Below are 102,035 nucleotides of genomic sequence, written 5' to 3' on the forward strand. Positions count from 1 at the left end.
TCTAAAGAGGAAGGTCTTGAGCTGCCGTTTGAAAGTGCTCAGTGACTGAGCTGTTCTGACCTCAAGGGGAAGTTCATTCCACCACTCGCATTGATTGCCACAACTCACATTGATGTGCCATCCTGGATGAGCTGCACTACCTGAGCTACTTGTGTGGTTCTAGACTCCATCTCATGCTACCACTAGAGAGAAAGCCCTGCGGGCATTCAAAAGTGACCAAAACATCAGCCAGAAAGCATAGGAACTAAGAAGTGGTCTGTTGTCACCACCTGCAGGACCACGCCTTTATTGGGGGTGTCATGCTAATTACCTATAATTTCCACCTGTAGTCTATTCCATTTGGACCTCGGCATGTGAAGTTGATCATCAATCAGTGTTGCTTCCTAAGTGGACAGTTCGATTTCACAGAAGTGTGAAGTTACAGCGTGTTTAAGTGTTCACTTTATGATTATTTTTTAAAGCAGCGTATTTATCTCGTTAAAATAAACTAGCACAGCGTGTCTGCCATGGTGGTAAAGTGAAGTGATTGTCACATGCGATACACAGCACAGGTCGGGATTCGAACCAGCAACCTTCTGATTACAGGGCCGCTTCCTTAACCGCATGGTTCCTTAACCACTGCCCCTTCTATTAGCCTAGAAGGTATATACCAGAAGTCCACAAAGTCCCAGGTTCAAACCCCCACACAGAGTGTCCCCAGGGAGACACTTACACTTCCTGATCTACTCTTCATGACGGGAAGATTGAAAAATCTTTATTAGTTTCACGACTGCAGTCCTGCGTTTATGCATTAAATTTTACATGACAACAGTAGACAATACAAGAGATACTTTACTACTGTTAGATTTAAAACTAATAACTAGATCATTTTAAAAATCCTTCAGCAGCCTGGTCTTCCGATTATAACGGGGAGACAGAGTGGACAAGGTCAGAAAACAAGAACCTCCTATTTCAGAAATCAGGCGGCTTCTAGTCATGCGCTTTTAAAACATGAAAAACAGTCAACAAGTTAAACTTTAAAAAAAATTTCAGCTGAGGGGACGTAACAGGAAACAGAGAAGCGCTGCACTACATTGTGTTAAATGGGAACATAGCTTGTAAGGCACAAGAGGAATATGCAGAACTGTTCCTTGGAACTTCTGAACAGACTCTGGAGCGTGAGGATTCGTCTGACACTGGACAGGAGGACAATGGGTGGCTTCAGAACAGGCTCTGAACGTCTCCCATCTCCACCACCACCGTCTTCAGCTGAGAGTAGTACTCGATGGTCACGTGTCCGTTCTCCCGGCCAAAGCCTGCGCCAAACACCACAGGATTATTACTCCACACTGTACATCAGCACCAAGTCCTTCTCCTCCGGGACACGTACCGGACATCTTGTAGCCTCCAAAGGGAACCTCCACTGGACTGACGTTGTAGTTGTTGATGAAGCAGGTTCCTGCTTCGAGGCTCGCTGCCACGCGGTGGGCGCGGGCCACGTCCCTGAGGGGACAAACGGCAGACATCGGTGAAGACCAGCGGCCCTCCCAGGAAAGAGGACAGAAAAGAGAACGGGTACCTGGTGAAGACCCCCGAGGCCAGGCCGAAGGTGGTGTTGTTGGCTCTCTGCAGCACCTCCTCTTCAGTGTCAAACGGCATGACGGACATGACCGGGCCGAAGATCTCCTCCTTCACACAGGTCATGTCATCCCTGCAGTTGTCTGGAGGAGCAATTAAGAGAAAAAAAATGAAATACTTCAGCAGAAAAATTTCAAAAATAAAATTTTAAGGAACTCACCCAGTACACAGGGTGACATGAAATAGCCCCCTTTCAGTTTTGGGTCACTGGGGACAAAAGGCTCTCCTCCACACAGCACCCTGGCCCCCTGAAATCACAGGTCATGTTTGTTTTAAAACACAGACTGTGTGACATTTCGGTTAAATGAGAAGTCAAAAACCGCGATTCAAATTCCTAGCGCCTTGGAACTAAAACACAAGTCTCTTTCCCCAGAGTTGTACCAGGGGCTCGCAAGGGATAGAAACATTTATACTGCTAAAATACACGAACGCAGCAGCGTTTGTGTCCCTGAGCAAGACACTGAACCCTGAGTGTCTCCAGGGGGGGACTGTCCCTGTAACTACTGATTGTAAGGCGCTCTGAATAAGGGCAGAGGCAGTAACCAATTGTTTCTTGCTCTCGACAGCACAGCCGTTGAACCCGTAATAAATATGGATTCGATTGGCTGGCGCTTGTTCACGTTTCAAAAGGTTCAACATTTAAATTTCAGCCTCAAGCAAAGCGACAGACCCACAATTTATAATGCAAAATACACAAATGAACTGAGCCTCTTTACTATACTTGTTATAGTTTTAAATATGATAGCAAGCTATAAAAAAAAATGTAAAATCACAATTAATATTGACAAATCACAGATAATCAATTTACGGTCCTACTAATTCTATTAAGTCACCACAGTCTATATATTGATCGATCAGGTTGCTGTAAGAGCATACTGATAAGCTGAGGTTCACTTTCGTATTACTGAATTAACAACTTTCATTATTTTACTAGTTGTGGATCTCTTTGTAATATTTTCAGGTATAAGCTCTGCTTGTGGCTGCAATTTGGACGGCAGCACCGGCACTTAACCAGCCACGAGTACCGGGCCCAACTTATAATACATCGAATTCGTGACCAAAGCTTTTGGCTGCGTTTGGAGATAATGGCTTGTTAAATTAATACCGCTGTTCCTACATTTACGGCATTCATCAGACGCCCTTATGCTGAGCGGCTTTAAACTAGTGACTGAGTGACTGAGACGGTCCCCCTGGAGACACTCAAGGTTAAGTGTCTTGCTCAGGGACACAATGGTGGTCAGCGGGGGTTTGAACCTGGATCTTCTGGTTCGTAGGAGAGCGTTACCCACTAGGCTACTACTACAAAAAAAAAAAAAAAAAAAAAGCACACTTTGCACGAGGTGTTGCAACACTTTGTTGTGAAATTTTTAACTAATCTTGCCATATATCGGTCCCCAAAGGAACTGCAACACCGACAGGATGAAAGCGTTAAAACGTGGAGGAACCAGGGTATGAAATATTGAACCAGTACCTGCTTCTGCGCCTCCTTGACGAAGCCCAGCACCTTGTCCAGTTGAGGCCGGCTGATCAGGGCTCCCATGCGGGTGTCCTCCAGCAAAGGGTCTCCGATGGGGATGGCCTTGGTCCTCTTCACCACCTCTTCCAGGAACTGTGGCAGGATGTCCCTCTGAACGTAGACCCGGGTTCCGTTACAGCAGACCTGTGCAGAGGTTTAGCGAAATGAATATTTCTGGGATCGAAACAACGTTCTGCAGAGCGTCCAAGTCCAGCAACCTTCTCAGCCGCACTCACCTGACCCTGGGTGAGAAAGTTCGCCATCAGCGCCCCCTTCACTGCGTTCTCCAGCTCACAGTCCTTGAAGATGATGAGAGGAGACTTGCCCCCCAGCTCCAGGGTCACCTGCTTCACACCTTTAGCTGACATCTCCATCACCTAGGGTTACGGAGCAGAACTTTAGAAATAAAAGCTTTTAACGCAAAAACCTTTCATTTTGTTCCTGAACTGCACCTTCTTCCCCGTGGGGACGCTGCCGGTGAAGGACACCTTGGCCACCATCGGGTGGTGGCACAGCAGAGATCCGGTCTCCGCCCCGCCCTGCACCACGTTGAAGAGCCCGTCCGGCACCCCGGCCTCCTTGTAGATCTCTGCCAGGATGACTATGGTTACCGGGGCCATGGGGGAGGGCTTGTAGACCATGGCGTTACCTGAGGTGAGAAGGTAAAAAAAAACTCGTGAGGAGCTGCTGGAGAACATACCCTGTACGGTGCAGAGCTCGTACCGCAGGCCAGAGCCGGGGCGGACTTCCAGGCAGCGATCTGGAAAGGGTAGTTCCAGGCGCCGATGCCCACACACACGCCCAGAGGCTCCCGCCGGGTGTAGGCGAAAGATCCTCCCGGCAGCTGGATGTGCTGACCTGGAGAAACGAGCGCGACGCTTTCGTGAAGACACGGCAAGAGGAGGTCACTTGGTGAGAAGAACACACGCCCACCTGACAGAGTCGGGGCGATGCCGGCGTAGTATTCGATGGTTTGCCAGGCGATGTCGATGTCCACCTCAGCCTCGGTGATGGACTTCCCATTGTTGACCACCTCGATTCGAGCAATCTGGTCCCTGCGCTCCTGTAACAGCGGCGAGACGAATGAGAGCGGGGACCGCACAAAACCGGGACCGAAGGAGCTGCCGGGCCCTTACCCTGATGATGCGCGCCGCCTCCAGCAGGACGCGTCCTCGCTCCATCCCGGACAGCCCGCGCCACTTCAGGTAGGCGGCGTGGGCGCTCCTGACGGCCTGGTCCACCTCCTCCGCCCCGCACGCCGGCAGGTCACAGAGGACCCGTCCTGAGGAGGGCACCGCGGTCACAACAAAGCGGCTACAGGGGCCCCCGACACGAGGAGTCCAGGAACTTTGGACTTACAACCAAATCAGGTTGGTTTTATGGGGTTTTATGACGCCCCAATGGTTTTAAAGGGCAGTAAATGATGTTTTGTTGAGCAAGGGTCGCCAGACAAAGGCTCGTTTAAGACGTTGAGGCGAAGCCTAACACACCATCTCCACAACGTTCCACATTATCATCTGCACCATATTTACGGTACATGTGCCCAACGGAACGATCACTATATAAAGGGCGGCGCGTTGATTAGTGCCAAGTTCGCCAGTTCACCAATCAGAGCGCTGGAACGAATCTGCATGTTGGCGTTGGCAGTGGGCGTGGTCTCTGACTGAGGAAGCTGTGCTGATTGGATATGCTGGTGGGACCAATGTGCACGGCGGCCCAGAAGGGCCAACACAGACGCAAAGAAAACGTTTAATAATGCACTGTGACATGTTCATGTAAGGTGGTGACCTAGCGCTTAAGGGAAGCGGCCCCGTAAATCAAAAGGTTGCCGGTTCGAATACCGAGCCGCCAAGGTGCCACTGAGCAAAGACCCGTCCCCACACACTGCTCCCCGGGCGCCTGTCATGGTGCCCACTGCTCACCAAGGGTGATGGTTAAATACAGAGGACACAGTTCGTTGAGTCACCGTGTGCTGTGCTGCAGTGTTTCACAATGACAATCACTCCACTTAGCAAATATTTTGTACAATATACAACATTTGATACATGAACTTCAACAGTGTGCAACTTCGTACGGACCCTTCTGGGCCACCGTAGACGCGTGTACATTTATTATTAATACTATAATCTTTATAATTAAATACCGAAACGCCTAAATATGATTATGAATCATAAGATAATCTAATAAACAGAAACAACGCATCGGGAGTTGTAAAGGCTGCAGCTGTACTGCATTACTGTCTGGAAACGACGAGGAGGAGGAGGATGATGATGAGGAAGAGGACGTTACCCGTCGCGGGTTCGTAGACGGGCTCCGAGTTCTTCGCGTCGCGGGACGGAACTCGGGCTCCGGCCCAGAAGTTCAGCGGCTGCGCCACCGCCAGCGACCCGGTGGTGGCGTGCTGGAACTCGGGCAGCTGCAGGAGGGGCTGCTGGGCCATCTTTCCGACTCTGGAACCGAAGCGCACGGCTTTTCCTTTACCGACCCGGTGCGAGCAGGAGGTCGGCGGGTTCGCGGCGCGGCTCCTTTTAACGGCGAGCGGTTGCGCAAGCGCGGCAGGCCGGACCTCGGGGGTCCGGAGACGCCTCGTCCCGCCTCCCGGCCTCGCTCGGCCCCTCCCACGTCCGCGATCGGCGCGACGGGAATGCGGGGTGCGGAGGTCAGGGGTCACACCCAGGGCCCGGCGCCTGTTGGAAAGCGAACATGCGTTCCGGTAAAACAAGAAAAACAGTGTACGTTCTGTGTACAAGACGATCCTTTATTAGTGTTACAATCACCAGGAAAGATCAGAAATAATGCTGTAAAGATCAACTTTTTGATCAAAAAGATAAAAAAAATGCTGTTAATATCGCAAAGTTTCATTATTTATTGATGACCTATCCAGTGGGGGACGATGGCTATAAATTAAATTGCATGGAGGACAAGATGAACGGAAATCTAAAGGTATGGCAGCGTTTTATATATATATATATATATATATATATATATATATATATATATATATATATATATATATATATAACGCTGTACACACACATATATATATAAAATACACACACACACACACACATTCCAGATCTGATTTGGAAGGAGCACTGCAGCTTTGCAGAATGCATGCTTGTTACATGCATTATTTTCTGCAAAACTTACAGATTTTACATCAGTCTGCAACTTGAATAAAATAAAAAGACTAGAAGAATTCAATGCAATGCCTGTAATCTGTGCAACTGTTGCTTTGTCTAACCTGCATTCTCCTCGTTCTCCCATGAGCTCGCATAGTTGGCCCAGAAAACTGCAATAAAACAGAAAACTCCCCTCGCGCTCAAATCCAGATTGGAGGATTTTTATTTTTTTTCCTTATTTCACACAGCTGCGCCCAAGTCACCCGTTGCTCCACAATTTCAAACACAACTACACAACACTAAAAACAGGAGCTACATATATTATTATATAAGATATGCATTTATAGATTAAATTAAACAAAATGGGGGACAATAGAGTAATAGCTGCCTCGTTTCCATCTTCTGGGGTGTTTTCAAAGCAGAAAGTCTTCTTGGTTTTAGAGAATTTTGCTAAAAGGAATTCAGATTTAATAACTACGGTTCTTGTCTACAGTTGATTAAATGAGGAAATTCTGCTTTGAAGAACCCCCCCACCCCGTTTTTCTTTATCCCGGTTCTCTGGACATCCAACGCTGGGCTGGAAGCATTCCGACCTGGTGGAGACGTGCTCAGACGTGCTCAGCACACCTAAGAAAACTTGGCAGCTTGAGGAGGGGGACCCAAAAATCCTCCGGCCTGTTTGGTGGCGGCCCGGGACGGAGCGAGTCCGAGCATCTTCTGAATGTTCTGGGAAGGAAGGACACGGTAAAAGCGCCGATTACGGTCTGCAGGAGGGACCTGGCCAGCACAGTGACTATCATACCATCGCTTCAGCGACATCTACCTGTCGAATGGACATGGTGCACAGAATGTAGAGGAAGATGAAGGAGCAGTCGGTGTAATCCTCGCCCAGCAAGTTACGGTGGGAGAGTCCTTGGATGTAGGACAAAGGGACGAACGGAAGCTTGGCCACTACTCTCCCGTCAAAACTGGAAAAGACGGCAGCAGGGGAATAACTTGTCAACATCAGAACGTGATGTTGAAGGACGAAAAAATAAAAAATAAAGGAGTGAACTTACATGGAATTAAACATTCCCATCAGAGCAGTGAAGCAGAAGCCAATAGCAAACATGGACTTCATGCGCACCTGCAACAAGGAACTCGGCTGGTCAGGAGACATGGATATTCTCACAAATGCATCTTACATTCAGAGACAGAAGAAACGCGTCCCACCATAGAAAGATCTCGGTTGTTGTTCTTTAACTTCTCTTCTTGCCGCTCTGTTGGAAGAATTGAAAATAATGGAACGTACAGGAAACTATTTTTCATATTTATTGCTTTAACACACAGCTAACTTCTGAAACTCGTTACATTTTACACAGATATCGTAAATTAACAGTAATTACCTATTTTTTTCTTCTGTTGACGTCCCGCTGACTCTGTGATGGTTTCCTTTTTCTTCTCCACTGAAAGGATCGGAATTAAAGTGAATTTACACAAAGTGACCACTAGGGCTGTAAACCTTCACTGTTCTCATGATTCGATTAGATTAGCGATGCCCCGACTATCAATGCATCCCATAAAACACTCGTTCACCCGGTTTGGAAGCTTCGATTCGCGCCAATGAGCAGAAAAATCCGTCGCCGTTCAATCCACGCTCATCCGGTCGACAGGTGAGCACAAACGGAACGCTGACAGTCATCCACTCATTGGAGCAAATGTGAAGCCGCTTTCAGACCGAACGAGACACGATCATGTACGTTTCTTCCTGAAAAGCGATTGTTGTTTTCGGGTTTTTTCTGCCGTGTTGTAGATCTCTGGACAGTCTGTGACTAAAAAGATTAGCTTTTCCTCCATCCCTTCTTCTTGTGTTTCAAAGGTGCAGATTCTACTGGTAGCGCAAAAATACGTAATGGCGCAAAGCGGTCAGAGTCAAACCAATTTTGACTTTGACCTCTAACCTGGAGCGGCGCGGAACTCAGATCAAATGTTTTAACGAGGTTTAACCAATGGCATTATGATATAATCGATTATGTCCTTCACTGCATCAACGCGGAGTAGTCCACGTCGCGATGCATCGACTATGAGATTAATTTCAACTCCCCTCTGGTGACCACCCCGCACCAAGCGTGTCGCTACTAAACGTACAGAGAAACTGTACTGGGATAATCGCAGCTGCGTTGCTGGTGCTCTGACTTGAGGATCTTCTGTATCGCAGTTGGGGAAACTTCTCCAACGTCGGCCTCTGCTTCACTCACAGAACTGCACTGGACATGTCATCTACGGGGTGGTAGTAGCCTAGCGGGTAACACACTTGCCTATGAACCAGAAGACCCAGGTCCCAAATCCCACTTACTAAGTAAATTGTAAACCCTAAGTGTCCCTGTAACTACTGATTGAAAGTCGCTCTGGATAAGGGCGTCTGATAAATTCTCTAAATGTAAATGTCTATTTTCATTTAACGAGTGGGGCCAAAGAAGCATGAATTCTTAACTGGAGGCCTGCTCCACCCCCCCAAGCCATAAAGCTCCCAGTGCAAACACGTATTCTGTTCCACTTCACAACATTAAGACAGAGCACAAAATACGGGCTGTCCAGTGTGTGGAGTTGCAACAACAACAACAAAAAGCCAGGGCAGAGCTGCGGATTTACATTGAACACGTCAAAAGCAGCGCGGCTGCATGCTCATGAGCGGATTAAACGCACATTTCTTGCTCTGTTTCTCCACCTCGGCCTTTAACCTCTTGTATTTGTCTGTTCGATACACCAACACCCAGGTAATACCTGCAGGGAGAAAAAAAACACACACACACAGAAGCATATTTCAGTGGGAAACGAAGGGAAGTACATAGGACAAACCAGATCGGCGTCAAAGAGAAGAGATTTCAGCGCGTTTTCAACACCCACCCTCGGCCAGCAACGCGGTGCACACCGATATAAACACGATGAGGATCGTGTCCGCGAACATAGTGCTCATCGCGCGGCGCGTTGGGGGCGAAAAGCAAAGCGAAGCCTCAAATTTAAATATAACACCGCGAAACAGAAGAAGCGTGGAGAGCGGAGTCAGCACATAACCCGGAAAAAACGCCTCCGCCTCTTCCTCTTCTCCTTCCTCGGCGCGGAGGACGGCCGGACGCCTGGCGACACCTGGCGGGCGCCGGGCGAACTGCGCCAAAAGTTCGCGTAAATGGTCCATTCGTTCGACATTACAACTCCCAATACGATTGAATGAAACGAGTCGTAAATGCGGACGAAGTCGAATTAATTCGTACATTCACGAAACCTGGCTGATAATTTATTGCCCACAAAGACCCTCATCTGTGCTTCTGAACCCATAATTCCAAATTAAAAAGTTAATAATAACATGGACGCGGTATGCCAAAGTAACAATAATGACTGCAATTAAATTGAAAGGGATGCGTTTCTCTGTCACAATTAAGTAGATAATAAACGTGGAACACTGCGCAGGAGGGGGGGTGGCTGTACGTGTGAGGTGATGACGGGAGGAAGAGGAGGAAGAGGAGGAGGAGGAGTTCGGTCCGGGTAAAAATCGGCTCCGGGCGGGCGGCCGGAGACGCTGACAGGCAGCATGGCAGGAGACAGCGAGACCAGGCTGGAGCACCGGGCCGACGGCGAGCAGGTCGCCCGGCAGCCCTTCCTCATCGGGGTGGCCGGCGGCACCGCCAGCGGAAAGGTCTTTATTTTTAACTCCCCGTCTCGCTGCGTGGGAAGGCGACCGCGTGGCGCCCGGCGTGGCGGAGCGACGCGTGGATTTTATTCCGACGACGGTCCGCCAAGAGATCCGCTCCGTCGGTATAAATGACGCCGTTAAACCGTGTGGTGGTGATGATGATGATGATGATGGTGGTATCTTTTGTTCTCGTCTTAGTTGCATTGTCGCTCGCCAGATTCCGTCAGACGTTCTAAAATTGTTCTCGCTGTTTACAACACAGAACCCGGGCCCGGAACCCGTTAAACGTTTTGCTGTTAGTAGTAATAATAATAATAATGATAATGATGGTGATAATAATAATAACAAAAGGAACGGGCCGACGGTCGCGCGCGCGGTGACGTACCGGCGTCGCGCGCCGCGGCCGCGAGTTCGGTGTCGCCTTTTGTTTGATTGTTTGTTTGTTTTGTCATTTTCCGTGTCTTTTTTTTTTATTGCCCACGTTCATCTCTGGCTCGTGTTCCGTTAACGTGTGCGGTTTGTCACGTGACTTCGCCAGAACAGGTGCTGTACCCTTCCTCCTCCTCCTCCTCCTCCTCCTGCTCGGAGGAGGAAGGTCTCTTGCTGTCCTGCTTGTTTTGAGGCCGTGAGACGTTCCTCCTGATAACCACGTTCGGTGTGACGTCAGCACGCCGAAGGACGCCGCTCCTGTTTATCCTACTTTTATATAGAAAACAGCGCGGGTCCCCGGCCGGGAGACTGTCGAGTCAGCAGGGCGCTCCGCTCCGGCTGCTTTGTGCAGCGTGGTGGACGGGCAGCTGATGTGTTTGACCCCAGCAACCCGGCCAGGGGGTCGGGGGTCCGGTAGTCCTGGTTCGGCCTGATCGCTTCCTGCTCCCTGACCTGACCTGTCCACGTCTATAGACGATAAAGCTCCGGGATGTAATAAAACTGGGCGGAAAGGACGTGCTGGTGGAATTTATTTCCTTCTCGCATTTCATCTCCCCGCTGAAGTCAATAAACGCCTAAAATCAAACAGGACTTTTTGTTGGGACGTAGATAATTTTTTATCTTCTTTCGACCTGTTGATGTCAGTGAAATGTCGGGTCAGCGTTTTTGCACGCGTGTTTCGAGTTATTTCGTAGACGCCTGCTGACCTCCCGCCCGGGGTCGTGACCTCTGCGCTGATCTCTCCTTAGTCGTCGGTTTGCGGGAAGATCATGGAGCTGCTGGGCCAGAACAAGATCGACCACCACCAGCGGCAGGTGGCCATCCTCAGCCAGGACAGCTTCTACCGCGTCCTCACGCCGGAGCAGAAGGCCAAGGCCCTGAAGGGCCAGTTCAACTTCGACCATCCAGGTAGTCCGGCCGCCCGCCTGTCACCCGCCTGTCACCCCGTCGCCTTCACCCCCTTCCCTCTGCACCCCAGATGCCTTCGACAACGAGCTGATCGTGAAAACCCTGACGGACATCGTGGACGGGAAGACCGTGCAGATCCCCGTGTACGACTTCGTCACCCACTCCAGGTGTGACGCGGGGGAGTCGGTGGCTTCCGTCCGGCGTCCAGGCCGACGTCCTGATGTCCTGCCGTGTGTGTGTTTCTCAGGAAGGAGGAGACGGTGGCGGTGTACCCTGCGGACGTGGTGCTGTTCGAAGGCATTCTGATGTTCTACTCGCAGGAGATCCGCGACCTGTTTCAGATGAAGCTGTTCGTGGACACCGACGCCGACACCCGTCTCTCCCGCCGAGGTGAAGGGTCAGCGGGCGCGGTCCTTTTCTCCCACGCGCCGGTGTTTGCTTTAATGACCTCACTGTGACTCGTGTGATTGGTTGCTAGTGCTGCGCGACATCAGCGAGCGAGGGAGGGACCTGGAGCAGGTCCTCAGCCAGTACATCAACTTTGTCAAGCCGGCCTTCGAGGAGTTCTGTCTGCCGGTAAGTTGCTGATCTAGAACACCCCCACCCTGTCCCTACGTCCCCACGGAACGTTCCTTTATCTCGCCCTCAGACCAAGAAGTATGCAGATGTGATCATTCCCCGGGGGGCGGATAATCTCGGTGAGTTCGCAGCATCTCCAGTCCCAGAGACACGATGTGGACCCTCCCGGGCCGGCAATGTTTGGTCTGGACCTTGCTGAAGGCCACAGCTGGGTTCTCAGGACCCGCCTGCTTGTTGCGTCTCCGAGTCGTCCTTGGTGAGTCTCCGTGTCCCTGTGCGGAATCTAAACACGTCTCTCCTCCGTCCTCCCCCCCCCCCAGTGGCCATAAACCTGATCGTGCAGCACATCCAGGACATTCTGAACGGCGGCCTGACCAAGCGGCAGGCCGGCTGCATCAACGGCTACGGCACGTCGCCCCGGCAGCGGCAGCCCTCGGAATCCAGCAGCCGGCCGCACTGACCCCGCCCTGCCCCGCCCTCTCCCGCGCCGGGACCCGACACTGAATACCACAGTCAGCAGAGGAAGTTCTGAAAGTGGCGACGGGCTCGGACGCGGCCTTTTGTCTTTGGACTGAGTTCCTGTTTTAGATTCTGATTATTTATATCTTCGTTCTTTTGGCCCTTTTATGCTTACAGGCGTGAATAAAGAAGCAGGCGGGCGTTTCTGGACCCCGGCGTCCCACGCGGGCGGTGCTAGCGGGGCTTTTTTTTTTTTTTTGTTGTTTTTTTTTTACGGCTTGACTGGGGATCGGGGTCAGAATTATTCTTTTTCTCTCTTTTTAGTTACTCAGGGAACAGTATTTGGTCCAAATTGCCCTTTTTTTTTTATTTTGCCAACCACCTCACTGCTGCTCTCCTGCGGAGGTCGTACGGAAGGTCATTTTCTTTTTTCGGTCAACTCGTGCCCCTGTTGTCTGTCCGAGTCTCTAATCTGAGGACCGCGAAAAGAGGCTGTTTATTTTATTCAATTTTACTATCAGCACCATTTTGTGAACAGACATGTGGGTTTTGCTCTCCGTTCCCGCTGGAGTGATGAAATTAAAAGGTACGATGGGCCTCACAGTATTATGTTGCCAGATTAATGAAAGTATAAATGTATGTTTAATTTTGACACATTTCACCAGGGCAAACTTCACCTTGACCGCAGTGAAATAAAACTTTTTTTTTTCTTTTTGTTGAAAAGCCTCGCGTCACCAAAGAATCTCAGTATTCTGAGTCCTGTGTGTCTCCATAAGGCCGACCTTTGGTGACCCCTCCCGCTCAGGACCAGGACCGCCTCAGATAAACACGTTCATGAGGCTGAAGTGAACCATGTGTTACTGCTGTACGTAAAACTGCTCCGATTTTATGCAATACCTTCCACACTTGAACACCGATGCACACAGGATTCTGCTGGGAGAGAAGTGTTTACACCGCAATTTGCTCAAATCGTGAGCTTCTCCCCGGCTCCGTTTCTGGAAGGAAGTCCTCATGATGCCGGCGATCATGGGGATGCTGCACAAGACTCAGTCTGCCTTACTCAGCCCGACTGAACACACACTTTCTCACGCTGAACTGTGCACCGGTAACTAAGCTTCTGGGGTCTTCTTTTTACTGACTAGTATTTCCTTAAAGTCTGCGGGTTTTGCGGTGACGCTCCGTCACGCTGCAGCCTTGTGGGAACGCTGTACTGTACACAAGTGTGTGTGTGTAAATGTGTGGACAATTTTGATTTAAGGCCGGTGCAGAATGTTGCTTCGCTCACTGTATGGCTGTAGCAAGCGACATGTTCATTTCTGACTACAGTGCGGTGATTTTTGCATTTTTATTCCCCCCCTGGATGTATTAAAACTGCAATATGTTCGTGTACTGTATGTCGGTGGGGCCTTTCACCTGAATTTCAGCCAGAGGGTATACTTGACTATGAATTAACAATGCTGACACCTCAACTTTTTATCCATTAGTAGCACCTGAACACTAGACCAGTGGTATTACGAATAAACAATGATTCCAGCTTCATTTCAGTCACTAGAATTGATTAAATTACATACCTGTATTATAAATGTACATGTATACACAAATGCAACACGAAAGACGCCACATTCTAATAAAGTTTTTTTTATACTATGCATCCCCACCCTGTCGGGCCTGGATTTGTTTTTGTGCTCGGCGCGCCTGTGATCCCTCCGCCGCGGCAGGTGGCGCTGTCCGCGTTCCCCGCCGCCGGCCGAGGGACGCGTGACGTCACGAAGAAAGGCCGCCGGACGCGGAGTGGGGAGCCGCGCGGCAGCAGCAGCAGAGCAGCACGTCGCCTCCGGTCCGCAGCCATGTCCGCCTCCACCAGCGACTTCTACTTGCGCTACTACGTCGGGCACAAGGGAAAGTTCGGCCACGAGTTCCTGGAGTTCGAGTTCCGGCCGGACGGTGAGTGAAGTATCGGCGCCGAGATCGCGTCCGCGGCCCCGCGCTTAGCGCAGATGCTAACGGCTCCCGCTGAAGTGTTGAAACTTGTAGTTTTTTTATCTTTCCAGGGAAGCTGAGGTACGCGAACAACAGCAACTACAAGAACGACGTCATGATCCGGAAGGAGGTAAAAAAAAAAGTCAAATAATAAAACGGAGCTCGGAAACGAGCCCCAGGTTCCCGTCGCGCCGAGTTGATCCGGACCCCCCCCTTCCGTCCCGCAGGCCTACGTCCACAAGAGCGTGATGGAGGAACTGAAGAGGATCATCGACGACAGCGAGATCACGAAGGAGGACGACGCGCTGTGGCCGCCGCCGGACAGGGTGGGCCGGCAGGTGAGCGCGACGGCCACACGTGGCCCAAAATGTCGATGTATCGCGATACGATGTTTTTGTATGTCGTCCAAAGTTCCGAGTTACGATGTTTCGGCTGAATTATTAATGTAGCGTGATCCGCCCAGATCGCACACAGGGTACCCTAGTGGGGTAACACACTCGCCTATGAACAAGAAGACCCAGGTTCATATCCCACTTACTACCATCATGTCCCTGAGCAAGACACTTAACCCTGAATGTCTCCAGGGGGGGGCTGTCCCTGTAACTACTGGTTTTAGCTGCTCTGGAAAAGGGCGTCTGATAAATGCTGTAAATGTACAATGTCAGAATATCACGATACTTGGCAGACGCTTTTATCCAAAGTGACTTACAAGAGCAAGACACCAGCAATTATGGTTCGGTTTCTTTAGATTTTGAGTTTACAAAGCTAAGAGCCCTGATAATGCCTAACTTGTGAGAAAAAATATGCTTGGAAATTAAGTGCTAGACAAAAATATATAATATTTTTGTGCGTTTGCTAGTAGATAAGTACAGCGTCACAATAGATCGTGGTACAATGAGATCCTTGCCAGTAGACACCGCTAGTCGCCATTAGTCTGTTTTGTTTATTTATTTTTAACTTTATTAATCCCAAAGGAATTGGTGAGCAGTGGGCAGCCATGACAGGCGCCCGGGGAGCAGTGTGTGGGGACGATGCTTTGCTCAGTGGCACCTTGGTGGACCGGGATTCGAACCGGCAACCTTCTGATTACTTAACCGCTAGGTCTCCACTGCCCCCCAACCTTTGGACAGAACTTTTCGGGATTCTCCAATACGAGTAGCAGTGTTACTGGTGTTTTTAAACCATTTTGGATTTGTGAGCACGCTTGTGTTCTGTTTGTGTGCAGGAGCTGGAGATTGTGATTGGGGACGAGCACATCTCCTTCACCACCTCGAAAATCGGCTCGTTGATCGACGTTAACCAGTCCAAGTGAGTGGCGCTGGACTCTCCGGTCGAAAGTAAAGAGTTCCCTTTCCAGCCGACCGCGGATTAAACGAGTTTCCCTTCTTTCCTCCTGCAGGGACCCTGAAGGTCTGCGAGTTTTCTACTACCTTGTCCAGGACCTGAAGTGCCTGGTTTTCAGCTTGATTGGCCTCCACTTCAAAATCAAGCCAATTTAAAGTCACCTGGTTCGCCGCCGGAATTGCAGTTTTTAGTTTTTTCTTGACGTTATTTGTACATTTGCTTCTTACTGTGCTTTTTTTTTTTTTTTTTTTTTTTAATAAATAAGTTTCTCCTTTTCCTGTTTCCATAATCCTTGAGTGTAACGTCATTTACGCGGACTACGCTTTCTTCAAGTCACCATGATTTATTTCAAGCAAACAAATTATACAGGAATTACTTAATTTATACATTCACCATCAGCAACACAAATTACGTAACTATTTAAAAAAAAAAAAAAGTAAACCATATTTTTGAGGAACAAAAAAGTATTCTCCATAAGGTAGTTTCCTTCGTTCAGCGTGAAGCTGACGGTCAGACTGAGGTTCAAATCGCAATACGACGCCAGAAACGTACACCGCAGCTCTTCTATCGTAGTTATTGCTGAAATTTTTATTCATATTAGGTGACCATGTGGCACCCATCGTTCTACTACCCTGCACAGTACGAGAAGACGGTCAAGCCGTCCAGAGCTTCATCCTTACGGGATGTTCTCCAGTCCTGGACCTTCTAACGCCCAGCTTATCCGAGGGGGGGGGGGGATTATAACAACATGTCCAGAACATGTGGAACTAAGGCAGAGTTCTTCAGAACTTAGCTTCTTGCAACCTTCACGGTTATGAAAAGATGACGAACTTCAAAAATAAAGATGATCGATCTTTATAAATCAGTGAGGTGACCAGCGTGAAGGGACCTGAAACCTGCTGACCGTGGATCTTAACTGATGGGTTTGCCTTCCAGCACGGTGAAGATGTCTTCCAGGGACTTGTGGACACACTGCAGGAACTCGTGGACGTTTCGGGCCGGGTAGCTGGAGACGTTGCAGCCGATCCACTCGTCGTGGACGCCGTAGCCCACGCCGAAGCCGTCCGGCACCACGGGGGCGAAGCCGCCGAGGCTGACTGCAGGACTGGTGAGGGTGCTGGTAGACAGGACGTTGTGGTTGATGGCGGCGTACGCCGGGTCGCGGTACAGCTCGGGCAGCGGCGTGGCGCCCGTGGCGTTCGCCAGGTAGCGCATGGCAAACAGGTGGCGGTCGAACCCCTGACCTGCGGACAGGACGCATCTCGTTTGTTTTAGGAAAACCGCCACACGCCGCTGGAAAAAAAAACCTCTTCATTTCCGGTACTCATTTACATTTACAGCATTTACCAGACGCCCTTATCCAGAGCGACTTACAATCAGTAGTGACAGGGACAGTCCCCCCCTGGAGACACTCAGGGTTAAGTGTCTTGCTCAGGGACACCATGGTAGTAAGTGGGATTCGAACCCGGGTCTTCTGGTTCATAGGCGAGTGTGTTACCCGCTAGGCTACTACCACCCCATAGTTACCGGGACAGTCCCCCCCTGGAGACACTCAGGGTTAAGTGTCCTGCTCAGGGACACCATGGTAGTAAGTGGGATTCGAACCCGGGTCTTCTGGTTCATAGACGAGTGTGTTACCCACTAGGCTACTACCACCCCTATATACGTAGGGTAGTACGTAGTTAGAGGGACAGTCCCCCCCTGGAGACACTCAGGGTTAAGTGTCCTGCTCAGGGACACCATGGTAGTAAGTGGGATTCGAACCTGGGTCTTCTGGTTCATAGACGAGTGTGTTACCCACTAGGCTACTACCACCCCTATATACGTAGGGTAGTACGTAGTTACAGGGACAGTCCCCCCCTGGAGACACTCAGGGTTAAGTGTCCTGCTCAGGGACACAATGGTAGTAAGTGGGATTCGAACCTGGGTCTTCTGGTTCATAGGCGAGTGTGTTACCCGCTAGGCTACTACCACCCCATAGTTACCGGGACAGTCCCCCCCTGGAGACACTCAGGGTTAAGTGTCCTGCTCAGGGACACAATGGTAGTAAGTGGGATTCGAACCCGGGTCTTCTGGTTCATAGGCGAGTGTGTTACCCGCTAGGCCACTACTCACCCATGGCGGCCTCCCTGGTCAGCTGGCCGTGGTACTTGGAGCACTCGGCCAGGAGGCCCTGCAGCTGCTCCACGCCGTGGCGGCCGGGCTGCCGGACGAAGGCGTGGGCGCAGCGCTGGGTGTGGACGCTGGCGGGCCGGATGGTCTCGGTGCGGCCGTGGCGGAACGCCGCGGTGCTGCAGGACTCGTAGGTGGCCGCGGTGTGGCCGTACTGCCGCAGGAAGCCCATCTGGAAGGCCAGCTGGGCGACGGCGTCGGGGCTCAGCTTCTTCTTCTTCAGCCGCTCCTTGCCGCCCATCTTGAACTCCATGGCGTCGATGGTGAGCCGGGACACGGCCGCGGCGAACTTCTCCTTGGCCCTGGCGATGCCGTCCTCCAGCTCGCCGTCCAGGTTGAAGGCCAGGCGGCGCACGGCGGACGCCGCGGCCGGCCGGCAGTCCGGTCCCACCATGGGCTTCTCCACGCTGTCCTTGAAGACCTCGTTTTGGAAGCGGAGCACGGCGACGCCGTCGCCCCAGGAGTGCTCGAAGTTAATGGCCGCCTGGCCGTCCTTGGCCATGATGATGCTGAAGGACTTGTCGTACCAGCGGTTGCAGCCGTCGCCGTGCAGCATGTTGTGGGACACGTGGATGTGGTCCCGCATCACGTCTTCGTCCAGGCACAGGCAGAAGAGCGCGCCGTCCACCAGGGCCAGGGCCTCGCCGTTGCCCGCCGAGAGGAGCTTCTCCCGCAGCCCCGCCCACACGTCCCGGTTCTCGCTGGTCAGCACGCCCAGCGGGAACGGCGGCGCCGGCGCCGCGTCCGACAGGACGTAGCGCAGGTGGGCCAGGATCTCCGCCGGCTGCACCAGGTTGCCGTCGCGGTCCACCACGTCGAACACGTACATGTTCCCCCTCCTCATCACCAGCAGGTGGCGCCCCTTCTGGTCCGTGAAGAGCTCGTCGCGCGCGGCTCTGGGGACGCGCGTGGAGTTGAAGAGGCGGAAGTACTGCGACATGTCCAGCGGGTACGCGTTCACCATGTACGCGCCGTACCACGACAGGGACGGCGGGACCCAGCGGATCAGCCTCTTGAAGCGGTCCGTGTCGCTCTTCTCCGGGTTCAGGTGGAAGACCTCGGGCTCCAGGAGCCCCGCCCGCAGGGTCTTCATGAACCTCACGGCGGAGCACACCATGTTGGTGGCGCGCAGCAGCTGGTCGTTGTACTCGGGCTTGGGGTCGGGGTTGAAGGACATGAACGGGTTGAAGTTGAGCACCACAGACTCCCGGGCCGAGAGGTACATGTCGAACCACGGAGCGGAGATGTAGCTGGTGTGTTTGTTCTTCTTGTCTTGAGCCACCAGCTCAGCGTGCAAGTTCTTCCCCACGCCGTCCAGGAAGCTGCGAGCCACTTTCTCCGTGTGACTGTAAATAAATTAATAAATAGAAATTAAAACCAATGGCGATTTAGGTCATTTACAGTATTTACCTTATCCAGAGCGACTTACAATCAGTAGTTACAGGGACAGTCTGAACCTGGGTCTTCTGTGTCAAAGGCGAGTGTGTTACCCACTAGGCTACTACCACCCTATCCAGATCAGTAGTAGTACCACTATCAGTAGTGACAGGGACAGTCCCCCTGGAGACACTCAGGGTTCAGTGTCCTGCTCAGGGACACCATGGTAGTAAGCGGGGTTTGAACCTGGGACTTTGTGGTGTTCTGGTTCTAGGCTACAACCACCTTTGGCTCATTTGTGAACCCGAACATATAGAACCTGCTTGAAAGTTGGATTTTCGGCGACAAAATAAAAGTGTTTTTGGCTGCGTAGGCTGGATGTGGAGCTTCTCCACACCTTCCAGGTCCTGCTGAGTCCGGCCCCAGGGGCGGAAACCAGAAAACCGCTGCCGCTCGCGCGACGCCATGCCAGCAGGGGCGAGAGGCGCCTCTCCGACTCCCTCGTTATTCATGTACACGGGGGACGTGGAACAAAATGGCGGTGAAGACGGGCACGTCGCTGGTGTTGTCCAGTCTGCAGTCGCCGCTGGCGTTCGCGAGCACGCGGATCTTCAGCCGCCAGCTGGGCTCCACCGAGTGGTCGGCCATACCGGGGCGGCTTCCTCGGCTCTGTGCTCCGTGTTTGGTCCCTCGGCGCCTTTGGGGCAGCGGTGGCCTAGCGGTTAAGGAAGCGAATCCTGAGCAAAGTACCGTCCCCACACACTGGTCCCCGGGCGCCTGTCATGGCCGCCCACTGCTCACCAAGGGTGATGGTTAAATACAGAGGACACATTTCGTTGTGTCACCGTGTGCTGTGCTGCAGTGTTTCACAATGTCAATCACTTCACCTGTTTTTTTGGGAAGGCCTTCGCCGGTCTCTCGCCACGTTGGCCTCGGGTTTGGTGCATCGTGCGCTATTCCCCCTGTTAGATCTTTAATACGGCAATAACACCTCAGCAGCTCCCTGTGCCAACCCTCCACACCTGTAGGGTGGTAGTAGCCTAGTGGTTAACACACTCGCCTATGAACCAGAAGACCCAGGTTCAAACCCCACTTACTACCATTGTGTCCCTGAGCAAGACACTTAACCCTGAGTGTCTCCAGGGTCCCTGTAACTACTGATTGTAAGTCGCTCTGGATAAAGTGAAGTGAAGTAAAGTGATTGTCACTTGTGATACACGGCAGCACAGCACACGGTGCACACAGTGAAATTTGTCCTCTGCATTTAAGCCATCACCCTGAGTGAGCAGTGGGCAGCCATGACAGGCGCCCGGGGAGCAGTGTGTGGGGACGGTGCTTTGCTCAGTGGCACTTCAGTGGCACCTTGACGGATCGGGATTCGAACCGGCAACCTTCTGATTACGGGGCCGCTTCCTTAACCGCTAGGATAAGGCCGTCTGATAAATGCTGTAAATGTAAGCCCACCAACAAGGGGAGGAGGAAGAACTGTAGAAATCTTCTGCCATGGTTGTCTCCTCCCCAAAGCAGAATTTTCTCTTTACTTTCAGATGTTCTGTCTTTTTGGGTTTTTTTACGTACCACTGGCCATATAAAATGTGTATTAAGACCTTTTTTGTGTGTGAAATGGCATTATAAAAAGAAAAGTGGTGACCTGTACTGGTCATCGTTGAGAAGAGGCCTCTGGGCAGCCAGGTAGCGCCGGATCGTGTCCTCCAGTTTCGGAACCGGCAACCTGCGCAGAGTTCGGTGAGGTGGAAGACGTATTTATATATGAAGTTAAATGACATTGTTGACACAAGTCGGCCCCGTTAACCCGGCGCACCTCGGCAGGCTCTTCTGGTAGTGCATGGACGGAACCACGCTCTTGTGCAGGAACTCGGAACACTTCCTGCCGCTGCTGCGGTACCTCCTCACCACCGACACCAGCCCGCCGGGCTTCGCGGCCGCCGAACCCAGAAAAGCGGCCATGGTCGCTTCGCGGTGGCCGACGACGACGACGTGACGGAAGGACCCGGTCACCTTGTTGACAGGGTGGCTGCTGCAGCGGCTCTTGCGACCTTTCACCTCCTCTCGGGGAGCCCAGCGAGGACGGTAGACGCGCTTCCGGGTCGCCCCGGTCCGGTAGGGGGCGCTGACGCACTCGCGGGCTGCGCCCCAAACCTCCACTCGTAGGCTGCGTCCCAAATATCCACCTTGCTCATTAACATTTACATTTAAGGCATTTGGCAGACGCCCTAATTCAGAGAGACTTACAACCTGCTTCCATGTTACCATCGATGAAGTGATCAATTATGGTTCATTAGGACCCCCAACTATGAATACAATCTTTTTATTCACTCTGTTGCAGTTTCTATACAGAAGGTTACAAGTTCATCTAAATATTCTCTAAAGAGGAAGGTCTTGAGCTGCCGTGTGAAGGTACTCAGTGACTCAGCTGTTCTGACCTCGAAGGGAAGTTCATTCCACCACCGAGGGGCCACACACACACACACACACACACACGCACGCACTCACACTCTCGCACGCACGCACGCACGCACACACACTCACACACACGCACATGCACGCACACACACACAGTGAAAGTGATTGTCACATGTGATACACAGCAACACAGCACAGGGTGCACACAGTGAAATTTGTCCTCTGCATTTAACCCACCACCGAGGGGCCAAGATGGAGAAGAGTCTAGATGAATGTCTTCCTTTTACCTTCAGAGATGGAGGGACCAGGCGAGCAGTACTGGAGGCTCGGAGTATACGAGGTGCAGTGCGAGGTGTAATAAGGGCTGTGAGGTAGGATGGTGCTACTCCATGTTTGGCTTTGTAGGCCAGCATCAGTATTTTGAATCTGATGCGTGCAGCTACTGGGAGCCAGTGGAGGGAACGTAGCAGTGGGACGGTGTGGGAGAACTTGGGAAGGTTGAAGATCAGTCGTGCTGCTGCATTTTGTATGAGTTGTAGAGGTCGGATGGTACATAGTGGTAGACCAGCTAGAAGGGAGTTACAGTACACCGTGGAGAGGCAGCCCAAACAAGGATTATGATCCACATTTTTTATTCACAGACACTCTTCTGGACAGTTCTTATAAATGCTTCTTCACTGCGGGGAAAAGGTTTATTTAGACATAATACCAATAACATATGAGTGTGTCTGGCTGACCTGCACGTCATGTCATGTCTAGCGTTGTAAAACTTCAACCACATGTGTGTTTATTTATGTCTGGGCCGACAATAAAGCCCTACTTAAACCTTTCCTGGCTCAAAACCCTTATTGTTCATCTACAACATTTACAGCACACGCGCAACACAAGACTATTGAAGGCTGCCGTAGTTACGTACTGTACAATTCTAGTAAAACGGAGGGGGGTGTGGCGACGAGTGCTGGTGACGTCACGCCCCCGTTCGGGCATGCGCACACGGCGCATGTGTTTGCGCGGCACACGTGGGTCAACCGTATCCGCAGCGGAGTTCCACCGTCTGAGTCCGGGAGGTCCGTGAGGTCCAGGAGGCAAGACGCGTAAGACGGGAGCAGGAGATCCGAGTAAGGGTTCTTCAGGACGCTCCTGTGCTCCGCGTTACTGGTCGTTAGAAGTTCAACACGCCGATGGCGTGCTTGTAGCACCGACTTACATTTACAGCATTTATCAGATGCTCTTATCCAGAGCGACTTACAGTCAGTAGTGACCGGGACAGTCCCCCCCTGGAGACACTCAGGGTTAAGTGTCTTGTTCAGGGACACGATGGTAGTAAGTGGCGTTTTTAACCTGGGTCTTCTGGTGTTACCCACTAGGCTACTACCGCCATAGATGGAGACTTAATGAAGTGCTGCGGATCATGTGCTGTGCGCGTGAGGTGCGGATGGTGAATAATTATCATCAGCAGCAGACACGATATTCCGATCAGTTATCAATATCAGTTCCGTCCCAGTCGGGGTCACGTTTATTAATATATATTTTTTAAGGCGATTTGGGTTTTCATCTCCTCTCATCACGTTTGTTCTTTTCCTGACCCCCCTGCTCCCTGGATATTGATTTCTGATGAGGTCACGTGGTCAGGGTTGATTGAATTAAAGACTAGATTTTTATTTGTCACATCCATACTTATCGTAGTACAACCGCAACGAAATGCATCCTGAACCACCCTGTTGTGATTAGTTATGTAAAAGTTATGTAATTAAATAAAAAAGGAACCGAATAAAATAAAAGTGTAAGGCTAGTAAAAAAAATATATATAACGCAAACAAGATATTTATGTTCAATGAGAACAAGAGACACAGACATCGTGGGTTGTGGTTATGTATTCTGCTAAAGTGCGTTGTGCGTGGATTGACCGGCGTAACAGATAGCAGGAGACACCAGTGGACATTCTGATGGTCGGGGTTTTTACAAAGTGTAGTGATTGTTACGTGTAATGCACAGCACACGGTGCACACAGTGAAATTTGTCCTCTGCATTTAACCCATCACCCTGAGTGAGCAGTGGGCAGCCATGACAGGCGCCCGGGGAGCAGTGTGTGGGGACGGTGCTTTGCTCAGTGGCACCATGACGGATCGGGATTCAAACCGGCAACCTTCTGATTACGGGGCCGCTTCCTTAACCGCTAGGCTTGAGGTGGGAGGTGTGGTGGTGCGTCCCTGTTCTGCGTCCTTATGCTCTGAGGATGGAAACAGCTCCTCAGTCCGGGTCTTTTTGATTTGGGTTTATAGTTTTTTTTTCTTGACCAGAGCGACTTCTTGTTGGACGTTGACAGGCCCGCAGCGGTGAATCCAGGGCGCGGTTCTTGGTAGTTTTGGTTTCAGGATTCTCTCCATCTGTCTGCCTGTGTCGCTGTCCAGGGTCGTCATGCCTGTACAGCGGTTCTACAGAAGAGAGGCGGGGCCGGGGCGGAGCCTGCAGAGGGCGGCGCTGCTGTGTCCCGGGGTCTCCATCGACGCAGAGCTGTGTTACAACGTGGAGCTCGGTGGTGAGTTGCGGAGGACGACGCGGCCCGCCGGCGTCTGCTGCGGTGACGACATCTCGTCCGTCTCAGGTCCCGGGCCTCTGAGTGGAGAGCAGAAGAAGGTTCTCCAGTGGCTGCTCTGCCCGCCCCACTCTGCGGGTCTGACCGAGGAACCCACTCTTCAGGCCGGAGACGGAGAGCGGCTGGTGGAGATCGGACCCAGGTAACGTAAAAAAAAAAAACCTCCCGTCTGATCAAAACAAGGAGGAAGATGAGTTTCCGTCTCTTCTCACTCCACCACAGGCTGAACTTCTCCACTGCCTGGTCCACCAATGCGGTGTCCATCTGTCAGAGTGCCGGCCTGAGCCGGGTGTCTCGGGTGGAACTGTCTCGCCGGCTCCTCGTCAAGGTTCCTGCAGGTTCCAGAACATTTTTATCCCAGAGGAGGTGGAGTGGAAATAACGGTTCATGTTCCCCACTCTCCCCCCGTAGCCCGGGGACGGAGAAGACAGAACCCGGTCCCAAGTGGAGGACCTGGTCGGGAGTTTGTATGACAGCATGACGGAGTGCATCTACGCGCAGCCAATCACGTCGTTCGCGGTCCAGACTCAGCCGCAGGACGTGTTTGAAGTGGACATCCTGGGAAAAGGCCGTGCTGCGTTGGAACAGGCCAATGATGATCTGGGTACACGCACGCACACACACACATACGCGCACTCACACGCGCACGCACTCACACATGCGCGCACACTCACACACACACATACACACACACACACTCTTGCACGCACACGCACTCACACGCACGCACTCACACGCGCACGCACATGCACACACACATACACACACACACACACACACACATACGCGCACTCACACTCTCGCACGCACACGCACTCACACACACGCACGCACTCACACGCGCACGCACATGCACATGCACACACACACGCGCACGCACTCACACGCGCACTCACACATGCGCGCACACTCACACACACACATACACACACACACGCGCACTCACACTCTCGCACGCACACGCACTCACACACACGCACGCACTCACACGCGCACGCACATGCACACACACATACACACACACACACACATACGCGCACTCACACTCTCGCACGCACACGCACTCACACACACGCACGCACTCACACGCGCACGCACATGCACACACACATACGCGCACTCACACGCGCACGCACTCACACATGCGCGCACACTCACACACACACATACACACACACACACTCTTGCACGCACACGCACTCACACGCACGCACTCACACGCGCACGCACATGCACACACACATACACACACACACACACACACACATACGCGCACTCACACTCTCGCACGCACACGCACTCACACACACGCACGCACTCACACGCGCACGCACATGCACATGCACACACACACGCGCACGCACTCACACGCGCACTCACACATGCGCGCACACTCACACACACACATACACACACACACGCGCACTCACACTCTCGCACGCACACGCACTCACACACACGCACGCACTCACACGCGCACGCACATGCACACACACATACACACACACACACACATACGCGCACTCACACTCTCGCACGCACACGCACTCACACACACGCACGCACTCACACGCGCACGCACATGCACACACACACACGCGCACGCACTCGCACGCACTCACACATGCGCGCACACTCACGCACATGCACGCACTCGCACACACACACAGTGAAAGTGATTGTCACATGTGATACACAGCAACACAGCACACGGTGCACACAGTGAAATTTGTCCTCTGCATTTAACCCATCACCCTGAGTGAGCAGTGGGCGGCCATGACAGGCGCCCGGGGAGCAGTGTGTGGGGACGGCGCTTTGCTCAGTGGCACCTCAGCGGCACCTTGGCGGGTCGGGATTCGAACCGGCAACCTCCTGATTACGGGGCCGCTTCCTTAACCGCTAGGCCACCACTGCCCCACATACACACACCACTCAGCACCACTGATTTATTTCCTAAATTTTCATTACATTTACAGCGTTTACCAGGCGCCTTTATCCAGAGCGACTGGGGACACTCAGGGTTTAGTGTCAGGGACACGATGGCAGTAAGTGGGGTTTGAACCCGGGTCTTCTGGTTCATAGGTCACCGCGTTGCCCACTACGCTGATTAAAACGAGGTCGTGCGATCGTTCCTGCGCTCCGTGCTGGGAGAAATCGTGCAGGCTGCCGTCCTGTCTGGTTTCGCAGCGACTTCAATTACGTTTGTGTGTCTGCAGGTCTTGCGTTTGACGCCTGGGATCTTGACTACTACACCAGCCTGTTTAAGAGGGTGAAGAGGAACCCCACCAGCGTCGAGTGCTTCGACCTGGCACAGTCCAACAGGTATTTTATTTCATTTGGTCAGAACAGGAACATTTCCTCCTTTAAAGTTTCCTACATTTGAATGGATTTTAAAGTTTATTCCCGAACGCAGTGAGCACAGCCGTCACTGGTTCTTCCGCGGCCGTATGATCGTCGAAGGCCTCGAGCAGAAGGAGACCCTGTTCAGCCTGATTATGGGGACCCAGCACCACAGCAACCAGAACAACGTCATCAAGTTCTGTGACAACAGCAGGTGGACCTCTGGCTCCTCGTGCTCCGTATGTTTATAAAAAAACATGTTTCCATGGTAACACGCTGTCTGCGTGCAGCGGCATCACGGGGACGGAGGTCGAGTGTCTGTACCCCGGCGACCCCTCGCAGGCCAGTCCCTACGAGAGCCGGCGCTCCACCCGCCACGTAATCTTCACCGCCGAGACGCACAACTTCCCCACAGGTGGGTCGCCGTCCTGGAGACAAGCCGCGGCCTTGCCGTTCCCAACTCGGGTTTGAACCTCTCCACAGGCGTGGCACCCTTCAGCGGTGCCACCACGGGCACTGGCGGGCGGATCCGAGATGTGCAGAGCGCGGGGCGGGGAGGCCATCTGATCGCCGGCACTGCCGGGTACTGCTTTGGAAACCTGCACATACCAGGTAACTAGAGGATCATGGGGGCTTGTACCGACCCGCGGCTGCTCTGGGTTAAAAGCGCTGCTGCCGTTTCTCCACACGCAGGTTTCCCTCTCCCCTGGGAGGAGTCGGCGGCGACGTACCCGTCCAGCTTCGCCACGCCCCTGCAGGTTGCTATCCAGGCCAGCGACGGCGCATCGGACTACGGCAATAAATTTGGGGAGCCGGTCCTGGCGGGTACGATGTCGCATATAAAGATCCTCATCTTCCTCCTTCAGCTCCTCCCATCAGGGGGTCCACACAGCACACAGTCCACACATTGCACAAACAATACAAAAATGTATAAATACATTATAATTTTTCTTCGTCTAGCACCTAACAATCTCCGAGCATGCTCTTCACTGACAAGTCTGAGCCTTATCAGGGCTCTTAGTTTGTAAACTCGATATTCTATAGAAATCGAACGATTTGCAGTGGGTGCCTGGGGAGCAGGGTGTGGGGACGGTACTTTGTTAAAGGGGACTTCAGTGGCACCTCGGTGGGTCAGGATTCGATTACCCGCTAGGCCACCGCTGCCCCCTTAACCTATAAGTTCCATTAAAGTTGTGGCCTATCGGGTACAGAAGCAAGGGTTGCTGGGATTCGAACCGCCACTGAGGTCCCTCTGATCAAACACAGTCCCCCACACACTGCTCCCTGCACGCCTGTCACGGTGCCCACTGTCACCAAGGGTGATGGTTAAATACAGAGGACACATTTCACCGTGTCACCGTTTGCTGCGCTGTAGTGCTTCACAATGACAATCACTCCACTTTCCCCTATAATTATACCTCAAATGAATGTCTAATAAAATGAGCCCTTCTGGTTGGCAGGATTTTCCCGCTCCTTTGGAATGCGATTGCCCAGTGGGGAAAGGCGGGAGTGGATTAAACCAATCATGTTCAGCGGTGGGCTGGGCTCCATTGAGGACACGCATGTGAAGAAAGAGGAGGCGGAGCCGGGTGAGACGGTGGCGGTTATTGCAGCGTTTTTCGGTAGACCCCCATCGGTCGGCATTTGACAGCGGCTCTTCCTTCTCTTCCCAGGGATGGAAGTGGTGAAGATTGGGGGCCCGGTGTACCGGATCGGGGTTGGAGGAGGGGCTGCCTCCTCCGTCCAGGTACGCTGCCGCCGCCGCCGCCTCCGCCTCCTCCTGGTTCGTGGGGTGTGTCACTGTGAGGACGTCTCTTACTACAGGTCCAGGGTGACAACTCCAGCGAGCGGGACCTGGGCGCGGTGCAGCGGGGCGACGCTGAGATGGAGCAGAAGATGAACCGGGCGCTGAGAGCTTGCCTGGAGCGGCGCGACGGAAACCCCATCTGCAGCATCCACGACCAGGGTGCCGGGGGCAACGGTACAGCAGCAGCAGCAGCCGCCCGACCGGACCCCCCCGACCTTTTATCCGTCCTATTAACGCCCCTGTGCGTGTGCTTATTGTTCCCCCGCCAGGGAATGTGCTGAAAGAGCTGTGTGAGCCGGCGGGGGCCGTCATCTACGCCAGCAGGTTTAAGGTGTTAAACTCCGCCCCTCCCACGCACGCACGGAAAGTTCTTTCGGTCGCTGTCTACGTACGGCGAAGGGCGCGATTTACAGGCGGCGCGGCGTGTGACTTGGCGTGCCGTTGTGTCTCTGGCCGCGTTAGGAATGACCCGATCTCCCTTTCGCTCTCTCTTAGAGAGGCGACCCCACCCTCAGTGTTTTGGAGCTGTGGGGGGCGGAGTATCAGGAAAGCAACGCCCTCCTGCTGCGGCCTGCGGACCGGGACTTTGTAGAACGAGTGTGCCGGCGCGAGAAGTGTCCTGTCGACTTCGTGGGGAGAATCACTGGTGATGGCAAGGTGTGTGTGTGTGTGTGTGTGTGTGTGTGTAGAGGAAAAAACTTTTGTTTGTGTAACTGCGGCTCTGAAATGTCCTCAGATCGTCCTGGTGAATGACCTGCACAGCGGCGGCGAGGCGGCAGATACGGGACGTTGCCCCGTGGATCTGGAGCTGGACTGGGTGCTGGGCAAGATGCCTCAGAAGGTGGGCGGAGCCTCGCCCGGATTGGGACGAATTTCAGATCAAGCGAGTCGGACCGTAAAATCCCCTCTGACCTACAGGAGTTCGTTTTGGAGCGAGTGGCCCCGTCCCTCCGGCCGCTGTCCCTCCCTCCCGGCCTGTCGGTGCTCGCGGCGCTGGAGCGGGTTTTAAAGCTGCCGTCGGTGGCCAGCAAGCGCTTCCTCACCAACAAGGTTCGTATGTCGTACGGTGGTTCAGCGGTGGCTTCATGTCCTTCTGGATATGACTCCTTCATGTTCTCCTGCAGGTGGACCGCTCTGTCACAGGACTGGTGGCCCAGCAGCAGTGTGTGGGACCGCTGCACACGCCGCTGGCTGACGTGGCTGTCATCGCGCTGTCCCCCTTCGGCCTGCGGGGTGCCGCCACGGCGATCGGGGAGCAGCCAATCAAAGGCCTGGTGTCCCCGGCGGCCGGGGCGCGGATGGCTGTGGGCGAAGCTCTGACCAACCTGGTCTTTGCCCAGGTCACAGCGCTGAAGGTAAAGTCGAGGTTGTGAAGGAGGCCTGTGGAAAGAGTTCACTCGTTAAACCCGTTGTGACGCGGCCAGGACGTGAAGTGCAGTGGGAACTGGATGTGGGCGGCGAAGTTGCCCGGGGAAGGTGCCAACCTGTGGGATGCGTGCCAGGCCATGTGTGAGGTCATGGGTCGACTGGGCGTCGCTGTGGATGGGGGCAAGGATTCGCTGAGCATGGCTGCTCGAGTGGGCGGGGAAACTGTAAAAGCCCCAGGTATCTGCTTCTCTTCTCTGATTGGTCGGTTTTAGTTTGGTGGCTTCTAGGCTCTGCCGTTTAGCTCGTTAATATTATAAATTATATTTTGTGTTCAGGTTCCCTGGTCATCTCTGCGTACGCTGTATGTCCTGACATCACTGCTACTGTGACCCCTGACCTCCAGGATCCTGAGGGCAAAGGTGAGTTTTTATGACCGATAAGCAGCGTGTGGCCAGACACGGTGGAGGCAGAAACGTTGATCTCTCTCCTGTCCCGCCAGGCGTCCTGCTGTACGTTCCAGTCAGCGCGGGTCGGCACCGACTCGGCGGTTCAGCTCTGGCCCAGTGTTACGCCCAGCTGGGGGACTGCAGCCCTGACCTCGATGACCCCGACAAGCTCTCCGCCTGTTTCAACACCACACAGTCTCTCATAAAAGGTGTGTGTGTGTGTGTGTGTGTGTGTGTGTGTGTGTGTGCGTGCGTGCTGCAGGTTGGGACGTGACCTTATCGTGTTGGTTTTCCAGATCGAGTGCTCAGCGCAGGACATGATGTCAGCGATGGAGGTCTCGTTTCCTGCTTGCTTGAAATGGCCTTCGCTGGAAACCGGGGCTTCGACGTGGATTTGACGCTTCGCTGCGCTGGCGGTGTGTCCGTAATTAAATTGACCGCATTTTCCGGATGCGTATAAAAACGTGGTTGACCGTGCGCGTTTCTCTCAGTGCTGGACGTTCTGTTCTCTGAGGAGTTGGGTTTGGTTCTGGAGGTCGCAGAGTCCAATTCTGACCAGGTCTGCCAGAGATATGCAGATGCCGGCCTGCTGTGTCACAGAATCGGCACAACCTGCGGCTTTGGGCCCAAATCCAAGGTGAGATGTCACCTTACCAGAGGTCATCAGTCCAACTGCAGGACCTGGAGGGTCTGAAGAGTTCTCTCTCTCCCTCACAGGTCAGAGTGAGCGTGTGTGGACAGGAAGTGTTGGACGAGCCCCTGCCCAGCCTCAGGGCATTGTGGGAAAGCACCAGTTTTCAGCTGGAACGTCTGCAGGCCAATCCACTCTGTGTCCAACAGGAAGAGGAGGGACTATCTTACCGCACACAGCCATATTTCAAACTGACCTTTGACCCAGCTGTGACACCTCTCATCAAAGACCCCGGTGAGATTATTAAACTGTTTTTGTGCTCAGTCCAGACTGGGGACCCTTTTCCGGGGCGGGATAACAGGACATGAACAGTCTTTGTCTTTTTTTGTGATATGTGACCTGTGCGTCAGGTCTGGCGAAGCCCCGAGTTGCCGTGGTCCGCGAGGAGGGGAGCAACGGCGACCGGGAGATGTCGGCGTCTCTCTTCATGGCTGGATTTGAGGTACATTAGATGAACATGCAGGGATGATTTATTATATTCAATATGATTGACTTCCAGCATCTACCAGGTATTTTTTGTATATATTTCGCAATGTAGGGCATTTAGTTAGCATCAGTGAGCCTGGACGTTTTTTTAATTTATTTGTAATATATATTTTTATATATTTAGTTTGTTTTTAGATAAGTGTACCCAGAGGCTGGTGGGAATTGGAAGTTGTATTAAGGAAAGAAAATGAAATTTCTCTTCAAGTAAATATTTTTTTCTGTGATATTAAAAAAAACAGAACCAAGGAGATTGATGCATCCAAAAATTTCACAACAACGTTTCAAAAACACGCATCAATGCGTGTTGTGCTGGCGTACGCCACTGTTGAGTTGGTGGTGACTTGGTATAATCCTGGCGGGACCAGCTTTCGCAAGACTCCTTAAATCAGTTTAGGCTTTCTTTCAGACTGACTTTTGACCTCTGTCTTTAGGTGTGGGATGTTACCATGCAAGATCTGTGCTCGGGCTCCACGACCCTTGACCCTTTTAAAGCTGTGGTGTTTGTGGGGGGCTTCAGCTACGCGGACGTGTTGGGTTCCGCCAGAGGTAAAACGTGCCGGTCCCTCGCCAGGCGCGTCTGGAAATGTGACCCCGCAGACAGCTGACCCCACTCTCACCTTCCCCTGTCAGGCTGGGCAGCCACTGTGACCTTTAACCCGAAAGCGCGGGAGGAGTTTGAGCGTTTCCGGAGGCGCGAGGACACCCTGAGTTTGGGGGTCTGTAATGGCTGTCAGCTCATGGCCCTTTTGGGCTGGGTGGCCGCAGCAGCAGATGGAGGTAAATCATCCCTCCTGGTGATGCAGGTTTGTCACCTTCCCACTTCTAAAAGTTCTTGTTTTTACACACGAAGGCCCTGAAGTGACCCTGACCCATAACAAGTCTGGGCGCTTTGAGTCTCGATTCGTCAGCGTGGGAGTCCTGTCGTCCCCGGCCATCATGCTGAGGGGCATGGAGGGGTCAGCGCTGGGCGTGTGGGTCGCCCACGGAGAGGGTGAGTGGCCCCTACAACCCGAGCGGCTGTGAAATTCAGATGCACTTCAACTCGGTTCCTTCTTCTTGTTCCCTCAGGTCTGATGCAGTTCCGCTCGCCTGAGGCGCAGAAGAGAATAAGCCACGCCTCGCTCGCCCCGCTTCGTTACGTCGACGAGGCGGGCAGCCCGACGGAGGAGTACCCACTAAACCCCAACGGTTCCCCGCAGGGCATAGCGGGGCTGTGCTCTGCAGACGGCCGCCACCTGGCGATGATGCCCCACCCGGAGCGCGCCGTCGTGGGCTGGCAGTGGGCCTGGGTGCCCGGTGAGCTGCGCGCGTCCGTGGACGCGTCCCCCTGGCTCAGCATGTTTAAAAACGCCGCGGCGTGGTGCCAGAGTGCTGGCTGAGCTGCATGTACATCTTCATCCCTGAAAATGTTTCAAGGTGACGTCACTGTTAAATCAAATCTGCTAATAATTGCACTAAACTGGACCAATCACAAAGTTGTGTTTTGAATAAAATCTGAAATTGAAATGGAAAAGCCATTCATCCGTGTTTTGTATTCAAGTGTGGGAGTTACAAAAAAATGACAAACAGCATGTGACTGCAGCTCAATAAATACATAATTTACTATAGTTACAATACATATATAATATGTAGCTTATTTCCATATTACCTTATTGAATGTAAACTGCCCTGATGATCGGGCATATTGATTTATAGGTTATCTGCAATGAATATGCGCTGTATAATGCAAACATGAGGCTGATACAAAACTAAATTTCACACTTTACAATCATTACACATTTTATACAGAAGTTGGGCTCCTTGAGCCTTTAGATGAGCTGGTTTTACAAATTCAGATAATTATGTATTTTTCCAAATTAAACAGTTTTCCCATAAAATTTCAAATGAATTTTCTCCCAGATATAAAACAACCATCATAAAGTCTGTTATCCTTGTGGGAGACCAGGCTTCAAGCTCAATTTAAAAACTGAAAAATTTGACTAAATTCTAGGAAGAAGCAAAGTGAAAAGTCAGTTTTCTGTAAACTACTGTAAACTGTAAAAAAAATGTTGCTGTTTGTATATATCTGAAGAATGTACATATGTATTGATGGGTAGCTCTAGATATTAGCAATAATCAAGAAATCTGATAATGGAAATCCCATAAGCCACTGCGGCAGCTTGGTCTGACCAGCACCTTCACCATCGTACGTTTCTCTTCTGCAGTGTCAGACCCCGCCCAGCTTCATGTAAGCACTTCAAATGTGCGTTCTGTGTTTGTCACCTAACCACGCCCCTCTCAGCCGAGACCCTCCACATGCAGGATCAGTGTCCACTGGTCAGTAGGCCGTGTGTCACCGTGTGACCTCTGACACCTCTGTCTGGCGCCATCTGCTGGTTGATGTTAATCATGCAGATCAGAAGCAGAACCACCACAACCAGGTCGTCCAGGAGCCCCAGCGCCCCCCAGAACGATCCCGGGACGTCTTCCAGTGGGGAGGCGAGGGACGCAGCGGCGCCGAAGCTGCAGACCGCCACGCGGAGGAGGAAGAGCCACACCAGGCCGCCCATGTTGCCCAGACCCCGCAGGAGAATGTGCAGGAACAGAGGCGCGTCGTACAGGTAATCTGTGACCTGAGAAGTTACCAGAATAAAGGTCACATTCCCTCCCTGTCTGTGTTGAAGTGTCTGTGCACGTGATCGAGTGTGACACGTCCTTGAGGCCCATTAGCTTTTATCATCTTGATCAGCCATAATAATATAGTTTCACAAGCAACGTAGCCCTGCCAGGAGTGATATCAAGCTCACATCTGGCAAAGAACCATATAAATATGAATAATATAATAATAATAATTCATGTAATGCAACTGTTTTACCTGCCGTGGTGCCCCAGAGTACCGTTTGTTGTAGTCCTTGATGTCCCCCAACACCTGTCTCTGCGCAGTGTCCGACCTGCTCTCAGAGAAGAGGTGACATAGGACACGAACCTGGAACCGGGAGAGAGAGAGAACCAGTGCGATGAGATGAGTGCCGGTCCTGTACGCTCCTGGACTGGAAGTCAGGTGCTACCTTCTGCCTGCACAGGGGACAGCTGATGGCATCTAACCAGATGTTGACCTTCCAGTAGGATATCAGGCAAGGAGCTGCCGGGGGGGAGTAATGGGAGGAGAGGTCAGCGGTGGGACTTTACCTGCATTCCAGTGATAATGCACCTACTTTGACCCCTAAAATTCATGCAGGACCACCAGGGTGTTATTACACTACATAATACACACACACACAAACATACATACAGAGGGAATAAAACCAGAACGTGTAAATTCAGTTAATTTTTTTTTATTTTATTTGTCACACACACACACACACCCACACACAAACTTTGCTAAGATTTCCAGTCCTTAAAGGTTGCCAGCCTAAAATCTACATGATGACAGTCAGACGCAAGCATGGTTACCAACAGTTAAACATTAAACCCCGCAGACAGGGGTGGCTCATGTGACTCGTTGCCATCGTCACTGTGATGCGGCTTGCTCTTCTCGCTCTCGTTCTGTGTAACCATGGCAACTGTCCACCTGCATCACGTTCCCATTAGAACTGGAATTGGTATATGGTATATGGTATATGGTATATGGTAGAGGGTGGTAGTAGCCTAGTGGGTAACACACTCACCTATGAACCAGAAGACCCGGGTTCGAATCCCACTTGCTACCATTGTGTCCCTGAGCAAGACACTTAACCCTAAGTTGCTCCAGGGAGACTGTCCCTGTAACTACTGATTGTAAGTCGCTCTGGATAAGGGCGTCTGATAAAATGCTGTAAATGTCTATAATTAAAAAAAATGCTGTAAATGGTATAGAAGGTTCCTCACCACAGAAGAGGTGTCCGCAGTTGGTCTCCACCGGGAAGGTGGCTGCCTGTAGGCACACGGGACAGTGCATGTCTCCGCATGGTGACGGAGGGTCCTGCACATCGGCAGAGCCATCACACGAATGTTTGCACCGAAGTTCCAGCTCTGCCATCAGATGTCTGTCCTTACCTCTACGCAACTCATGTGGAGATGTCCATGGTCAGCGGAACCCTGACAGGTTCTGGACTGGCTGAGAACCCCTCCAGTCCTGTACAAGCCAAAATTGTTGGGACGTGAAATAAATTGTATTTTCATGAACCATAAAAATTTTCACAGGTGCAGGGTGCCTGCAAATATTATTACACTAACAGACCATAAAACGCTATGTTCCAGTAGTCCTGCACCATAGGAGCAGGAGAACCTTACCTGGCGCCATGTGACCCACAGCAGGTGTGCTGCATGGTGTCGGGTGCAGCAGGTCCGGTTCTGAATGACGCCCTTTCCGATCTGCCACTGACGGACTCGCGGAGGGAAAAGCTTCATGGCTGCATCACTTTACACAATAAATCCCACAGGCGGGTTAATGATCAACCCGGCCTCTCAGCCCCCTCGAGGCTGCTCCAGCGCGGGTTCCGTGCTGCGCTCTGCCCCATTCTGCAGTGAAGGAAACGAGGACCTAGTCTGCGTGACACCAGATCCATGCACAGAGCATTTAAAAAGCATTTATTACTGGAAAACGGTGCCACTCCCTTGTACTCCACTTAAAAGTTCTGTTTTGGTCATGTGACCACCCATGCGAGGTCAAAGAGTGATAAACTCCACCCACCTCTCTAAATGGGTTGGGCTCAATAAACTCAGTCTTAGCAATCATTTACTCTCGGTTTACTCAGTCATTGCATTGTGTCCCACATAAGGAAGACAGGAGACAGTATCTGTTCCAGTAACACAGACACTAGCCAGTGTAATAAAATATTATACATCATGACGCATTATTTCACCCGACACCAAGAAGCAGTTATCCAGGGTACCCTGTATGAGGCTGGTCTGTATGTAAATAGATCATTAATGCGTTTTATATATTTGGGGTGTGGGGTTTTAGTTAACACACTCGCCTGTGAACCAGAAGTTCCAGGTTCAAATCCCACTTACTGCCATTGTGTCCCTGAGCAAGACACTTAACCCTGAGTGTCACCAGGGAAACTTTTCCTGTAACTACTGCTAGTAAGGTGCTCTGGATATGGACATCTGGTAAATGCTGTAAATGTAAATGTAATTATTTTTTGTTAATAATACAGGTGAACTGTCTGTGGTCTTTAATTAGAATGACGAGGACGTGGTTTGGCGCATGAATGCAATGGCTGCATATTTCAACATTTCACAACTTATATTGGGATCAGGTGGCTGCGGTGGAGCTTTGAGCTGATAAACATGTCCATTTAGACCCACTGAGACAAACTTTATTGGGCATTACAGTAAATAAATAAATGTTGGTGACTTTACTGTCTTATGTCAAAGCTGCATCACTTTATTGAAAAAGTCAAGCTAGTAGCACCTCTAAATGAATAGACCTTTAAATAAACTTTTCCAGATGCGATTGAAACTGTGCAAATATTTATTATGCACATATTGCTTAAAAGAAGAAGGTCGTTATGGTTAAAAATAGCTGACACAGATCGGCATGTCTCAACGTGACAAGGTCAGACACCAGAGCCAGGTGAAGAGGTGGCCTTCACCTACTCACACGGACCGAAGTGGGTCCCCATTGGCCAGCCGCGTGTGTCACGTCAACCACTGCCCAGTCACAGCGCTCTGCCAGAAATTTCACAAAGACTGCGGCCTTTCGGCCAAGTTCAACACACGCATGTATTTTTAGCGCTTTGCCCCATTTACTCTGGTGTACGTCTGTCTGCTGCTATTTATACGTTTAAATAATGGTGAAATATCAGTTTCTTTCCAAATTCCAGCAAAATATTACATCTACAAACAGTGACTGAAATGCATTATTGTACTTTAACTAGCAATTTCATATGAGATCTCTGTGAATTTCTCTGTGAATTATTAGCAATACTTTATGATTCCCACATACAGGCTGTTTGCGTGGTCAAGGCCAAAGAAGCAAATCTCACAAATCCTACCAATAGGGTGGAAGTAGCCCAACAGGGACCACGCTGGCCTATAAACCAGAAAGTCCCAGGTTCAAACACCACTTGCTACCATCATGTCCCTGAGCAAGACTGTCCCCTGGGGACTGTCCCTGTCACTACTGATTGTAAGGTGCTCTGGATAAATGCCCTAAATGTGGTAGTAGCCTAGCTGGAAACACACTCGCCTATGAACCAGAAGACCCAGGTACAAATCACACTTACTACCATTGTGTCCCTGAGCAAGACACTTAACCCTGAGTTGCTCCAGGGGGGGACTGTCCCTGTAACTACTGATTGTAAGTCGCTCTGGATAAGGTCATCTGGTAAATGCTGTAAATGTAAAACCTCTGTTGTCCACCGAGAAAACAATTTTGTTGTGGCTAATTTTGATTTAGCATGAGCAAGGATCATTATCTATTCAGACAGGTTTGAGATTATTTCGATGAAAAGCTGGTGGTGATAAATAAATGCGCTGCCATCGTTCTCGATCCCATTGGTCAGGCGCGTCGGTGGACTCGACTCTGATTGGTCGTTGGTCCGCGCCACGCCCCGCCCGTTACGCAGGAAGCCGCGCGCCGCCGCCGCCGTATTCCTGAAGGAGGCCCGGCGGCTGGGTGGCGCAGTGCCCGTCCGGGTCTGAAACGCGGCCTCAGGTGGAGTCGTCCGGCGGCGGAGGCGGAGGGTGGAACGATGGAGGCGAATAAAGCGGCGCTGTGCGACAGCCTCGTCGTGTGGGTGAGGACGGCGGAACGTGACGCGCCGCGCCGCGCCGCGCCGCCTTCACCTGTCGCAGGTGGCGCAGCCGCCGATCCAGGAAGCGCGGCGCCAGGATCGGATCGGAAAAAAGCCGACACGTCGCTGATGTGTTGATCTCGTTTAATTTCTGACGCGCGTTGATCCTCTTACGTCCGTCGATCGGCCGTGATCCCGTCGATTTGTCGTTGCTCGGGTGACGTTTGTGCTTCGCGGGGGGTTTTAAATGACTGTGTGAATGTGATGTGTCGCCAGCTGCAGACCTTCAGCACGCCAGCCCCCTGTAAGACCCTGGATGATCTGACCACGGGAGTAGCCATGTCCCAGGCGCTGCACCAGATGTGAGTTCTGTCCTGCTGGAGGTCCCTGTTTTTACGGGACGTGTGTGGACTGAAGAAATGGAGAGTTGAAGTTGCTGGACCTTTTTGTTTGCAGAGACCCGTCCTGGTTCAGTGACAGCTGGCTCAGCCGGATCAAGGACATTAAAGGCGACAACTGGAGGCTGAAGGTACTAGAACTGCAATTTCATAACAGTGCTGATATTAAGACCCAGGTTCAAATCCCACTTACTACCATTGTGTCTCTGAGCAAGAGACCCTAAGTTGCTCCAGGGGGGGGACTGTCCCTGTAACTACTGATTGTAAGTTGCTCTGGATAAGAGCGTCTGGTAAATGCTGTAAATGTAAATGTAATTCTTCATTCTGAGGGTTCATTATGAACATTCGTATCTCTGTTATTATACCCATCACACGATGCAGAATTAATAATAAAACTATTTAGTCATAATTTGTGAAAGGTTTCTAGATGGTGTTGTTGCCTGCGTTCTGCCTGAATAAAACATTAATAAACTAATGTGTGCGTTACAACGATTCTGTTCCCTCCAGATGAACAACTTGAAGAAGATCCTTCAGATGATGGTCGATTACTACAGCGAGGTACGCTGGAGGTGGATTCTGGTGGCTGAGTATGAGGCTTGCAGGTGATTTGCATGTTGATTTGTTTAGATGCTGGACCAGCAGATCACTGGGTTCCCTCTGCCGGACCTGGTGGCCGTGGCTGAACGTTCGGACCCGGAGCAGCTCGGCCGTCTTCTGCAGCTCCTGCTGGGATGTGCGGTGAAATGTGAGCGGAAACAAGGTAGATTCCAGCAGCTGGTGGAGGTTCCGGGGTCGGGGGTTAATGAGTGTCTCACGCTGTGTTCGTGCTGTTTTTCCAGAGTACATTCAAGTCATCATGACGCTGGAAGAGTCGGTACAACATGTGGTCATGACGGCCATTCAGGAGGTCTGAGATTTACACTTTAAACTTAATATTAAAATCATAATAAATACATGTTTTAAATGTAAACATTTTAATTCTCAGCTTATGAACAAAGAATCAATGTTGCAGTTTGGAGCTGAGGCAGCTGGAGATACTGAGCAGCAGGTAAGGGATGTATGGAATGTTGGATGGATGGATGGATAAAAGGCTCGGATGGATGGATGGGATGGATGGATAAAAGGCTCGGATGGATGGATGGATAAAAGGCTCGGATGGATGGATGGATAAAAGGCTCGGATGGATGGATGGGATGGATAAAAGGCTCGGATGGATGGATGGGATGGATGGATAAAAGGCTCGGATGGATGGATGAGATGGATGGATAAAAGGCTTGGATGGATGGATGAGATGGATGGATAAAAGGCTCGGATGGATGGATGAGATGGATGGATAAAAGGCTCGGATGGATGGATGAGATGGATGGATAAAAGGCTTGGATGGATGGATGAGATGGATGGATAAAAGGCTCGGATGGATGGATGAGATGGATGAGATGGATGGATAAAAGGCTCGGATGGATGGATGGGTAAAAGGCTCGGTTGGATGGATGGATGGATGGGTAAAAGGCTCGGTTGGATGGGATGGATGGGTAAAAGGCTCGGTTGGATGGGATGGATGGGTAAAAGGCTCGGTTGGATGGGATGGATGGATGGAGGGATAAAAGGCTCGGATGGATGGGATGGATGAGATGGATGGGTAAAAGGCTCTGTTGGATGGGATGGATGGATGGATGGATGGATGGATAAATAAAAGGCTCGGTTGGATGGATGGATGAGATGGATGGATAAATAAAAGGCTCGGTTGGATGGATGGATGGATGGAGGGATGGAGGGATAAAAGGCTCGGTTGGATGGATGGATGGATGGAGGGATGGAGGGATAAAAGGCTCGGTTGGATGGATGGAGGGATGGAGGGATAAAAGGCTCGGTTGGATGGATGGATGGATGGAGGGATGGAGGGATAAAAGGCTCGGTTGGATGGATGGATGGATGGAGGGATGGAGGGATAAAAGGCTCGGTTGGATGGATGGATGGATGGAGGGATGGAGGGATAAAAGGCTCGGTTGGATGGATGGAGGGATAAAAGGCTTGGTTGGATGGATGGATGGATGGAGGGAAAAAGGCTCGGTTGGATGGATGGATGGATGGAGGGATGGAGGGATAAAAGGCTCGGTTGGATGGATGGATGGATGGAGGGATAAAAGGCTCGGATGGATGGGATGGATGAGATGGATGGGTAAAAGGCTCGGTTGGATGGGATGGATGGATGGATGGATAAATAAAAGGCTCGGTTGGATGGATGGATGAGATGGATGGATAAATAAAAGGCTCGGTTGGATGGATGGATAAAAGGCTCGGTTGGATGGATGGATGGATGGAGGGATGGAGGGATAAAAGGCTCGGTTTGGATGGATGGATGGATGGATGGAGGGATAAAAGGCTCGGATGGATGGATGGATGGAGGGATAAAAGGCTCGGATGGATGGATGGATGGAGGGATAAAAGGCTCGGTTGGATGGATGGATGGAGGGATAAAAGGCTCGGTTGGATGGATGGATGGAGGGATAAAAGGCTCGGTTGGATGGATGGATGGATGGATGGATGGAGGGATAAAAGGCTCGGTTGGATGGATGGAGGGATAAAAGGCTCGGTTGGATGGATGGATGGATGGAGGGATAAAAGGCTCGGTTGGATGGATGGATGGATGGATGGAGGGATAAAAGGCTCGGTTGGATGGATGGATGGATGGATGGAGGGATAAAAGGCTCGGTTGGATGGATGGATGGATGGATGGAGGGATAAAAGGCTCGTTTGGATGGATGGATGGATGGATGGATGGATGGATGGAGGGATAAAAGGCTCGTTTGGATGGATGGATGGATGGATGGATGGATGGAGGGATAAAAGGCTCGTTTGGATGGATGGATGGATGGAGGGATAAAAGGCTCGTTTGGATGGATGGATGGATGGAGGGATAAAAGGCTCGTTTGGATGGATGGATGGATGGATGGAGGGATAAAAGGCTCGTTTGGATGGATGGATGGATGGATGGAGGGATAAAAGGCTCGTTTGGATGGATGAATGGATGGATGGATGGAGGGATAAAAGGCTTGTTTGGATGGATGAATGGATGGATGGATGGATGGATGGAGGGATAAAAGGCTCGTTTGGATGGATGGATGGATGGAGGGATAAAAGGCTCGTTTGGATGGATGGATGGATGGATGGATGGATGGAGGGATAAAAGGCTCGGTTGGATGATGGATGGATGGATGGATGGATGGATAAAAGGCTCGGTTGGATGATGGATGGATGGATGGATGGATGGATAGATTAATTTTTCTCTGTCTCCCAGATGAAGAAGACTTTAGAAGACCTGTCTGTACTGATGGCTGAGAAGGAGGAGCTTGCGCAGAGATGTCAGGAGCTGGACGCCCAGGTGAGTCTTATTTTTCTGTGTGTTGTGAAATGTCCTGGTTGGTCTGACACTGACTCCCTGCTGGAACTGACTTTTGACAGAGATGTAAAAGCCACAAAATCTCAGGTTCCCAGGGAGCTGGGGGGTAAGTCCGAATGGACAAACTGTCCGAACAAAATCAAAGGCCGGCAGTTTTGGGCGGGAAAACAATCTCTCTATGCCGTATCTAGCAGGACCTCCTCACAGAAGACCTTGACTGTGGTGAAGGAGACGTCCATCTTCTGCTAGACCTGCGTTTAGAGTCTGTTTCTCTGCCCAAGTCTGCACTAACAAACCTAACCCGCAGGAGTGCAGCGGCGTGCCGGCCGTGTTTTTTAACAACGCATCCGTTTTTCTGTGGTTCGGCTTCCTTCTTAACCTTCCTATGACCAAACGTCCACCTTGACTTCCACCTGTAACCAGCTTCTTCTCCCGCACGTCTGAAGAGATGATTGTGGAAAAGTCTTTATTTCTGCAGGGTTTCTCTGTAAACCAGTTAGCTAGTGGATCTTGGTGGGTTCTGATCCCTGCAGAAGGACCACATTGTGGCTCACTGTCATGCGTCATGTGACCAACGTGAGATTATGCAACATGGAAACATACAGCTTGGTTTTGTATGTACGGTGGTGTGGGAGTTCAGGTCAGCTACTCCTGTTGGATTCTGGGAGCTTGTATGTCTTTCTAATATCTAACATGCTTCTGCACAGCTTGTTCTGTCTGCCTGTGTGTGTGTGTGTGTGTGTGAGCGAGAGAGAGAGAGAACATGTTTCATGGGAATTAATTATTGACCTTTGAACCCCATCCAGGTAACTATTCTCCAGGAGGAGAGGAACAGTCTTCTGGCGGAAAACGACGTCCTGACTGACCGCGCCAGTCAGCTGGACTCGTTCAACGACCCGAGCACTCCGTCCGGGAAGAAGCACAGCCAGCTGCAGCTACAAGTGGAGCAGCTGCAAGAGGAGAACTTCAGGCAGGAACTTCTTCTTCCATGGATGGGGTTTATTATATGGAGTAATCTGGATGAAGAAAGCAGATGCAGGTTCGTGGATGGGATCCACTGATTGTGTGTGTGTGTGTGTGTGTGCTGTAGGTTGGAGGCAGCTAAAGATGACTACCGCATCCACTGTGAGGAGCTGGAGAAACAGCTGATTGAAATCCAGCATCGCAACGATGAGCTCACCAGCCTGGCCGAGGAGTCGAGAGCCCTGAAGGATGAACTTGACATCCTCAGGTACTCAATCAGCTATAACCTGCATTCCAGGAACATCTCAGCAAGAACAATGCAAGAACAAAGAGATGTTCTGGCCCAGCTGATGACAATCTGGTCCTTGTTAAAGTTGCTCAGGCCTTTCTTATGTGTCTCTGATGTGTGTGTAGGAACTGCTCTGACAGGGCTGTGAAACTGGAGGCCTCGGTGGAGACGTACAGGAAGAAGCTGGAGGGTCTGAGTGACCTGAGGCGGCAGGTGAAGGTTCTGGAGGAGAAGAACATGAGCTACATGCAGAACACCGTCAGTCTGGAGGAGGAGCTGCGCAAGGCCAACGCTGCCAGGGCTCAGCTGGAGACATACAAGAGACAGGTGCTGGCCCCGCCTCCACATGCTGCTGCTCCATTAGAACATATAAGGACAAATCACAACATTTATTTATCCTTGAATGAAATAAGTGTTCCATGACAACCATGTCCATTTTTTTTTTTTCATATTTAAAATCTTTTCAGGTCCAGGAGCTGCACCGGAAGCTGACAGAAGAGTCTCGCAGGGCAGATAATCTAGCCTTTGAGCTGAAGAAGTTTGAGGAAAGGCACGAGGCAGTCCTGAAAGAAAGAGAGGTGTCATTTACATTTACAGCATTTATCAGACGCCCTTATCCAGAGCGACTTACAATCAGTATTACAGGGACAGTCTCCCTGGAGCAACTTAGGGTTAAGTGTCTTGCTCAGGGACACAATGGTAGTAAGTGGGATTCGAACCCGGGTCTTCTGGTTCATAGGCGAGTGTGTTACCCACTAGGCTACTACCACCCCGTCATCATCATCATCATCATCATCATGAGATGCTTGTATTTCTCCTTTGCTTTCTGATGCTGTTGTTCAGAGGATCATACTTGAGAGGGATTCCCTTAAAGAGACCATTGAAGAGCTGCGATGCACTCAGGCCCAACAGGACCAGCTCTTGCAAGCAGGTGTGTAACTGGACGTCTCCACTTACTGGATATGATGTCACAGAGTGGCACAAAAGAGCAGAAAATGTAATTTAAAAAAAATCTGTTTTTCACAGGAATGTTCCAAACAGGGAGTCCTGCCCATGACAACCTTGCAGCAGAGATGCTTCCCATTGAGTTCAGGTGCTGCAGGGTTCACATTCGTCTGTAGATATCTCACACACACACACACACACACACACACACTAAAGCATGCTTCCCTGTCTCCAGAGAGAAGTTCATCCGGCTGCAGCATGAGAACAAGATGCTGCGACTGCAGCAGGAAGATTCTGAGGGCGAGCGCATCACTGAGCTACAGACCCAGCTGGAGGAGGCGCGGCGAGGGAGCAGCCAATTAGAGACGGAGAAGAGGCACGTCTCCTCGTCCAATCACAGTCCATTACCACGCATAGTGTTCCAGGGCTTTTTAAGCTTTATTTGTCCATTAATTTATATGCTCGTCTTACAGTTGTCATGTGACCCCTCCAGGTTGAACAGGGAGAGAATCCATGAGCTGCAGCAGCAGGTGGAAGATCTACAGAAGGCTCTACAGGGACAGGGGGACAAGGCTGAGGATGTGAGCTTTTCTATGTTCACAATATTTACTAAAATGTCCAACACTTCAAGGATGAGTGAATTGATTTCTTTCCCATCCGTCTTGATAGTCTCATCTTAAGAGGAAGCTGGATGCTCACATGTAAGTCCATGTTCAGAAATCACATTTTGTGGCATGATAGAATCATCAGAATGGATCGGTCTGAAATGCGAAGACATGCGTTTTCTCTGACCTTGGCAGGGTGCAGCTCAATGAAGCTCAGGATGAGATCATGAAGAAGAAGGAGCTGTTGGATGACCTGCAGCCTGACTCCACGCAGAACAGTACGAGAACCTGTCAAAACCTCACAAATGTGGTTCAGAATGTGCCAATTACAGTTGAAAAACGAGTAAATGAACCATCAATAATCCATACACACAATAAAATGGAAAAGAGAATCCTGATGGAGGAAAGTAATTCATTAGGCTCAGTAGGGGGTGCCAGATATCTGAAAATTTTATTTTTAGCTAACTGTGAACTGACGTCATTTGTCCTGCAGCGGTGAAGCTGGAGGAGCTGAGAGTGGCACTGAAGAAGAAGGATGATGACATGCGGGCGATGGAGGACCGGTACAAGATGTACCTGGAGAAGGCTCGCAATGTGAGAACCTGCCCAGAAATTGTAACAGCCATGAGCTTTAAATCAGAATTTGATTACTGCAGTACTTGACGAACGAGTACTGGCTTGTCAACTTTAATTGTTAGGTCATCCGAGCCCTGGACCCAAAACTCAACCCGGCTTCCGCTGAGATCCAGTCTCTGAAGAACCAGCTGTCTGAAAAGGACAAGAGGATCATTGCTTTGGAGGTTCCACCATCTCGCTACCTTTTCATCTCCGTTCTTCGTGAGCCTGAGGGCCATGTGTTGAGGTTGTGCTCCTGTCTGTTTCAGAGGGAGTGTGAACAGGCCAAACTGAGGGAGTACGAGGAGAAGCTGATAGTCACGGCATGGTATAATAAGGTGAGAATGTGTAAAAAGCCGACATAGTTCTTGATATTAACATTGTCTGTGAACTTTTCTAATCGACCCCCTTCTACACACAGAGCCTGAGCTTCCAGAAGATGGCTATCGAATCTCGACTTGGCGGCCGCACGAACTCCTTGGTCCCGTCCGGCCAGTCCTTCCTGGCTCAACAACGTCAAGTGACCAATGCGCGGCGGGCGATGTCTATCAACGTGCCTGCTACGTCCTCCAAGTGAACCGTGCTGGTCTCCAGATCCTCCTCTTCTTCCCTCCTCTCTCTCTCTTTCACTCATACACGCACTAAAGTGACCTTACGCAAAGTGGTCGTAGCTCTACAGCTGGACCTCGGAAAGACCTGAACCCTCACGCCCTAAACCTCTCGTCTTCTAACAGCCCGTTTCACGCGCTACCACAAACTCGACAAGCACAGCTGGCAACGTCACACCCATCAGGCTTCTTGATCGTGTCACGTGAGTGTTAATGTTAGGAATATCAGCGTGGCGAGACGCTCGCTTCAAACCAAGGCTGTCAAACGGTACGACTGTCCTTGTGCTTCCGTCCCCGCTCCAGCCTGTATACGCATTGAACAGCCTTCGATTTTACCTGCAGGGTTATGTTGTGCACTATTTACCCTGTTTTTGCCATGTTTTGGTGAACAGTCCACCCAAAAGAAGGTATTTACTCCACCTCTACTGCAGAAGGTGTGAATACGAGACTGTAAATGCTTTTTACTAGGACGGGTACGTTTAACAGCCCTACGTTGAGAACCAAACTCGGGACACGGAACCTTCCAACACTTGCACTATGCAGCTCAGCAGATGGACACCAGGTCCCTTCCTATCCTTCCAGCGCTGCTTTACCCAGACGTAGGAACCGAATTCATTTTGGACTCTGCTGCATGCGAGTCGGCTGTAAATTTGGTGCTGGACACCAAATGTTACTGTTGCGATTTTGTTTCCTTATAAGGAAACCGACAGACTTTTAAACGTGTAGATTTGTATCGCTACAGAATTACAATTGGATGTTGGGTGCTGCAGCTGATCGACCCTTTCCAGTGGGTTTATCATTTTTTTTGTGGCCGGATTCCGGCATGATTTTGTTGTGCCGGTGGTTGAGGTGGACCGTGGGTTTTCTGGGTTTGTACGCTTCTTTGTTCTTTCTGAAACTGCTCTGCTGAATTCACCACTGTCTCCATTCTTCTGTTGTCTTTCTGATCAGTTGTAGGCCACGGGGCAGCACTGGACCGAAAATGGCTGGAGGTTATTGGTAAATTTAAAGAAGAACTCTTGTGTGGAAAAATGTTATTGTTGCTGTTTATGCTCTTTCTGAAGGGAGGAATAAATAATTCTATGTATCTGTACATGCAGGCTTTTCGGTTTTCATGAGAATAATAAATTTAATTGTTTTGCACATGGTTCTGCTGATTTTTGTAGTTATTTAGAACCGAACACTAAGCACCACTAGAGGGCGAAGAGGGTGATTCACACAGAACCTGGCAACAACAAGCAGAATGTTGTAAACACACACACACACACACAGATACCTTGGCCTTCTCATCTGGAACAAGGGCAAAGTCTGATGGATCAATTTTGCTACTCCATTCAGTGTGACTCAGCAGTTGTAGTGCAGCAAACTGACTAGAGGCCCAGAGGCCAGTCAGAGGAGCTCATGAAGTCCTGGCCTGGAGCTCATGGGGGGGAGAAATGCAGCCACTGGAATGGATGTAGAGTTTTCATCACAAAAGTATAACTTGGTTTTAATTGTTAAATGTATTTTAGTCAAACCCAATGTTGTTTAAAATGGGTTAAATAGAATAGCATTAGTAAAAATTTTGCTGGCTAAATAAAGCCATGGATAATTATGAATAAAATAAGGCTATAATGCTCTGGCATTTATCAACTGAAACTCGACTAGGCTAAAATGAGTAGGGATGTGACTGCTTGAAGCAAGGATAGACAAAAACTAAGACAGTGATAGTGAAGTGATTGTCATTGTGAAACACACAACAGTACACGGTGACACAGCACAGTCCTCTGCTTTACCCATCACCCTTAGTAAGTAGTGGGCAGCCATGAAAGGCGCCTGGGGAGCAGTATGTGGGGACGGTACCTTCATCAAGGGGACCTCATTGGCACCTTGGCGGTTTGGGGATTCGAACCGGCAACCTTTTTATTACGGGGCCTCTTCCTTACCCCCATAGGCCACCACTGGCCCCAAAAAAAGTATGGTTATGGTTCAGTTTTTAATGCACATAATATAGTAAATAATAGTAAATTAAATCTCAATCAGGATTTTTGTCAAATAAATTGTGATTCGATTGTTTCTTATAATTGTTCAGCCCTAACTTCCAGCCATGTTTGCCTTCACCACTTTAATAACATCACTCAGCATGCGTGTCTAATGGCCTCTGCATAAAAATGTCATTATGCAATGAAATGATCATATTGTGATATTATTTTTTTTCACCGGTATTATCGTGGACGATAAAATATGACCCACCTCTAACAGGCTGCCAAAAACAACTATAGATATAAATGCAATTATCAGCAGTTTCACACATGGCCTAACAACACATTAACAACACATTAATTAATCAGTGCATTCTGATGCAATCAAGAGAGATTTCATTCATGGAATTTTTTTTAATACATTTATTCTTATGACATGGATCCACTTCCAAATTTCAGTAGAGTTGGCAAAACTTACAAAATGTGTATTAACTTGCCAGCATGAAAATTCAATTAAAATATTCTGTATTTGAAGCAGTTTGCTGGACAGAAATAATTCCAGAAATTGACATTGTTTGCAGTCACCAGTAAATATGCACAGAATTTCAGTTAGAAACTTGGCCAGTGGGACTGCCACTGACTTCATCGCACATGAGCGTAGATCTTGAAGGGGTGTGGCACGTGGGCGATCCCATATGTCCCTTCTAGGCTGAGCTCCGTTCCTTCTTGTGTGGAAAATCTGAATTTCTGGAAGAGGCTCACGAAGAATAAGAAGATCTCCATCCTGGCCAGCTGCTCCCCCAGACAAGCCCTCTTCCCTGGAATTGCATTCAAATTTAGAATGATTCCCCGGACATGAAATAATTTTTTTGCATTTAAATCAGTCTTATTTTTCCCCTAATACTGTATCTAAAGTCTCTTTCTGAAATTCAGCCTTGGTGCAGAATTACAGCCACTTTTACACAGTCCCAAAATGAGATTCGGTGTTTCGGTGTCTGTAGCTTGAATTGCTAATGAGGAGAGAGGCGGGACGAGGAGGTGAGCGGCCTATAGAAATTGAGCGAGCATTCACGCAAATTACGTCATCAACACCATTCTCCAACCACAATGTTTTGGTGCAAAACGGAAGTCATGTCAAGGTTTTTCCAGAAAAACCCACTGGTTTATCAGAGTCTCGCATGATGGAACTGAAAAATACATTTGAGCTCAATTTTACATCCAATCACCGAGCAACTACAATGCTTCGGACGTTTGGAAGCCATGATGGTTGGTGGAGACAATGTTTTAGGGGAGGGGTGGGAAATTCTCTGGTCGGAAAAAGCATGAGATATGGGAGGTAACCTTTGCCTTTATAACCTCATAAGGGGACAAATTCCAGATCCGACCATCTGAGCTGCTGCTCTCTGAACGGTGGAGCAGAATGGCCAAAGCTTTCTTTACACCTATCGCCATTTCTAGCCGCTTCAGGACAATAGACTCGTATTAATGTTAAACAATCTCACAAAACGAAAAATTGATAATAGGGGACCTTTAATAGGAGTAACAGGAGTTGTTAGCAACAGATGAAGTACCTGCTGAGAAGGGGATAAAGGCCTCTGGCTTCCGGAACCTTCCCTCCGCGTCCAGGAAGTGACTAGGGTTGAAGCTCTCTGGTGTTTCCCACTCAGACTCATCAAAGAGCACCGAGGTCAGATCAGTGAACAGCGTTGTGCCCTGAAGCAACAGGAAGGTTCATTATAACTATAATCTGCTGGGATTCTCTATAACTGACCGCAGCATCGTTCGCAGTGCAGTGAATTCTGGGAAATGGACCTACATACAATTGCTCATCACGTTCATTATGTATACCGGCAGTGGTGGCCAAACGGGTAATGTTCAAATCCCAAACAACCAAGGTCCCACTGAGGTCCCATTGATCAAGGTACTGTCCCCACACACTGCTCCCCGGGCACCTGTCATTGCTGCTCATTGCTTACTAAGGGTGATGGGTAAATGCAAAGGGCACACTTTGTTGTGTGCACCATGTGTTGTTACAGTTTATCTCTTGAAGGAAATGTCAGTTGAAGGCCAACACACCCTTGGTATGATGTACCCGCCCAGCGCTGTGTCTTTAGAGGCCATCCTGGGGGCATTCAGGGGTATGATGTTCCCCCTTCTCTGAATCTCGTGGATGACGGCGTCAGTGTAGGGCAGGTTGGGCCTGTCTGACATGTTGGGTGGCCGCGACTGGCCAATCACGCTGTCTATCTCAGCCTGGACCTTCTCTGAAATGGAACCATGGCAGGATTGCGTTTAATGTCATTTACATATTCTGGGAGGGGAAGAGAAGGTCACAGGATTCTCTGCTCACCCTGTATATCTGGATATTTCATGAGGATCAAGAGGGCCCAGCGCAGGGTGGTAGACGTGGTCTCTGTTCCCGCAGAAAACATGTCTAGTGAGTTCATGATCAAGTTGGACTCATAAAACCCCTCAGCAACATTCTGTGGATTCTGCGAGAAAGACAGAGGTAAAATAGCACATAGATGGTTGGTTAAAAACAGCAAATGTTTCACGTGAGCTTCTCCAGGAGCTTTTTACTTCTTTCATCTCGGTTAGAAAGGCGTCGATGTAGTCGCGGGGGTTGGCTGGGTCAAAGTTGTCCTTGTGCCGGTTTACTTCCTTCCTTATGAAGTTGGAGATGAGGTCATAATGTGTGAAGATGTCATTGTGAGGTCCAGGCAGACGCTTCATTATTCCCGGGAAAGCCTCGTAGATCTGGAAAAGGTGGGATAGGGCATCAGTTCAACACCACGACCACCATCAGTGCGACCGGAGGAAGCTGCTGCACCTGCGCCCACGCCGACGCCTGCAGCTTGAATAAATCTGAGGACAGGTTGAGCATCCTCTGAAACGTGTGGTCGCTGTAGTCGTACCGCTGTCCAAACACCAGCTGGCAGATGATGTTGCCGACGGCTTTGATGAACAGGTCTGACGGGTCAAAGGCGTCGCCTGGAACAATTCAAAAATGTTATAATTCCATTTTCCTGGTGGTCACTCTCCAGGAATTCGGTGGCGTGTTTGTTCTAGAACATGGCAGCTTGCAAATTACAATAACTATAACAAATTACATTACCAACTGCAGCAGCAACTGGGTGCAAAAGAGGTATATTACAGCCGCGCAATGACTAAAAATCTATATTAAAATGTACCAAACCTGCTGGGTTGGTTTCTGATTGCCAGGCCACTGCGCATGTCCCTGGCCGACTCACCAACATCACCACTGGTCAGCAGTGGTGCTGTCCTGTGAGGCTGACCGCTGATGAGTGACGTAGTGGGATTTCCCGGATATTATGCCTCATTTATCAATACGAGTGATAAATCCGACAACTGACATTTATCATAATTTACATAAATTTTGCAACATAAAGGAAAAGAAAAGGGATTTCTCTGACATGGAAATCAACGTCATTACAACCGAGGAGAACACTTTTTCTAATACTACTATTGCACCGAAAGCACAAAAAGAATTATAATGTTAATTTATTCAGGTGGAGAGGAATAAAATGGTGCTATTTGGCTAAAAAAAGCGGAATAAAAGGGGTGATGAATTGCATGTATGGAATTTTTGTATTAAACATATTTTTATGTTATTCTTCTTCGAACAGAGACAAATGTAATCCTGACAAATTTTAATTTAATTTAACCAGATCATTCATCTCGATTAGAAAGGCATCAAAGGGAAGCACCTTCAGTCTCGGCACAACACGCTATGGCTTAGAGCTCGCACAGCAAATGATCGTTCAGCAAACACGAACTTGTACACATGTTGGATAATTGAGGCCCATTGTGAGCGTGCTGCAGGTTTCCCAGCATGCACCTTTCTGGCTCTCCATGGCCTCCAGGAGACAGCGGCTCTCCTCACAGATGGCCACCTCCAACGTCGTCTTCCCCAGGCCAAAGTTCCTGAGCGTGCTCAGTGTGAATCGCCTCTGCCTCTTCCATTTGTTCCCGTTGCTGAAGAACAGTCCACCTAAAATATAGGTGTGCAGGACAAAGATCCTTCGGGATCCAGACACAGAAGGTGCTGCAACAAAACCAAGCTTCTGTTGTGGAACGACACTGAGGACTTACTGCTTCCAGGGTAGAGCCTGTCGGCAATGGCGCTGAAGGGACGGTCGACAAAGTTGTCACCCTTCACCACCAGGGCTTCTTTAACCATTTTGTAGCCTGTCAAACACACAACCTTCTCTGCACCCAGACGGAAACCAAAAATGTTCCCATAGGCCTTGTGCAGCTGCAGGAGGAGGAATATAAAAGACATAATCATTTACATTTATATCTTATCCAGAGACACTCAGGGTTAAGTGTCTTGCTCAGGTACCCAATGGTAGTAAAAGGGGTTTGAACCTGGTTCATAGGGGAGTGTGGTAAACCATCATCACACCATCTCCTCTGTTCCCGCATGCTACCGATTTACATGAACGTGAGACTCTTACCTCCTTCAGGTAAATATGAGGCTGCTTGAAACTGGCACTGAAGACATTTCCTGCAAATGGAAGAGCAAACGGCCCAGGAGGGTAGTTGGGAGGGTTGCGGTTCTTCAGGAAATCGGCTATTAGAAGGAAGGCCAACAGGAAGAGCAACAGCGCCTTCAGGTCCAGAAGCTCTGCTATAGACTGCAGCTCCATGGCTTCAAAAATAAAAATAGCATGAAGAACAGAGAATAGTATAGAACTCTCCGGTGTTACCTTCTCAGTTGAGAACACACTTAACAGCTGATCTTTCGGTCAAGGTGCACTTTGTTCCAAGGACGTGAACGTGCTGATATGCTGCCGTTTCTGCCAGGGTTCTGCTGATCTTCTCTTTTATGCAGACAACGTAAACAACCAGCCTCCAATATTTCGAGGTGGGGCAAAAAAATTTATAGATAAAATAAAGATCAGGGTCACTTCAGGGTCACTGCAATGCACATGCTGAAACAGGTTAAATAAACGGGAAGCGTTACGTCATTCCAGGTTTTTTGATTTTTATGAGTAAATAAATAAAAACCTTTTATTTTTCCGGCATGCCCTGTGCTTTGGTTATTCAGTTTTATTATTTGGACTATGGACCGTTCAAGAGAACATTACCCCAAACATTAGTGTGATAAGTGTATTTATAACGCCACTGTTTAAATGAACTTTGAACTTTGGCAGCTGTCGCAGATCTTGTGCCAGGCCCCTAGTGACACATTGGACCAAGTGTGATTCCACTCATCACAGTAATAGTGATAATGAAGTAATAATTTATCCAGGTCCCACCGTATGTAAATACTTATTGTATTTAATAGATACATTGTCAACCAGCAAATTAAATTTCAGACTTGACTTGACTTAGTTTCCTAAATGGATGCTTGTATTCGGGAACATGTGTCTTACACATCTACTACTAGCTGGGGAATTACACAAAGCAGCAATAGTAGTGAAAATTCTTAAAATGAGGTTAGAATCACATGTAAAAATGTTTTCTTTATTATCATTATTTAATTCTAATTTCCCACGTTGTTCATGGTCGGTGCAGGAAAGCTCGGTCAGATCTCGCTGAAATAACCGAATAAGGCTTTATTATTAACTGATAAATGTCATTTTTACGAACATGTAACTGCGAAGACATGGTGGCTGTTCAGCAGCCTTGCTGAGAAATTCCCAGGAGGGGAAAATTCTTGGCTCTGGAATCGTCGTCACTGATCCCTTCGGGTTCCATGGCAACCGCTCTGTCCCAGTTCCTGAGCTCATTGTTTTCTATAAATCCGACCGAGCACTGCTGTTCACACAACTTTTGGCTTACTTTCATGGATTTGCGAGGTTCCTTCTCCATTTAACCTGCATTTACATATCACTTGGTATTTCTTATACAGAGCAGCTGACATCGAGCACAGATTTGATCTCAACGTTGCAGGAGAACTCTATCCTTGGGGCGTGTAAAGTGCATTGTCTCTCAGGAGAATAATCCGGCGGAAGAACAGGTTAAGATGACAATCACTGCGTATCTGTTTTCAACAATTAGACGTGATCAATTAGACATGGATCCAGTTTAACCGAGAATTTGCCACGTCATAAGAGCCACATGTCTCTGGGTGCCATCCTGAGAATGTCATCGTGGCTGAGCGCAGATCTTGAAGGGGTATGGGATTCTGGTGACCCCAACTTTGCCTTCCATGCTGAGCTCAGTTCCTTCTGATGTGGAGAATCTGAATTTCTGGAACAGGCTCACAAAAAACAAGAAGAGCTCCATCTTGGCCAGCTGCTCCCCGAGGCACACTCTCTTTCCTGGAAGATGGAGCCGGGTCATGATCAGGTCAGATGTAAAAACGGGGCGATTTTCTGAATCAGCATAGCCGAATCCATACCTGCAGAGAAGGGAATAAATGCGTCCGGCCTCCGGAACCTGCCCTCTGCGTCCAGAAAGTGACCAGGGTTGAACCTCTCTGGCGAGTCCCACTCTGATTTGTCAAAGAGCACCGAGCTCAGAATGGTCAGCAGAGTGGTCCCCTGCAGAAGAAGCAGCAGAAAATCTGAAGATAGTCTTTCTTCTACCAGAGCTTTTGCTGTCTTGATCGTTAATAAGGTTACTTTCGGTATGAAGTGTCCTCCCAGTGTCGTGTCCCTGTCAGCCACCCTGAGACCATTCAGGGGTACAATGTTCCCCATTCTCTGAACCTCGTGTAAGACAGCATCGGTGTAAGGCATGTCGGGCCTGTCAGACATCATGGGCTGCCGGGACTGGCCGATCACGCTGTCTATTTCCGCCTGGACCTTCTCTGTAGTTCAGAAATTAAAAAATGATATTAATAAAGTGTGAATAAGAGGGTTTTCCTATTCACTTCAACACGTCTAACTTGCATGAAAGACAAATGATGTCATATATGACTGATGGTGTTCGTGCTGGTGTCGTCTTTCTCTCACCCTGCACGTCTGGGTATTTGACCAGGAAGAGCAGCGCCCACAGCAGGGTGGTGGAGGTGGTCTCAGTGCCGGCCAGAAACAGATCCAGTGAGTTCAGAACCAGGTTGAACTCATGAAATCCATCAACTGGTTCATGTGAACTCTTGCATGTTTAAAGAAGCAATAAGTTGCACTTATTATTAATGATTCAGCAGTATTCAGCAGATGTGGTTAGTGGTGAGATACCTCACTCGTGTTAGCAGAGAACTGTTAATGTTATTTTTGCCTTTGTATTTTAGATCATTTAAAAAAAAATTGTGACCAAATTAATTGCATGTTAACCAGAATAACAGCAAAATGGTCAATATGTCTATTTACGTGTTTCATCTCTATTAGGAACGCATCAATGTAATCTCTAGGACTGTCAGGGTTGAGGTTCTTCTTGTGTTCCTCAACCTCTCCTCTGATGAACGACGTGAATGTCTCGTAATTCCTGAAGATGTTGTTGTGACGTCCAGGAAGATGCTTCATTATGATCGGGAACGCTTCGTAAAGCTGACAACAAGAACATAGGATTTCATTACATCCCAGCTAATCAAACACACTTTCACCACCATGCAGTCTAATATGTATCTTCTACCTGCGCCCATAGAGATCCCTGTAAGTGTACAGTTTCAGAAATATTCTGAAGGATCATCTGAAAGGTGACGTCACTGTAACAGAACCGTCGTCCGAAGACCAGTTGACAAATGATGTTTCCCACTGCGTTGTTGAGGAGACGAGCTGGATTGAAAGCGTCTCCTGGAACAATTGTGGATTGTCATCGTCGTGGTCATTCTTAATGAAATGAATTCATAGGACAATACTAAGGCAGGAGAGATCGACTGGAGCACCTTTCTGTCGCTCCAGCTCCTCCAGCAGGCAGCGGCTCTCCTCGCAGATGGCGAGCTCCAAAGTTCTCTTCCCCAGTCCCAGGTTCCTGAGCGTGCTCAGTGCGAAGCGCCGCTGCTTCTTCCACGATTGGCCGTTACTGAAGAACAGGCCCGCTGGGCAGATGGGAGAAATTCCACCTTAACTTGGTGAATGAGACCACGGGACCTTCCCATTATGTAGAAACAAGCCGTCTATTGTCTCACAAGTGCTGGAGGGGCAACAAATGCTTTAGCCACATAACCATGAGGGGTAGAAATGAAAAATTCAACATTTTATTACTCATTCCAGTACCAGAATGTCCTCAAACACTCACAGTTTCCAGGATACAGCCTGTTGCCCAAAGGGTTATCTGGACGCTCGGCAAAGACATCTGCTTGGGTGACTAAGGCCTCCTTCACCAGTTTATATCCCGTCACAAACACCACTCTGTCTCGGCCCAAGCGCAGACCGAAGACGTTTCCGTAAACCTCCGACAGCTGCAATCAAACTCAAAGCTCATTTACACAAATCGAACGCTTTTACAGTTAATTTCTTCCTCTAAACATTGTCAGTAATTCTGTACATAGAGGACTTCTGGGTCAGACCTTTGGTCTTGTAAGTTAATTATTAAAGTGAGAAGCTCCGCTTCAGAACGATCATTTGTCAAATTTTTCTTTCATTTGACTTTACAGCGAGAACTGAGGATGAACTAAGCACTTAACGTACCTTGCTCAGATAAACGTGTGGCTGTTTGGCATCAATGTTCAAGACATTTCCCAGGAAGGGCAGAGCTGGTGGCCCTGGAGGATAATTCGGAGGCTTCCTGTTCTTCAGAAAGTCAGCTATCAAAAGGAAAAAGAGCAAGAACAGGAGGACCTGCCTCAGGTCGACCGCTTCCAGCAGAGCAAGCGGGTCCATGGCGGAGACGGAAGAGTTGTGATGTCTGGGCAGCAATATGGTCCAGACTCCTGAGCCAGACTCTTCTCTGATCACCACACCCCTGTTGGGCACGACTCTGCCCTCTCGCTGCATGACAGAACGACCATTGTGCATTAGGTCGCATGCCCTGAATAGACAATAGTTCTGCCTGCATGTCAAATGCACATTAACAGCATGATGCTGAGGTGAGATTGTTGCAGAAGATAGTTTTATAGAGCACTATGTGTATGAATCTCTGTACACGAGATAGGTCTGACTTTGGTTTACACATCTGTGGCCACCGGCGTTTCGTTTTTCCTGTTCTGTAGGTCTTCAGGGACTTGGAGGTTAACAGTAGAGTTACATTGATGTGTGAAAGAGAAAGAAACCCTATGAAGCGTTGTTGTATGAGCTGATGAGCATATAGCAAACACAGTCACAATCAGCACTGGTCATCAGATTTTCTTTTTTAATCCTGTCACTTACAAAGGTTAAAAATCAAATATAACAATTATTCTTGATTAGTTATTTGAAAGGTCAGAGTGTGGGAGGTTCATCGTGGATGAGCGTAGATCTTGAAGGGCCTTGGGGTTTGCGTGCCTCCGACTATCCCTTCCAGGCTGAGCTCCTCCCCTTCCAGTGCGGAAAAGTGGAATTTCTGGAACAGACTCACGAAAAACAAGAAGAGCTGCATCCTGGCCAGAGGTTCCCCCAGACAGAGTCTTGTTCCTGAAACACGGAGGAAACTCTCTCTAATGAACAGTTCATGATGCTGATGATCATAGATTTAAACTGAAGGACTGGATAGGAACAGACCAAATGTGGGCTGAATGGCACGATGTGTGTGAGGCAGGCGGTATTGATGTAGAAATAGAATTACGACAGATGTTGATGCACAATCATGCATTAGTGTCTTGAGATGGATTTTTTTACGATAATTAAACTAATTACATGGGACAGTGGCTTGAAATTCTGTGCAGTACAAAACATTTACAGCATTCACCAGATGCCCTTGCCTTGGCGGGGCAGTGGTTGCCTGCCGGGGCGTGGTGCCCTAGCGGTTAAGGAAGCGGCCCCGTAATCAGAAGGTTGCCGGTTCGAATTCCGGTCCGCCAAGGTGCCACTGAGCAAAGCACCGTCCCCACACACTGCTCCCCGGGCGCCTGTCATGGCCACCCACTGCTCACTCAGGGTGATGGGTTAAATGCAGAGGACAAATTTCACTGTGTGCACCGTGTGCTGTGCAGCTGTGTATCACATGTGACAAGAAAAAAAAATAAAAAATGAAATTATCCAGAGCACCTTACAGTCAGTAGTGAGAGGGACAGTCCCCCTGGAGACACTCAGGGTTACGTGTCTTGGGAAATAATGGTAGTAAGTGGGGATTGAACCAGGCATTTTGTGGTCTTCTGGTTCATAGGTGAGTATGTTACTACATGCAGGAACCTCGGGTTTCTATACCTCCAGAGAATGGCATGAAGGCATCTGGCTTCCGAAACTTGCCCTCTGCATTCAAAAAATGGTCAGGGTTGAACCTGTCTGGTGTTTCCCACTCGGACTGGTCAAAGAGCACCGATCCCAGGATAGTCAGCAGAGAAGTTCCCTGAGAAGGACGCGGAAAATAGACACGGAATCATCACCATACATACATACACCTGACGTGGCCTGTTGATGTCCTCTCTTCTTTGGCCTGATCTTCAGCTTGAGGTCTTTTATTTGTTATATGGGACATATTTGTATTAATACAAAATCTTAAATGTATTTTAATTGATGGACTGATAAAAAAATAAGATACCTTGGGTATGAAGTGTCCTCCCAATATTGTGTCCCTGTTAGCCACCCTGAGACCGTTCAGGGGTACAATGTTCCCCATTCTCTGAACCTCATGTATGACGGCGTCGGTGTACGGCATGTCCAGTCTGTCAGACATCATGGGCTGCCGGGACTGGCCGATCACGCTGTCTATTTCCGCCTGGACCTTCTCTGTAAACATAAATGTGTTAAAGCCTTTCTGTTTGTGCACATACAGGCCAGGTAATGCAGTCATGTACTGTAAAATGTGGTCGTCTGTTACCCTGCACGTCTGGGTATTTGACCAGGAAGAGCAGTGCCCACCCCAGGGTGGTGGAGGTGGTCTCAGTGCCGGCCAGAAAGAGATCGAGTGAGTTACGGACCAGGTTGTACTCGTAAAACCCATCGGCGAGGTCATGTGGACTCTTTCAGAAATATTACAAGCTGCTGTTATTTCCTGTGTGCTTTCCCCGATGTGTCACAATGAGAAAGGGATTTCTTTACATTTTTCATCTCTGTTAGGAAGGCATCGATGTAGTCCCTGGGGTTGTCAGGGTTGTGCTCCTTCTTGTGCTTTTCCACATCTTCTCTTATAAAAGCAGTAATTGTTTCATAGTTTCTGAAAAGGTCGTTGTGTTGTCCAGGAAGATGCTTCATTATGGCAGGAAACGCTGCATACAGCTGACAACAAGAAGACAGCCACGATTCAGTGTTTCACCACTGTAACTGGATTTCTGAGCTACAGATGGTTGAAATGTTGAAGATCATTATAATTTTAATATCCCAGCTAATTAAATATACGGGGTGGGCCATTTATATGGATACACCTTAATAAAATGGGAATGGTTGGTGACATTGAACACATTTTATAAGGGGTCAGAAACTTGTAAATAACTCATGAAAGAATAAAGTTACATTAAAACCAAGCACACCATTGTTTTTGTGAAATTACCAATAAATTTGATGTGTCACATGACCCTCTTCCTATTGAAAAAACAAAAGTTGGATCCAAGATGGCCGACTTTAAAATGGGTCACCACCCATTTTACAAACAGGACGTTAATATCACCAACCATTCCCATTTTATTAAGGTGTATCCATATAAATGGCCCACCCTGTACAGTGATTCTTCTAACTTCTAACTTAACTAGGGTCAGTATATTGTCAGAGGGCTTTAGCAGCCCTTCAGGACTGGGATGGAGAACCACTGTGAAGACCAGGATAGTTCTAGATCTTTAGTTAGCCTCATCAGCAGTACCGTGGCCCACATGGAACCCTGTAAATGTAAAGTGTCAGTCAGCATCTCCAGCATCTTCTGATAGACGTGGTCACTGTATTCAAACCGCCGTCCAAAAACCATTTGACAAATGATGTTGCCGACTGCTTGGCTGAACACTTGAGCTGGATTGAAAGCATCACCTAGAAAAAGGAATGAGAAAATGTTCATTTTGCTCCATTCATTTATTTCGTTGTGCTGTAAATACATGCTTTGTAGGGCACCGTTCTGTCTCTCCATCTCCTCCAGGAGGCAGCGGCTCTCCTCACAGATGGCGAGCTCCAATGTCTTCTTCCCCAGGCCGAAGTTCCTGAGCGTGCTCAGTGCGAAGCGCCGCTGCATCTTCCAAGATTGGCCGTTACTGAAGAAGAGGCCCGCTGGGAAGATGGGAGAAATTCCACCTCAACTCCATGGGACCTTACTAACAAGCAGCTTGTGGTTGTGCTGGAGTGGCAACAAAAAGTTAAAAAGTTCTAGCCGCACAACCGTGAGAAGATGTGAATAGAAATGAAAAATGATCTCATTAAGAGTGTAAGTGCGTTCCTCAAACACTCACAGTTTCCAGGATAAAGTCTGTTCCCCAAGGCGTTATCTGGACGCTCTGCAAAAACATCTGCTTGGTTGACTAAGGCCTCCTTCACCAGTTTATATCCCATCACAAACACCACTCTGTCTCGGCCCAATCGCATACCGAAGACGTTTCCGTAAACCTCCGACAGCTGGGAGGGAGCAGAAAGGCCACATGAGGGACTACAGTTCCTGACATTCCCTAAATTCATCAAGAACCACGTCTACCCAGGTCTAGCCTAGAGTTAGACACTCACCTATGAACCAGAAGACCCAAAGTCCCAGGTTCAAACCCCACTTAATTACATTGTGTCCCTTAGCAAGACACTTAACCCTGAGTGTCTCAAGGGGGACTGTCCCTGTAACTACTGATTGTAAGTCACTCTGGATAAGGGCATCTGATAAATGCTGTAAATGTAAATGTGTAAACATTGCTTGATAAGTGAAATATGGAGAGAATGACATGTCCTCCTACAGACCTTTGGTTCACATAATCTATTCAAATCTGTTACTTAAAGACATTGGCAAAGAACTGCTTTCCTTACCTTTGCCAGGTGAATGTGTGGCTTTTTGGCATCAATGTTGAAGACATTTCCCACAAAAGGAAGCCCTAGTGGTCCCGGGGGGAAATTTGGCGGCTTTCTGTTCTTTAGGTAATCAGCAATCACTAGAAAGATCAGCAGAAAGAGCAGCAGTCCCTTCAGGTCCACCGCTTGGAGCAGTGAGAGCAGTGCCATAGTGGAATCAATAGAGTCGAGTGGAGCAGAAACGCGAGTAACACTGCTCCTGCTCAGCCAAGAAAATGAGCAGACACCCCACCCTCCCGGATCTTCTCGTGGCTATAATAATTAGTTAATACGTCCTTTCGATTATTTATTGTATGAAACACAGAGAAATGCATCAATTGTATGGTATAATACACCCTCGCAATGCTGATTCTTTACTGGCTATCCTGGCCCCTCCTCCTCTGCACTGTTGCCCCCGTACTGCCTCTGAAAGTACAAGCTGCCTGTTCTGTTCACGTGCAGGAGGGGTTGGGTTTCCACAAAGGAGCCCTCACAACCAAACAAATGGGTACGTAAGGTCCGTAAAGCAGCCCGAACTTGATGCTCCCAAAGGAAGAAGCCTGCTGTTATGAAATTCCCCATCTGCCCCTTTCACAGAACCATAAGTGATGAAACTCCTGCCACTTGCTAATGCAGTGGAAAAAATAACCATTTATCACTCGTGAGTACAGCCGAGGGAGTACGGTTCCAGCTTCCAACTTCTCAAATGGTACTGACACCCTGCCTACCTCTGCCTTCCCAAACAAAGTAAAAAGGCGGAGATGCATCAGAGTAATGGGATCTTGATTTCCTCCCAGCAATTTTAGTACCATCAGATGGATTTAGTACCATTAGATGGATTGTGGTTGCCCAGAGGGTTGGCAGTTGCCATCATTTTTGGACAAAAATAAACAGGTTTACTACTGAATTTGCTTTATTCAATTCTGACAATTCTGTCGTTCTCGTTATATAAGCTCCAAAATTACAGAGGAAAAGCCATTCTTTCCCACATTAATATTAAAACTTCTTGGGTTACAAAAAAAAAACAAAAAAACAATTGAGGTGTCATGATTAAATGTCATTAAAACAACAAGGTTGTATAGTGCATTTTAATGGCTTTACACGGACTTTTAATTTTTTCATTTTTTAACATCTTTTTACAATATTAACTCGAGAATATCAGAGTATGCCACATTATGCCAAAACATAGCTGAATGACTGCAATTGAAGAGCGACAGAAAGAGAAGTTCATCGTGGATGAGTGTGGATTTTGAAGGGGTACGGTGTTCGCGTGCCCCCAACTATTCCCTCCAGGCTGAGCTCCATCCCTTCCGGTGCGGAAAACCGGAATTTCTGGAACAGACTCACAAAAAACAAGAAGAGCTCCATCTTGGCCAGAGACTCTCCGGGACACACCCTCTTTCCTGAAACACAGATGAACACACAGGAACATGAGCAGCAAAACCAGCAAACCATGGTTTAAAATATATACTTTTTCATGAAGTGAGCTCATTCTGAGAACCTGCAGAACAATTTGAATCTTGATGCATGTTGTGGGCCATGCATGAGGCTTTCCTTCCAGTACCTGCTGAGAAGGGCCAAAAGGCCTCCGGCTTCCGGAACTTTCCCTCTGCGTCCAGGAAGTGACCAGGGTTGAAGCTGTCTGGTGTTTCCCATTCGGACTCGTCAAAGAGCACCGAGGTCAGACTGGCCATTAGAGTCGTTCCCTGCAGAGAACAAGTTCAAATCTAATTCCTCACCATCTTCATGTTCTCCATCCTGTTCAATGCATATTAAAAGGAAGTGAAGGTTGCCTTTGGTATGAAGTATCCTCCCAGTGTCGTATCTTTCATAGCCACCCTGGGATCGTTCAGGGGTACAATGTTCCCCACTCTCTGAACCTCGTGTATGACGGCGTCGGTATAGGGCATGTCGAGTCTGTCGGACATCATGGGCGGCCGAGACTGACCAATCACGGCATCTATTTCAGCCTGGACCTTCTCTGTAGTTTGAAAAGAAATGTCTTGATGTGTTAAACTTTAATGCATCAAGTAATGATATAAAAGATGCATGAAAACAGTGTTTTTAAGTACAGTGCAGGCTGAACTCTCACCCTGAACATCTGGGTGCTTCATCATGAGCACCAGGCCCCACAGCAGGGTGGTGGAGGACGTCTCAGTGCCGGCCACAAACAGATCGAACGTGTTCCGAATCAGGTTGAACTCATAAAAGCCGTCAGTGGAGTCATGTGAACTCTGGCAGATAAATAAGTGGTGGTGTTACTAAACAAATTCAGATGTCTGGCAGACATGATATATCATGCATTTACATTTTCCATCTCTGTTATGAAGGCATCGATGTAGTCCTTGGGGTTGTCAGGGTTGTGCTCCTTCTTGTGCTTTTCAATATTTTCTCTTATGAAAGCACCGACTGTTTCGTAGTGTCTGAAGAGGTCGTTGTGACGTCCAGGAAGATGTTTCATTATGGTGGGGAACGCATCGTAGAACTGAGAGAGAAAGGAGAGTACAGGTTAGTCCCATTCCTTGAAAGGGTTCTTCTGACATTCTTTACTGATGGTTTTACAGTGTGCTGGTGATGAAAATCCAGCATTTCCTGTGTCAGTCGTACCTGGGCCCATATAGATCCCAGCAGGTGCACTGCGTCCGCTAGACTGTCAAGATGCTGCTGGTAGGTGTGGTCACTGTAGTCAAACCGCCGCCCAAAGACCATTTGACAAATGATGTTGCCGACTGCTTTGCTGAAAAGATTAGTTGGATCAAAAGCATCGCCTGGAAGAAACAAGGCATAACTTCACTGGCTAGTTGCAGAAGAACGTGTGTTCGCATGGTTTAACGGAAGCTTACAGATGAAGAAATGTGGTGGCTTGCGTTCCTTGAACACGGGAATACAATTGGCCCTCCGGAAGGAGCGTGTCCAGTCATTTCACCCCTGTTACCATGGCGTTGCTACACATTTCGTTACCATACCTGTGGGAATCCCTTAATAAGGGTCTCCGTGCATGTTGACAGTGGATATTCAGCTCCACATCTGTCATGATTCTGAATGGTTCTTGACCATGTCACATGAGAGACCCCGTGACAGAGAGACATGGGATTTAAAACTCATGGGAGGAAAATTCTTTCTGTCGCTTTTTTTGGCTTTAGTGCAGAGACAAAAGGAAAGTTGACCCTCAAGGTTTCGGATCATATTTTACCTCTGACCTCGTTCTGCTACCAAGACTCCTCCTTCTGTCCCAATACCAACTGTCATGTTGTTTTAGAACTCCACATTAAAAGTTAAAACTCCACATTTAATCGTTTTAATTATTAAACAGGCTGCCACCTTTCTGTCGCTCCAGCTCCTCCAGGAGGCAGCGGCTCTCCTCACAGATGGCGAGCTCCAATGTCTTCTTCCCTAGGCCGAAGTTCCTGAGAGTGCTCAGTGCGAAGCGCCGCTGCTTCTTCCACGTATGGCCGTTACTGAAGAAGAGGCCCGCTGGAAGGAAGGGAAAAAATATGTCATGCAGTTTATGGTGTGTTTTATCCAGCTGGACCTTCAGACAGTACATGAAGACGTGCGTTTGAAATTTCCTGGGTTAAGGGAGCTGACCAAAATAAAAGTGAAAATCAGTCCCTGCACTATAGGAAGGGTCGTGAAACACTCACAGTTTTCGGGGTAGATTTTCCTGGCGATGTTGGTACATGGACGGTCTGCAAAGTTCTCTCCCTGGGTGACCAAGGCCTCCTTCACCAGTTTGAACCCAGACACAAACACCACCAGGTCCCGGCCCCGACGCAGGCTGAAGATGTTGCCATAGTCCTTGGCAAGCTGTGGAGACCACATGGACGATATGAAGATATGAAACACATTCGTGTGAGAAGATATGAAATTATAGCTACCATTCCATTCATTTATATACAATAACAAGCAGCAAATAGTTCCCATGCAGTTTAATGTATTACATAAAATTATTATAATTCTGCAAAAATACAGTCAGGGACAGGTGTTGTCAGTGAACGGGCTGTAAAAGCTCAGGCTACAGACACTCAGCCTTGGAAAACTGATGCTTATTATCTGGGCAACATTCTCTAACTTTTTGTGTCACACAAGTTGTGAAATTAAAACAGAAGATGGCTTACTCTGCATTTGAAGCGATGCTCAGAGCTCCAATGAATAGGGTCAACTAAATTTTCAGATGATTTCCTTTCAAGTATCATAAAAAATGCGAAGAATTCCAGGATGCCTTTTCATTGGCACCATTGTGTTGCATTTTACCCAGATACCCAGATTGCTGTTCTCTGATTGGCTATTGTCTAGGCCTTTCTCTTTTTTTACTGGCTGGTAAGTGACCAGCTCTAGGAGCTCTAGGACCTCCGCAGATACGCGCTTGTTTCATAGTGAGACGCTACTGCACCACGGTCTGAGAAATATTGGACACTGCGGCATATTTTCTGAACGTCAGAATGGAAATTGCGTGCATGAAATGCGATCATTTTAAGTAGCTGGTACCATACTTCAACATTTAAGATCTGGCTACACTGCTTTTGCGTGAGAAATGTCATGGGAGTGCATGACAAACGACTCACTGTCACGCTTGAGAATCATGTACAGTACCAAACTTACACAACCCCAGTATTTATTGAAGGTTAATAATTAATACTGATTGAAAAATAACCACACTGTACTAGCAAACGTTTGCACATTTGACGCTGCTTGTTGTGGAATGAAAGAGTATTTTAAATAAGTTAATTGAGTAGCTTAAATAAATTCATAATGATTCTGCATGTCTTACCTTGGCCACCTGAAGGTGCGGCTCTTTGGGACTGATTTCGAAGATGTTTCCCACGAACGGAAGACCTGCGGGTCCTGGTGGATAGCTGGGGGGCTTCCTGTTCTTCAGGTAATCGGCGATTAGAAGGAAGACCAGCAGGAAGAGCAGCAGGCCCTTCAGGTCCCACAGTCCGGACAGTGCCAGCAGGTCCATGGCAAGGAGCTGCTGAGAAGAAGAGACGTAGCAGAAAAGCCAGAAACTGGAGGAGGACGCCTCCTCCTTTTTTTTTTACTTTGAACGCTATAGTCCCCATGTAATACTTATTAACTTTAATTATTAACCCTGCCTCTTTAAGTGAACAGCAAACATTTTTTTTGTTTTTACAGGAATGGGTTATGGATTTTCCAGCAAATTCAAGTGTGAAAAAAAAACTACAACTAGTTGTCTGATATTGAAAAAAAAATTTTGAATAATTGAAAAAAAATCATATCTGCAAAAATGAATAAACTAACATTTCTTTTGTGTCTGTTTGTCCCTCTGGTAATGGTGCGGGACGGCAGATTTTACAGTTATGTATGTGGATGATGACGTCAGCTGTGTATTTTCACACTGTGTTCAACTGTCCCCTATGTGGCATGGTACCCTCATTAGCGCTCCTATTTACTGGGTTCCTGAGTGAAAACATTTCCTTCTACACCGATAAAAAGGTCTGCGAGCTTTAAAGAATAAATAACCAAACCCAAACAATATTACTGCTGTTTTCCAGGGTGTCCCAGGAACGGTTGTTCTCCGGCAGGCAGTGTAGATGAATGAACGGCTCAGATCTTCTGGAGGGCAGGAAAAGGGACTGTTTATGTGAACGTATCTAAGGGGCCGTGTGGGAGAGCTCTTGTGTAAATAAAGGGGTGTGTTATGTAACCGGCCCGATGAGTTTCTCAGAAATCTGGGGTGAAGAAAAGAGCTCGCATTCTTCCTGCGTGCAGAGGGACCTCTCGGGAGACAGACAGAGCCGGCACAAAGCAGAACATACATTTCTCCGGAATGCTCCTGGATCATGGAAACTAGCTACATTCTGGTGTGGGCACATACACTTATGAAGTGTCTTATTTCCTATCGACATAAATAAGTTATAACCTGAGCAGAAAACTTGCCATGTTATCTTGTTTGCCATTTACATTTACAAGTGCATTATGGTACAAGGACCTCTACAGCAGAGTAAATGTCTGAGCCTGAGCCGACCCGTTGGGTTTGGGCTCAATTTCCATAACTTCGGTTGGGTCGGGTTGAGCTTGATCAGTCAGCAAACGCAAACTTCCGGTCTATAGTACCCATGCGCTGCTTGTAAATTTGTTGTCATGTTGTCATTTGGTTTTATTAAATTTAAAAAAATTTAAGGAAATGTTCATTGGATTTTAAAGGTCCCCTGACATCTGTCTGTATGTGAGCTTGTTGGTCTGTGTTTCTTTTACATCCACTTTGGTGCCTTGATTGATGGCATCTGCTTATTGGCTGGGACTGAAGCCTGTGCCTTTAAAGAGAGCAGTTGTTTTCTGTCTATTTCCATAATTTGTAAAGAAATATTCTTTACAGTCACACTTATTTGTTTACATCCCCATTACCCCTAGACTGGAATGGAACAGATTATTTTACATTAATGCGAGTTCCTCTAACCTGTGGCTAGAAATGGTGGATGAGTGCTTTGGTCATTCTGCTTCACTATTCAGAGAGCGGCAGCTAGGATGGGCGGATCTGAAATTTGTCCCCTTATGTTGTCACAGGGGGATGTTTTTTTTTCTGGAAAGACGCCGACACGACTTCCTGTCTGCGCCAGACATTGTGGTTGGTGAATGGTGTCGATGACATCACTTCCGCAAATGCCCCTCAACTTCTATAGGCCGCTCTCCTCCTCATCCCACCTCTGTTCTCCTCATTAACATTTAAAGCCACACAGACCTAAACGGCACATCCTGGGGAGATCTTGTTGTGGGACTGAATTTCGGAAAGAGACGTCAGATACAATATTAAAGGACCACTATAAAAGCAGAAAAAAAAATTATGTCAGGGGACCTTTAATTATCACGAAGTGAAACTTGGCTTGGCGCATTTCACTGCACATTTCCTCCACTGCGCTTGCAGCATGTGCAAAGAAAGTCGGGATTTAAAAAAGCTGTACTGGTTCGGGCTCGATTCGGGTCATATTCTGTTGGGTCAACGTCTCTGTGGTGCTCTGGGTTTTGCTTGTAGTCGTCTGCTGCAGGGCTCAGCGAGACTGGGCACACATGTTGTAGGGGTGAGGCGAGTAGGTGAAGCCATTCACCCCCTCCAGACTCATCTTCTGACCAGGTGCTGGGGAGAAGGAGAACCTTTGCAGCAGGGAAGTGAACATAAGGAAGAGCTCCATGCGAGCGAGCTGCTCCCCCACACACATCCTCTTCCCTGGTGAGAACAAGACAACCATGAAGCTCTCAGGCTTTTATGTGAAATTGAGAAATGACTACCTTATATCTCCTGACCTGCTGAAAATGGAAGGAAGGCATCTCTCCTGCGGAACTTGCCCTGGGCATCCAGGAAGTGGCCTGGGTTGAAGATCTCTGGTGTTTCCCACTCGTTTTTATCCTTCAGAACTGATGACAAGATGGTAGTCACTACAGTTCCCTTAACCAGAGAAAAATAAATTCATGAGCACAGATTTCCTGGGACCCATAACCTGTGCTGGTGCATTGTGGGTGATATTGATGTTCTCCTCACCTTGGGTATGAAGTATCCAGCCAGTGTGGTGTCTTTGCTTGCTACTTTAGGGAAGCCCAGTGGTACGATGTTGCCTAATCTCTGTGTCTCATGGATGACAGCATCGGTGTAGGGCATACTGGGTCTGTCTGCAAGGTTCGGCTGTCGTGACTGGCCAATCACGCTGTCTATCTCGGCCTGGACCTTCTCTGCAGAAGACAAAACATGATTAGTTCATGGTGCTTAACTGCCAAAGAAACATTTTTTTTAGTAGACATCCCTCATCTCACTTCATCCTTTCTTCTACCCCATGTTGTTAATAAACGACCTGCTGCTTTTATCTCCAGAACAGATTGTTCTGGAAATTTCTCTGGCACTTTCTGTACAACAGCATTGATGGGTACAGTTATGTGTCTCAGACTGGACGGCAGTTCTCTACCCTGGATGTCTGGGTACATCATCATGAAGAACAGGGCCCAGCGGAGTGTGGTGGCAGTGCTCTCCATTCCAGCTTCAATAATGTCCAGGGTGCAGATGACCAGATTCTCGATGTGGAAGCCTGCAGCAGTGTCACCATTGTTCTACAAGGAGATGAAAGAGAAGATGAAGAAGTTCTAATGTATCTAATGAGCTCTCATTTTAACCTCTCATTGTTTAGATGTTTGAAAACTTCCTGGCACACCTTCTCAATTTCTCCCAGGAACGAGTCAACGTAATCCTGTGGATTTGATGGATCCCAGCTTTCCCTGTGTTTATCAATCTCCTCCCTCAGGAATGCCACTATTTTGGCATAGTTGGAATGAATGGTCTGGTGGGGGCCGGGCAGGTATTTGAAAAGTGAAGGGAAGGCATTGAACAGCTGGGAACAGAAGCAATATGTGTGGATGGATCATTGTAACCCACTGACCAAATTACCTTGTAAAGGATTTTTGCTCATGATGAATACCACCTGACCTGAGCGCGAGCTGATCCAGACAGTACCACAGCTTCTGCATCCAAACGGAGAACATTCAGGAACCTCTCGTCATTGTATTCAAAGCGATGCCCAAACACCGTGGAGCAGATAACATTTCCAACAGCGTTATTTAACAGGAACTGAGGATCAAATGGTTTACCTACAAGTCAAGCACAGGTCATCAATGCACCATGCAGAGTCTATTACTGTTTAACAAATTTTCAGCTTCTAACAAATATGAACACACTATACATTACCAGTCAAAAGTTTGGACTCATATATTTGTGGGTCTTGCATTTTCTACATTGTAGAACAAAACTGAAGACACAGGATTATTAAATAACACATATTTTGCACTAAACAAAAAAAAAAAGCAAACAAGGCAAAAAGTTTGGCTCTGGATGGCAGCATTTTACACTCTTGACTTCTCTCAACCACCTTAAGTGGGGGATGGTTTTCCCACAGTCCTGAAGGTTTATACTGAACATTTCCTGTCATGCCATGGCTGAAGGAGGAGGCACAGGTGCACAACATGGTCAATGTAGTGACTTTTTAGTAATAAACATAACGAATCTGGCTCGTGGGCTGAAATAAAAGGGAACAGGTAGCATCATACTTGCCTATGACCAACCCCAAGGTGTGGGGGAGGGCACAACTTAAATATGTTTCCTAATTACCCACCATTATAACCACATAGGAGTAATAAGGAATCCAAATAGTGAGTCTGTTCCACCTGGTGAGCCAAGGGCACAATGGTCTCACAATTTCTTAACATTCACAAAAATTTGCAATGGATTCTTCAAAATGGCTCCATATTAGCCTCCATAACGACAACCATCTAGGTGTGTCCAAACTTTTGACTGGTAGTGAATACAGTACATAGTCTCGCTGTCTCCACATCTCATACCGTTCTCTTCTTTGATGGCTTCACACAGATAGTGAGACTCTTGCTGAATACTCAGCTCCAGAGTTTTCTTGCCCTCTGCAAAGTGCGTGAGGTGAGTGTGGATGAATTTCCTCTGCATCTTCCACAGGTAACCATTACTGGAGATAATACCTTAAACCACAGAGAAAGTGAAGTTTACTATGGAGAGTAATAGCTAAAAACCTGTCCTACTCCAAAACATCAATTTTTGTGCATAATACATTATGAAGGTATACCTAAAATAGACTAATACAATGAGTTACTATGATAGAAACTTCAAATATTTTGACATTTATCATGATGAATTTTTTGCAATCCTTTCCATTTTCATGGAATATCATAATATATTTCTAACAGTCGTTCATTACCAACCCTGTCCTTTAAAGTTTACATGGAAGAGTGGAATCACGGGACGGTCGGGAAAGCTGTCCAGCTGGGTAACTAGGGCTTCTTTCACCATTTTGTATCCCGAAACAAACACTGTTTTCTCGCTGCCCCATCGCAGGCTGAAAACCTCGCCGTACTTCTCAGCCAGCTGCATCACAAAGGAAATAAACAGTCAGACACGCTTCTCCAGAGAAGGTCCAAAACCTCACACAGGCCAGACTGCTGTGCTGCATAACAATTACACTTTTGTACAAGGGACAAGGTCAGAGGTACATTTTACAGCTTTTATACACCATAATTGATTAAGCACGCAGTAAACACAGGATTTTTTACATTTTAATCTACACCAGCTGTTCATGTCTCACCTTATCCATTGTCTTGAAGTCCACTCCAGTGAACATATTTCCCAAGAAAGGCAGAGGCCATGGTCCTGGGGGAAAGTTGGGTGTTTTTTTATTCTTGATTATATCAGAAATCAGGAAAAAGACGCTAAGAAAAACCAGACAGCTTCTGACATCGATCCACTCGAATAAGGAGTATAAAATCATGGCTGGAATGGTAGAGGAGACACAAGCTGCGCAGAGGATGTAGAAGCTATGCCAATTGCAGTTTGATCCTGCAGTACCTAGAAAAACAGAGGGAGGGGCAGTAGGAGGAGGGGGAGGAGCTTTCTGTTTTCTAATGAGACATGGGTGTCCACATGTTTTGCAACACTCATCTATACAAAAAAATGCAGAGGTTGTCATGTTAAAAATATATCTAACATTATCAATGAAGAAACAAAACCTGCACTTTCCAAGTCTTTTATTGCAGTGTAATTCAGTAGATTTTTTTGTGATATTACGACATGAATGAGTTTTCCTTCGGTTCCTGTCCACCATGCAGGGCTCTGTGGAAGTGTTTCTCGTTTCTGGTCTTCTGAAGAACATGATCTGTCTGACTTCACCTTAATGAGGCTCAACATTTCACTAATGGCCTAATAATGGATGTAGCAGGTTGGAAGGATCACTGTTACATGCGAGCTAAAGCAGTAATTTACAGATGCTAAATATTTCATTGTGTCCTGTCTTTACAGCATTAAGTGGGAATGCTAGGAGAAATAACATGAAAAGTTCACATCATTAGCAGGCAGGTATCACCCAGGCCTGTGCTGCTGCAGAAACACATGGCTGCAGGGCTTAGCGAAGCTGGGCACACATGTTGTAGGGGTGAGGCGAGTAGGTGAAGCCATTCACCCCCTCCAGACTCATGTTCTGACCAGGTGCTGGGGACAAGGAGAACCTTTGCAGCAGGGAAGTGAAAATCAGGAAGAGCTCCATGCGAGCGAGCTGCTCCCCCACACACATCCTCTTCCCTGGTGAGAACAAGAAAATTAAGAATATTTGTACTTTCATTTTCTAATATTCTAAAGACAGCTAAAGGTCTGATATTGAGAAATGACTACATTATGTCTCCTGACCTGCTGAAAATGGAAAGAAGGCGTCTCTCCTGCGGAACTTGCCCTGGGCATCCAGGAAGTGGCCTGGGTTGAAGATCTCTGGTGTTTCCCACTCGTTTTTATCCTTCAGAACTGATGACAAGATGGTAGCCACCATAGTTCCCTTGTTGAAAGAAAACCCATCATGATTAACTGTGATGACGGCAATGTTTTCTCAACCCAGAAGCTGTGCTGGTGCATTGTGGGTGATATTGATGTTCTCCTCACCTTGGGTATGAAGTATCCAGCCAATGTGGTGTCTTTGTTTGACACTTTAGGGAAGCCCATTGGTACGATGTTGCCTAATCTCTGTATTTCATGGATGACAGCATCGGTGTAGGGCATACTGGGTCTGTCTGCAAGGTTCGGCTGTCGTGACTGGCCAATCACGCTGTCTATCTCAGCCTGGACCTTCTCTGCAAAATGAGTATTAGGTCCGACAGGTGAAAGCTGTCTCAACTACATATAACTTGACATTCTGTTTTTTTATTCACCATTCCGATAATGCCTTTTTACATTCATTATCAGTAGAATTTTGGAAAAGCACAAGAACATTAAATGGCCCAACATCCCCGTCACTTGATTACTGATCATTCAATAATCCCCAGACACACCCACTTCACTCGGCACACCGTAAATACTCCACTATAAAACCCCAGTGCACTGGTCTGTCTTTGCCTGCAGAGGTAGAACCGTTTTAGATCTTGTCAAAATAAAAAGCTCAACCCTGACCTGCTTACATCTATCTAGTTTATCTAGTTTATCTAGTTTGTTAAATTATGGAACAGAATTGTGGTGATGCAACTGGTAATCTGTGGTAGTAAATTTATGCCTCAGGGTTCAGTTCTTTGACCGGTTCTTATAAAATACTTCCTCTTGGCTGAACAAGAGTGGTATGAGTCTTCAACATCAAGAGGTTTAGTGTCAGAACACAGGTTACTGGACAGTTCTCTACCCTGGATGTCTGGGTACATCATCATGAAGAACAGGGCCCAGCGGAGCGTGGTGCCAACACTCTCTGTTCCGGCCTCGATCATGTCCAGGGCGCAGATGACCAGATTCTCGATGTGGAACCCTGCTGCAGCGTCACCCTTGTTCTGCAAGGTTGAGAAACAGACAGGATATGAGATTATATGAAATACAATAGAGAATTAAAAAAAAATTTAATTTACCTTTTCAATTTCTCCCAGGTATGAGTCTATATAATCCCGAGGATCTGATGGATCCCAGGTGTTCCTGTGTTTGACAATCTCCTCCCGCAGGAAAGCCACCACTTTGTCATAGTTGGAAAGAATGGTCTGGTGTGGGCCGGGCAGGTATTTGAAAAGTGCAGGGGAGAGATTGAACAGCTGAAGACACAAACAGCACAGATTCATATTCAGCTACAGTACTCACTGTCCAGACCACGTTGCCATGAACGATGCCAGCATGGAAAAATGGCTTATGCCATTTACTGTGAGTTTTTTAATCGTGACTACTGGCCTGAGCTCGGGCGCTCCCTGCCAGTACCACAGATTCTGCATCCCAGCGGAGAATATTCAGGAACTTCTCATCATTGTATTCAAACCGATGACCAAAGAGGGTGGCGCAGATGACATTTCCAACAGCATTATTTAACAGGAGATGGGGATTAAAGGGCCCACCTATAGATTACATTAAGAAATGTTAAGGTAAGAACTTACTAACAATTGTATTCAACAATGTCTGCACACATATATGTTTAACAACACTCGCATATGTTTTGTATTTATTCCAAAACGACTTTATTTCTACCAAAAATAAAATGTGTGCAATAAGTACGAAGACTGGAGACCTTTCCCTGCACGCTGTCTCCACAACTCATACCGTTCTCTTCTTTGAAGGCTTCACACAGGTAGTGAGCCTCTTGCTGAATACTCAGCTCCAGAGTTTTCTTGCCCTCCCCAAAGTTCTTCAGGTGGATGTTGAAGAATTTCCGCTGCATCTTCCACAGGTAACCGTTACTCAGGCCAACACCTTAAACCACAGTCCGTCTCAAAGTGAATATCATTGCTATAATGGTTTAAAAATAAATTTGATTTTAATGTAAGAAATTGTATTGTAAGGTCAGCAAGTATGTTCTTTGGTTTGCCAAATTAAAACTTTCAAATATATTTCTGTCTAAACAGTAAGTTACTTAAGTAAATATACTTACTAGAATTATAAGAACTTAGTACCTTCTCTTAGTAAGCATACTTAATAGAAGTATGTTCATTTGTGCTAATACTGTAGTGATATTAATAATGAACGTACTAACCCAAAAACCTTGATAAGTGTTTGTTTGTCCACGATTCGGGCCGGAGTTTTGTTGTGTACCTTGTTAACCTGATTGTGTGCAGCTGTTGTGAGTGTATAAATGTCAGCCTCTTGTATCGCTTCCCGGCCAGGATGTGTGTACTTTGTTCATTGTAATAACCACCCCACCCCAACATATATACTAGCCCAAAACACATGGAAATGGTTCCTTTAATGCCGTGCATATCATACTTGTTACCAGTATTTCTAAGACCTTTATCTCAGTAACAGGAGGACCTCTTTCCTCAAAGGTCTGTTGTATTCAATCCTATAGATGTCTTCTGGTGCAGTGGTTCCCATCCTTTTACTGAGAAAAGTCCCCCTGCCTGTCTCCAAGACAACCCAGGACCCCACAACCCTAATTCCTTCCTGCATACAAACATTGAAAGATAAACGGCAGTTTTTAGGTTTTTGTTGTTATTCTCCTTGTTTTATATATTAGAGGTGTAATCGTCCCTAAAAAGTTAGACTCGACTCGATCCAAGCCCAAAAGAATTCACCCCGACCCGACTGTTACACTGTGCATTTAAATAAATGACAGTCACTCAGTATGTAAAACCACTCAGTGGTTTTACATACAGCCATGACCCTGTGAGCTCTTGCAATGTTCAGCTTTTTAAAAGCCTGGCTTTCTATGTACGTGCTAAATCACATTTCATTTCATTAAAAAAAAATGTAATCAATTTACAATATATCTATCCTGTATAATATACAGTTATAATTATTTGGATTATCCTCTTAGGTGTTATTGTTTACACATTTAATATTTACAAACATAATTTTGGTGCAGATACAATTCTGCGCCCCCTGTTATTTTCTGTTATTTTACCACAGGACCCCAGGTTGGGAACTGCTGCACTCGTGGGTGACCTATGTACTACAGGCGTCAAAGGTCTTATTTCAAAAATCTAAATTGGTTGCATGCACTTTGTATCCTGCAACTTGCATGTGCCACACAGTGGCATTGTGGGTAGGGCTATGACCCCAAATGCTATCTCTGGTGTGGTTTCTGCCCACTGTCCAAATATATGCATGCCAGGTGGACTGGCAACTCCTTTGTGCTCTCTGGACTCTGATACTCATGGCCTGGGTGTGGATTAAATGGTTATTGAAAGTGTGTGAGTTTTATATTTTATATTACCCACCAAGTCCTTTAAAGACCGCATGAAACAGTGGAATCACAGGACGGTCAACATAGCTGTCCATCTGGGTAACTAGTGCTTCTTTCACCATTTTGTATCCTAAAACAAACACTGTTTTCTGGCTGCCCCATCGCAGGCTGAAAACTTCCCCATACTTCTCAGCCAGCTGCATCACAAAGGATATAAACAGTCATACATGCTTCTCCAGAGAAGGTCCAAAAACATGGACATGACTCAAACTGGGCAGACTGGTGCTGCATAACAATTACACATTTTGCAGCTTTAATGTGCAATAAGGTTTTTTGCTCATTCTTATTAATTACACATGTAACCCAGATTCTCACCTTGTCCATTGTCTTGAAATCTGCTGTAGTGAAAATATTTCCCAAGAAAGGCAGAGGCCATGGTCCTGGGGGAAAGTTGGACGGGTTTTTATTCTTCATTATATCAGCAATCAGCAAAAAGACAAAAAAAAAAAACAGCCAGCTTCTGACATCGATCCACTCGAAAACGGAGTATAAAATCATGGCTGGAATTTGTACGGAGGAGAACAACTGAGCCGTGTCTGTTTTGGTGGCCAAGTGCAGTTTGATCCCGCAGTCCTTTCCAAAATCTCAGAAGTACAGAGGGAAGGGAGATGGAAGGAGGAGCTTTCTTTTCCCTGTAGAACATGGGTGTGTAATCTTATATCAAGAGATTGATCTGGACACAGAGGCTGCCGTTTCACATAATACTGTCACACGGGGGCAAAACAGGAGGAAAACCACAATCACAGAGAGTGAGGGGAGAGGAGGAGGAGAGATAGAGGGAGAGAAACACACGAGTGTTAGTTTCAGGTCGGGCAGCTGGCATGATGTGGCACACTATTCACCCAAACTGAAACTAACATTTGTGCGTTTCTCCCAGTCTCACTCTCAGAGAGCAACGATGAGCACAGGACGTAAAGGGACACCAGAAGAACAATATATTTTTTGAGTGTTTGCACCTCCCTCACCTCAATCCCATCTGGCATAACACATTTTTGGGGCAGTGGTGGCGCAGCGGTTAAGGAAGCTGCCCCCGTAATCAGAAGGTTGCCGGTTCGAATCCCGAACCGCCAAGGTGCCACTGAGGTGCCACTGAGCAAAGCACCGTCCCCACACACTGGGTGCCTGTCATGGCTGCCCACTGCTCACGCAAGGTGATGGGTTAAATGCAGAGGACAAATTTCACTGTGTGCACCGTGTGCTGTGACAATCACTTTCACTTTTTTATATTCTGTGTGAACAACAGTATATATTCTCATTTGAAATATTTTGGTAAGGCAGAATCAAAAGTAAACCATAATGACAGTTTATTTGAGAAGGAACAGCAATAACAACGGTCACACTGGCCTGAAATGACGAGGAAGGAGGACGCATACAACGAATACGCAATGTCACAAGACAGTAGATTTAATACACAATGAAAAAACACACAACGTATGAAAACAGAAATAAACAGGTGAAACGATCATGAAACAATCATGAAACAATCAGAAATAAACAGGTGAAAACGATCATGAAACAATCATGAAACAATCATGAAAGATCATCAGAGGCCGTGTATTTAAAAAAATTGCTGGTATATGTCCTTGATGAATGTCAAAAAATGTTCTGTCAAGTTTAATCTTAAACAGGCTAAAAAGTTCACTAATAGCCTAATAATGAATTTAGCAGGTTGGAACGATCTGCTGCCTGGTGCTAAGATGTAAACTGTGTAAATGCAAAATTCTTCATGTACTTACACCTTTACAGCATTAAAGGTCTCATGACATGAAAATTTCACTTTGTGAGATTATTTAACATTAATATGAGTTCCCCTAGCATATGGTCCTGCAGTGGCTAGAAATGGCGATAGGTGTAAAGAGTGTTTTGGTCATTCTGCTTCACCGTTCAGAGAGTGGCAGCACAGACGGACGGATATGAAATTTGCCCCCTTATGACGTCATAAGGGGAAAGGTTACCTCCCCTTTCTCAGACATGACTTCCTTTCTGCACCACACATTGTGGTTAGTGAATAGTTTCACTTTTTTTTTTTTTTTTGTGTTGAATGGCCTCTCTCCTCCTCGTCCCTCTCCCACTCATTAGTATTTAATGCTGCAGACACAGAAATAACGAGTAATTCGGAAAGAGACTTCACATACAGAATTAGGGGACCAACAAGACCGATATAAAAGCAAAAAAAATGTTCATCCTTTAAGTTGGACTTAATAAAAAACAGTGACATAAAAAGTTCACATCATTAGCAGGTCCGTGTCCACCCATTCCTGTGCTACTGCAGTAACACATGGATGCAGGGCTCAGCGAGGCTGGGCACACAGTCGGTAAGGGTGAGGCGAATACGTGAAGCCCATCACCCCCTCCAGACTCATCCTCTGACCAGGTGCTGGGGAAAAGGTGAAATTCTGCAGCAGGGAGGTAAAGTAGAGGAAGAGCTCCATGCGAGCAAGCTGCTCCCCCACACACATCCTCTTCCCTGTTGAGGAGAGAACAATGATGATTATTTGTACTTATTTTTTCTAATATTCTTAACACAATTGAATGTTTGAAAGTGAGAAGATAATATCTCTTGACCTGCTGAAAATGGAAGGAAGGCTTCTCTCCTGCGGAACTTGCCGTGGGCATCCAGGAAGTGGCCTGGGTTGAAGATCTCTGGTGTTTCCCACTCGTTTTTATCCTTCAGAACTGTTGACAAGTTGGTAGTCACCATGGTTCCCTTGTTAAAAGAAAAACCATCAAGATGTACTTTCACAACTAAAAAGTTTCTTCATCCTATAACCCATTCTGGTGCATTGTGGGTGATATTGATGTTCTCCTCACCTTGGGTATGAAGTATCCAGCCAGTGTGGTGTCTTTGCTTGCTACTTTAGGGAAGCCCAGTGGTACGATGTTGCCTAATCTCTGTGTCTCATGGATGACAGCATCGGTGTAGGGCATACTGGGTCTGTCTGCATGGTTTGGCTGTCTTGACTGTCCAATCACACTGTCTATCTCAGCCTGGACCTTCTCTGCAAAACAAAACAGGATTGCACATGAAAGCTGCTCCCTTCTCAAATATGAATGAGTTTCATATAACCTGGTAACACGTCCAGTGTATGTGAGAACTTCAATCAATCAGCCGTGGTGGCGGTGGCCCTAGGTGAGCTGTAGGCGGGTTTGAATGTGAACCCCAGCTGCTGGCAGAACTGTCACCAGAAGTGAGCAATGAACTGTGTCCTCCGGTGGCCCGTAGAAGGGCATCACCTCCTGTAACACTATGGCGGAGGTCTGGGCTACTGTAGGAAGGCGAGACAGGGACACAAGGTGGATCGACTTGGTAAAGCAGTCCTCTAGTACCATAATAACCATCTTCTCAGCAGACGGGGAACAGGCCCATTATGGAGTCCATGGAGAACAGTGACCAGGGGCAAGGTAGGGGCAGGGGGAGGGTGTGCATGAAAAGAAGGCACAGTGGTGCAGTTTCTGGTCCTGAGTGAACTGCTGTGAGAGCATGGCGCCCACCCCAAAGAGGCGTCTGCTTCCATCACAAGAATTGCGGATCCAGATGAGTCCGGATGGGTGTGAATGTGACGCATCTTTTCAGCTGGTCAAATGCTTCCTGAGCTGTTGGGAGCCAGGGGAACTTTCAGGAGTGACATTAACTGCTGTAGGTCAGAATTAACCAATGGGAGGAATTAGTGAAGCAGAGGAAGTGATCGAGTTGTTTGATCGTGGTGGGAGGTGGCCAATAGACCATCACTGAGACTTTGGCTGGGTCCATGGTGAGGCCTTGGGGGCTGAGTTTGAACCCCAGGAAGGAGGTATGAGTGGTGTGGAAAGTACATTTCCACATGTAGTTGATGCAGGGCTGAAGTCCCTTCAGGAATGGTTAGTGATGACTGGATGTAGTCCTCCATGGCTACTGTCTTGGCTTGAGACAAGGAATAAAGATGTCTCTGCAGTGGAACGCTCCCTAGCAGGGGCCAGATCCTTACTGAGCACTTGGACAAAGTTATGGTAGTTGGATACGACCAGGAACAGGGCATTCCTCCTGCCAGTGATCTATGGCGGTAGACAGAGCAATGGTCTCTGTTGGGGAACACTGGAACTCTTGGAGGGTTCCAATGTACCCTCCTACAACTAGTACTTCCTTGTCGTAACTTCCTGTTTTCCTGTTTATATGTGTTGTTCTGTTCTGTTCACTGTAATTCTGTTAACTGATATTGTAATTTCTAAATTATCGTTAATTATTTTGTAATAGATATTTAGTGTCTTCTACCCTGGATGTCTGGGTACATCATCATGAAGAACAGGGCCCAGCGGAGTGTGGTGGCAGCGCTCTCTGTTCCAGCCTCGATCATGTCCAGGGTGCAGATGACCAGATTGTCGATGTGGAACCCTGCTGCAGCGTCACCCTTGTTCTACGATGACAGAGTCAGGCAGAATAAAAGATGATAGGAAATGTGCTGACTGTGTTCGGTCATCGAGTTATTTACCTTTTCAATTTCTCCCAGGTATGAGTCTATATAATCCCGAGGATCTGATGGATCCCAGCTGTTCCTATGTTTGACAACCTCCTCCCTCAGGAACGCCACTATTTTGGCATAGTTGGAATGAATGGTCTGGTGTGGGCCGGGCAGGTATTCAAAAAGTGCAGGGAAGGCATTGAACAGCTGGAGACACAAGCAGCACAGATCCATATTCAGCTGTTGCTCTGTGAACTCACTGACCAAGTAACCGTGGAATTAATAATGCGGGCATGGAAGATACACACCTGAGCTCGGGCGCTCCCTGCCAGCGTCACAGCCTCTGAATCCCAGCGAAGAACATTCAGGAACTTCTCATCATTGTATTCAAACCGATGCCCAAAGACGGTGGAGCACATGACATTTCCAACAGCATTATTTAATAGGAAATGAGGATTAAAGGGCCCACCTATAGAACACATGCAGACATTTTCAGGTAATAAGTTTTTATTTTAATTTGTTATTAATTAATTATCAGTGTTCTGTAGACAAAACACTGCTGTGTTAACTGTATTCATTCATTTTAATGTGTAAAAAGTGATTCACGTGTTCATTTTACCAGTACTAGTTTAAACGGAAACAAGATAAAATGTGTGCAATGTGTACGAAGACTGGAGACCTCTCGCTGCACGCTGTATCCACATCTCATACCGTTCTCTTCTCTGAAGGCTTCACACAGGTAGTGAGCCTCTTGCTGAATACTAAGCTCCAACGTTTTCTTGCCCTCCCCAAAGTTCTTCAGGTGGCTGTTGAAGAATTTCCTCTGCATCTTCCACAGGTAACCGTTACTCAGGGCGACTCCTTAAAACCACAGTCAGTTTTGAAGTGAATATCATTGCTATAAAGATTTAAAAATAAAATGTATTTTAATGTAAGAAATTGTATTATAAGGTGAATTGCAGGATATGTACAGTATATGCAATGTTTTGCGATTAGAATTTCATAGTGCCTTCTTTACGCACCCAGTCCTTTATAGGTCACGTGGAACAGTGGAATCTCTGGACGGTCAATAAAGCTGTCTTGCTGAGTAACTAAGGCTTCCTTCACCATTTTGTATCCTGAAATAAACACTGTTTTCTCGCTGCCCCATCGCAGGCTGAAAACCTCCCCGTACTTCTCAGCCAGCTGCGAAATATACAAACAGTCAGAGAAGGTCCAAAACGTCTCGCATGCAATACGCTGCCATAACAGCATTATGGGCACATTTATCATCTTTGGTCTAGCAGAATTAAATAGTTAAGCCTTTCACCAACTTTGCAAAGAAAAGCACGTATCCTGACCTGACATTGTACTGATCTCAATAAATAAGCACTTAGTGACATAACGAAATGTGTCCTCTCTGCTTTTAGCCATCACCCTTGGTGAGCATGACAGGCGCCTGGGGAGCAGTGTGTGGGGACGATGCTTTGCTCAGTGGCACCTTAGCGGATCGGGATTCGAACCTTCTGATTATGGGGCCGCTTCCTTAACCACTAGCCTCCACTTGCCCCACATGTAAAGAAACCACACTCCTATCATTTTAGATATAGTTATAATAGTACATATATTGGTCAAAAAACTATATTCTCAGTAGTCCAAAAGGTAAGATAGTCAAAACATTATTTTTACCAGTACAAATTGTATTTTGAGATATCTGGAAATCTGTTCTTCCTAGTAAATCATTCCATATCTTTAAACCCTGTAAGATAACAAGTGGCCACTTTAACATTTAATAGCTAGAATTGATATGTATTGCATTCTTACTAGGAGAAATGCACATGTGAGCCATTTACAATTCAGGTCTTACTATTCACAATAATCATTTTGGATATACATTTCCGATATACATAATGATATTCTGAAAATCACGATCGACAGTTGAAGTAGTTCAAATGAAATTATAGGTATCTATAGGTCCAATTTTTACGTGGAAAAATACAGTTCTGGATGTGATTGCTCTCTCTGCTCACTCTCCAATGCATTATGAGTGCTTACAGTTGGATTGTACATTTGTGCATTTCTCCTAGTAAGAATGTTGCTGCAGATAGGTGGAATTCTCATTCAGGATATCTGAAATGAATTTTGGATATCAGATATTGACATTTCAATATACATGAATTTGAATTGTGACGTCATTTCTCCTAGGAAGAATTCGGTAGTATTGTTATGTCTGAAAGGGAAATAGTGGACAGAAAGAGTTTTTTAAATGTTGAGAAACTATGAATGATTAAATTATGGATATCTGAAATACATATCCATTCTAGTTATTAAACGTTTTAACACAGCAGCTGTTAATGTCTCACCTTATCCATTGTCTTGAAATCCACTCCAGTGAACATATTTCCCAAGAAAGGCAGAGGCCATGGTCCTGGGGGAAAGTTGGGTGGGTTTTTATTCTTGATTATATCAGCAATCAGCAAAAAGACGCTGAGTAGAACCAGCCAGCTTCTGACATCGATCCACTCGAATAAGGAGTATAAAATCATGGCTGGAATGGTAGAGGAGAGACAATGTAGATGTAGTGCTGGCCAAGTGCAGTGTGAGCCTGCAGTCCTCTCCAAGTTCCTAGAAATACCGGGGGGAGAGGAAGGGGGACAGGAAAGGGGGAGGGAATCCTCTAATTTTCCTATTGCCTGAGTTCAAGTACACTGATATGACAGCAGTGTGACGAGTGTTTCCTTACATGCATTACAGTTGCCGTGTAAATTCATGGGCGGTGTCAGTAGAAAAGTTTCACTCAGAAAACATCAATCCGAGATCACGTCTGTTAATCATTTGGTTTGTTGACTGAATTGGCAGACGAGTTAAATCTACGTTCAGTAAGGTCATCATTGATTTAAAGAGATATTACATAACAAGCAGCTGTAAGAAATCATTAACACACAAGGAGCCTAATGATGCATGCAAGTGGTGTCGCTCCTGACCATATCGCCACGTGTTACACGACTGTCCCAGGACCCCTTGCACTTGACCGTATATGGTGTTTCTAAATATACCTGAACATAATAAATAAATAAACATACATATCAAAATGTTCATGTAGAAACGTGGAAAAAGTTCTAATTAGCTTTAGCGCGGGTCACGTGGATCACCTCAGCCAGACTCTAATATCAAAAGTAGATCTTGTAAGCGTTTCTACTAAACAGCTTCAACATGCTCTTAAAGAACTCTCTGTACTGCAATTAAATGTTTTATGTTGTTCAGAATGTAACCATATGGGACCTTTTGTGTGTGTGTGTGTGTGTGTGTGTGTGTGTGTGTGTGTATAAAATACTTTTATATTTGTAACAAGTGTGCTCAATCTTGACAGCTACTGCTGCCACCACCTTTTTAATGTGGTGATGCTGGGGAGGTCCAGCCAAATGAGTTCCAAGGGTTCCACAGGTTGTAGTCCTTCCCCTTTCCCAAACACACGCCCTGTCAGAAATATAATATCACAAATGTACTCTCCGCTCCCAGTAATCACACCCATTCCAAATAAGATTCAACATTAAAAGCGGTGATTTCCCTGGAAAGACCATGCCTGTGCGTGCCCTAGAGAACCAGCTATGCCTGTACAAAGGGCGGATTTATGGCTGCCTGTGTTGACATATGATGATGACCTTCTGTTCTTCTGCACCACAGCAGTTCTGAGGCTTCTTGCCATGATGAGGTACGAGCTGCTCGGCTCCTCTGTTCTAGACTGGTTCAGCACGACCAACGTGCTGCGACACCCAGTCCATGAGACGGGCGCCACCGTGTGGTGTAACATGAACTTTACTCTTTTACTAAATTTAAACATTAAACCTACAAACCCCGTATAAATCGTAACAATGATGCACATAAGAAAAGTGATTTTATTAGATTTTTTCCTTTTTAAAAAGCATACTGCATGCACAAAATCCAACTGGTGCAAACTGGTAAAGAAAATTATTAATTCCTTGGTGAACTGCCCATCACTTATTAACTTTTTTTCATTTTTATTAACTTATCGTAACACCAGCTGTTCTCTGTTGTCATGGGGCACTTTTTTGTGTCAAACCTTTCTGTCACTTTGTTTGTTCTTGCAGTTTGCAAAGAAATATGGAAATATTTTCAGTATTAACATTTTTGGACCACGGGCCGTTTTTCTGAATGGCACCAAAATGCTGAAGGAAGCATTTGTTCAAAACGGGGAAAATTTTGCTGACTGACCACACTTTCCCATCTTCAAAGATGCTATAGGCGACAACGGTAATGTATTTTCCCAACAGCTGCACATATAGCATTTGATGACAGTAGGCCAACTTGTCTTTACATATTTTTAATGGCTACGCCTGGAAGCAGCAGAGGCGCTTCGCTCTTTATACTCTGAAAAATTTTGGCCTGAGCAAGAAGAGCCTGGAGCCGTCCATCCAGCAGGAATGCAGGTGCCTAAACGAAGCTGTTGGTAAAGAGCGAGATATGTCTGCACCAGAAATCTGCAGGAGAGCCTCTGCACTAGTGGCTGTGACCATGTGGCTGTGACCATTTGGCCCTCACTGGCCGGTGAACAACGCCGTTTCCAATGTCATCGGTGTTTGGCGACCGCTTCGAGTACAGAAATGCTGAGTTCCAGTCTCTGCTGAGACTCATCAATGAAACAGTTTATTTGGAGTCTAGTGTCTCCGTCCAGGTAATCTTCTGTTTTAACTGGCTTTTACAAGCTGCTTGATGATTACAGCAAACAAGGGCTGCTGGGACTAGAGCCACACCCACAGGAATCAGAGATGGGGGGATGGCAGAAACAATCACAAAATAATGTGATTATGAATAATGTGGCCAACCCCCATTATTGACATTATAGAATAATTTGCATAATTGTCTGTTCTCTAAAATGTAATGAAGGAAAACTTACATTGAGAGCAGGGGCTGTACAAGATTTGGAAATATCCTCGTCCTCATCTTCCTCCGCTTATCCGGGTCCAGGTCATGGGGGCAGCATTCCAAGTAGGGAATCCCAGACAGTCCTCTCCCCAGCAGGACCCCAAGGTGTTCCCAGACCAGACTGGAGATATAATTTCTCCAGCCTGTCCTGGGTCGACCTGGGGGTCTCAAGCCGGCAGGACATGCCCAAAACACCTCTCCAGGGAGGCGTCCAGGAGGCATCCTGACCACATGCATAAACCACCTCAAATGGCTCCTTTCGATGTGGAGGAGCCGCGGTTCTTCTCTGAGTCCCTCCCGAATGTCCGAGCTCCTCACCCTCTCTCTAAGGCTTTGCCCAACCACCCTTGTTAAATTGAGAGCCTTGCTTTCTGGCTCAGCACCCTCTTAACCACGACAGATCGGTTCAGCGTCTGCATTACTCTCCTGCTCCCTTCTTCCCTCACTCATGAACAAGACCCCGAGATACTTAAACTCCTCCACTTGAGGCAGGACCTCTCTCCCAACCTGGACTTGGCAAGCCACCCTTTTCCAGTTGAGAACCAGGGTCTCAGATTCGTAGATGCTGATCCACATCCCAGCCGCTTCACACTCGTCTGCAAACCTACCCAGCAAGAGCTGAATGTCAGAGACTGAAGAAGCTAAGAGGACCACATTATCTGCAAAAAGCAGAGACAAGATTCTCCGGCCACCAAACTCAACACCCTCCACACCACGGCTGTGCCTAGAAATTCTGTCCATATAGGTTATGAACAAAACCAGCGACAAAGGGCAGCTCTGACAGAGTCCAACCCTCACCGGGAACAGGTCCGACTTACTGCCGGCTATGCGGACCAAACTCACACTCCTCTGGTACAGGGACTGAATGGCCCTTAACAAAAGGCTATCCACCCCATATTCCTGGAGCGCCCCCCATAGGGTGCCCCTGGGGACAAGGCCATCACCCTAGCAAGGGTAAAGAGCTGGTACACAGTTCCACGGCCAGGACGAAAACCACATTGCTCCTCCTCAATCCGAGACTCAACTATTGTCCGAACCCTCCTCTCCAGTACCTTGGAGTAGACCTTTCCAGGGAGGCTGAGGAGTGTGATCCCCCTAAATGTGGAACACACCCTCTGGTCCCCCTTCTTAAAAATGGGGACCACTCCCCCAGTCTGCCACTCCACCAGAACTTCTCCCGATATCCATGCAATGTTGCAGAGACGTGTAAACCTGACAGCCCTACAACATCCATAGCCAACATCCATCTCCGTGGCATCTTTCCCTGCCATCTGATCCAACTCACCAACAGCTCCGCTCCTGTCTTCACCTGAGTATCCAAAACATATGGCCGCAGGTCAGATGATAAGTCAATCATCGACCTGCAACCTAGTCTGCCCTGGTCCAAAGTGTACCGATGGGCATCCTTATGTTCAAACATGGTGTTCATTATGGCCAAACTGTGGCTTGCACAGAAGTCCAATAACAAAACACCACACAAGTTCAGATCTGGCGGGCCGTTCCTCCCAATCACGCCCCTTCAGGTCATGTTGTCATTGCCCATGTGAGTGTTGAAGTCCCCCTGCAGGACAATTGAGTTCCCAGTCGGAGCACTATCTAGCACTCGTCCCAGGGACTCCAAAAAGGGTGGGTATTCTTATCTGTTATTCGGCGCATCCATGCAAACAACAGTCAGGGCCATTTACCCGACCTGAAGGCGCAGGGAAGCTACCCTCTCATCCCCCGGGGTAAACCCCAACAATAGGCTGAAAGTCTTTCCCTCCACCTCACAACCGGAGCAACTTCAACAAAGGAGAGTGTCCAACCTCTCTCAAGGACTATGTGTTGAGGTGAGTCCGACTATATCCAGCTGGTACCTCTTCCACAATCTCCAGCTCCTTCCCTGCCAGAGAGGTGACGTTCCATGTCCGGGGATCGGACCGCCAAATCTCCCGCCTCAGTCTGCCACCCAATCCACATTGCACTGGACCCTTCATGTTCCTCCTGCGGGTGGTGGGTCCACAGTTGGATAAGCCCATGTATCCAGTTCAGGCTGGGCGAAAGCCCAGGCCTGGCTCCAGGGTGGGACCCTGGTAACCCTCCGGGCCGGGTACACTGACTCTTTGATGTTTTTTCCATAGAAGGTCTTCTGAACCGTTCAATGGAGCCGTGGTGGCGGTTGCCTATGAGTTAGAAGACGACATCTAAATATTTGTGAAGTTGGACGAGATGACTGAGAATCTTGCTGACTCACAAAGTGCTGATGTAATTTATGAAGCTATAAAGAGTTGGGGTAAGAAGCCTGTTCTGTAGACATGGGTTTTGGTCCGTTGTTAAATCATTGCTAATATCATTGTTGTGTGACGTCATTGCTGAAGAAGTGCATAATTTTAACACTGTTTATGCAACATCTTTCAAACGTTTGAACAACCTTAAATAACACATGATGTTAGCCAGAAGAATTTCTATAGTTTGGCGTAATCATTCGTGTGTAAATGCTGACAAATGTTGTCATACAGATATACGTTGGATCATAGAAACCAGGGTGTGTAATCATAGTTTTAGAATAGGTCATATCATAACGTTGTGTGCTTATGTAACCAATGTCTGTATTTTTAACCTGCGTGATGTATTTTTAACCTGCGTGATGTTATAATGAATGTTTATACCATCGTGGACATGTTGGTTTCATGCCTTATTGAGAGAGATTTAAATATGTGTGTGAAATGTTTACAATACCTCGACAATGCATAATTCTTTCAAAATAAATGTTGTGTAACCAAAGCAGACTGTGTCATTATTTCAGGAAACAACACACCATGACAAATATTTTGAAAGCACACTACTATACGCAAGAGTTCCTTTGGTGGTAAAACAAGGTTAAATGATGTTGTTTTAAAAAATACAGGAGGTTTCTGACTAGTTATCAGGGGAGGATGCTTACATGTTTAACAAACCCGCGCGTATCAAGTACAAGAGAAATAGAGTCACGGTGTACGGTATAGACAAACAATTCCAAGCAGACCTTGTTGACATGTCTATGTATTCAAAGGAAAATGATAGTTATAAATACATGCTAATGTGTATAGATGTTTTTAGTAAATACACGTGGGCTCGTATTTAAAAAAAAAAACAAGACTGGAACTGAGGTGACTAGAGCGTTTTAAAGTATTCTAAAGAAAGGCAGAGTACGTAAAAAATTGCAGACCGACCAGGGAAAAGAGATTTTCAACATAGGTTTTCAAAATATAATGACAAAACACAGAATCGGCCATTTTGCCACCAGTAGCGAGTTAAAGGCTAGCATGAACGTTTTAACAGGACTATTAAGGGTAGAATGTGGCGATATCTGACATCGGTCAATTCTAAAAGGTATATAGACGTACTCCCTGACTTAGTAAAATCATATTATGCTAGTTACCGCCGAAGCATTAGGATGAGACCTGTAGATATGACCTCTGAAAATGAAGAGCGTGAACGATGCAAAAAATGTGGTGTTTAAATACAAAACATGCAATATTGTAAGAATTTCTAAAGCGAGAGGTGCATTCACAAAAGGATATGAACAAAACTATATGGAGGAATTCTTTACTATATCAGACTGTATCCCGCGTATGCCTTCGGTCTACAAATTGAAAGATTATGATGGTAATATAATAGATGGTACCTTTTATGAAGAAGAAAGATCAAACTAATCAGTAATAAACCGGTTAAAGTTGAGAACATTTTGGAAAGGAAGAATGTGGGGAAAAGAAGTATGGTCCTGGTGAAGTGATTGGGCTGGCCTATAATATTGAACTCTTGGGTTGATGAAAAAGACTTAGTAAATATTTAAATCATTTTAGAAACAGTTGTTCCAGAACCAGTCTTTCATTCACGATAAAACAATACCATGGACGACGAGGTATTGGGTTTTATGTAAGCCTGCCGAGTAATGCTTCACAGTGCCTATATAAAGGGTGATTGGGAAGTGGCGCTTATCCAATTCCAGTACCTGAGAACAGTGGTGGAATGTAACAAAGTATTTGTACTACGTTACTGTACTGAAATACATTTTTACATATCTGTACTTTACTTAAGTAAAAATAATAATGCATACTTTTTATTTTACTCCATTACATTTTGCGGCAATTATCTGTACTTTCTACTCCACTACATTTCTACAATTTATGCCGTTACTCGTTACATTTTATGAACACAATTTCCTCAAAATCTTGCATGAAAAAATAGTTGCCTATTGCGTTCTGGCGTTGTTCGCCATTTCCTACCAATCAGGCTTTATTAGCTCCAATGATGGCAGAGCGCGCGTCAGTTAGCAGCACGAGCTGGTAGACCGGCTTGATTTCAAGAAGACGAGACCTTCAACATGGACCCAGAGCCTGCATCTACTGAGCGTGAACATGAGCCCTGCAGCTCTGAATCACAAAGAAATCCTTGGCCGGATTTGACAAATTGTCACGTGGGGGCTGGACATGGTGATGAAGGAGGACGCATATGCACGACTTCACACCACAGGGGTTTAATACAAACTGCACACGACAAGAGAACATTAACATGCAGTGACCTGACGGCGAACAGACACGAACAGGATAGTTTTATACAATTATATAAATATACAACAGGTGAACACGATCAGGGAACATTACACGAGACGACCATGAAACTCCGGTCCGAACAAAGAATGAGTCCTTGCGATTTCTTTGCATCCCATGCCTGCCACAACATAAAGAATTGTTGGCATTTAAAAACTCCCCTTCAAATTTGAAAAAACGTATAGAGGTAAGCTATGCTATGGTATGCTATGCTTTTGGGTATGTTATGACATGTTATAATACTATTATCTAGCGAAATGTATGCTGACATACAGAAATAGTATCAAAATCACACCAGTGTAGCTTCATTATTTTTTTAACACGGTGGTAGGATAAAACTGGTTTATTAGCTCAGAGAAGATAGCTTAATGTCTTTGCAAGCATAATGTCCAGCTCAGTGTTGTGCCAGTTCACATTCATAGTTAATTTTTAAAAAATTTGAACCAAGTTCACAGCTCAAAAATAAGCACACCAAACTTTCCAATACACACATACTGTATAATTGCTTGTAATTATTACGAGCAATGACATCAGTACAGGCATAAGTCAGTGATTGTACTATGCTTTTACAAAATGGCACACCCCAGATGTTGAGACAAACCATTGTGTGAGTACTTTTACTTAAAAAAAAAAGTAGATTAGTAAATTAGTAAAAAGTTCATTTAAAAGTAAGTACTTAGGACTTTTATTTAAGTAAGATTGTTGATGTAGCACTTCTACTTTTACTTGAGTACATATTTTGCAGGTTACTTGTACTTTTACTTAAGTACAAATCACACATGAGTAAGGACAGAGCAGAATTACATCATTCCATTTAAATACGGTAAGGTGGTTACAAAACTACTTTTCAGACCCACAAAACAATCTCAAAGAAATTGAGGAACTATGAAGATCTTTAACCCGTACATTATGTGGCGTATTATCAAAACCAAGCAGGCGATGGGATTCCTGTTTTTTACGGCGCTCCTTCTATGTACGGCGCAGGGCTAGGTGGTATTTTTCGTGGTCTTTTTCGAATGGCACTACCGCAATTGAAAACAGGATTCGCTATAGCAAAGCCCCGTCTAAAATCGGTCGCTAAAAACAGTCACAGAGGTTGCAAAAAGTAAAGAAGAAAAAAGCTCAGTTTCAAAAAGGAACTAGCGGGGTAAACAATGCTTGCACGAGCATCTGGCTAAAAGAAATTTAAAAAACATCTTCTAGTCATGACGTTTATACACAGCATGTTCGATGAATGTGTCAAGTACGAGTTGGATTTGTACACTATGACGTAGCTGTCTATAGAAAAAAAAAATACATAAATCGAAGTACCGCCTATTTCGGCATTGGCTGAGACCGTGTCCCTGGAGTTTTTTATAGCTGGAAATGGAGAAGACTATGTTGATTTAAACAATACGCTTTTATAAAGATCACTAGAAGGGATGGTACAAACATAGATGATGGAGCAACTGTCGGGTTGATTAATTATCCTGGAGCTACAATATTTTTTTTCCCCTTGGGGGATCGTCTGATCAAAAAAATACCCGTACAGAAGCATCATAGAGTGTCTGATGAATCACTTTTCTCTGCAGTTTGTTTTACAAGGATACTACGGGTCATATGGATATTGCAGATCTGACTGGAGCAAACCAGGGTTTGAAAAAAGGGCCGATTTCACCAACGCTAGTAACATTGTACAATTGTTAACGCTGATAAACAGCGATATCTTTTTTCTTTTCAAGAAAAATTGATGTTGTAAAAATGCATGAATTTTAATATTACAATATTATAATAACCATTTGCATTCAAACATTATGATTTAGAATTCCTAGCAGTATATGTGGACGGACAACAATTCCTGGCCAAGCCATTTCAACCGCAGGTTCTGCTATAAGAGAGTGCTGGCCTCGTCCTCGCACTCGTCGCCATTGGTGTCATCTGGATCTACGCTATCGCCCAATGAGCTGCCATGGGCAGTACTCCGGCCATTCCGGCTGGAGCCTGCCCGTTTCCCAGCAGGAGGAACGCTTCCTTGCTGGGGATCTTCATATGTTTAGCCGGCCACATTCTGTTACGCCCGAGGGCTGAGGGGTGAAGAAGGCGCAGAGACGAGGCATTTTGAAAAACAGGGATTTTTATTAAATGACAACAAATACGGCAGGAGGGCCAAAACCGGGGACGACAACGGAAAGAAACAAAAACAAGAATAGAATAGAATAGAACAGAATGCCTTTTGTTGTCACTATATATTGTAGTCGAGGATGATCTGGGGCTTCCTCTTCTCCCTGCTGCTGATATCCAGCTCCCGGTGCTTTGTGCTCAGGAGTAACACGTTCTTACCCCTCTTTGGTATGTACGATACCACGGTGTGTGTTGCCGTAAATGCAAACACTGAGGAGAGAGACTCTCTCCCCCAGACCCTCAGGAGCTCAGTGGAAGTTCTGGTTTGTTTTTTCTTATTGTGCCGACCATGGCAATCTTCCTTTTGGGCAACTGCTCTGCCAGCCTGTAGGAGGAGAAAAAGTTGTCACATGTGACTGTCACACCAGTCAGACCCTCCGTCATCTCCAGCACAACCCTTTGTCCCTGCTGGTGGTGAACCGGCTGATCGGTTGGTGAAGCCGTACCTCCTTGGATTTATCGGCATGTACCCCTCTTTGGTATGTACGATACCACAGTGTGTGTTGCCGTAAAGGCAAACACTGAGTTGCATCGCCTACGATACAGCACCAGTTGCTCGTCAACGCACATGTCTGCTCCGGGGTTAAAGATCCGTGGGAGCCGGTCAGTCCACTGGTCCCATATTTCGCGGAATGGCGGCCAGCTTGTCATCATCCCGACGTCGTGGTCTGCAGAGACGGTCATCAAATTACATCTTTCAGACACGGTCACCCGAAAGATGTGGCGACCCGTCTGGCCGTACCAGAGGCTGCGCGTTCCATGATAGATTCTGCTCAGTTGCCTTCAAATGACTCCTTGTATTGGACAATGTTGGGGTAACTCATGTTGGCTAGAACTGCCACCTCTTTTCGGGACTCTTGTCTCTCTTTACTTGACATCTATTAAAGACAAAATTAAAGACCAGTTTTAGACATATGTGAGGAAACAATAAAAGCAAGCTATAAAAAAACTAGAAATTATGAACTTTTTGCAAAATAATTTTTTTTGTTGTTTACCCCAGGATCTGACCTCTCTATACCAAACATTCATGAATTTGTAACATTTCTAACCCTTTATTCGCCATGAAAAGTAAGTAAAAAGCGTCAGGTAGGTTGCCTACTCTCACCACTGCATACTGGGTGGGTCCTGTCCTCCTTCGGTTCCTGAAGGGTTATATCTGAGGGTCGCGTAAGTTGTGGGTGCCAAGAAAATTTCTCAGTTTTTGGACCTCCATAAGAGGTCCGGTGTCTCATCTGACTCAGTGGAGCTGGTGGAGGATGAGCCAGACCCTGGCACGGACTCCTCATCCGTCGTAGTGGACTCCTCTGTCTCGGTGTCAGATTCTGACTTTGCGCTCTCCGGCCCGGTGGGATCGGGATTGAGATCCATCACCATTGCAGCCGCCTCCTCTGCAGTGTACAATCTCGCCATCTCGCACTTGAGATGACTGAAATGAGGAGCTCTCCTCTTTTATTATCCTGTACGAAACGCTGTAATCAGTTTGGGTTCTGGAAAAAAGTTTAGTCTGCCTAAAACTGATCAGCCTGTGTGTAGATGTATTTTATAATAAAAGTCTCGCGAAGCTTTGAGCGTGCGCTGCACTGTGTTTGACCCTGCAGCCGCGTAAAACAAAATGTGGCTCTGTTTTTATTAGGTTTTTGGGGGTGTTAGTTCTGTGCTGGAATATGTCTGGTCTGTCATTTACTTCAAAGCTGTGCATGTGCCCCTGTGTAGAGGTATATTTCATGCATTTTAGATTTATATATATATATATACACACACACACACACACACACACACACACATATATATAAAAAAAAAATTACATTTGCATATAAAGTACACATGAAACGGAGGATATGGAAAATGTTTATTATATAATTTGTGGACGTGTCCGTATGTCAAGATATGCAAAATCACCGATATTTTCTACTGACACACTATCTGTTAGACCCCCTAGAATTTCAACATTCATATTTTGGCTGGAGGGGGTAGAGGGATGGATAGTGTGTGTGCCATCTGGTAGAAAAAGCCAGAAAAGGCCATTATTTTCTCCGCTTGCCATACATCGTAAAGGAGACGCGAGGTCACCAACAGCAAGACAGAAGGGTCAAAAAAGCCGCAGAACTGGGAAAATGCACGTTTTGTTCATGGTCTTTTATCAGGATCCAAAATTTGTATTATAATGGGTTTCAATGAGTACATTTTTGTGTAGGAGTGCGTTAACTTTTTTTTAAGTGTTTTTATTTACATTGTAAACAAAGGTCGGAGTTTTTTTTTTATGAAAACTGAGCCCAAAATGAACACCGGGACCTTCATCATCAACAATTTGGATGAAACATGATCACATAAATCAATAAAGTATGTCCAAAAGGAAAAGAGTGGGTAGGGTGGAGCAAAGTGTCAACGCACAAAAGTCACTCAGAAGCGGAATTAAAACGCACATTTGACATGAGGGAAAAGATGTCCGCGTCCGAGCAGCGCACTTACTTTTAAAACGCGTCTTCGTTTTGTCTGAGAACAGTGAAAAGCGGTCAAACATTAGAGCTGTGCGATTCATGACTCACCCGGGTTAATCACCCGGATCCTTTAAATGACTCATGAGTCACGAATCTGAGGTCTCCATTGAACCGAATCCTTCGAGTCCTAACTACAACATGTCTAAATTGTAAACTCCATCACATAAATACATCTTATAATCATTAAAACATCAATTACTACCATAAAAGTTACATAACTTCCAGTTTCTTTGCACGACCACACTTAAAAATGAGGTATATCAAACAAACCTACAAACGTCCCGCAAAGTTGAATCCTCCTAATGGACTCCTTGTGTCAGTCAGAGCCGAAAACAGCCCTGCAGGCGAATCTGAATCGCTCACAGACGGGTTCGCGCTCCTGTAGCACAGACCAGAGTCACGAGTGAATCAACCGGTTACTTTCCTTTACAGCCTAATACTGACTCAAGTGACTCACGCACCCGGCTCAGAGAGCTGGTTAGCGCTCCTGGCGGTTAACTTCCTCTACAACCGGACTCGGATCAGAGAGCGGGTTAGCGCCAATACTGACTCAAGTGACTCAAGCACCCGGATCAGAGAGCGGGTAGCTCCTGCAGTCGAATCTGAACCGCTCAGGGAGCGGGTTAGCGCTCCTGGCGGTTAACTTCCTCTACAGCCGGACTCATGTGACCGAATCTGAACCGCTCAGAGAGCGGGTTAGCGCCAATACTGACTCAAGTGACTCAAGCACCCGGATCAGAGAGCGGGTAGCTCCTGCAGCCGAATCTGAACCGCTCAGAGAGCAGGTTAGCGCCAATACTGACTCAAGTGACTCAAGTGACTCACACACCCGGATCAGTTTAGTGAGTGACTCAGAGGGAGCCGAATCCTAAAAAGGATCCGAGTATTACTGCTCTATCAAACATTCGACGGGCTCTGACAGGAGCCGTCCACCCGGGAGAAGGGGCGGGTTAAACACCCACTGTTCTTCAATATCATTGGCCAAGCAGACAGAAGCTGTGTTCTTATTGGTCAGACCTGCTGTCAATCACAGCGGAGTGCTTCCATATAATACCGTGGTCTGTTTAACGACCCATAGCAACTCTCTAGGCTACGCAGGAACCGTGACGGAAATAAACTTGAGGCAAATATGTCAACTGTGAATATGTGAATATCTAAGTGGACTGTATAATTTAATAAATAGAATGAATATGTGACTGATTTCAGGGAAATTATGACTATTTAAATATTCATACATAACTCATACAAGTTACCAAAATCACACATCAATTTTTTAAATAATACCTGATTCATTTGACATTAACTGTGGTACTGTCTGTGTCTGGTCTGCTATCAGGGATCAGAATTGGTCCATTTACACAGGCAACTCTCATGGACACACATATTATAGTTGTTTTTTTGAGGAATATAATCGGAATATGCAATAGTCAAGTCAAATATTCTAGAGCACTTTAACAGCAGTTCCACTGCACCAAAGTGCTGTACAGGCATAAAAGGACACAAAGATATACACAAGATGTAAATAAAATACAAACTAGAATACAGTACAAAGTAAATTACAAGTCGAGATTGAAAGAGCAAATTGAATGTGAGGCGGTGGCTGGTTCCATAAGTGGGGTGCAGCAATAGTAAAGGCTCTGTCGCCCTTCTGCTCAAGGCGAGACCGGGGGACGTGGAGGAGGGCGTTACCGTTTGATCTGAAGGATCTAGGGGTCGACTGGAGATGAACAAGATCTGTACACATTTCGTTGTGTGCACGTGTTCTGTGTATCACAACGACAATCACTTCACTTCACATTTCATGTTTACATTTATGGCATTAACCAGACGTCCTTATCCAGAGCGCCTTACAGTCAGTTGTTACAGGGACAGTCCCCCCCCCCCCCCCCCCCCCCCCCCCGGAGACACTCAGGGTTAAGTGTCTTGCTTAGGGACACAATGGTAGTAAGTGGGATTTGAACCTGGGACGTCTGGTGGTATATTGAGCTACATGTGTTTACGATAAAAAATGTGGTTGTAAGAGCTTGTCAAAAAGTGATTCCTTGTTATTCCTATGGGAAAAATAGCGTAATGCGGGAGGAGTTATGTATTGCTTAATAAAAGCAACTTGCTATATTTGGGATAATCGTATGAAAACTGAAGGAGGAAATACGTGTAGAAAATTGTCCAGAGAATACAAAGAACAATAAGATTTCCTAGCCAAAATAATTATCTCCGGTAGTGCTACAGCTTACAAAACCATAGTTAATATTGAAATGTGAATAAATTCATCTGTGCTTTGATTTTATTATTAATATCAGTTCAGGTTATTAATTGTATTACTGTTAATATATATATGTTTTATCTTTTACATAGAGTAGGAACAAAATGTTATTAACCCTTTCATTCACCTGTTTCACTTTATTAAACTAATTGAAGAATGCAATAGAATTCAGTTGTTTGCCAACTTCTAACCCCAAATGAGTGAGAGTTTCTTACAGGTGAGCATGGGTAACATCATCTTGTGGTGCGTGACTGGGCGACGGCCCGATCAACATTGCTTGCAGTTTTTACTATTTTTTTGTGATAACTATGCATTTTTCCCCACATATCTACATGGCGCATAATTCAACATTTTTAAGCTTGTGAACTTGACCAGATTGCATTCCCAGACGTCCGGTAGTGGACGTCTGAAATGGAAATTGTTTTTTAAATGTTGAGAAACTATGAATAATTAAATTATGGATATCTGCAATACATATCCATTCTAGTTATTAAATGTTAAAAGCACTTCCCATAGGAGCCACGCCCGCCGGTGTCTGGGATTTTCAACGTTAGTATTAATCACGTTTTAACACAGCAGCTGTTCATGTCTCACCTTATCCATTGTCTTGAAATCCACTCCAGTGAACATATTTCCCAAGAAAGGCAGAGGCCATGGTCCTGGGGGAAAGTTGGGTGGGTTTTTATTCTTGATTATATCAGCAATCAGCAAAAAGACGCTGAGTAGAACCAGCCAGCTTCTGACATCGATCCACTCGAAAAAGGAGTATAAAATCACAGGTAAGGGGAATCCTCTAATTTTCCTATTGCCTGAGTTCAAGTACACTGATATGACAGCAGTGTGACGAGTGTTTCCTTACATGCATTACAGGTGTCCGTGTAAATTCATGGGCGGTGTCAGTAGAAAAGTTTCACTCCGAAAACATCAATCCGAGATCACGTCTGTTAATCATTTGGTTTGTTGACTGAATTGGCAGACGAGTTAACACTAGAATTACTGACCCATTACCTGTGAGGCCTGGCACATTTGCATTTGCCCTCTGATTGCGCTTTTCTAAGAGCGCAGATCAGGATGGCCTCCCTATCACGGCCACGCAGGAAGAACCTCTCCACGCAACAGGCTTTGGTCTTGCTTCAGGAAATGGACGAAGCAGACTCTGATTGAGGAGAGATTTAATTTGTCTTATAAAGTTCTTATAAAGTGAAGTGATTGTCACATGTGATACACAGCAGCACAGCACACGGTGCACACGGTGAAATTTGTCCTCTGCATTTAACCCATCACCCTGAGTGAGCAGTGTCCAGCAGGCCACTGATACTTCCTCAGAAGAATCTAAAAAGGAGACGGAACAAGAACCCAACATGCCTCCACGGAAGATGCCCCAGACAGCCAAGGACAGCACTGTGTGGGTAGAGGAGACCATTGGAGTGCCCAGTGCAGTAGCAAATCACTCGTGCTTCACTGCGCAAATTGGACCCACAAAGTCTGTATAGGTTTGTCATTGTCATAGTACATATGATATTTATATAAACCCATTTAGAGTGAGGTTCATGTAAATCTCAGAACAGAGCCGGACTGGAATTTGGCAGTTCATGAACTGATGGCATTCGTTTCAATTCTGTTTGTAAGAGCAATCATGTGTCCCGTTGGTGCCATTGTGGATTGCTGGTCAGAAAACATTCTGGTGCCAGTAATCAAAGAGACAATGTCCCGAGATAGATTCATTTCTATCATGCAACACCTTCGATTTGATGACAAGGACACACAGGCAGAACGGGTGAAAACAGACAAATTTGCTGCAATCTCCGACATCTAGGCACACTTCAAGAAGAACTGAGCAGAGAGTTTCACTCCAGGAGAACACATGACCATAGATGAACAGGTCATGAATCTGATGGAGCCATTTTTGGATGATGGGAGAAATATCACGACGGACAATTTTTGCACAGACTGCAGCAGCGCAAAGCAACGCTATTGGGCACAGTGAATAAAGTCTGACGTGAACTTCCTCAACTTGCAAAAAAACACTGAACAGCGACAGGTATGATCTACTTCAGTGCTTAGAAGTGGCAGTGTCTCCTTTACTTCGGTCTGCCTTGGTTTTAAGATAACAAATGCAAATGTGCCAGGCCTCACAGGTAAGGGGTGTGTTTTCAGAACAAAAGCAAGAGAAAAATGGAGCTCAGCAGGATACCAGGAGGTGTGAGGTCCAGGCAATTTACGGAAAAATTTGCGCAGCCTTAGTAAATCTAGCGTTAAATCTAAGTTCAGCAAGGTCATCATTGATTTAAAGAGATATTACATAACAAGCAGCTGTAAGTAATCATTAACACCCACAAGAAGCCTAATGATGCATGCAAGTGGTGTCGCTCCTCAGTGGAGAAGGGAACTGGACGTTTTTCTGGTGACGGGAGTCTTGTTTTGGGGTTAATATTGAGAGGAGCCAAAAAGGCTGTATAACACTCAGTATGATCTTTTTTGTTGGAGAACATTACCATATTGCCACATGTGTTATGCAACTGTCCCAGGACCCCTTGCACTTGACTGTATATGGTGTTTCTAAATATGCCTGAACAGAAAAAGTTCTAATTAGCTTTAGTGCGGGTGACGTGGATCAACTCAGCCAGACTCTATCATCAAAAGTAGATCTTGTGAGCGGTTCTACAAAACAGCTTCAACAGGCTCTTAATGAACGCGAACCCTGCAAATAAACTGCACAAATAAACTGTACTGCAAATAAAGAAGCAGACAAACTGATCGAGTTTAAACTGATCGAGTTTTATGTTGTTCAGAATGTAACCATATGGGAGCTTTTATATTTATATAACATATATGTATTAGATTTTTATATTTGTAACAAGTGTGCTCAATAAAGAGGACTTTGCCAATCTAGAAGCTACTGCTGCCACCACCTTTTTAATGTGGTGATGCTGGGAAGGTCCAGCCGAATGAAAAGCGCTTTATTAAGAGCTTTATTTAAAGCTTCCACAGGCCTGTGCATGCCCTGGAACACCAGCTATGCCTGTACAAAGGGCGGATTTATGGCCCCCTGTGTTGACATATGATGATGACCTTCTGTTCTTCCGCACCACAGCAGTTCTCAGGCTTCTCGCCATGATGAGGTACGAGCTGCTCGGCTCCTCTGTTCTAGACTGGTTCAGCGCGACCAACGTGCTGCTGTTTGTCGTTGTTTTTGCACTTTGTTTCGACTTTATCAAACATAGGAAACCGAAGAACTTCCCTCCCGGACCACCGTGGTCTTTGCCGTTCGTGGGGGATTTTCTTCGTATAAATTTCACCAGAATGCACCTGGACCTGTACGAGGTAGGAGAGCGTGTTTAGGAGCACCTAGTTATCTGTTTAAACCATGTTCAACTGCATTTAACCAACCATTCTTCACACCCAGTCCATGAGACGGGACTTTACTCTTTTACTAAATTTAAACATTAAACCTACAAACCCTGTATAAATCGTAACAATGATGCACATCCCTGTTAAAAATGTGTATAAGATGACTGCATAAGTAAGAAAAGTGATTTTATTAATTTTTATCAACTTATCGTAACACCAGCTGTTCTCTGTTGTTTGTGTCAAACCTTTCTGTCACTTTGTTTGTTCTTGCAGTTTGCAAAGAAATATGGAAATATTTTCAGTATGAACATTTTTGGACCACGGGCCGTTTTTCTGAATGGCACCAAAATGCTGAAGGAAGCATTTGTTCAAAACGGGGAAAATTTTGCTGACCGACCGCACTTTCCCATCTTCGAAGATGCTATAGGCGACAACGGTAATGTATTTTCCCAACAGCTGCAGATATAGCATTTGATGACAGTAGGCCAACTTGTCTTCACATATTTAGGTGTGGTTGCATCTAACGGCTACGCCTGGAAGCAGCAGAGGCGCTTCGCTCTTTATACTCTGAAAAATTTTGGACTGGGCAAGAAGAGCCTGGAGCCGTCCATCCAGCAGGAATGCAGGTGCCTAAACGAAGCTGTTGGACAAGAGCGAGGTACGTCTGCACCAGAAATCCGCAGGAGAGCCTGCGGGGCTTCTGCACTACTAAGTAAGAAGTGGCTGTGACTTCAGGAAAACCATTTGACCCTCACTGGCTGGTGAACAACGCCGTTTCCAACGTCATCTGTGCTCTGGTGTTCGGCGACCGCTTCGAGTACAGCAATGCTGAGTTCCAGTCTCTGCTGAGACTCCTCAATGAAACAGTTTATTTGGAGGCCAGCATCTCCGTCCAGGTAATCTCCCTGAACTGTTTGTCCTCTTTTAATGAGCTTTTACAAGCTGCTCGGTGATTACAGCAAACTAGGGCTGCTGGGACTAGAGCCACGACCACAGGAATCAGAGAAAAATAATGTAATTATGAATAATGTGGCCACCCCCCATTATTGACGTTATAGAATAATTGCTTAATTGTCTGTTCTCTAAATTGTAATGATGGAAACTGTTACGTTGAGAGCAGGGGCGGTACAAGCTTCTGCTGATAATGCAGAATGCATCCGGGGGGCACTGTTGAAGTACAGAATCATAATAATCTTTAACATTGCAGATATTAAATGATGGTGCTGAGCCCAAAAGGCCGGTCTACAGAGGAGAATGCTGTTCTGTAGTAATAACCGTCATGAACATTCAGAGAATGTTGACTGGTGTCAGAGAACCTGACGTGTGAGAGCCACTCCCTGGGTGGAATTCTTTCTAATATTTGCCCCTTTTAGATCTATAACCTAGTTCCATGGCTGATGAGACATGTTCCTGGCCCACACCTGCAAGTTCTTACCAACTGGAATAAAGTGGTCGAGTTCATAAGAAAGAAAGTTGAGGAACATCGTGAAGACTACGACCCCTCAACTGCCAGGGATTACATCGACTGCTTTCTCGCAGAGATGGAAAAGGTGAAATGAACTATGAAAAAAAAAAATCAAAACAGGACTTGTCCTGTCTTATCTTGGGATGTAAGTCCAGTTTAGGTGTGACATTTTTTAAAGTGATATAACTCTGAAGTGGCAGGACGATCCTGCTGCAGGATTCAACATTAAGAACCTGTGTGTCTGCACCATGGACCTGTTCGTAGCAGGAACCGAGACCACATCCAGCACTCTGTACTGGGGGCTGCTCTACATGATAAACTTCCCTGAGATACAGAGTGAGTGTCTTCCGTCTTGTACGGCCTGGATGAGGGGAACATTTTTAACTCCCAGCCTTTCTTTTTAGAGCAGGTTCAGGAAGAGATTGACCGGGTCGTTGGTTCTTCAAGACAGCCCACAGTTGAAGACAGAGAGAAGATGCCTTACACAAACGCTGTCATCCACGAGACTCAGAGATTTGGAAATATCATCCCTATTAATGTTCCCAGGTTATCTACTAAAGACACCCATGTGGGCGGGTACATCATTCCTAAGGTGGGCCACAGGCCACGTCAACACTGCGTTTGCAGATGTGTGTGTCAGTGTTGTCATCGTCTGTTTGGTGTTTTGTAGGGCACTATGGTCTTTGGATCCCTCACTTCGGTTCTTTTTGATGAGACAGAGTGGGAGACCCCACACTCCTTCAACCCAGCTCACTTCCTGGACGCAGACGGAAAGTTTAGAAGGAGGGAGGCGTTCTTGCCATTTTCCATTGGTATGGAATTTGTAAAAGTGTGTTGCCGACATTTAACACCTTTCAACAGATCTACCAAATGGCCGCAGTTAGATGCAGTGATAGATGGTCACAGATCAG

The 102,035-nt window shown here is 47.1% G+C and overlaps 15 protein-coding genes and 2 long non-coding RNA genes across 22 annotated transcripts in view; 5 read left to right on the forward strand and 12 right to left on the reverse strand.

Annotated features, from left to right (window-relative positions):
• Positions 1–732: 732 nt before the first annotated feature.
• On the reverse strand, positions 733–5,721 carry LOC114769423 (aldehyde dehydrogenase family 9 member A1-A). Its single transcript, XM_028962417.1, has 11 exons — positions 5,423–5,721; positions 4,270–4,415; positions 4,067–4,196; positions 3,857–3,991; positions 3,586–3,782; positions 3,370–3,510; positions 3,089–3,277; positions 1,778–1,865; positions 1,559–1,700; positions 1,370–1,482; positions 733–1,295 (listed from the first exon to the last, which is right to left on the reverse strand). Exons 1-11 carry the CDS (start codon positions 5,571–5,573, stop codon positions 1,201–1,203), a joined length of 1,527 nt encoding a protein of 508 aa, XP_028818250.1. The 5' UTR covers positions 5,574–5,721; the 3' UTR covers positions 733–1,200.
• Positions 5,722–6,460: 739 nt separating this feature from the next.
• Positions 6,461–9,345, reverse strand: tmco1 (transmembrane and coiled-coil domains 1). Its single transcript, XM_028962418.1, has 7 exons — positions 9,142–9,345; positions 8,941–9,018; positions 7,641–7,700; positions 7,468–7,514; positions 7,314–7,381; positions 7,079–7,223; positions 6,461–6,981 (listed from the first exon to the last, which is right to left on the reverse strand). Exons 1-7 carry the CDS (start codon positions 9,209–9,211, stop codon positions 6,883–6,885), a joined length of 567 nt encoding a protein of 188 aa, XP_028818251.1. The 5' UTR covers positions 9,212–9,345; the 3' UTR covers positions 6,461–6,882.
• Positions 9,346–9,743: 398 nt separating this feature from the next.
• On the forward strand, positions 9,744–13,958 carry uck2a (uridine-cytidine kinase 2a). Of its 2 annotated transcripts, XR_003743201.1 has the most exons (8): positions 9,744–9,928; positions 11,104–11,263; positions 11,334–11,430; positions 11,511–11,653; positions 11,742–11,839; positions 11,913–11,961; positions 12,163–12,887; positions 13,026–13,958. XR_003743201.1 is itself a non-coding variant. In XM_028962139.1 (7 exons), the coding sequence occupies exons 1-7, from the start codon at positions 9,824–9,826 to the stop codon at positions 12,300–12,302; spliced, it is 792 nt and encodes a 263-aa protein (XP_028817972.1). In that variant the 5' UTR covers positions 9,744–9,823; the 3' UTR covers positions 12,303–13,958. The 2 variants fall into 2 exon arrangements, 1 of the variants encoding a protein (XP_028817972.1); XM_028962139.1 differs by having other exon boundaries at positions 12,163–13,958.
• Positions 13,959–14,037: 79 nt separating this feature from the next.
• magoh (mago homolog, exon junction complex subunit) lies at positions 14,038–15,851 on the forward strand. Its single transcript, XM_028962140.1, has 5 exons — positions 14,038–14,245; positions 14,353–14,411; positions 14,509–14,619; positions 15,507–15,589; positions 15,681–15,851. The coding sequence occupies exons 1-5, from the start codon at positions 14,149–14,151 to the stop codon at positions 15,778–15,780; spliced, it is 450 nt and encodes a 149-aa protein (XP_028817973.1). The 5' UTR covers positions 14,038–14,148; the 3' UTR covers positions 15,781–15,851.
• cpt2 (carnitine palmitoyltransferase 2) lies at positions 15,852–21,284 on the reverse strand. The gene is made up of 4 exons (XM_028962138.1): positions 20,997–21,284; positions 20,826–20,906; positions 17,741–19,143; positions 15,852–16,869 (listed from the first exon to the last, which is right to left on the reverse strand). The coding sequence occupies exons 1-4, from the start codon at positions 21,140–21,142 to the stop codon at positions 16,538–16,540; spliced, it is 1,962 nt and encodes a 653-aa protein (XP_028817971.1). The 5' UTR covers positions 21,143–21,284; the 3' UTR covers positions 15,852–16,537.
• A 1,311-nt stretch (positions 21,285–22,595) lies between these two features.
• Positions 22,596–32,792, forward strand: pfas (phosphoribosylformylglycinamidine synthase). Its single transcript, XM_028962025.1, has 28 exons — positions 22,596–22,716; positions 24,010–24,336; positions 24,417–24,522; positions 24,606–24,798; positions 26,411–26,516; positions 26,608–26,748; positions 26,825–26,949; positions 27,018–27,146; positions 27,228–27,359; positions 27,995–28,123; positions 28,208–28,281; positions 28,359–28,515; positions 28,611–28,672; positions 28,837–28,998; positions 29,078–29,182; positions 29,260–29,391; positions 29,466–29,696; positions 29,766–29,946; positions 30,045–30,128; positions 30,209–30,364; positions 30,452–30,571; positions 30,647–30,792; positions 30,873–31,080; positions 31,197–31,288; positions 31,764–31,878; positions 31,963–32,109; positions 32,183–32,323; positions 32,401–32,792. The coding sequence occupies exons 2-28, from the start codon at positions 24,017–24,019 to the stop codon at positions 32,709–32,711; spliced, it is 4,005 nt and encodes a 1,334-aa protein (XP_028817858.1). The 5' UTR covers positions 22,596–22,716; positions 24,010–24,016; the 3' UTR covers positions 32,712–32,792.
• A 340-nt stretch (positions 32,793–33,132) lies between these two features.
• LOC114769521 (E3 ubiquitin-protein ligase RNF170) lies at positions 33,133–35,333 on the reverse strand. Its single transcript, XM_028962609.1, has 4 exons — positions 35,179–35,333; positions 34,380–34,453; positions 34,187–34,297; positions 33,133–33,944 (listed from the first exon to the last, which is right to left on the reverse strand). Exons 1-4 carry the CDS (start codon positions 35,327–35,329, stop codon positions 33,636–33,638), a joined length of 645 nt encoding a protein of 214 aa, XP_028818442.1. The 5' UTR covers positions 35,330–35,333; the 3' UTR covers positions 33,133–33,635.
• Positions 35,334–35,345: 12 nt separating this feature from the next.
• Positions 35,346–37,560, reverse strand: LOC114769522 (uncharacterized). The gene is made up of 3 exons (XR_003743227.1): positions 37,524–37,560; positions 35,584–35,811; positions 35,346–35,425 (listed from the first exon to the last, which is right to left on the reverse strand). It is a non-coding gene; the product is annotated as an uncharacterized LOC114769522 (long non-coding RNA).
• Positions 37,561–37,849: 289 nt separating this feature from the next.
• hook1 (hook microtubule-tethering protein 1) lies at positions 37,850–46,999 on the forward strand. Its single transcript, XM_028961779.1, has 22 exons — positions 37,850–38,036; positions 38,310–38,395; positions 38,490–38,562; positions 38,939–38,989; positions 39,059–39,191; positions 39,271–39,338; positions 39,417–39,479; positions 41,730–41,813; positions 42,638–42,801; positions 42,922–43,062; positions 43,209–43,410; positions 43,551–43,661; positions 43,927–44,014; positions 44,110–44,176; positions 44,264–44,404; positions 44,522–44,609; positions 44,698–44,729; positions 44,829–44,911; positions 45,127–45,227; positions 45,332–45,433; positions 45,518–45,586; positions 45,670–46,999. The coding sequence occupies exons 1-22, from the start codon at positions 37,992–37,994 to the stop codon at positions 45,823–45,825; spliced, it is 2,148 nt and encodes a 715-aa protein (XP_028817612.1). The 5' UTR covers positions 37,850–37,991; the 3' UTR covers positions 45,826–46,999.
• A 1,232-nt stretch (positions 47,000–48,231) lies between these two features.
• LOC114769451 (cytochrome P450 2J2-like) lies at positions 48,232–52,623 on the reverse strand. The gene is made up of 9 exons (XM_028962478.1): positions 52,296–52,623; positions 51,931–52,093; positions 51,677–51,829; positions 50,648–50,808; positions 50,398–50,574; positions 50,168–50,309; positions 49,894–50,081; positions 49,389–49,530; positions 48,232–48,635 (listed from the first exon to the last, which is right to left on the reverse strand). Exons 1-9 carry the CDS (start codon positions 52,485–52,487, stop codon positions 48,460–48,462), a joined length of 1,494 nt encoding a protein of 497 aa, XP_028818311.1. The 5' UTR covers positions 52,488–52,623; the 3' UTR covers positions 48,232–48,459.
• A 756-nt stretch (positions 52,624–53,379) lies between these two features.
• On the reverse strand, positions 53,380–56,857 carry LOC114769447 (cytochrome P450 2J2-like). 2 transcript variants are annotated; one of them, XM_028962472.1, is made up of 9 exons: positions 56,361–56,857; positions 55,969–56,131; positions 55,616–55,768; positions 55,363–55,523; positions 55,101–55,277; positions 54,744–54,885; positions 54,411–54,598; positions 54,188–54,329; positions 53,380–54,107 (listed from the first exon to the last, which is right to left on the reverse strand). In XM_028962472.1, exons 1-9 carry the CDS (start codon positions 56,685–56,687, stop codon positions 53,932–53,934), a joined length of 1,629 nt encoding a protein of 542 aa, XP_028818305.1. In that variant the 5' UTR covers positions 56,688–56,857; the 3' UTR covers positions 53,380–53,931. The 2 variants fall into 2 exon arrangements, with proteins under 2 accessions (XP_028818305.1, XP_028818304.1); XM_028962471.1 differs by having other exon boundaries at positions 54,188–54,598.
• A 142-nt stretch (positions 56,858–56,999) lies between these two features.
• On the reverse strand, positions 57,000–61,157 carry LOC114769450 (cytochrome P450 2J6-like). Its single transcript, XM_028962475.1, has 9 exons — positions 60,732–61,157; positions 60,176–60,338; positions 59,844–59,996; positions 59,602–59,762; positions 58,848–59,024; positions 58,627–58,768; positions 58,348–58,535; positions 58,014–58,155; positions 57,000–57,281 (listed from the first exon to the last, which is right to left on the reverse strand). Exons 1-9 carry the CDS (start codon positions 60,921–60,923, stop codon positions 57,106–57,108), a joined length of 1,494 nt encoding a protein of 497 aa, XP_028818308.1. The 5' UTR covers positions 60,924–61,157; the 3' UTR covers positions 57,000–57,105.
• Positions 61,158–61,826: 669 nt separating this feature from the next.
• Positions 61,827–67,266, reverse strand: LOC114769449 (cytochrome P450 2J6-like). The gene is made up of 9 exons (XM_028962474.1): positions 65,524–67,266; positions 64,397–64,559; positions 64,074–64,226; positions 63,360–63,520; positions 63,061–63,237; positions 62,845–62,986; positions 62,546–62,733; positions 62,317–62,458; positions 61,827–62,155 (listed from the first exon to the last, which is right to left on the reverse strand). The coding sequence occupies exons 1-9, from the start codon at positions 65,713–65,715 to the stop codon at positions 61,980–61,982; spliced, it is 1,494 nt and encodes a 497-aa protein (XP_028818307.1). The 5' UTR covers positions 65,716–67,266; the 3' UTR covers positions 61,827–61,979.
• Positions 67,267–67,762: 496 nt separating this feature from the next.
• Positions 67,763–76,059, reverse strand: LOC114769641 (uncharacterized). Its single transcript, XM_028962833.1, has 18 exons — positions 75,773–76,059; positions 75,432–75,594; positions 73,819–73,968; positions 73,456–73,616; positions 73,146–73,322; positions 72,929–73,070; positions 72,202–72,389; positions 71,956–72,097; positions 71,680–71,850; positions 70,862–71,442; positions 70,482–70,644; positions 70,092–70,241; positions 69,184–69,344; positions 68,912–69,088; positions 68,669–68,810; positions 68,251–68,438; positions 68,016–68,157; positions 67,763–67,938 (listed from the first exon to the last, which is right to left on the reverse strand). Exons 1-18 carry the CDS (start codon positions 75,953–75,955, stop codon positions 67,763–67,765), a joined length of 3,357 nt encoding a protein of 1,118 aa, XP_028818666.1. The 5' UTR covers positions 75,956–76,059.
• A 1,399-nt stretch (positions 76,060–77,458) lies between these two features.
• LOC114769452 (cytochrome P450 2J2-like) lies at positions 77,459–82,523 on the reverse strand. 2 transcript variants are annotated; one of them, XM_028962479.1, is made up of 9 exons: positions 82,236–82,523; positions 80,916–81,078; positions 80,605–80,754; positions 80,202–80,362; positions 79,924–80,100; positions 79,707–79,848; positions 78,269–78,456; positions 78,023–78,164; positions 77,459–77,924 (listed from the first exon to the last, which is right to left on the reverse strand). In XM_028962479.1, exons 1-9 carry the CDS (start codon positions 82,416–82,418, stop codon positions 77,749–77,751), a joined length of 1,482 nt encoding a protein of 493 aa, XP_028818312.1. In that variant the 5' UTR covers positions 82,419–82,523; the 3' UTR covers positions 77,459–77,748. The 2 variants fall into 2 exon arrangements, with proteins under 2 accessions (XP_028818312.1, XP_028818313.1); XM_028962480.1 differs by lacking the exon at positions 77,459–77,924 and having other exon boundaries at positions 78,068–78,133.
• An 8,959-nt stretch (positions 82,524–91,482) lies between these two features.
• Positions 91,483–94,646, reverse strand: LOC114769453 (uncharacterized). Of its 3 annotated transcripts, none has more exons than XR_003743216.1 (3): positions 92,653–94,646; positions 92,290–92,425; positions 91,483–92,215 (listed from the first exon to the last, which is right to left on the reverse strand). It is a non-coding gene; the product is annotated as an uncharacterized LOC114769453 (long non-coding RNA). The 3 variants fall into 3 exon arrangements; XR_003743217.1 differs by having other exon boundaries at positions 91,483–91,872; positions 92,116–92,425; XR_003743215.1 differs by having other exon boundaries at positions 91,483–92,425.
• A 4,733-nt stretch (positions 94,647–99,379) lies between these two features.
• The window catches only part of LOC114769448 (cytochrome P450 2J2-like), a 3,247-nt gene continuing 591 nt past the window's right edge, over positions 99,380–102,035 (forward strand). The window contains exons 1-8 of the mRNA XM_028962473.1: positions 99,380–99,632; positions 99,933–100,095; positions 100,168–100,317; positions 100,395–100,555; positions 101,033–101,209; positions 101,319–101,460; positions 101,529–101,716; positions 101,795–101,936. Of these exons, the coding sequence (XP_028818306.1) occupies positions 99,423–99,632; positions 99,933–100,095; positions 100,168–100,317; positions 100,395–100,555; positions 101,033–101,209; positions 101,319–101,460; positions 101,529–101,716; positions 101,795–101,936 (1,333 nt within the window). The 5' untranslated portion in view covers positions 99,380–99,422. The remainder of the gene's footprint in view (positions 99,633–99,932; positions 100,096–100,167; positions 100,318–100,394; positions 100,556–101,032; positions 101,210–101,318; positions 101,461–101,528; positions 101,717–101,794; positions 101,937–102,035) is intronic.

Source organism: Denticeps clupeoides, chromosome 19 (assembly GCF_900700375.1).
Source record: "Denticeps clupeoides chromosome 19, fDenClu1.1, whole genome shotgun sequence".
NCBI lineage: Eukaryota > Metazoa > Chordata > Actinopteri > Clupeiformes > Denticipitidae > Denticeps > Denticeps clupeoides.

Bases quoted from the DNA above. Each gene is read 5' to 3' on its own strand.
- LOC114769521 (XM_028962609.1), bottom strand. From the start codon at position 35,329: ATGGCAGAGCTGGAACTTCGGTGCAAACATTCGTGTGATGGCTCTGCC. The intron at 34,298-34,379 runs GTAGCACCTGAC...TCCCGGTTCCAG, and splicing joins GTCCCCTGTGCAGGCAGAAG to GTTCGTGTCCTATGTCACCT. The intron at 33,945-34,186 runs GTAAAACAGTTG...GTAACTTCTCAG, and splicing joins ACTCTGGGGCACCACGGCAG to GTCACAGATTACCTGTACGA.
- LOC114769449 (XM_028962474.1), bottom strand. From the start codon at position 65,715: ATGGACCTGCTGGCACTGTCCGGACTGTGGGACCTGAAGGGCCTGCTG. The intron at 64,227-64,396 runs GTGAGTGTTTCA...CCTTCCTTCCAG, and splicing joins GAAAATCTACCCCGAAAACT to CGGGCCTCTTCTTCAGTAAC. The intron at 62,987-63,060 runs GTAAATGCATGA...TTTATCTGCCAG, and splicing joins TCATAACAGAGATGGAAAAT to AGTTCACATGACTCCACTGA.
- LOC114769423 (XM_028962417.1), bottom strand. From the start codon at position 5,573: ATGGCCCAGCAGCCCCTCCTGCAGCTGCCCGAGTTCCAGCACGCCACC. The intron at 1,701-1,777 runs GTGAGTTCCTTA...TTGCTCCTCCAG, and splicing joins CATGTCACCCTGTGTACTGG to ACAACTGCAGGGATGACATG. The intron at 1,483-1,558 runs GTACCCGTTCTC...TTGTCCCCTCAG, and splicing joins GCCTCGGGGGTCTTCACCAG to GGACGTGGCCCGCGCCCACC.
- LOC114769450 (XM_028962475.1), bottom strand. From the start codon at position 60,923: ATGGCACTGCTCTCACTGCTCCAAGCGGTGGACCTGAAGGGACTGCTG. The intron at 59,763-59,843 runs GTGCCCTACAAA...TCCTTTTTCTAG, and splicing joins GGAGATGGAGAGACAGAACG to GTGATGCTTTCAATCCAGCT. The intron at 58,536-58,626 runs GTAACAGACGAC...TTATGTTTACAG, and splicing joins CAAATACCCAGACGTGCAGG to AGAAGGTCCAGGCGGAAATA.
- tmco1 (XM_028962418.1), bottom strand. From the start codon at position 9,211: ATGAGCACTATGTTCGCGGACACGATCCTCATCGTGTTTATATCGGTG. The intron at 7,382-7,467 runs GTGGGACGCGTT...TCCTTGTTGCAG, and splicing joins ACAACCGAGATCTTTCTATG to GTGCGCATGAAGTCCATGTT. The intron at 7,224-7,313 runs GTAAGTTCACTC...CGTCTTTTCCAG, and splicing joins ATGGGAATGTTTAATTCCAT to TTTTGACGGGAGAGTAGTGG.
- magoh (XM_028962140.1), top strand. From the start codon at position 14,149: ATGTCCGCCTCCACCAGCGACTTCTACTTGCGCTACTACGTCGGGCAC. The intron at 14,412-14,508 runs GTAAAAAAAAAA...TCCGTCCCGCAG, and splicing joins ACGTCATGATCCGGAAGGAG to GCCTACGTCCACAAGAGCGT. The intron at 14,620-15,506 runs GTGAGCGCGACG...GTTTGTGTGCAG, and splicing joins CGGACAGGGTGGGCCGGCAG to GAGCTGGAGATTGTGATTGG.
- hook1 (XM_028961779.1), top strand. From the start codon at position 37,992: ATGGAGGCGAATAAAGCGGCGCTGTGCGACAGCCTCGTCGTGTGG. The intron at 43,662-43,926 runs GTGTCATTTACA...GCTGTTGTTCAG, and splicing joins CAGTCCTGAAAGAAAGAGAG to AGGATCATACTTGAGAGGGA. The intron at 44,912-45,126 runs GTACGAGAACCT...TTTGTCCTGCAG, and splicing joins GCCTGACTCCACGCAGAACA to CGGTGAAGCTGGAGGAGCTG.
- LOC114769447 (XM_028962471.1), bottom strand. From the start codon at position 56,687: ATGCACAATGGTCGTTCTGTCATGCAGCGAGAGGGCAGAGTCGTGCCC. The intron at 56,132-56,360 runs GTACGTTAAGTG...GTTTGATTGCAG, and splicing joins CACACGTTTATCTGAGCAAG to CTGTCGGAGGTTTACGGAAA. The intron at 55,278-55,362 runs GTAGAAGATACA...TCTTGTTGTCAG, and splicing joins AGGGATCTCTATGGGCGCAG to CTTTACGAAGCGTTCCCGAT.
- LOC114769641 (XM_028962833.1), bottom strand. From the start codon at position 75,955: ATGATTTTATACTCCGTTTTCGAGTGGATCGATGTCAGAAGCTGGCTG. The intron at 73,071-73,145 runs GTAAATTAAATT...TCAACCTTGCAG, and splicing joins ACCTGGGAGAAATTGAAAAG to AACAAGGGTGACGCTGCAGC. The intron at 68,158-68,250 runs GTGAGGAGAACA...TCTCTGGTTAAG, and splicing joins CTGGATACTTCATACCCAAG to GGAACTGTAGTGACTACCAT.
- LOC114769452 (XM_028962479.1), bottom strand. From the start codon at position 82,418: ATGATTTTATACTCCTTATTCGAGTGGATCGATGTCAGAAGCTGGCTG. The intron at 79,849-79,923 runs GTAAATAACTCG...CTGTCATCGTAG, and splicing joins ACCTGGGAGAAATTGAAAAG to AACAAGGGTGACGCTGCAGC. The intron at 77,925-78,022 runs GTCAAGAGATAT...TCTCCTCAACAG, and splicing joins CTTCCTTCCATTTTCAGCAG to GGAAGAGGATGTGTGTGGGG.
- pfas (XM_028962025.1), top strand. From the start codon at position 24,017: ATGCCTGTACAGCGGTTCTACAGAAGAGAGGCGGGGCCGGGGCGGAGC. The intron at 29,392-29,465 runs GTTCGTATGTCG...GTTCTCCTGCAG, and splicing joins AGCGCTTCCTCACCAACAAG to GTGGACCGCTCTGTCACAGG. The intron at 29,697-29,765 runs GTAAAGTCGAGG...TGACGCGGCCAG, and splicing joins CCCAGGTCACAGCGCTGAAG to GACGTGAAGTGCAGTGGGAA.
- cpt2 (XM_028962138.1), bottom strand. From the start codon at position 21,142: ATGGCCGCTTTTCTGGGTTCGGCGGCCGCGAAGCCCGGCGGGCTGGTG. The intron at 20,907-20,996 runs GTGCGCCGGGTT...AACTCTGCGCAG, and splicing joins TACCAGAAGAGCCTGCCGAG to GTTGCCGGTTCCGAAACTGG. The intron at 19,144-20,825 runs GTCACCACTTTT...ATTTATTTACAG, and splicing joins CTCAACGATGACCAGTACAG to TCACACGGAGAAAGTGGCTC.
- LOC114769451 (XM_028962478.1), bottom strand. From the start codon at position 52,487: ATGGAGCTGCAGTCTATAGCAGAGCTTCTGGACCTGAAGGCGCTGTTG. The intron at 50,809-51,676 runs GTGCATGCTGGG...GAATTGTTCCAG, and splicing joins GGCCATGGAGAGCCAGAAAG to GCGACGCCTTTGACCCGTCA. The intron at 48,636-49,388 runs GTACTTCATCTG...ATGCAATTCCAG, and splicing joins CTTTATCCCCTTCTCAGCAG to GGAAGAGGGCTTGTCTGGGG.
- uck2a (XM_028962139.1), top strand. From the start codon at position 9,824: ATGGCAGGAGACAGCGAGACCAGGCTGGAGCACCGGGCCGACGGCGAG. The intron at 11,840-11,912 runs GTAAGTTGCTGA...TCTCGCCCTCAG, and splicing joins TCGAGGAGTTCTGTCTGCCG to ACCAAGAAGTATGCAGATGT. The intron at 11,962-12,162 runs GTGAGTTCGCAG...CCCCCCCCCCAG, and splicing joins CCGGGGGGCGGATAATCTCG to TGGCCATAAACCTGATCGTG.